Source organism: Polistes dominula, unplaced genomic scaffold, assembly GCF_049000335.1.
Source record: "Polistes dominula isolate Pdom_NZ unplaced genomic scaffold, Pdom_raw_medaka contig_25, whole genome shotgun sequence".
NCBI lineage: Eukaryota > Metazoa > Arthropoda > Insecta > Hymenoptera > Vespidae > Polistes > Polistes dominula.
In genome coordinates, this window is record NW_028301094.1 from 599829 (window position 1) to 742500 (window position 142672).

Below are 142672 nucleotides of genomic sequence, written 5' to 3' on the forward strand. Positions count from 1 at the left end.
TAATCTCTGTTTAATTGGAATGTTTTATTTTGTTACATACATGGGCAACATTTGGAAAACAACATAACCAACATTGAATAAAAGCATTTTTATAGAGGATAATGTCTCAGTTAAAAGGTGAATCTTGAAGGGAAAGGTACATAGATCATATGTAATAAATTATTAAATAACAATATGCACTTATATTAATTATTTAACAATTATTTTATCATTCTAATGAACGGCTCAGTCTATAAATAAATTTCGAAGAGGAAGGAACTCCGAAAATATATTTCACACTTTTAAACAATTATTAATACTTATATCGATTAATTAACAATTATTTTAATATTCTAATACACTCTACTTATATTACAAATAATTTAACACTTGAAGTCATCACTGCTCATGATCAATAAAATAATTACATTAGAATAAATAAAATAATAAAATCTGTACGTTATAATATTGAATTTTCTTTATTAGAATTATAATTATCGTTGCACACATGCTCGAAATAAGAAAAAAAGAAATATAAACAACTTTCTAATTAATGTTTAGTTTTAAAGAACAACGGCTCAGTGTATAAGTGAATTTCGAAGAGGAAGGTACTCCAATAATTTATCTCGTACTTTTAAACAATAATTAATACTTCTATCGATTAATTAACAATTATTTTAATACTCTAATACACTCTACTTATATTACAGCATAATTTAACACTCGTAGTCATCACTGCGCATGAGCAATAAAATAATTACATTAGGATGAATAAAATAAAAAAATTTGAACGTTATAATATTAAATTTTCATTATTAGAATTATTATTATCGTTACAGAAATAATCCACATAAGAAAAATCATAAACAACTTTCTAATTAATGTTTTGTTTTAGAGAACAATGGGTCAGTCTGCAAGTGAATTTCGAAGAGGAAGGTACTCCAATAATATATCTCGTACTTTTAAACAATAATTAATACTTCTATCGATTAATTACCAATTAATATAATATTCTTATACACTGTACTTATATTACAGGACAATTAAACCCACGAAGAGTCATCACTGCGCAGGTGTGATAAATTAATTCTATTACAATGAATAAAATAATAAAATTTAAACGTTATAATATTATAAATTTTCTTTATTAGGATTATTGCTACAGTTGCACACGTGCTCGACATAAAACAAAGTCATATAAACAACTTTCTAATTAATGTTTTGTTTTAGAAAACAATGGGTCAGTCTGCAAGTGAATTTCGAAGAGAAAGGTACTTCGAATATATATTCCGTACTTTTAAACAATATTTGACACTTCTATCGATTAATTAACAATTATTTAAATATTTTAATACACTTTACTTATATTACAGCATAATTTAACACTCGAATTCATCACTGCGCATGAACAATAAATTAATCACATTAGAATAAAAATAATGTTTAAATCCGAATGTTATAATTTTGAATTTTCATTATTAGAATTATTATTACCGTTGCAGAAATAATCAACATAAGAAAAATCATAAACAACTTTCTAATCAAAGTTTTGTTTTAGAAAACAATGGGTCAGTCTGCAAGTGAATTTCGAAGAGGAAGGTACTCCAATAATATATCTCGTACTTTTAAACAATAATTAATACTTCTATCGATTAATTAATAATTAATATAATATTCTTATACACTGTACTTATATTACAGGACAATTAAACACTCGAAGTCATCACTGCGCAGGTACAATAAAATAATTACGTTAGAATAGATAAAATAATAAAATCTGTACGTTATAATATTTCATTTTCTTTATTAGAATTATTTTAACCGTTGCCCACATGCTTAACATAAAAAAATAGTCATATAAACAACTTTCTAATCAATGTTTTGTTTTAGAGAACAACAGCTCAGTCTATTAGTGCAATTCGAAGAGGAAGGTACTCCGAAAATATATTCCGTACTTTTAAATAAGAATCGATACTTCTATCGATTGTTTAACAATTATATTAATACTTTAATACACTCTACTTATATTACAGCATTATTAAACACTCGAAGTCATCACTGCGCATGAACAATAAATTAATCACATTAGAATAAAAATAATGTTTAAATCCGAAAGTTATAATCTTGAATTTTCATTATTAGAATTATTATTACCGTTGCAGAAATAATCAACATAAGAAAAATCATAAACAACTTTCTAATCAAAGTTTTGTTTTAGAGAACAATGGGTCAGTCTACAAGTGAATTTCGAAGAGGAAGGTACTCCGAAAATATATTCCGTACTTTTAAATAATAATCAATACTTCTATCGATTGTTTAACAATTATATTAATATTCTTATACACTGTACTTATATTACAGGACAATTAAACACTCGAAGTCATCACTGCGCAGGTACAATAAAATAATTACGTTAGAATAGATAAAATAATAAAATCTGTACGTTATAATATTTCATTTTCTTTATTAGAATTATTTTAACCGTTGCCCACATGCTTAACATAAAAAAATAGTCATATAAACAACTTTCTAATCAATGTTTTGTTTTAGAGAACAACAGCTCAGTCTATTAGTGCAATTCGAAGAGGAAGGTACTCCGAAAATATATTCCGTACTTTTAAATAAGAATCGATACTTCTATCGATTGTTTAACAATTATATTAATACTTTAATACACTCTACTTATATTACAGCATTATTAAACACTCGAAGTCATCACTGCGCATGAACAATAAATTAATCACATTAGAATAAAAATAATGTTTAAATCCGAAAGTTATAATCTTGAATTTTCATTATTAGAATTATTATTACCGTTGCAGAAATAATCAACATAAGAAAAATCATAAACAACTTTCTAATCAAAGTTTTGTTTTAGAGAACAATGGGTCAGTCTACAAGTGAATTTCGAAGAGGAAGGTACTCCGAAAATATATTCCGTACTTTTAAATAATAATCAATACTTCTATCGATTGTTTAACAATTATATTAATATTCTTATACACTGTACTTATATTACAGGACAATTAAACACTCGAAGTCATCACTGCGCAGGTACAATAAAATAATTACGTTAGAATAGATAAAATAATAAAATCTGTACGTTATAATATTTCATTTTCTTTATTAGAATTATTTTAACCGTTGCCCACATGCTTAACATAAAAAAATAGTCATATAAACAACTTTCTAATCAATGTTTTGTTTTAGAGAACAACAGCTCAGTCTATTAGTGCATTTCGAAGAGGAAGGTACTCCGAAAATATATTCCGTACTTTTAAATAATAATCAATACTTCTATCGATTGTTTAACAATTATATTAATATTCTTATACACTGTACTTATATTACAGGACAATTAAACACTCGAAGTCATCACTGCGCAGGAACAATAAAATAATTACGTTAGAATAGATAAAATAATAAAATCTGTACGTTATAATATTTCATTTTCTTTATTAGAATTATTATAACCGTTGCCCACATGCTTAACATAAAAAAATAGTCATATAAACAACTTTCTAATCAATGTTTTGTTTTAGAGAACAACAGCTCAGTCTATTAGTGCATTTCGAAGAGGAAGGTACTCCGAAAATATATTCCGTACTTTTAAATAATAATCAATACTTCTATCGATTGTTTAACAATTATATTAATATTCTTATACACTGTACTTATATTACAGGACAATTAAACACTCGAAGTCATCACTGCGCATGAACAATAAATTAAATACGTTAGAATGAATAAAATAATAAAATTTGAACGTTATAATATTGAATTTTCTTTATTAGAATTTTAATTACCGTTGCACACATGATCAACATATATGAAGTCATATAAACAACTTTCTAATCAATGTTTTGTTTTAGAGAACAACAGCTCAGTCTATTAGTGCATTTCGAAGAGGAAGGTACTCCGAAAATATATTCCGTACTTTTAAATAATAATCGATACTTCTATCGATTGTTTAACAATTATTTCATTATTTTAATATACTTTAATTATTTTTCAGATTGTTTCAACGCATATACATTAATTTAAACGTTACATACCTATTAACATTCTTTGAATAGAAAATAATTTTAATATGAATTTATTTTTTCAATTTATCAGATAACTGTCTTCAACTTGATTGCGTTCCTAGATCGGAAGGTAATATAATATACTCCAATTACTTACATTGCAAATAAAATTGTATTAATATTCATTAAAAATTTCTGTTTCAGAAGCGGTTCAATGGGTAGCGGGTAAATTTTTTGTTCGTAAAGGGTGGTACCATTTACAAATAAAGAATTTACTTCAGGGATGCGACCCTGCCCACGCGAGCCATGATTCTATCTTACTCCCAAAGATAGAATCATGTTCATTTAACTTTTAAGCTGGAACTACCGTCTTTTTTTCTTTTTTTCTTTTTTGGCTTTTTGGGCTTTTTGATATGCATAGATAGATATGCATGTAGCATGGGAAACTGAAGCTTCATTGTAAGGGAAGGCATCTTCCGCTAATTGTTAGACGGACCCAAGGATTCATTTCTGTAAGTTCGCAATAGTATACGGTGTTGGACTGAACATTTAGTGTAGGTTTCTCCTAAATTTAGAGTCAGTGGACTAGTCCAATCGGGGGGAAACCACTTAAAAAAAAAATCGTGAAAAGTTCCGCTTTAAAAGTTACACCCATCCCCCCTTTTTTCCTATCCCTTTTATGTTTTAACTCTTTTTTATCCCTTTGTTTTCTGTTGCAGATTGAACTATGGTAAGGAAACGACCACAGGTGGACCAAAGGAGGACCAAAAAGGAACAAGAAGTGGGCTTGGTAATGTAAGATAGTATAAAATAATTATTTGTATAAATAAAATGAAAATTTGTATCGTTATATAATTCTCCTTTTAGCATCGAACGTGTTTGATAATTATTTTTAATGTATTTTCTTTACTTATAGATTCCATGGTACAACTTATAATTGTATACTCTTCTTAATTATTATACTTTATTTTATGGAGATTGAAAATTATGTATATAAATGTATATAGATTGTATTTCTATAAGTTGAAGTTATTCAAGGGTGTGTTAGTTTTAAGTATCATCGATGATTTTATTGAATTTCTTTTTAGATTACACTCCTTGTCTTTCATTTTGTATTTTTTAATATTGAAATTTTTCTCTGGTATTTTCGATAATAATTTTAACGATTTTTCGGATGGTACTCTTATGGTGGGGCCTAAGAGTTAGATTTATTCCTTTGAATTGTATTCGGATGTGAGCATCTTTAGGATGCACATCCCTCTTGGGTCTTCAGAAGCGGTTACCTCCTCGTGGTTAGACCTGGGCAATGGTATTTTACTTTCCATGTAATGTTTAACATATTTTGATATGTTTTACATTCCATTGCAAGTAAAAACTAGCTAAAGACCGCTTACCATAAACATTATAATTGTAATTAGTTTCTGTAATTTTCTAATGAACATATTTTTATTCCTTTCCTTGGCTCCTTCTATCCATTTCATCTCCAGAAACTAATTACCTTATAATGTTTTTTAATAACTTTTATTGTAATATTTATTTTATTTAATTTCAGGATAAAATAATTTTTGTTATAATGCAAATTTTATTTTTTAAAGCAGGTTTCTACTATCTCACAATTTAACATATATTAAATAGAAAATAATTTTTATATGTTATAAATAAATGTTTCTTTTTTCGATTACAAATTAAATTGTTACTAGTTACTTATGATTATTCTAAAAATAATGAATAGAATAAAGAGAATGTAGTATCTTATAGCATAGAAAATCATGTGGAATAATCTTCGTGTGTGAATCGTGTATAAACGTTATTGTAAATATTTTTAAAACAATTATGCATCTTTGAAAGTATTTCAATTTTGAGGATTCTTTATCGATACAGATTTTGGGAATTTATTCTTTCATATGGTGCATTTCATATTAGACATTTTTCTATCGATAATTCTCTTCTATACGATTTTGTTCTTTTTTGCAAAACGACAAAGATCTCTTAATGTCTACATTGTTTTTATTCTATTCATTATTTTTAGAATATTTTTAAGTTACGTGTACATTTATTAGAAAAATAGAAATGATTTTTAATTTATTTAATAAATAAATTATCATATGTAGTTTGACCAGCGTGGTCATAAAGAAGGTCAGATTCTGTCCGTGTAAGAAGCTGTGAGGACCCTTTTCATGTTCAAAAAAAGGAATTGGCCAATCACAGCCAAGCTTTCGTCCGAATTCTTCAGTTTCATGGCGTCTTTCGTGGAGAACACATCGGAGTGTCATCGTCCCGTTAAGATCAGGTAATTAAAAGATATTTTGTAAGATTTACACCTTCCTATTATAATATATAAAGGATGTAAGGATCAATTTTGATTTTTTAAGTATATTTTGACAATTTTTGTGGTCCTATATCGTATTTTTAATCATTCGAAATTTGTCTTTATTATAGATGGAAAGAAGATCTACTGCGCATCATTTTCGCGCATGCAGGATTTTCGCGCCAGTCTAACGCGCCTGTTTTATGCACATCAATATGGCGAATCTTTCGAATTTTTTTATTCTGTCATCTGTATACTTGTTGCAGCGGATTTTGTTATCCCGTTAATTTCAGGTAATTGTTTCAATTATTATTTTAATGTACACCTTCCTGTTATATATTAAATGATATATAACGAATGTTATATATCAAATGCATACTACATGCATAATTTTTATATGTGTTTTCATATTTTACTTTCTTTTAGTTTTCTTAACATGGGAAGAGTTATAACACGAATTCACTAATATTTTAACCTTGTGGCAACTTTTTTTATCTTCTCCATATATGGCGAGGTGAGCATTATTTCTTTTAAATATAAGTATATAAGCATATAGAAATACTACAGAAAGAGTGAGAGAGAAGGAGTGAGAGAGAGAGAAGAAGAATAAGAAAACAATACACTCGACATATAGTTTATTATAAATGTGTATTTATATTTCCAGGAATTTCTCGAGGAATTTTCTTCGTCGAATTTCCGACGACAAAACGTAAACAGCCGATAACACAGGTATAATAGCCGAACGTTCGACACTCCCAAAATCTCCTCTACTAAGGTTACGTAGTAACGTACTTCCTATTAGCTTTCTATCTTTCAACGAGACAACATCTACGAAAATAAAGCGTATTAAATTATTTAATTATTTTATTTCTAACATTATCTTTTTAATTTTAATAGTTTAAAAAGTATTTCATTGCATTGAATAGTATAAAATCTGGTTTATTTTTTATGTTACTCTTTATTGAGTTTGCTGATACAATTACTGTTTTATTTAGACAACTTTAAAGATTTTTAATTAATATTTATACTAACATTACATACTTGATATGTAATATTTCAAGCAAATAGTTGCATACTTTGTTCAATTTCACAAATATTTAATAACTTTAACTTTTAATTATGTCAACTCTCATAGATTATTAAATTATTTCTTTCTATTTACCATTGAATATTTTATCAAAAATATTCAAGGGTTTTAATGTGTGCCCTGCCTTCAGGAATGATTTACAGGAAATATTGTAATATAATTTTTAGTATGTTTCAGCTTTTCAGACTTTTTATTTAATTTTATTTTATACATCGTCATCCTAAGGGTAGGATACCCATCCTGCAGTCATCAACGAAGACTAAAAGTAAGTATATTTTACTATCAAACATTTTTATGATAATTTCAATTGATTTTTATTACAACAGTGATATTAATTGTTCTTTTTCTTGTTATGTTTCAGAAAATCATTGCAATCGAGCGCGTAGGCAATGAGGTTATCGTGTGTTGCATCGTGTTAAAATAAAATATAAAAAAGTCGACAAGTAAATTCAGTGTTGATCGTCGCATGTTAAAGTTTCGTTTGCTCAGTTAAGAAACTCGCAAGTTTCTTTTATTCGGTTTAAACATGTGCTCATCGTCATCCTAAGGGTAGGAGACCCATCGTGCATTCATCAATGAAGAAAAAACGTAAGTCAATTTTTGTATTAAACATTTTCTCAATAATTATAATAATTTTTATATAACAACAATTTATATTATTTTGTTTTTATTTGTGTTTCAGATCATCGTTGGAATGGTATTCACATTTTATTAATTAAATTCATTTAGAAATTCGTTTAACACTAGATTTGTTCACTATTTTTTAAGAATTTACAAACATTATTTAAATGCAAAAGTAGGTAGAGGAAAGGAATTAATATTCATGCATATTTCATTACAGCATTAAAAATTAATATATATTTTTAAAAAATATTCTATTTTAAAATTAATTAAATTTAAATTTTATTAAATTACAACTAATTAAAATATTTCTATTTTATATATATGTAACAAAAAAGCTTGAAATGAATCACATTTGCTCGGTCCATAAATCTAGTGTTAATTGAATTAATTGCATTTATAATGCAGTTTTATAGTCATTATTTGTGCATTGTCATCATTATCCTAAGGATAGGAGACCCATTGTGCCTTCATCAATAAAGATTTAAAGTGAGTATATTTTTTTATTAAATAATTCCTTAAAAATTTTAATGATTTTCTGTAATAGTAATGATATTAATAGTATTGTTTTTTATTTCAGTTTCAGATTGCAATCGTGCACGTATGGCCCATGTGAAGTGACTGGGAGTGAAATTTTTGTTCTTGCATTTGACTGCGAGCAATGCAGTCTTTGAATTAGTGCAGTTTAGAATCAGTGATCGGGCGCGAGTAATAAGTTAAAATCAAACGCGAATTAGAGTCAGTGTTGTTCGTCGTATAATAAAATTTCGGATTCGCGATAAGAAACTCATCTATAGTTTCTTATTTTCGTTTATACCGCGTTATTAGATTCACGCGAGGTGTGCATCACCGTGATGCCATTGAGCTTCGTCCCATTGGAATGCATTGTAAGTATTCATTTTTATTCGATTTTATTTTAACATGATTTTGGATAATATTCCAGATAACTTATCGTTTTGTCTATTTTATTTTACAGATGAAACCATGGATTCTCTTCCTTTCAAAGATGTTGAATGAATTCTTCGATGGATCTTTGATGAATCTTCGATGGACTTTTGGTGGTACAATACTTGCTGCGAAGTAGGAGTGTTTTGGAGCCATCGCAGAACTTCTTAAATCGTGAGTTTTTATTTAAAGTCCCTCCAGTGCTCAATCATGCCGAGGATGAAAGGTCCAAATCGGCACGAGTTACTGGTTGTAATTATTTAAATAAATTATTGACGAGCACATGAGTAATTCCTTTTTAGGAGTTACTCATGAAAATTGTATATTTTATTGTATGTTTTATTATTAGTTTAGGATAGGTTTTCTTGTCTCATCGGTTAAATTCATTTAATTAATAATGCAATTAATAAATGCACTCTCTTTTTTATTACGTGTTTTGTTCGTGGTCAATAGTGATGAAATTGAGCATTAATTTACTCGTTTTCGTCCAGAAAAGTATGTAATAAATGTCTTACATGTATTGCTTCGTACATAGTTTATCTAATCGAGAATAATCTATTAATATTAAATAAATAATATATACTTCGATATTGTTAATAAATGAGCAAGAAGACAAACCCAATTCGCGAACGGATAGATTCTGGCAATTAAGTGGTGGCTCAAAGCCCAGTTCTTTCATTAGAACAGCCATTTAATGAAAGAATCGTCCGAGGTTTGCAAAAAATATCCATCATTATTGTAGAGTCTTTTAATACATCCTTACCTCGAAACTATAATTGTTTCATATGGGGTAACTTTTTTTTTTCATTCGCTTGTTTAAGTCATTATTCACCAAATGACTTGTAGAGTCCTTAGCCCGTTTAGATGAATTTTTATTAAAATCTTTTGATATATTTATATATGTGTTAATCATATTTTTTAGATCAGGATTTTCAGCTTCTAATATACTAATCTCCCGTTTCTCCCCCCATACTTTCTGCGTTCTCATCTATGCGTATGCCCAGGTGTTACACGTATGGGTGAGAAACAGTTAGCGTGGGTTTAGTTTTAGTTTTTTCCCCTATTGGCGGCTGTTATTGTGCTAGTGATTGCACGATGTACTTTACACCTGTGTGTGCGTATTAGGTAGTGTGTATTGTACATCGTTTCGCGATATTTTTTATTCATTTAATACATCATTAAATACTTAAAGCATTACTTCTACATATCTATCTTCATTCTTATATTTATATTAAATATTTCTAATTTTTTTGATAATCGTTTGCATAGTAGAGTTACTGCATTTATTTGTGGAAACTTTGATATACTTGTATATTACTAGTATGCATATAAATATACTAGTGTATACGTGTATTTTTGCTTTAGTTTTTTTATGCAATAATCATTAGCCTTGGCAGTCGATTACAGCAACACGTACGTATACCCATTAGCATATAAGTTTAGAAAACGTGGTTGAACTAGGGTGTCGGAGGTGCCCCGGGGCATGCTCTCTAGTTTAGGCTTTTGCACCCTGGTGGTATGTGTGAGAACCGTGGAGTGAGTGGGTGGGTATGTATGGTTTTTCTTAAAATGGGTAAAAATATGGATAATAGGCAGGCAGGTAGCATACTTCTCTGAATGAATGTGAAAACTTTAATTTTAAGTAGGTAGGATCCAGGAAAGGCATTAGACTTTTTGCTTCCACTCCGGAGTGGAAATTCCGCCTCCTGGTTTATACAGAATTGTTACAAAATTTTATCATCTCATTCTATATTATGCTTGATTTGTTAATTTATTTTGTGACTATTCTGTGATCTTTATTATGTATCATGATTCAAAGGTATTTGCAACCATTTGAAAGATTCATTTCTACTTCGATTTTATCTCGAACGAGATAGAATCGAATTCAATTCGCAAATTCTTTGATGCATTTGATACTTAGTTTTAAGTATTTCAGGATTAGCACTACGCACTATCGCGATTTCGTCTTACAGCTACAAATATTTGATATTACTAAACATAAAGAATTAATGAAATGAAGGTATTGCAAGAAAATGCATTACATTTACTGCACTACTTATTTCAATTCGATTTTATTATTCAACGTTAATAGTGCGAAGTGTTATTAGGTCATCGAGGGAAATTATTATCTGCTTGGACATTCAATTAAATATTCTCGTGTATGGTCAATGAACTCTAAGTTCATTGATGGTCCACGAGCTAGAAAAGTGAACGCGAAATGTAAATTAATTTTTTCAATAATTGAGAATTAGAATTGTAACAAAATACGAGTTCATTTGCAACATTAGTATGAAAGATCTTATCTTGCTCGCACGTAGGAAATGTCCAAATGCAGTTTTCATGGAATGAAGAAAGAAGAGGCTTAATGCCGAAGAGGCCCCCACTTAATTGTGGCTCAAGAGGGCAACTACTGAGGCTATTGAGTTATTTTCAAAGGTTTAACAGCAAGTTCGAACCTTTAGAGAATGGCTCTCTAGTCATATTTTATATTTTATCGTTTACTTGTTTGCTCGTCATTAATTTTTAGTTGTAAGTGGAGATGATGGATCATTCCATCTCCTTGGGACACCAAACTTGTGTCTATATCGTCAAAAAGATGCACATGTGTTTAATTAGAGTCAAAAAATTTTAATTTCCTTCTTATTACATTTTGAAGCTTAAATAACGTTCAGTAAATATTAAAGTAATCTCTCTTTTCTTTTTTTTGCCTTTAAGATTTTTAACTGTGATCGTATTTCATTAAATTTCTAATTTTTTCTTCTCTATATAATACAGTTTTAAAGTATTAGTCATCATAATTAATGGATATTATTTTTTCTAGTAACTTAATATATGTACTTTTACTTTTTTATTTTTTTTTATTTTTTCTAAATGTAAAATAACTTCTTTTATATTTAACTTCATAGCAATGGTAGATAGATATTTGATAAAAATAATTATAGAATATAATTAAAAAGTGCATCTACGAATTGGACGATTCATATGTTAGGCTACTTCATATCACTTGATTGTATTATTAATATAGTTTTCTTTTTGTTGCAGGTGATCTTCGTTGGAGTTATCATCAAACCTTTTTTATTATCCTCCACTTGATATATTTGTATAAATGCATTTCTGAAGGCACACACTAAAACTAAATATGAAATATATATATACATATTTAATAGTCCATAATTAATATAACTTTTAATATATTTGCACAGGTTTACAAAAATGTTTCAGATTGAAGACTTCGATGGATACACGCGTTTTTTTTTATTTGAGCAAACAAGAAAAAAAAAACAGGAAAAGAAGAGCAATAAGTATAAAAATGATGAAAATTTTCATTTCTAACATAAAAAGACAATACGATGACAATATGTATGACAATATGATGACAATGAGAAAAAGATAGGATCGTTTAGTTCCCTTTAGGGCAAAAGAGTAAAAGAAAAAGAAAACACGTTAGGAAAAAAGGGGGACAACTTTTTCTTTCTCAAAGCAAAAGCCGAACGAACGATCACCATCCAACGAGAATATATATACCATTGAATAAGAGAACGTAAAGAAAAAGTAGCAAAGGACTCCCTTATTCCATTGCTAGTCCTTGCTAGGGGGCCTGAAATGTAATATAAAAAGTTGTCCTTTTTAAGAGCTTCTTCTTGGACCTCCATTTAAAATTACATTCCCAAGTTTATTTTTGAATACCCGAAACTCTCAACACCCAAGATGAAACGTCTATGGTTTTATTATTTTTATTATACTACTCGTTAAGAACGTTTCTTTAACATTTTTATTTAAAAGAATTGAAACAGTTGAAAGAAACAAATTAAATCCTAATTTTTAAATTCTGTAATTAGGAAGATATAAAATTAGATTTGTTAATTAATCGGGATAAATTAACAAACCCGTGGAAATAGTTTAATGAAATGTACTTTGCGGAATCCTTGGAAATATTTGGTAAACTGAATCGAAAACTAATTATCGAATATTTCAAAGGAAATCGAGCGTAACGTGATATAGATGAATTAAAAATGATCTTAATATAAATGTGTATATTTGCATGTTTGTAATTATAAATGATTGAACTATCACGCATTTGGTGGTTTATCTTTGCCATCGTGGCGTAAAAGAGATAAACAGAAATTGTACAGATTTTCGTTTTAATAGATTATTCGATATACGTACTAGAAGTCACGTATTTACGTATTCTCCCATAACACCTATGCACGTAGTCGAATACGAATTACAAATAGAAATAGTCAATTATCCTCTACGATCTATTGGATAATTTACATTTTCACCCTGGTAATTTAGCAGCATAAATTATAATATAATTGAGTTCGTCTACGTGTGTATACGTGTGTGTATCTATGTTAAGCTATCAAAAGGCACCAATCCTGCGTTAATTGACGATTATCAATAGCGTGTATGGAAATTTAATGTACGCGTTATTACGCTATTCATAAATACTATTATAAAATATAGATTTTATTTAATTAACATACAAAGTGTCTCCAAACTTGTTTTACAGGAAAAAAAGAAAAAGGAAACAAAATTCATTGTTGGTTTTTTTAATAGAATTATAATATTTTATAATTTATAATATTTCTTTTCTGTAAAACAATTTAATTGAACACCCTTCCTTTACATATAAAAAAATGCAATGATTTGCAATGAATGTATGATTTCTGTTTTATGCATTGGAATATAAATGAATGTATGTCACTTATGGCACAAAATCGTAAAACAATGTGATTTAAATGATGAGAAGAAAAAATATTCTTAAAAGATATATCTATGTAAATTTAAATAGAATAATATTTGTATGTGTACGAATGGTACGTGATTCTGCATACGAAAGAAACGCGTATTATATGACTAAAATTCATCTAAGTTGTCTTCCTCTTTCGTAATCGTAAATTATTTTTCCAAAGATAAAATAAAGAAGAATGTTAATGCATTTTTTATTAAGACAAAAAAGTTAGAATGATCAACAACGTGCCTTTAATTTCATCCACAATATTTTCATTATTTTTTTGTTCACGAAGGTATGGGTCGATCAAAGCAAAGTAATCGCAATAGCGCAAACTCTGATGGTGAGAAGGAGAAGAAGGGATGAGAAAATAAAAGAAGGAACAGAGATAGAGAAAAAGGGCGAGAGTTAGAAATAGACGATGCGTTGATTTAATAAAGCTCTCACCCTTTTTTTCCTCAAGCTCCACGATAAATATTATCTCAAAAATCACGAAAAATCATAATCCATTTTCTTTTCTTTTTTGTCTTTTATAAGAACACAATCTTCCTTTTAAATTATTCTCACAATTTTTTGTTCTTTTAATAAAGGGTCATCTGATCACATAAAAAATTATTTTCTGCATGCAAAGAAATGATCCTTTTTTTTTTTTTTTTTTACTATTTTTTATCTTACATTATTGCAATAATTTTCTTGTTTAAAGAAAATAGATCATCTTATTAGATTATTCCTTTTTATGGAAATGTAAGAATTAAACAGAAATACAAACATAGGTATATGTAGGTATATGCACCATAGGATGTAATTAATAAACTTGACAAATGTATTCGATAAGGGCTTTTATTGTATGTATCGAGAATATTATAAAGTACCAACGTTGATCCTTGTATCGTGATCCACGAAAGTGAAAAATGAATTCATATTTTCTATAGCATATGCCCTCCTCAATTTTTTATATTTATTTATTTATGTTTATTACCTACGTAACTAACTATATACGAGGTATCGTTTTATTTTTATATTTATTTTATTTTATTTTTTCATTCTTAAACGTTGGAGCATATAATTATTTATATATATATATATATATATATATATATTTTATATATATTTTTGTTCTCTCTTTCTTTACTTTTTTTTTTTTTTCAATCTGATTAAACTTCGAACAGTCAAACCTATGTATATATATAAGTTATAATTTTATTTTTCTTGTAATTTATTTTCTCTTCCTGTGATTAATCTCTTTAAAATACATGCCCTTCTTTAAAGTTAACCGCAAGATATCTCGACTAAGTTCTCTCTTTACAATTCCTTTTTAAAGATATTATCTTGCATTTTATTTTCTCTTCTATTTTTTTTCATCTCTATTCCTTCTTTTTTTTAACTTTGTAGATAATACATAAATAATTGTGTCTTTTGCGGTAATTACTTATTTATTTTCGTACTATCGATTAAGGAACCAATTCGCTTTTTCACGTCGTAAATTAATGTGATGATAATAATAATGATAATAATAATGATAATGATAACGATAATAATAATAAAAAGTATAATAATAATGATAATACTAATAATAATAATAATAATAATAATGATAATGATAATATGACAATAATAGTAATAGTATTCTATACTAATATTAATAATAATAATATAATAATAATTGTTGTATTAATGTACGATATATTTAATGCTCAATAATTCTATTTGCAAAAACATAACTTTATAAAAATACTATTAAACGGCAATGTGTATGCAGTAATAACGTTTTTAGCACAATTTCTTTTCAAATATACGTAGGATAGTTTTAAACAGTAATAATGAGGCCATCCGTAATATATGTACTATGTGTGTGTGTGTGTGTAGTTTCTTGTCGCGTTAAAACACGAAAGAAATGGAAAAGCATGAACAATAGAGGCTTTTCAACCTTTTTTTTATCACGATGGATAAATACAACAAATAACTTCACCTTCGGTGCGCGAATATGATATTAGCAAATTAATCGCATGACAAATCCTAGGATTATAAGCGTTTAGTTTTTTTTATCTCTTTATATATATGTATATATAAGCTACTATATTATAATAATTATAATAATAGGATAATAACGTCAGGAATAAAAATAATAATTAAACGTCGTGGTACGTATATCTAATCATCGTTCTAATATTAGAAGATTAGATACATCGGAAATCGTACAAATAAAAATAATACAAATTCAACTTTTGCAGTTTTTATGAGCTTATTATACTCTACCATATCGCACATCCAATAATAATAATAATAATAATAATAATAATAATATCAATTAACATTAATAATTATTATATATGTATATATATACCATGGCTCTATATAAAAACAATGCGGTCTTTGTAATATGCTAGCATTCATATAACTTTTCTTAATCTGCATTAGTTATTAGTTATGACATATTGTTTTTTTTTTTTCTTTCTAATTAAACTGTCATTTTATTTAGCCTTCTGCTATTTTCTTTTTATTTTTCTAACGTGTGCCTGAGCTGCTGGAAGCAAAAAGTGCGCGGACGTTAGGTTAATCACCGACGAAGTTATTAATAAATAATATTACATTATTTATTAATCAATATAACGCAATTTTAAAGGCCTCAAATACACTCGTTGAAAATAATAATAATTTGATAACTTCGTTAGCGAATAGACAATAAAATATTTTCCAAATGAACTTATTGCGACAACAACGACGATGATTGTCACGAATAAAAAAAATTATTTAACTTAACAAAAGTACAATAATTTTGTTGTTAATGTTTTTTAGTAGTAGTAGTAGTAATAGTAGTATTATATAATATATGTATATATATCTATAGTACTGAAATTACTATATTACAAATAACCACAGTCCCCTGATATATTATTTTAGAGTTCTTCTTTACGTGGACCAGTTAAAAAAATTCATGCTCCTTTCTATTTTTTCCACTTCATGTAATTTATATTAAAACAAAATTTTCTAAACAAAAAAAAAAGGAATTAAAAAACAAAGGCCAAGAATTTTTCAAATAGTCCTAACAATAATTGTATCTTCTTAAATCTACAGAAATACTTACGACTCAATACATACTTTTGCTTTCATTTAATTAATTAATATATTTATTTATTTATTTATTTATTTATTTATTTATTTATTTATTTATCCATTTGTTGTTATTTCATTTAAAGCTATGTACATGCGTATATATGTACATGCGAGTTAATAATACAGGGTGGTCGGACAATTGTAGAGAAGATATTATCGTAAAGAATTTTATATCTTTATGTATATATTTTTTTTAATTATTATTATTAATATTATTTCGACGATTCTATATATATATATAGGAAAAGTTAATCAATAAAAGCGATATATATGTATATAACATGTATTATATAACGTTTAACGTGTTTTAATACGACGAATAAGATATATCTCTCTCATGCAACCACCACCCTGAATATATCGTGCAATGATCTAACTAGAATTATTATAATTATAATTATTATTATTATTATTATTATTATTATTATTATTATTATTATTATTATTATTGTTATTATAATAAATGTTTTATCCGCATATATATATGCGATAAATATACATTTACTTTTTCTCAATGCCGTTTTATACGCGTGTGTAAATGAATGTTTATTTAATATCTCTCATTTGTCCATTATCTTTTTCTTCATTAATTAAAGTAAATAGTTAGACTCGAAAAAATGGCGTATATAGGAATCATATTATTATTACTATTATTATTAATAATATTATTATTATTATTAGTATCATTATTAGTAGTAATAGTATTATAATTATTATTATACTAAAGCCTTCGCGTACCATTTCTTTCATTCATTCTTGTTTTCTTCCTTTTTTCATTTATTTTTCTTCTATTCCAATAAAATCTTATTTTAATATTCATTTTGTCTCAATCGTTTTCATATATATATATATATATTTTTATATAACGGCAATATAAAATTTCTCTATCGAATTATAACTTCTCAGGCTAGAGAATGTATTTAATTTTTATTTAAGACGATCACACATCATGTTGAAGTTATATGTGCCGTATAATTACTTCATATATTCATTTATTTATTTATTTATGTATTTATTTATTTACTTATCTATCTAAATCTAGTAAATATCTGATAAATGTTGTCACTTTAAAATCAGACTCCTATCGTCGCGTTTAAATCGAAAACGAATTATTTTATCAATCATTTTAAAAATTGAATACAATCTATAATCAGTGCGTTTACAAACTTCAGCACTTGGTTTCTTTTTTCTTTTTTTTTTTCTTTATTTATATATTTATATATATGTTTTTTTTATAATTTTCTTTTTATATAATTTTTTTGTCCTCGCATAAATTTATATGAAAACCAAATATTACTTCCTCCTCCTCTTCTCTCTTTCTCTCTTTTCCTATTGACAACTTTCATATTTTGCATTTTTGTCTCCTTTTTTTTTTATTCTTATTCTTTCTTTTTCTTTTTTATTTAAAATTCTGTCTTATTAAACAATATTAATAATTATTATTTTTAATTAATCTTATTTAAAAAGGTGTAATACGCAACATTCGTAAATGAAAGTTCAATAACACATTCTGCTTTATCCTCTCAAAGTGTACTTGCAATATAATTCGAATTGATTTAATTTTTATCCTTTTATACATATGTAATATTATCTTTCTTCGAAAGTATTTAACTAATTATTTTCCGAGAATTGGCATTTTTTTAATAAATACTTTTTTCCTTCTTCTTCTTCTTCTTCATTTTTTTTTTGTCTTTTATATTTTTTTTTAATTTAGCAATACTTCAGGTCAATGTATAAAAATCGTTGTAACTGCAAACAAGGTTCTTTTTTCTCTCTCGAAAGAAACGAAGCAAGAAACAAGCAAATAAAAAAATAACAAAAATATATATGCAAATAATAATAATAATAATAATAATAATAATATCATTTTTATTTGTTATCAAGCGAATGCAATTATACAAACGGTATAATTAAATGTAGCATCTAGAAAATACGTTCTTAATTGACTTTATATGTACATTTTATTAATACTCTCTGTCTATCGCTCTCTAAATAAACTATATATTAAAAAAAAAAAAAAATTTACCTCTTATTATGAAAGTAGTGTAAGGACATTTAAAAAAAATTGAGAAACACTCATAATTTAGATATTTTATTTATATTTAATAAAAATTAAGTTTCCTCAATGTTTTGTTTGTCAACAATAAACACCACTTTTATAATAATCGGTTCAATTATATAAGTTTGCGCATGGTTTTACACAAACATTCGATAAAGATATTTGGAACGTGTTATTTTTTTCCACAGTTACAACGACTTGATATATTTTTACATATATATATATATATCTTACATATATATATATATATATAATAATATATGAATAACGTTTCATTGTTAATAATAACGCGGTATATAATCAAAGTGCATACACACTTTCAAAGTGTCTATCATTTGACTACATGACTATTCGTATATTTTAATTGTAAGCTATATTTTTCGGTGTAATTATTAGTTCAATTAAAACAAAATAAAAATATATATATATATATATGAATAAAAAAAAGCAATTAAAAAAAGAAAAGAAAATTTCTAAACAACAAAGGAAAATACTTGAAAAATTCTCTCAATCATTTCTAGTCGATCATCGTAGAAATATTATTTATTACACCTATACGTTTGGTATGTTGGCATTTAAAATGCATCTAATTTCTAATTCTTATAATACTTTTTTTTTAGTTATTGTTGTTAAATCGCGTCAACTTACTTCGCCTGATTAAACTTAGATTGAACAGATTAAAATTATCGTTCAAATTTGAAGAATAAGCAAAAACTGTTAATTAATCGTCGTTAATTAGTATATGTGTAAATGTATGTATTTATGTCTGTATATTATATTTATATATCTATACCTATAGATATAAGTGGAATGACTGCACAATGGAATAACATATTTTAAATTAGAAAGAGAGATTAGTCGAAGCAGTCAGGTACGTTTTCTCTTCTTTTTTTTTTTTTTAATCTTCTCCCTCCCCTTCTTCTGCCTTCTTCTCCTGTCACCACCTTTCCTCTTCTTCTTCTTCCTTATCATCATCACCATCGTCATCATTATCATCATCATTATCATCATCGTTATAATCATCATCTTCTACTACTTCTTCTTAATTATTTTCTTTAACCTCATTTCCCAGCATTAAAAGTAGCTGAAAATAACGTTAGACGTTAATAGAATAAATTCATATTGCAGCACCATGTCAAGAGAATTAAAGTAAGGGTACAATTCCTATAATGTGTGAGTGTATATATTATATATATGATATATATATGAAAGTATATATCACATATGTATATATACATGTATATATGAATGTATGACGAATTTGAATGCGCTCGTCCTACTACTTTGACAGAAGTCAAACGAGAGAACTTTGATAAAAGTTCACAACATTATCGTAGGCCTCAAATCTCATATCTGTCTTTGTTTATAAAAAAATGACGATAGATATAATCGATCATCGTTTATCGTATTATTATAATAATACCGGGAAGCAAATATTTCTTCCTTCTTTATTTTTATATTATTTTTTTTTATTTTTATTTTTATTTTTATTTTTATTTTTTATCTTCTCTTCTTTTCGTTTCATTTTAAAAACGCAGAAAAACCCCCTCGCCCCATTTTTATGTGTATGTGTGTATAAGGATCTTAATTTAATGGAAGGCAAAATATCTGCTTCAATAATCCTTTTCTAGGACTCTCATCCTCCACATCATCGTAATCGTTTTCATCATAATTGTTAGTAGAAACAACTGCGTTGTTATTATCCATTTTGTTGCTGTTACTGCTACTGCTGTTGCTGTTATTGTTACCAGAATCGTAAGTGACATCAGTAATACTAAGAGAACGGGAGCACATCGGCCTTTCGTATCGAAACGGGAAGATTGGCGGCAGATGATACTCGTTGTAATTATTGTCGTTCTCATTTTCTTGCGAATAGGTCATTACGAAAACATCGTTATGATATCCCTGATTTTCAGAGCTTATACGAAGGAGGGGATCGATTCGTAACTTTGACAGTTTGTTCGACAATTCTTCCATGTAAAACTGTTGCATTTGTTGTTGCTGTTGCTGTTGTTGCTGTTGTTGTTGCTGTTCTTGAATGTGCCGTGGCAATACTACAAGCGGCTCTTGTCACACACAATCCTCCAGAGACATTAATAACGGATTCACGTATTCAAAACCCTCAAACTCGCTTTGATCAATCTTATCAATAACTCTCCTAGAAAAATATGAAAGAAACTAATGTCAGTAAAATGATATTATTATACACTGTTAATTATAACAATGAATTTGATGAAATAATCTTTAAAATCTAATTTAAACCAATATGGCAATGATAAGTCTGAAAAAAGTCTGTATAAATGAAAAATAACAGAGTTTCATAAAATAACTTCCAAATAAATTTCATCAAAGATAAAAGATAATAAAAAAAACTTACGGATCGTCCGGCGTTAGATGTACTGGTTCATCGGTGAATTCTGGTGGGAAGTTAGCCAAATCTCGATCAGAATCCAAGCGTGGTTTATATGGCGGCGTGACTTGCTTATGTTCAAGCTGCGGATTATCGATTAACATCATAGCTCGTTAGAACCATTATATTCAAAAAATCACCTATCTATTTTTATGAATGACAAAGAAAGAAAGAAAGTGGCATACCATATCCCAATCGATAGCCTTGAAGAAAGAATGTGTGACTATATCGATAAAGGCCGAAGGCCTTTTTCCGCAACCAAGTCTCTCAGCGGGATCCTTGCAAAGGAAGCCTTTCAAAACGGAAGCGGCCTTTACCGATAACGATCGCGGAATACGAATCGTCTTTTGTAATATTACTTGGAAGAGATAATCCTCGGTATTCTGATCGGGATTCTCCGAAGCACCAGCTATATCGAAAGGACTACGACCCGCAAGCATTTCGTACAATAAAACGCCGAGAGCCCACCAATCGACTGAAAAGCTATAATCCTCTCCACGCAATATCTCTGGAGCTATATAGTTAGGTGTCCCACAGAAAGTAGCAGTAGTATCACTTTCTCGTACACCCTCTTTGCACATTCCATAATCTGTTAACTTGACGTGTCCTTCATGATCCAGCAATACGTTATCCAGCTTTAGATCTCGATATATTATACCTGTCGAAATTAATTTTGTTCATTATTTCTTTATCAAAGTGAAAAGCAAAAGTCACGCGCATTTATTTATTAACCAAATTTCCAATTATTACTAACCTTTCTCGTGTAAGAAGTTTAACGCAAGACTAATTTCAGCAGCATAAAAGCGTGCATGTTCTTCTGGAAGTCGACGCTGCCTTTGCATGTGGAACATAAGATCTCCACCTCGGACGAATTCGATAACAAAAAAGAGTCGCGAGGGTGTTTGGAAACAAGAATGAAGGCCAACGAGGAAGGGATGATTCGAGGCAGTCTCAAATACATGCTTCTCCGTTTGCACCCAGTCAATGTCCTCGTCATCTGTTACCAATGCCTTTTTAATCACCTTCATCGCATAAATTCTCTTAGTACGTTTAAGTTCGACCATTAGAACTTTTGCATATGAGCCACGACCGATCACCCTGATGAGTTCGAAATCGTTCAACGAGTACTGTCTCTGCATATCGTTTGAATTATCAGCCCCGGTACCCGTGTCCAATGCCAATTCTTCCCCTTCGTAACTGCTGGTTCCTGTTTATTTTCAATTCATACATTTAATAAGAATTCTTCATTCAATAATATCTTCAATAATACACAAGATTTTCTTGTATATTTGTTTTCATTAGGATTGTTTAGATTTCTTACGATTACGTGAGTGCTCCTCGACGATCGGCGACTCAGCAATCTCGTCTTCGAGATGAGCAGCCGGACTGCAACGGAGAGAATCAGGCTGTTGTTGATCTCCGTTCCTGTCGATCGTCTGGGATTCCGTGCTCTGCAATTGTTGTTGTTGTTGTTGTTGTTGTTGCTGCTGTTGCATGCTCAAACAGGGCTTCCGCACCACCTTGTGACATTTCTTGTGTACAAGGAGCTTGCATTGGATACACTTGAATCCCTGCCGACCCAGTCCCCAGATCCGATCCTGGCAGAACGCGCAGAACGCCCGCTGAGAAGGAAGTCAAACAAGGAAGTTAGTTATCGGTAATACCTATACCCATATTGGCCCTTTTTTATCTTTTCATTTGTGTATTTATTTTTATTCGTGTATGTGTATATACATGTGTTTGTAGATCTTTCTCTTTTTTACTCACACGTATATATAAAAACATTCTATTCCACATCGAGATATCAAAATCTCGATCCACCATATTTTATTCTCAGCATCTCCAAACCATCGAAGAAATATTTATTAACATAAACTCTTCAGCCCCACACACGCACAAGTTTATGATCAATGAAATAATATTCAATAACGTATATGTTTAAATATAATACATAGGCGGCAGCGATTACTATATATGCCAAAAACAGCGAAAAGTATTAAATATTTGCGTCTAATATATATTTTTTTTTTTTTTGAAGAAAGAAGAGAAAAGAAAAAAGAAAAAGATGAGAAAATTCTCATCCTGCAAGAAAGCTCATCGTCGAACTTTCACTAGCCAGCAAGTTTCCTTCTTCCTCTTTCCTGGTATGTCGTTTGATTATGTTCAACGTGAATGGAACAAAGTTCTATTTATATATAAAAGCTCGATGGTGATTGGTATGTATATGAGAGAAGAAATATATACATATGTATATACATATATATATGTTTATATGCATATATATTTCGAAATAATAATAATGAACGATTTTAATTATAAAAAAAAAAATATATATATAAACTATGTATATAAATTTGTGTGCTTACCCGATTGAAGCGTTTCGCCTGAAATATATGTCCATTCACCCGGTACAGCTTCCTCCACCTACGTGCTCCGCGTCTGTATATGCTTCCTTTGGAAAATGAAACCAAATAAATGTCACAAATGGTTGAAGGAACTTTATGAAGGGGGGTGGTAAATTAACAAGTGACGGGGTATACGATGATTGGAATACCTGTAATATTCACTTTTGGTTTTTTCCCCCTCACATATAATACATCGAAATAAAAACAAAAAACAATTGAAATAAAAGACGAGAATTAAATCATAGTGTGAGAGAGTTAAGCATGACATCGTAATAACCACATACACTGAACACATCCAACACAACAACAATGACAACAACGCATAGCAACGGAAGTGGCAACAGAATTGCTAAAATAAATGATCGTGTGGGTGTATTAATGTAAATTCTTATGTAGTGTTGCATATTTTATATGTGGTTCATGTATGCATGTATTTATATGTGTGGTTTTGTGGATTTGCTGCTCGTGTGATGATATGTAAAATAATTAAAAATGATTTTTAATGTGTTACAAAGACTATTAATTTTTTCCAAGCAATTAATTGTTTTCGTTTTTTTTTTGTTCTTCTACTTTTCACGCTTTTCTTTCACGTACTACGTTTGAATGTACGATTTTAATCGCATTATTCACGTGTAAATAAAATTGAAACGTTTCTCTAACCGTGTTGGACAACATGAAGGAAAAGTTGGATTAGACTCAAATGTTCCATGCTTTGATCAGAAGTACCGCACGTGTTTTAAAACAGAACACACTACACATCGCGAGAAGGATGATCCCGTTTTACGCGAAATATGTAAGTTAAGAAAATATCTATGTAAAATACAACAAAAGAACGACAACGACCCACGACGGAAAATTTGTAAACATCTCTCTACGCTTATTTCGTCGTCCTCGAGATTAGCGCGAAATTTTCGAATGTTTTTCTCTCCGTGCATAAAAAGCTTTCATTTTCTCGAGAAAAATATTACTTGGATATAAACATAGCTTTTGAATTCAATTATTTGGCACAGAATACATGTTCATAAATTTCGTACATCTGTAAAGATTCTCATCTGTATGACGAACGATGACGATGACGATGAAAATGACTATGAGTTATAATGATTAGTAAATGATTCATCGTTCGGATCAATTTACAAATTTTCCATCGATGGGGTTGATCCATTTTATTGTCGACCAACTCGCTGGCTAGTTTACGTATCAAGACACGATTCGAAAGCAACACTACTATAAAACACAATAACAACGAGCATCGGTATAATATTCTAGGTTTACTATATATAAATACTAATTGCATTGAAATGCAATTAAACAAACTCACTGTCTTCTCCTTGACAAGGCATTCCTGGGGCGGGCGGCACATTTGGAAAAACTAAAACAAACAAATGTACATATGATCACATTTGATTTTTCAAAATAAAGTAAAAATATAGAAAATATTAAAGAAACACATTTAAAGTTAGAACAATAATACAATAATGTTAGGTTTATTTTAAATAATCATCGTTGGTGCGTTGAAATCTATGTATGTGCAATTTTATGTATATCTCGTATCGTTTTCATAATTTTAGCAAATATTTTTGTACAGTCGAATAATCCGAAGAAGATACCTGACTACTTCATTATTCATACGTAAATATTTTCTAAAAGAATGATAAAAGTATATATAAAATCATAATAAATTATTCGTGTATGTATAGTTAACAAAAAAATATGAAAAAAATAAATAATTTCATGATTAAGAGAGCACTCATTTCGATGCTCCTATCTGACGAGCTCCTTGACTCATATTTTATTCGGTACTTCGCGTTTAATGCATATGTATACCTTAACCCTAGCTACACTATACACCATAATAGTAAATATCAATGAAGTAAGGGTCTCCAAGGAGAAGAGGAACAAGATAGAAGATAAAGAGTTACGAAGATTCTAAATTCAAGCTTGCCTCTACTATATACCATGTATGTAATAAACATACGTCTATACCATACACATACACACATATATATATATTTATCTTTTTTAGTCTCGCTCGAATAGTAAATTTCTCTATCGGTCGCAAACATTCGTAATTGCTTGAGTGCATTTTTGTTCTTTTTATCTTGTTGGGCAAGCGTTCTGATTCAACGATTTGAAAAGCAATATAATGTGTTATATGCAGTAACGTGTTTCTAATATACCGCACGACTAGTTTTTCACGTAACTTTGAATAAAAATACATTTTTCCAATCTCTAGTTCTTTTTTCTTTTATTCGATACTTAAAAATATCGAAAGAATTGGATCCATATATATATTTATGTGTAAATGTGTATGGGAAGTACGATTAAGCCTACTTTGTTCCACGAATGCTTGTCTTTTATAAATCGTTTATTATTTATTTGTTAAACAATTAAATTTATATCAAACATATCTCTTTGTATGAGAATTTTGAAAGTTTGCATTTTCAAAGCTAATATCAATTATTTCAAATATACATTGAGAGCGAATACGAATACTCTTGTGACTCACTGTATATATATATATAAATATATATATAACAAGAGAAGAAAGAAGGTTAAGTGTCGTTGCCAGAGTAAGCTGCTGGACACGGTCGATGGACGAATCAAGAATGCATGTATATTTATTAAGCTAGAATACACCGGTCCTCACTGGGTTTAATAAAGCCCACGAATATAGAACTCGCGTTAAGTCGATGACGCAGTCGTTAACAAGGATGATGCTAACGTGTTCATAACTATATTGCGAAAATGATCAAAACGTTGTAATAACTTCAAACTTTGTATCCAATCAAAAGGGAACGAAATATCATTGATTTTTCATACAGTTTATACAGAATATTTCAAAATATGTGAGCGTAACTTTAATGATAGTTTCATTTAAACTTAAACGAAGACAATAAGTTCATATAAAATTATATTCTCTGTATGACCTTCTACGAATTAGAATTTTTCTATTATACCGTGTTGTTTCATAGTTTTCAGAGAAACTGTTCGAAGTGGCTACCTTTGAATTCAATTCAGGGGCTCTTATGACTCATTGTACATGCAATTTGTTATACATTTTTAATGCGACCTAACTGCACTTCACTTTGTTCGTATCATCTTGACACACACACCCACATATACAGATATACATATACGTACACGTTCATTGTATAGTCGTGTAATTAAAATACAGTCTCGTAACGCGATTATTAATTTATATTTTGTCGAAAAATCAAAGCTGGTATGTGAATCCTATTTCATTTGCCGACTGGAATATTTCGGATTTTGTGTGTTACGAGGTTTCCAATAAATTGATCAAACGACGGATATAGAAAAATCCATTGGAGAGAGATCGTTTATCTGTGTCCTCTCTCTTTCCTCTTTGTATGCTTTGTTTATGTATATGTGCGTGTGTATATTCGTGTATGAAATCTGACTGACATTTCGTTCCATTTTTATTTAACCCTCAGCGCGGTGATAGGTAACTATAGGTCACGAGTTTTTGAAGAGTTGTTGCAATTTCATGAATTTTACATACAACGGATCTATTGAAATTTCAATGTGCACAAAATAATATAATAAAATAAAATAATTTCAAGGAAGTGTTACTACTAATATTTTACAAATGGAGAACAAAAACGTTCTAAAATACAATAAAATACAAATTAGGAAAAAGTGTTCACACCTTTATTTGCAAGTTGTCCTATCGTTTAATAGTACGAAGAATCTTATCAAATAAAATGTTGAAAAGTTAGATACGGGGTCGCCGCACGAGTAATAAAACTCGATAGTAGTTGAGAGAGAGAGAGAGAGACAAAAAGAGAGAGGGAGAGGGAGAGGGGTTTGAAGAAAACAGGGAGAAAGGAAAAAAGGGAGAAAAGGTAAAAGGAAGAGAAGTGTCTTATACAGTATACACGCTTGAAGATGTAACAAAGCGAGGTGTACTCCGCGAAGCGACACTATTCAAGCACAGACCTCTTCTTCTTGGCGGTGGTAGCCTCGAACTTTAACCGGGCAAAACACGATAGAAAAAAAAGAGAGAGAGAGAGAAAGGATCGTTTTTTTGTCAACGACAATTTATACGTGGTGGGCGGGTTGAAAAGTTTTGAACCTAACACAGATACCATTTATTTTCCGTTCAACCCCAAGTTTTTTTTTTGTCCCTTTTTTTTAGAGAAAAGAGATTAAGGCTCACAAAACTTTTTAACTCACCCTCGTACTTGTTATGCATGATAACTGTGAGAAACATACGTAACAAAGTTTCGACAAATACGTCATGGGAAAGCAATATGTTGGAAGCATCGGTGGTCTCTCTTTCAGATAGTCCAAAAACAAAACAAAAAGATTAAGCTCGTTTACCAACTCGATATTCTGTCTCTGTCTTTTTTTGTTGTCTATCATTTTTGTTTAAACTAAACTGACAAACTCGTTATCATTGTAACGAATGATAGAACGTAAATGTACTTGTTTGTGGTACGTGAGTTGTATGAAAATTTGTAGAGAAAGTGTAAAAAAAAAATCCCATAATTTCTTGATTATACATCTATGCATGTATGTAGTATATGTATGTATACTTAAATATTTGAACAGTCTAATAACGCATTCCAAGGTAAAACTCATTTGGGTAAAGTTCTAGCTATAATAAATCTTTAACAAGAGGAATAGCATTTAGTTATTATTCTAAAGTTTGAATCGGTTTCATGTCGCAAAAGTTCGAGATTAAGAACATAAAAAAAAAAAGATAAATGTTTACAACTTGTTTTTTTTTTTTTTGGTCGTTCCACGTAGTGATGTCTTTTTAGTACTTGTTATGAGTTATGATCGTTGGGGATGCAAGTTGTAATATCTTTTTTGCAAACTTCCACAGAGTTTTCTTTTTTTAGATAATTTACTTTGATACTTAAATTGTTGGTCGTAACCATAAAATCATATAATTCGTTTATACATTAACAATTGTGTTTAAAATATTGGTTTTTAAATAGAAATAATAACTCAAATCTTGTAAATGTCACATAATCTTATTTCGGTTATATTTAATTAATTATTAAAGATTGAAAGAGTCTGAATTTAATGAAATTATTTAAAAATAGCTCTATTTTTATTTTAACTAACGAGATTAGATATCATTGAAGATTAATCGACAATCTTTGACTTCATATTGATTAAAATCATTGAAGAAGAGAACAAAAATGATTGATATACAAAGTGAGGAGATATTATATAATCAAGTCAACTTCAATTTTGTTCTATTTAATATTTATAAATAAATAATAATCAAAGAAAAGATAGAATAAATAATAATCTAAAATAGTAATTTGCATGTTGAAAATAAATTACAATCTTGCACACTATCTTGAAACATTTTAATTATTCATTATCTCTCTTGAAACATCAATTTATATGTTAAACGAATTATATGAACGTTGTACAATAATAAATAAATAAATAAATATTTAAAAAGGTAAAAAAAAAGAAAAAGAATGTAACTGACTGATTTTCTCGTAGAAAATCATGTGAACAAATTTAAAAAAAAAAAAAAAGATAAAATAGACAAAAGTAGAGTAGATATAAAGTAGAAGTAAAAAAAAAAAATAAAAAAAAGTATGATGGATCTTGGAGGATCAAGAAGAAGAAGAAGAAGAAGAGGTAAAAGAGGAAGAGCATTTGGAGCACTTCTCTCGACGTCCTCTTTAATAAAGGAACGGTGTCATAGGCAGCAGCAGCAGCAGCAGCGTTATGGCGTGTAAACTACAAGAGTGATCAATGATGGAGGCAGCACCACGAGAGATAGAGAGAGGAGAGAAAGAGAGAGAGAGGATGACTTTGAAATACTCTTAATAACGTTTGCTCGACAAATTGAGGTTACATGTGTATTACCTATGTGCATAGATATTATATGGATAATATGTATACACACAGGTGTCTAATATAACAGATGATGAAAAATAGATAAGATCATAGATAACTAAATGATTATGCTTATTATTATTATTATTATTATTAGTTTAAAGAAAACATCATTAAAGATAGATAATATTAATTTAATTTTAGAAAAAGCATGATCAAGATTTATATAAAAAATAGATAAGTATTATTATTGGATTATTTATATAATTGAATGCAATATTAATTTAATTCTAGAAAAGAGAGTAGAAGAGAAATAATACAAATAGATAAATATTACTATTACTACACTAATACACTATAAAATGTAATTAAAAATTTAGAAAATGTATCAAGTATTTTTCTGTACTACCTTGTTTGTATCACCATACAAAAAAAAAAAGATAGAAAGAGAAAGTAATAAAAAGAATGATAGAGAGAGAAAGAGAGAGAGGGAGATAAATAAATAAAGAAAGAAAATGATCTCGGATTCTTGATTAGAAACTAAATTAGACGAAGAAGGTAACGACGTACCAAACTGGTTTATTAAACAACTTGATAAGATTATCTTTTTCTCTGTCTTTCACTCATTCTATCCTATTTCTCTCTCTCTCTCTCTCTCTCTCTCTCTCACACACTTTTTAATACGTAGCGATTTTCCGCGTGTAAGATAAGATAAAGACCGGTAACAGCTGATTATAAAGCACTACTATCGATCGATACGTATTATAATAAAACTCATTGTAATAACAACATTCAAATAGATCTACACACCATGTACGATGAAAGAAAGCATCGCTTTTTGTTTATCTCGTTGATCATCAACTCCTCCTTTTTTTTTTTTTTTCATATTTAATTAAAGCTAAATGTAATTTTTTCTTTCATATACTTTGACAAACTGTCATCACAATGAACAACAAATGGTTGAATATTTTGTATCTCTCATATTTGTTTATATTATTCATGAAATATTGCGTATTATATAAAAAGACTGGTTAAAATGTTTTACTAAATGAAGATTAAAAAAAAAAAAAAAAAATTATGTATTTATCAAACCTTTTGTACTTTTGTAAAAAAATAATAATAATATTATTCTATGTGATTATTATATATGCAAAATAACACAAAAAGAATCGATAAAACGTATTATTTGATTAAATTTGCAAAAATAATCTTTTCTATGGAAACTGATTTGTTTTATTATCACTTTTTATTATGTACGTTATGCACACACACACACACACATGTTCATACATATGTATGTGTGCATAGGTACAGATATTTTAATTAAAAGATCAAACAAAATCATTTGTACGAAGTATGTATATGTATAGCAAGGATCATTAAAAAAATTTCAAAGACTAATGTTCATTATTGCGTTAACTTTATCATAAATATAAAACGTATGATTTAATAGTATATACATATATACATATACATATTTATAAATAAAAATGAGAGAATATGAAGAATTGAAAATCCATGTGTACGAACCAAACACGGATGAAACGTGATCGATTACATCAGTGGAAAGAATCGTAAATATCAAAGAGAATAATATGAATATACAAAATATACATGCATAAATATACATAAGATCTTGAGATTGCAATATACACCTACGATTATTCTCATATATTTATCAAAACTTTAATCAAAAGCATCGCAATTAGTTAGAAATAATAAAATACGTACATATAGGTATAGATCTCTTTAGATCCACGCAATCGTAGTGACTCAGATGAACGAATTAGATTTTTTTTTTTTTTTCATTTCTTTCTTCTCTATAAAAAAGCAAAAAAAACAGGAAAAAAGACAAATGCCCTCCCTCCGTCCTAGCACCGAAATTTATCCCTCCCCCTTCATACACAGCTGTTACTCGACTTGTTATTTTTCAAACAAATGACGTCAAAGGAAGGCAATATCCTATAACTTACCTTAGTCACAACCACCACCACCACCACCACCATCACCACCATCACCTCCATCACCTCCTTCATCTCCTCCTCCACCACCACCACCACCACCACCACCATCACCTCCATTACCACCACCACCACCACCACCACCACCATCACCATTACCATCACCACCACCACATTTTCCTCCTTTTCCTCCTTCTCCTCCTTCTCCTACAATCCCTGGTAAAAAGTTTTCGATCAAACACAGAGTAATATGAAATTAAATTGAAAAAAAAACACACACACACATACACGTATATAATTATTATTATTTATTGTCGAGAAATAAATGAGAAAGTAAAAAGGGGGTTAGGTGGATAATAATAGGGGGTTTGCAATATAAAATAACAGAAATTGCTATTTATTATAAAAAGAAAATATATTAATATTAAAAAATAAAACAAAAGTATATAGGAACGAAATGTTGTTTTTGATCTGGCGGAAACCCAGGAAAAAAGTGATCGATCTAATTTCATGATTTGTTATTATTATTATTATTATTAAAAGAAATAAAATTTCATTTTTTGACGATAATTTCGACAGCTTGTCAAAATTCATATTTATTTCGTTAATTTTGAAAAAGAAAAACGTTCGTAAAAAGTATTTTATGCAATTTCTGTTATATTTTATTTCACAAATATCCTGTGTTTTTTATATATATATATTTTTTTTTCCCCCATTAAATATACATATCTCAAAAATAACAGTAACAACGTATAACAATTAATTAAAATCAACATATAAAACTGTAGTATGTGTGTGTATATTTTTAATTAATTACGTATTACGATGCGTCTGATCGAAAACTTTTTACCAGAGGGTTGTTTGTTTGTGTACCTTTTTTTTTCCTCTTCACAATTACATTGAACTATATTTTCTTTTTTTTTTTTTTTTTTTTTTGATAGATACATAATTATTATTATTAATTATTACGAGAAATATCTAACCCATTGAAACATCCACCGAACAACCCCTGCATCTCTCTCTCTCTCTCTCTTTCTGTCTTTTTTTCTGTCCTTTTCACACAACTAACGAAATGAATACACAAAGGAGGCCAGAGAAAAACTGATAAGGAGAAGGAGAATTTTCTTCTCATCTATCTATCATTCTATCGAATTTCGTTGCGATCGTTTCACCGATTTAGGACACACGAACGTATAACCCTAAGCTTGTTGGTTGTAGTTTAACCATTGTAATAGAACACGAATAGGAAGAACCAAACACACAGATACGTAGAAATATATGTACATATATTTATGCATGTATATATATATATATATATATATATATATATATATATATCTGTAAAAAGGTGTGGTATACACGTTGTTGTCGCTATCGGCCTCCTTCCTTTGCGTGCTCGAGAGTGCGGAAGCAGAGCAATTAAATCTTTATAAAGAACATCGCTAAGTACTGTATAAGTATGTATTATCATTCTAAACGATTACTTTAAATATGCTGGTTAAACTTTGAACAAAAAATAAAACAATAAACATTTAAAAGAAACCATTGCGTTTCTGACCGTACTTATTTTACAATGAAGAATTTATAAACAAGAAAAATGAATAGTTTTTTTTCTGTGATGAATTTTAATAAGAGTTAATTTAGTCAAAACCAAAAACATATACCAGGCGAGCTGGACTGTTGTTTTTTATAACAGGAATAGAAGAGCAGTGCAAACAAGGTGACACGATTCGAAAAAGCTTTTACGTTTCGTAAGTTGAAGAGATATGTACATAGGAGGTAGGTAGGTTGGAAGGTTGGAAGGTTGGGAGGTTAGTATAGATAGTTAGGTAGGTAGAAGTGTATCGTAGGCGAGGGTTAGAGAGAACAGTACGTAACTCGAAGTGTTACGTTCAAACGACACGGTAAAGTTCTACTTTTCTTTACGATTCACGAGGAAAAGAGAGAAGAAGCAAAGAAACGTTAAAACGTCTGAACGATTATGCGATCACCTCTACTACGTGTACTGGTGTATAATACACTCTCTTCTGTACTAGGTTGAACAACTTGTGGAAGGAGAGATCGATCGAAGCAGAAATATTATACTTATCCGTCCGTACAAATAAAAAGAGAAAGAGAAAGAGAGAAAAAGAAAGAAAGAAAGAGAACAAGTTGCTTTAATCTTCACGATAACCGCGGAAAAGATGGTGAAGCAGAAGCTCTCTCTCTCTCTCTCTCTCTCTGTGAAACAAAGTTTTTCCTCCCCCTATGCGCTCTAAAAACGTCAAAAACCTTTGAGTCAGCGTCACAGTATGACTGTTCAACGAAAATGGATTCGCAAGAAAAAGACTTGTCGGGAATTTTAGTTCAAATATCATATGCCGTCTAGACATGACAATGCCCTACCTATCTACCTGACAACGGAGAAAGAGAGATCACGAAATATTATACATGTATTTAGGGATTTACGTTAAGTCCAATAATACTTTGCATACTCCATTGCGCAAGGATTACTATAAACCGGACTCTCTTCATCTAAGCCCTGTATGCAGGATTAATTAATAACTTTTCTATGTATATTTGTTCGAATAAAACTTTAAACAATTTTGCACGTTTTATCTCGTTGACACTTATACGTTTTAAATGAATTTATGTCTCTGGAAAAAATAGTCAAATTTTTCTATAATATTTGAATTAATTCTAAAGGTACATAATAATAAGACCATACGAAATATTAACATGAAATTGTAGAAAATGATTTGTTTGATTATTTGAACAATTCGATATACTTTTCTACCCCCTACTATATTATACTCTCTATGGTGCATGATTTATATTTTTAGAAATCTTGTATAAAAAAAAAACGATAATATTAAACAGTTAAATTATACCGCATGCATTTATAAATACTAATGTAATTTATTTAAACTAAGAATACAAATTTTCTCTCTAATAAGTAATCAAGATAATTTTCACAAAGCCTATTGTTTTTAATGTGCGTCCATGATTAAAAAAAGGAAAAGAGAGAAATAGAAATAAGAAACTACAAAAGAAAAAAATTGTAATAAGCAAGCGTTAGTACTTTGCGATTGTTCGCATAAATTCGAATCTCTTTGAGTATACCGCGAGGTGATAAACAAGCTTTGAAAATGTTCTCTTACGATGGATGAAGCACCGGGGCATCAAAGGCTAAAACCAAATTAATAATTTCTGATGACGTTGAAAGCATCACCAACGCGATTAACTCTTAATGTTTCCGTACAACGTTAACGTTCAACTCGGATGAATCGTTCGCAAATGGCTAAGAAAATATCTAGTTTCTTTTGAAAATACTCTAGAAATTTAAAAACGTTGCTTTAACCCATACAAAACCCCTCAAACACTTACCTTTTTATTCAAATTTCGTTAATATTCGCCCTTGTTTATTTATTAAATATGCTCATATTGAAAAAAAAATCCATAGTAATTGCATTAATCTCGTGATCAAAAATTTAGAGCATTAATTAAAATAATACAGTAATTACATTGACTATTAATTAAAAGTTATTATATAGAGTGCTGCTTTTTTGAAACTTTCGAATCGAGATTATATTATAATAAAAAAAAATAAAAATAAAGAAGAAATATAAAAGCATGCCAGTCCGAACACATGGAAGAATTTCTAGATTAATATTCTCCCTTGTTGCAATTCTAATTTCAATTATTTAAACGATAGAATTTATTTTTGTTTAAATCATATTTCCAAGGAGAGAAAGAGAGAGAGAAAGAGAGAGAGAGAGATAAAGAGAGAAAGAAAAAGATAGAAGAAAGCGAGTAAGAAAAAGTAATAATTGAAATGCCACGCAAATAATGTTGGTACGAAATCGATTGGTATCGCACGACAAAAGGGCTAAAATAGAAGAAGAAAAGGCTGAAAGAGCGTAGGTAGGTAGGTAGGTAGGTAGGTTGTCCCCTAGATATAGAAAGGGGTAAATGGGTGGATGGGTGACTTGGTGGCGCCTCGATGGTTGCGCAAAGTTGCATGTTTATAAAGGTTCACATTATGGTACACACTAGGTTCGTTAGACCGAGATATCGCGAAGTGGAAAGACAGCGTGTGTTCACTAGCGAATATTACAACGAGGGGAGAAACTTGGTTAGGAGAATTCCATGAAGAGAAAGGGAAGAGGGAAGGAGAAGTTGAGGTGTCCAATCGATAAATAACTTGCACGTAACGTCGAAGAATGAGAAGCTCGGTGATAGAAAAGGTAAAAGAAGTAAAATAGGTAAAAGAGATATAAGAAAAATAAGATAATAAGAATAAGAATGAGAGAATAATAATAAGATTAAGGCGAGTCGTATAAGAGACCTACCCCAGGTGATTTCGTTGAACCAAATGTGCGAGGGTGCCGAGGGGTGTTCGTCCAGGAGAGGGGGTATAGGAGGCGCGGGTTCCGGCGGTGGATTTGCAGCGCAGGGACCGTGCAATAGGCAGCCAGTGGTGCCGATACCACGGCCATTGCTCGGGTAGATAATCTCAGGACCGGCTGAGTCGACGTCCGAGAATTCCTCGGCCGCCTCGTCGGCGAGTAGTTTCATCCTGGAGGAGGAGCAGGGTTGTGCCAGAATGTCAGCACCAGAACCGAGAACAGCGCCGGCAATGCCGTGTGGACTGACAGCAAGAGGTAAGGGCGGTGGCGAGCACTCGGTACCTCGACCAAGGGGTGTTTGCTCGTAATCACCGGAGTCGCTACCAGGCGAGGGCGGATAATTGGCCGCAGATGGTGGTTTGATAACGTGTCGTTTTCTCGGTAACATTTGTATGCCGCTTGTAGTTGAGGCAACAGAAGGAACCTCGATCGTAGTACCGATTCGACGTCCAGCCGCGGCTGCCGTTGTTGCTGAGGTATAATAAAAAGAACCAGCCTGGATCATCGCGCCACGGGGTGGTTCCTCTTGTGCTAGGCCGCTTCCGCTTCCAATACCTGCAGACTCGACCTGCACTTGCTGAATCTCATATCCACCCTGCAATTCTTGATATTGTTGCTGTTGTTGCTGTTGTTGGTGCAACGTTGGATGTTGCTGTTGTTGCTGTTGCTGCTGCTGCTGTTGTTGTTGTTGTTGTTGTTTGTCCTTTTCTCGACGTGGCGACCGACTTCGATCGCTGACGGAAGTCGCGCTCCAGTAGCCCCAAGCCATTTCGCACCGACTCCAGCCGTGCCGGCGCGTGACCTTCCTCTATCCTGCCTTGCCTCTTTCCGCTGGCAACGCCAAACTCCCTCTTGCCCTCTCTCTCTCTCTCTCTCTCTCTCTCTCTTTCTCTGTGTCTTCCCCCTCCCTTCTGATGCGTCTCGCACTTTCCCTCACTCTTTCCTTCTCTCTCTTTCACAGGAATCTGGATGAACGTGCGACGAATCGCTGCCTCGATCGATGCACGTTTACCGCCTCTTTTACGACCTCTCTCTTCTCTCTTTCAACTTTCTTCCTTCCTTTCTTCCTGTCTTATTTCAACGCCTACCGAACGCCAAAATCAAAGGACGATGTGATTGCAAACGAGCAAGTTGTCGATGGAAGAAAAACAACAAAGGATTATTCTTTATCGTTCTAACCTTCGCCCTTTATCTTCTTCCTCTTATTCTTCCTTCTCCTCCTCCTTTTCGTCTTCTTCTTGTTCTTCTTCTTCTTCTATTTCTTCTTCTGCAACTGCTCCTGTTTCTGCCTCGTTTTCTTTTCCTTCGTTTTCTTCTTGTTGCTCCTTTTCTTGTTGTTTTTCTTGTTCTTCTTCTCCTTCTTCTTAGACAAATCCCTTGGTATATGTTAGAAGTTGCAGTGGTAACTCTTCTCGTCACTCCTCTTCTATATCTGAACTCTGACAATGATCACAGCCTTGCTGATCGGTCCGTACGAGGATATCGACTGCCACGGCAGGATGCGTTAACTGGCAGCGTCGTTCGGCGCGCGCTACCAACCAAACCAAAACGCGCAAACTCGAGTACACCGGTGGTGGACGCTCCCTCATTTCTCTCGTCCACCTCCTCCACCGCCTTTTCCACCTCCTCCTCCTCCTCCTCCTCTTTTCCTCTATCTACACCCTCTTTAGGTTTAATGCCAACTCTCCTACCCCTTTGCCACCACCTTTCCTTCTTTCCTTGCGTCAGGGTTGCTAACACTGGCCAAGTTTGACGAGGCAAGGACAAACAGGACAACGAGTAACATAAAAAGAATGAACACAAGACTGAAAGGACGTGTAAGTACTACTCTTCTCTCTGTCCTCTTCCCAAGCTCCTTTCTTTTACTCGACTACCAAGAAACATACCTCTCGCGATCACCACCACTACCACCACCAACCACGGGTGTGGAACAAGAAAGGGTGAAAAGCTGACAAGACGCCAAAGAATCTCTGCGCAGGATACTGCGCTCCTAGGACGCCTTATTCTCACTCAGCTAAATCTTACCGAAAGATTCACCTTTCTGGGATCAAAACTTCTACATATAATAATACATCGTAACTCAAACTTTTACAAAACAATTCGAGGTAAATAAAATTTCGAAGAATTTACATTTTCAAAATCTGTTCTCAGTTAATTTATTCGTAGGTTGATTAATTTGATATTTTAAACAATTTAGAGAGTTACTGTGAAGCTAATATTGGTGTAATTGGGTTCTTAGATTCAAGTATAAAAAGAATCTTTACTAAAAGTAGTAGTGATCTGAATCGTGACTGTTCGATATCTCCTTTGTCCTTTTAGACACAGTAAGACAATAGGAATAGGTATTAATACCTAGGTTTGCGACTTCGTGTTTGTGAAAACAACTAGAATACTAGGTATTCATGCGTAGAATAGAATAGTAATGTTAGAAGAATGGTAGAAAGGATGTTACCCCAATTACTATTTTCAAAATTGTTTACTTTCGATATTGAATTCATAATACTGCATTATCCGACCTACATATGCTTATGATCTTTCAAGTCTAAATTAATTAACATCCTAATGATATTAAGTATTCAGAAATTGAATTTTTGGATTAACAATTTGATTCGTTTTGCAATAATGTAAGGAAAATATTCTTTTAAATAATTTCATTGAACTGCTTTTACACTCGGACAAGCTTGACTTTAAACGCTTGTTATACACGCGTAAACATTGTTTAACGTTCGAATGCGTATCCCTTTACAAAGAGGTGTTAGGTTCTCTAGTTAGACGATCCTACATTTACACGACACATCGAGCAACTAGCAAAGGTGTGGTGACCTATATAAATATACACTGAGAGCGCATTCAAATTTCATGTCAGACTAAGTGTTCTATCCTGAGCTCTTTAAAAACAAAAAGAAAAGTACAATGTATTGATCTCAATGATTATTAGATAGAATGATCGAGATTAGAAGAAAAAAAAAAAAAAAACATAAAAAGAAAATCATATTTTCAACTAGACTTGACGAAGAAAGATTATTGTTCATTTTTTGTTGAGACAAGTAAAAAGTCCAATAACATACGTAGGTAATTAGTTATAGGTACTATATTTTCTCCGAAAGAAATAAATAAAAGGGAAAGAGAAAAAAGTCGGAAGAGAGACATGCAATCGTTTGAAAAAGGAAATGGTAGTCGAATATTCGTCGAAAATATGAGAGAGGGAGAGAGAATAATTGGAAAGTTTAACTCATTTATTTTCGACGTTGGTGAAATAAACGCGAGAAACCCATTAAAATCAAGAGTATATGTGTTTCTTTTTTACAATGGATATTCATGTATATATAATATACGACTCTCGTAAACAGAAAGAAGAGAGGTTGATTTGTGACAAACTTTATTTAAGTATTTCGTTGAAAAAGAAATAGCAAAAGAGATCATATATATATATATATATCGTGAGTGCATACTTTGGATAGGTATCGTATTTTTTGCATTTTCCTATGAATATAAATTTGAATGAAAGATAGACAAACAAACAAACAAAGAAATAAATAAATAAATAAATAATCCGCTTAACATCATATCACACAAACATATGTAGGATGATGCAGCAGATATTTTGAAAAAGAGAAACAGAGAGAGCTTGATGATACTGACCGTGTATCGTTATTTCCGTGTCCTTTTCTAGTTCGTACAGTCGCAGAGCTTCGTCTAATTCTTCCTGCGACGCAATTCTGCAAGGATCTCCCTCGTCATCGACCCACTTCATGGTGAATTGTTGGTCCGGCCCTGAACCTGGCCCTGCGCCACCAAACCCGCATATCGCTCTCATCTCCTCCCGCAACGTATCCACCGAGATCCCGGCCGTCACGTATGTAATTTGGACCTCCCTGATTATAAAATTGGGGCTCTTACATGAAATGTCGGAATAAACAAAATATTTTTCCAATTCTGAATATTTAATAGCAAATATACGTCCATTAACATCCCATATAATTTTCATTTCTAACAGAGTTCAATCAATCGTCATCGTCGTCGTCGTCGTCGTCTCGTCATCGTCGTCTATTGTTAACCCTGACGCAACCCCTTTCTATTCATCTCTTTTATCTCTAATCATTGCAAATTCTTTACAAATTCCTCGTATCCTCTGACTGGTGCTTTAATTTCCGCGTCACCTTTTTTTCAAACGATTTATTCGATTGAAATGAGACACGGATTAAGCGGATTTCATCATCACACATAATAATACACGCGTTGTATATATTTTTTAATATATCATGAAGATATGTGTTCCTCATTTTGTTTAATATCAACGAGAGAGAAAGAAAGAAAGAAAGAAAGAAAGAAAGAAAGAAAGAAGAGTGAGAGAAAGAGAGAAAGAGAGAGAGAGAGAGAAAAAGAAATGTTGAAGAAGAACGACTTAATGAAAAACCTGATAATATTTATCGCGAAGAGAAATCACATAGAATAGTATTCAAGTCCTGTCGTGTTATACAGATTTCAAAATACATTCCTGCACTTTCGAATATTAAATATTTCACATACATTTTCTCTGTATTGTTTTATTAATGAATTAACGTTAATGTATGCGTGTACTGCTACCTGTTCATTGATCGACACACAAGCGTTTGTTAATTTTGTTTTTATTTCTTGTAGGGTTTTATTTTTTGTTTTTAGCCAATAACTATGTCAACAAAATATGACAGTATATATATATACTATATTTTCCATTTAAAAGCGATAATACCTTAGCCATGTGAGAGCTGAAATCCAGGACGTGCTATTAGCGCTACACAGATTTGCCACACTGTACAACCAAGAAGACTCGCGCGTTGAATCAACTTGGCAACGCCGAGTGGATAATTGTCATTGAACAACCATTACGACCAAGCATTAACGTTTGCAAAGCGAAAATGAACGATAACAAATTGGCTCATGAATTTAAATTAACTTTTCTTTGAAAAAAATTACCATTTTTCACTTACAGTTCAATATCCTCTCGCGTCCTACTCACGTTCATTCATATAAAATATACACATCTCATATATTTTCATTCACAATTCATTTATTATTTATCTGTATAAAACTATCATGAAAAATGTTTCAAATGACCAATAAAGTCTTATGATGATTTGAGAAGATGAAAAGAGAAGAATTATTATTCAGAACAATGATGCATTGTTAATGTTAGCAATTAGAAGAAAAAACACCGTTCATTAAAATAAGAAATAAATCAATTATACAGGGTAGCAAAATCAGGTGTTGATAGCAATAATTAAAATCTAGCTTGTGCTAGATTTATTCTGTTACAGCATGTTATAATATACATAAAAAAAAAAAAAATAGCTCATTACCCATTATATATAACTTTGACTCGTATATCCATTTCCGCAGGCATTCTTGCTTGTCCCTTGGGTTGCCCCTTACCTAAAAAGAAAAATAGAATAGACATTTAATAAACGTTCTCTTTGGATGATTGAATTAACATCAAAGTTGTACAGTAATACTCTGGCATAGCATAATCAAATTACTGGTATCATCTAATTGTTAGCGTATTGGTAAGCTACATTTATCTGCTCATAGATACATAGGACGACAGCACAACTGATATAAAGGAAATTATTGACAAGCGACTCACCCTTGAAAACACGACCAAGTGTCATATTGAAAAAGTAATAAGAATTAAAGAAAGATAGATCATTCCTTCTTGTTTTATGTAAATATAACACAAACTGAGTGCTCGCTGTCACATTACTTTGTGCTCTATTAGATAATCTGTTTGGAATCATGATCACATATGATATTAGAAGACTTTGATTCTTTTGTAGTCTCTCAAATGTTTATAATTATTTCTAAAAATTATATTACAAAAAGTATATCGGTGTCAATATCTACCACATGTATATAAATATATATATATATATATATATATCATTAAGTAATAAATTCCATCACATCTCCAACACCATTAATGGTTACTCATTAGAAACCCATTAAAAACTCATTAAAATCACACACCGGTATCTAACTTCAAACTTAAGTATATCGATGAGTTTAGTCTGTGAAAGGTAAAAGTATAAAAAAAAAAAAAAGAAAAACAACAACAGTATGACACACTTTCACCAACTGTTATTATCAAATGCTTTTGTTCTTCTATTTAAATCTTCAAATATAATCATCCACATCGATAAAATCTAGTGATTCTAAATAAATAGATAAATATTGATTAATCATGAATATAAACAACAATCATAAATCTTCTTTCTCTTATCGATAAATGAAATAACACGGTGGTATTGTAATCAAATTATTATCGTTGAATATCATTATTCGAGGCTGTTGAGATGAAACGGAAACAACGTTGATAAACCGGCAATGCATGGAACAAAAATAGACATTTTGAAAACTAGTAAATAATCAGCATTACGTTAGTCGGCTAAGAACAAACAGTGAACTGTCGCATAAACGGTTGGGAAGCTGCTGAACACAGCAGAGCTCCAGATCCTTGATAATTGTCCCCTCTTAATATCAATTAAACTTCGTTTATAAGCGTACGAGCTCAAGGAGGTGTGATTCACCCATGACAATCCATGAAACAACTATACAACACCCATTCGTTTTCCTATGTCAGAGAAGATATGTGTACACACAAATACTTACCGTTTTCTCTTTTTAAAACAGGAACAATTATCGAGGAACACAAACACCACAAGGAATGTAGATATATATATATATATATCTTTTTTTTTTCAAATTCTACTAGTTAAATATATTATATATATGTATGTATTTATATATATATATATATATATGTATACTTTCTAAACTAATGGAAAGCATTCAAAATCACAGGAAAATAAAGGCACTTCAAACGAACGTAGTTCAAGGCACGACAATTCGACGAGACGCGTATTCATTTGATCCCAACAGCAGTATTTCCAAAGCCGCCATATTTAATTATGCTATGAATGGTGATTTCGTATTCACACATATGTAGTTAATCAACCGTGGTTAATTCATATCATTAGGACATTTTATTCGTATTACGCGAACATTGTTTTGTTATCTCTATTATTTATCATTGACAATAAATAATTTCGGACGATTTAGAAACTGACACATATGCTTTACGAAAACTATGTATTTTATAGAAACTACGTAAATAAAACATTCTTTTAAATGGTCTCCCATAACAGAAACAAATAGTTTTGTTTACGCTTTAATGAAATATGCATTACGCGTGTATATTATTTAAATGAATAAAACTTTGAATTGTTATAAACAAAAAGGACAAATATAATTAAAATATAAAAAAAATAAGAATGAAAAAAAAATTCATTTCGTTAGTGGTGACATCTGGTAAGTGTTCGACGAAATATTTATTTACTAGATGTCACCACTTATTCATTTTATTTGTAGTACGTTTTTCGTACGTAAGATTAAATATTGTCTTTCTTTTCTTTATTAAAAATAATTAATATTAAATGATTAGAAATACTTTAATTATATGTATAATATAATGTTTACAAATTTTTAATTTACAATTATTCTTTTGAAACAAGTGTTAATTCAAAGTTCCGATAGTTCGAGAAAATTCCGTCGAAGCAGATGGAACGTTCCATTGTTCCTTTTCACCATAAAAAAAAAAAATGGCGATAACGCTCTATTGTATACATCGTTCGAGAATTTGAAAATTCGAGATTCCTCTAAACATTAAAGTACTAGAAAATATAGGACTGACAGTAAATTCACAGACAAAAGGGGAACTTTTATTTAACAGCTGATTTTCAATTCTAGATAAACTTGGATAGTCATTTGTTTATTTTTTTTTTCAGAAATTGTCGTGCTTAAATTAAATACCTTGAAGATTGAGACGCGACAATGACTTATTGATAACCCTGACCTATCATCAATTAAAAAATTAGATCGATATTTACAATAAAAGAATTAATTATCCATATTGAATGAAGGTCATTATAAAATAGAATAAAAAGTAAGTTAATATGTATGAAATTGATTTTATTTTTTAATTAAATGACAATATTATAGGACAAAAAGTGAATTTAACATAGAACGAATGAATGAACTGTCATTTTCGAATGATCATTTTACCTATAATAACATTTGAATTGATATCTTTGAATAAATGAAAAAGATGACCAATGAAATAGTATTGTAAATGAAAAAGTAAATAGGACCAAATGCATGGTGTTAATAGATTAATATTGTAAGGAAAAACAATAAGAAAAGAAGTATCAAATGATAAGAGATTTTTTGAATTGAGCGCCATCTGATATTATGGCACTCGGACTACTCCCATTCTCAAAGGAGTACATCGACATGAACCTCTCCGTAGTTTGTTTGCGTTCATCGGCTGTATGTATGAATTTGGTAGTGTTCGCAGGTTACAATAAAGCAGATAATTTTTCAATTAAAGTTGACTTAAGATTGGAATCGTAGTGTAGTGTGCGAAAACGAATTATCGCCGGATACGGAATCCATAACTGTTTAATGGATCCGACTATCGGTTGGTATCAACCGGAGCAGTTCGGCCCTGCTAAGGACTTATGGTTACACATTTGGGAAGCTGAGAAAGGTCTCGATATCTTAACCCTGAAGAACGATTCGTCGTCAAACGTAATGGGCGTTAAGATGCAGCAGGATTTTATAGCTTTTGATTCGGTTAATAATCGTTCGGTGGCGAGTGGCCAGCAAAATACTTGCAATAGTTATTATAACCCATCACGTAGGAAAGGTGATAATCGTGCTAGTACCTACGGCATGAACTACAATTATGATGCATTGGTCGGGGAATACGGTGGATGCCCGTGGCGTGTGCCTAATAAACATTATTCTAAAGGAGTTATTGGGTAAGCATGCATTTACCTTTATCTAACCCTTACTTATTATGTTACTTTAACTATATTCTTATACTCGCATAGATGCTTTGTCCATATGGGCATTATAAGGTTAGGTATACGTTCCCCATTATCATTTACTCTTCCTCAATATTTTGACTAATTATTGCGACTCTCTCTCTTTCTCGAAAATATTGCAATACGAGTGGAGAGAGAGGTCTGACAACCGATCGATCGATTTCATACTTCAACACTTAATCCCCATGTTTTACTGTTTACTTATTATTACTATTAAACGGAATTGGTGAGCAGCAAGATTTTAACACATGCTTCTTTTTTACTCTTCTCGAATATTGTTACATAATAGAATATTTATGGAATCTGGAATTAATGATTGGTTGAAATACTTATTCGCACAAACTAACTTTTGTCTATTATTTAATATTCTTCTTTTTTTTTATTTATTAATTATTCAGATAAATTGTAATTTTTATACGATCATTTATTTAACCAAAAAAAGAAATATATATATATTACTAAATTATTTTATGCGAAAAAATTCACTGCTGTACAATTGGACATTGTTAAATGATACAAATTGACATTTTAATAATTACTATTATTATTATTATTATAAGAAATAATAATAATAAATTTAAAAAAAAAAAGAAAAATATATACAAAAACATACGAATAAAAATAAAAATATAAAAAAAATAATGTATTGAACTTTTGATTAATAACGATGGGAAAATACAAAGAATAATATATTTGCAATAAATGAAATTTGAGCCCCGGTAAAATATGTAAATGATATTTTGTTATTTAGGTTACATGAAGAAATAGAAGATTTCTTCTCGTACATGTGTCCATCCAATGAAGAACATAGTTTAAGAGTGCGAGTGGTTAAACGTATAGAGCAAGTAATATACGATCTTTGGCCGGATTCAAAAGTTGAAGTGTTTGGAAGTTTTCGAACAGGTCTATATTTACCCACTAGGTATGTACTATAATTACATTTTTTATCATTGATGATCTATTTCGATCTAGGAATTATGAGAAAAAGAAAAAGAAAAGAAAAGAATAACATAATATTCTTATATTTATCTTGCATCTCTGTCATTGAAATTAAAATATTAATAAGACTGTCTTTTTGACAATATAATAAACAAAAAGCTTTAAAACAAAACAATGTTTACAGTGACATAGATTTAGTTGTAATTGGAATGTGGACAAATCTTCCACTGCGTACGTTGGAACGTGCTTTATTAGATCAAAACATTGCTGAGCCATCTTCAATAAAAGTTTTGGATAAGGCAAGCGTTCCAATAGTTAAACTAACTGATAAAGAAACAGAAATAAAAGTAGACATTAGTTTTAACATGAATAACGGTGTTAAATCGGCTGAGTTGATAAACTCATTTAAAAGACGATTTCCTGTACTAGAAAAGCTTGTTATGGTACTAAAACAGTTTTTGTTACAAAGAGATCTTAATGAAGTATTTACTGGTGGTATTTCTTCATACAGTTTGATACTTATGACCATCAGTTTTTTGCAAGTAAGTTTATATAGTCTAAGTATAAAATAATATTATATCTACGTTATTGAATTAATTGATCACATGAGTAATCAATTAAAGTAAAGGGAATATATAATAAAGGAATACTATTTTTAGTTACATCCTAGGCAAAATGCTTATTGCTCAAGTTCTAATCTAGGAGTATTGTTGATTGAATTTTTGGAACTGTATGGTAGGAAATTCAATTATGTTAAAACAGGCATTCGAGTTAAGGATGGTGGTACTTACATATCTAAAGAAGAGGTAACAAATATTTATACTGCAAAATAAATACTAGGTTTCAATCAAAAGTAATATATTATAACATCATAAATGAGATCATATAGTATTCAGTAATTATTTTGTACTTATTGATTATTCTCACATATATTACTATAATGTAACCTACAATATTGTTTTATCTTTTTTTTTTTTTTGTGAAAATAATTGTGAATAATAAATAAATTATAGGTTCAACGAGACATGATAGATGGACATCGACCTTCTTTATTATGCATCGAAGATCCACTTACACCTGGTAATGACATAGGCCGTAGTAGTTATGGTGCACTGTATGTAAAAGATGCATTCGATTGGGCATATTATGTTCTTTCTCAGGCAGTCAGTCCTTTAAATATTCTAGTTAATGATGCAAATAAAGTAAGGTAAGGTTGAATTAGATTATAATTTTAAAGGTTACGCAAATAGCTTTCTATTATATTTTACTTTGTATGTCAAAAAAAAAAAAAAAATCGACAATTTGTATATTATCATTTGAAATGAAAAGAAAAATATAATCAAATAAAATAAACATTATATCTTTATTGTATACAGTATATTGGGAAGAATAATTCGTGTGACAGATGAAGTAATAGAATATCGTAGATGGATCAAGGAAACATTCCCGGTTCCGTTAAGTGAGGTCGACTCGTTGTCCAGTTCAACTGGTTCCGATGCATCCACTCTTTCAGCACCGGCAAGTGATACGGTAAATTTGTTGATTGTTTGTTTATTGTTCAAAGTATTATTATTTTCCTTGATAAGATATAAAACATAATAATAATAATAATAATAATAATAATAATAAGTGTGTGATTAGTATAGACAATATAAGAATATATGTATATCCTTTTTCTTTTAAAGGATTCCGAATGTAGTCGTGGAAATTCACCTAATACAGGTGGAAAAGGAGAGGAGAATACTAAAGAGAGACATGTATATAATAATCAACAAGCTCATCATCATTCTAACTGGAAGAAACCTTTTAAAGGGACTTCTCATTGTACGTAACACGTTGTTATAAGTAATAAAAAGAAAAAAAGGAAAGCATATTAAATCGTTATTATGTAAAAATATGATTTTTGAAACAGTAAATCATCAGCACAGTTCAAGGGGAAATTATCGTGGTATAAATAATAATATTGGTGGACAGAATAAAATAAAACATAATCTTCACAGTAATGGTAGTCATAATAATAGCACTAGTCACAGTCCAAATTCAAGACCACACACATTGAAGAGGAAGAAACAATGCGTGGCACAGCGTGGCCCGGGAGATTGTGTACGGTGATGAATTGTGCAAAGTAATTTTGAACAATGTTAAAAAGAAAAGAAAAACAAGAAAATATCACTTAAGACACGAGGTTTAATATTTATAATCGTGTGATATATTATGAAAGCGACAGCAAATCATATTTGTCACATATATAAACTAAATCATTCTGTCGCGTCATCATTCTCGTAAGTTTGTCTCCATTAAGTCTGCAGAAGGGGTTAAATATTTACAATTAAGCATTTGCAATTCGAATACGATATTATTCTTGACAGTACAAAAGATACCCCTGAAGTAGCTATATTTTTCATTTTTCCAAGAATTAATATTTCACTCCTGTACGACAGAGCTTGTATACCAAAGACGCGCGTACAGAATTGTAATATAATTCTAATTAGGCTAGGTTCAATTTTCTTTGCATTAATTGCACATATTGCACATAAAAGTATAAAAAGGAAAAAAGAAAAAAGGAAAAAAAGGAAAAAGAAAAAAAAATAATAACATAACAATATTTTGTTAAATATTGTTTCTTCTCTAGCATTACACATACACAACACACACTTATTGCCACCTTTGAATAGCAATTGTGTTCATACCCGGTTTAAAAAAAAAAGAAATTAAAAAGAAATGAAAACACTCATTGTAATACATTTATATATATATATATGATACGATTGATATTCACGAGTATTAGTTGCGATAAATTTTTCTGAAAAATTTCACAAAACTGTAAAACAACTTGCTCTTGTAGTTATGATAAAGACTTAGTTTTCTATATGAAACTATATTCTTATAATAAGCGAGGGTAAGAGAAAAAATGGTGATATTGGGACTTACCTAATGTAAATATTGTAATATACATAATCAAACATAGAAAAATAAGTCTAACAGTTATCTACTAAACTTTTTTATTTTGTATGTACCTAAAAAAAAAAAAAAAAAAAAAACTAGTGTTTGTTACAGTAATAATATTACAATAATATTTAATGTACATGTGAGTCCGCATTCGTGGAGTAAAAAAAAAGAAAAAAAGAAAGAAAGAAAAAAAGAAAAAAAAAAAAAAAAAAAGAATAATAATAATAATTATAATAATAATAATAATATAATAATAATAATATAATAATAATATTAATAATATTAATGAACTTCATTTTGTAATATATTTTCCAATGTAATAATAATTATTTAGTATATTTTTTGGATTTTATTGAAATCATAAATAAGTTTCGTGAATGGGTAAATAAAAAAAAAATTTTTATCAAAGTATTTAAGAAAAGAATAATAAAAAAAAAAAATAAAAAATAAAATATAAGTATTGTGCATAACTATTATAGCAATCTGCTTTCAATTTTTGTAGTATTTTCTTGAAAAAAAAAAAGCCAAAAAAAAAGAACAACAACAAGAAAAAAAAATAACGCAATTTTTGCAGATGTATTTATTTTGTATACAGCTTGTCTGATTTCTTAACAATGTTTGATATCTTTTTATATCCCCCCAAACAACAATATTGTATTACTCTTCAATAAAAAGACGGTATATGTCAGCACCACACAAAAAGAAGGAACAAATCAATCATCAAGTTAAGCTATACTGCATTTAGCGAAAATAAAAAAAATAAACAAGAATTCTTCTTCATTCTGTAGAAATGACAATATTGCGAAAAAGCTTTGATATAATATCATTTTAAAATTCAAACGATTAATGCTTGAGAATTGTTCTGTATTTATTTTTACTATTGAGGTATAACATTCCAGTAATTAATAAGTTTTTAAATTGCCCTTAAAAAAAATCTTACAAATTGTCCATTTTTTTACAGCATTCAACAATTTAGGTGCTAATATATTAGAAATAAATTCAATTTTTTGATAATACAAATTTTCTATATCATCATAAGTTTTATCTCACAATTATTATTTATTTATTTATTTATTTATATATGTTCATTTGAAAACTTAGTAATATTGACATTTTTCTTTTTTTTTTTTTTTTTTTTTTTTAATATATATATCTATTTATATACATATTGTCTATAATTCACTATTTAATTATCATTTAATTACATCAACAAGTTAATTATGTTCTAGATAAGTAATTAAAGTAGAGATAAGTTAATTAAAATATTAATTATTTATTGAAATAATGTTTATAAACTTAAATATTTTATGTTATTCATAATCCATTTAAATTAATCTATTCAAATCTTAGAATTTATTGTCATTCATTGAAAATATTCGAATTTTACTGCGTCTAACAAGAAATAGTAGAAAATAAATTATGGAGCAATATTTCAAATGCAACGATATATATATATATATTTTTACTGCATGTATATTTATTTGTTAATTTATATATTTAGTATAATAATAATAATAATAATAATAAAAAACAATATGTATTGATGTAACATAAAAAAAGAATCCTGTGGTTTTAAAGTATTTATTTAAACATTCTCAGACAATTTGTACATGGAACGTTTGCATTAAGATACTGTACAATTGCATTTTCGTCTACTAATTTAAATATAATTTAATTATTCTTATATTTTGCAGGTAATCCTGTAATAGGATTCATTTCAACTTTTAGTATACGATCTAACTGTGCAAGTTGATGTTCTTCATCGAATGATTCTGGTAGTGGTGGGTAGACTGAAATAGAAAAAAAAATGAATATCTTATCTTTATCCATAATACTTAAAAGTAACTGTTATTAATAATAGAAATATATTAAGAATATACATAAAGTAATACTTTACCGAATTGTTTGTAGAACATGAAATACCATATGGAGAGAGCTCCAAGAGCTAAACTGTATCCTAAAATGAGTTTCCATTCTCCTGTAGGTGCGTCAATTTCTGCAAAAGTAGAACAAAAACTGGCACGATACAATGCCTTTTTTTCATCTATCGTAAGCTTTTTCCAATCTCCCTTTTCTTTTTCTCTTAAAGCCTAAAATAATATTAATATGTAGAACTTATATAAATATAAATAAAGTGTAAAAACATTGTATTTTTCAATATAGATAAATATAAATACCAGCACGTCTGGAGTATTAGGCCTAAAACGAACAGCAGGCATTGGAAAATCTGTACGATCTATGTATGAAATACTGTTGTTATGTCCAGGACCAACAACATCTCTGTTACCAATAGCAGATAAGCCATACTGTAAGTTCCTTGAAAGTTGCTTGGGACTTTTATGCAAACAAGCTAGAATAACTCGGTTATTCATTAACTTATTCATCTTTTACTGTAACAATTATTGAAAACATACATGTAATACACAAATTAATAATAGAACACTTCTTTTCTATAAACTCTTAGTATTATATCATATCATATAAAAATTAATTTATCTTCGATAAAATATTATTTATATTAAATTCTGACTTTTTTTTTTTTTTTTAGTTAAAGAAGTATTAAGTTAAATGTCAGAAGAATACAAATAGACAATTTGTAATTTGGTTACAAAATATGGAATGTGAAAAAGACAGATTGTTGAAAAAAAGTTTATAATTATTCAAATTGTTTAAATTATAATATATTTCATTTACATTGGATTTTTTATGTTTTCACAAACTTAAAACACATATGATTAATTTTGAAAATACGTAAAATCTTATTACGTGAATGTATATACAGAAAGTTATCTAACATTTAAATAACTGTTAAAAGAAAACGAAAATATCGACTACAAGGAACCTTGAAATTAATCGAAAAATCTTCTCAAATAATAATTTAAATAAACATTCAAATAGTCATTTTAGAAAAACATCTGATTCTAAACTGAAATTAAATATCGATGACTTACTGGTAACACTTCCACAATGCAACCAAAAATGGCCGTCTACAAGACGATTAGGTCATTCCCCAGGTATACTTGTAGAGATAGTGAGGAAAAGTTTGCAAGTTCCATAGATATTCCGAGGACAGCCTAGAATATGGTTGTATAGTTCAAATATAATCAATGAAGTAACATCAATATATATATATATATATATATATATACAACATATATATATATATATCACATAACGGAAAGTGATTTTTATTGGTTGTTGGATTCCAGAATCATTTATATTGGTTGTTGGATTCCAGAACCATTTCTATTAGTTGTTGGATTTCAGAATTATTTCTATTGGTTGTTGGATTTCAGAATCATTTCTATTGGTGGATTTTCAATGACAATTTAGTCCAAAATTTTAAAATAAATTTAAAATAGAAAAGAAATTAAATGTGTAATAATAATATTATAATATAGTATTTAACATATTTATTATTAATATATTATAAAATATATTAATAATACATATTTATAATTAATATATTATAAAAAGAAATATCAAATGTTTAGAAAATTTAATTCGATAAATGTAATGCAGATGGCGCAGTTAAAAATGTTGTGACACGTTACACTTGTATTAAGTTTTCTTCGAGCGCTTATAAGTTCATGTTGAACTTGGTTTTCTTCTGTGTGCACAGTGAACAAATTTAGTTATATTATTTAAAAAAAAACATGGAAAAATATTCAGATAAACGTTCGGATAAATATTCGGATAAATATTCTGACAGATATTCCGATAGACATTCGGATAGACGTTCAGAAAGATATTCGGATAGACGTTCAGAAAGATATTCGGAGAGACGCTCAGATAGGCGTTCGGAAAGACGTTCAGAAAGACGTTCAGATAAACATTCAGATAAACATTCGGATAAACATTCGGATAAACATTCGGATAAACATTCGGATAAATATTCGGATAAATATTCGGAAAGAAAAACTACAACAGAAACAATGCCGGAGAATCGGAAAAGGACTCATGATGTATTAACAGCAAAAACAGGAGGTGCCTATATACCACCAGCAAAATTGCGTATGATGCAAGCAAATATCACGGACAAGTCTGGGGCTGCATATCAGCGGATTGCATGGGAAGCATTAAAGAAATCAATTCATGGTAGTATTAATAAAGTAAACGTGAGCAATATTGGTCTTATAACAAGGGAACTTTTAAGAGAAAATATTGTTAGGGGAAGAGGTTTGTTAGCTCGTTCTATTATACAAGCTCAAGCTGCTTCTCCAACTTTCACTCCTGTTTATGCAGCACTTACAGCTATTATTAATTCAAAATTTCCTAATATTGGTGAATTAATATTGAAGCGACTAATTATACAATTTAAACGTGGTTTTCGTAGAAATGACAAACCTCTCTGTATATCATCTGGAACATTTGTAGCACATCTTTTGAATCAACGTGTGGCACACGAAATTTTACCTTTAGAGATTTTAACGTTACTCGTTGAAACACCTACAGATGATTCTGTAGAAGTTGCCATAGCATTCTTGAAAGAATGTGGTATGAAATTAACAGAAGTATCTCGTAAAGGTATTGAAGCTATTTTTGAAATGTTGAGAAATATATTGCACGAGGGTCAGTTGGATAAGCGTGTTCAATATATGATTGAAGTCATGTTTCAAATTCGAAAGGATGGCTTCAAAGATCATCCAGCAATTCCTCCAGAATTAGATCTTGTAGAGGAAGAAAATCAATTCACGCATCTCATACAATTAGACGAGGCAATAGATTCGCAAGACATTTTAAATGTTTTCAAGTTTGACAGTGATTATGTGGCTAATGAAGAAAAATATAAACAATTGAGCAATGAAATTCTTGGTTCAGATGACAGCGATTCTGAAGGCAGTGACAATGAGGAAGGAACTTCAGATGAAGAAGATAGCAATGCTGAGAATACTGAAGAGAAAGAAGGTGTTATTGTAGACAATACGGAAACTAATTTAACAGCTCTTAGAAGAACTATTTATTTAACTATACATTCATCACTAGATTTTGAAGAATGTGCGCATAAATTAATGAAAATGCAACTTAAGCCAGGACAAGAAATAGAACTTTGTCATATGTTTCTAGATTGTTGCGCGGAAATGCGTACGTACGAAAAATTTTTTGGATTGTTAGCAGGACGATTTTGTGCCATTAACAAAATTTATGTTACACCTTTCGAACAAATATTTCAAGATTCTTATCATACAATACATCGATTAGATACTAATAAGTTAAGAAACGTATCGAAATTCTTTGCTCATTTGTTATTTACCGATTCTATATCATGGGAAGTATTGTCTTGTATAAAATTAAACGAAGAAGATACTACCAGTTCTAATAGAATATTTATTAAAATATTATTTCAAGAACTTTCCGAATACATGGGTCTTTCGAAACTTAATCAAAGAGTTAAAGATGTAACATTACAGGAAGCATTCAGTGGATTATTTCCCCGAGATAATCCAAAAAATACACGTTTTGCTATCAACTTTTTTACATCTATTGGTTTAGGTGGTCTTACAGATGATTTGAGAGAACATCTCAAATCTTAATTATAAATTCGTTATTAAATGTAAATATAACGATTTCATGTTATATGAATCGTCGTAATCTGTAATGTAAAGATATAAGAATTGTAATTTATGTAAATCGGTAAATATCAATAAGAGCTTAGTTTTTCTTTGTACAATTAAATAAAAAAAAACAATGTTTAATTATTCGATAAATTTACTGATAAGTTATAAGATTTTTATAGTTAAAACTCGAGATCAGATCACTAATACATCATATTGTGTTAGTTGATTTTATTTTTGAAATTTACAAATAAATCAATTTGTATAAAAAATACTGTAGCATCGTAACTCCATTTCAAAAAATACCGCCAATACGTTCATGCGCACCATCTATTGATCGTTTCTGAAAGTCAGGAACGCTCTTACTTATCGGCTAAGTTAAATTATAAATTTACGAATGTTTAAATTTAGAACAAGTAAACAAAGATAAAAAAAATATATTAATATTAAATGACTGCAATTATTTATATCGGAATTTTTTAGAGATTATATTTTTTACTTGTTATGTAATATTATATGGATTTGACATTTATGACGCATAATATAACCAACAAAAAAAAACGATTTCTATTAGATGTTATTTACATCATAAAAAATAAATAATTACCGAATAGTCGAGTATCAAAGTGATTAAACATAATTAAAGCATAAATTGTGCTCACTCTAGTATCAACGATAAACAATTCAGAATAACATTGCCAGTAGAATTTTGTCAATTCTCTTAAGCTTGGTTAAACCTTTTATCGGTTATTATCATTTGTTTTTCAATTTTCGGTTGTTGTTATTTTTGATAAATATACATTCAATCATATCCTCCACGTGTCGTAAGATGCAGTGATTTAATTACTTTAGTTAAGTAGTGAACTGATAAGGATTTTAATATAAGTACTAAGATGTAAATTCATGTACTAGAGTTTAACTATTTAGTCAATTGTTTTTATGTGAAACATTACGAATATATATATTTTCTTTTTATCGTATTAATCATTATGTAGTATATATATATATTTTTTTTTAAACTATTATACAGTGAACAAAAATCTTATAAATTCTATCTATTTTCAATCGTTTATTAATATATACATTCTTGATTGATATATTTTGTAATTTATTGATAAAATAGAAACAAGGAAAAATGATGTCACAGAAAATTTTCATGCGACGTAGTATCTATGGAAAATTGATCTCATTCAATAAGTATGTATAACAAATGGTTTTTCTAAATTAAAATAGTTTAACAAAATAATAGTAGATAATAAATGATACGTACATTCGTTTGAACATAATGTAATTAATACAAAATATTCTTCTAATAATATTAAATATGTTTTTTTGTTTGTTTAGCGTTTCAGAAACATCTAAATGTGTAATAAACAACGTAAGATTTGAATCTACTGTAGATCCTAAAGAAATTGAATTTTTTAGTAAAATGAATAATGAATGGTGGGATCCGAATGGTCATTTACGTCTTCTTCATTTACTTAATCCCAATAGAGTAAAATTTGTACGAGATGGCTTAGCTAATACAGGAATGATTAAAGGTGATACAAGTTTACCATTGAAAGGTACTAAAATCGTGGACGTTGGATGTGGTGGTGGAATATTGTCTGAACCATTAGCAAGAATTGGAGCTGAAGTTACTGGAATAGATACTTCAGCGCAATTGATAGATATTGCTAAGAAACATGCCTTATTAGATTCTGACTTATTAGGAAGATTAAATTATGTTCAAACTGATATAGAAACTTTTGAGAAAGAAAATAAAGAGAAGTATGAAGCAGTTGTAGCTTCGGAAGTCATAGAACACGTTAATGATCCACAATTGTTTCTTAAAGTAAGTATTTATGACATGTAAACGAATAAATCAAGTAGATCGTTTAACCCATCAATTATAATTAGTGTTGCTCAGCAATTGTAAAGCCTGGAGGATCACTGTTCATTACTACACCAAACAGAACTTTGTTATCTTGGATGAGTGTAATTTGTGCAGCTGAATATTTATTGAAAATTGTCCCGGTCGGAACACACGAATGGAATAAATTTATTCCGCCAGAAGAAGTTCAACGTTGGCTAGAAAATTGTAAGATATTATATATATTATACACATACACATCATATATAAGATTATTATATAATTATAAAATTCATAGTTGTATTATGTTCTGACTAAATATTTTCTTCTATTATTAGATGGTTTAAAAACTAAACTGATTCATGGATTAATGTATAATCCATTGAAACGCGAATGGATTTGGTCATCGAATACTACGATATTTTATGCTCTTCATGCGTATAAAAAATAAATGAGTATAAACTTTTTATATTCAAAGATTTATCTTCTTAATATTATTTAAATGTATAATATAATTTGTATATGTACATGTATATGTATTTATTTATACATCAATTTATATACATTTAATTAAAGATCATATTCTACAAAAGTTGAATCTTCAGGATATGTAACGCCAATTTGTTTTCTAAGTTCATCTTCTAATTGTGCAAGTAATATAGATGTTTCATGTGTCATGAGTGGATGTTCTATTTTACCTATACAGAATATACATATATATAGTTGTTAAATAAAAAAAAGTAATGTTATATTAGAACTCAAATGATTAAAAGAGTAGAATACCTTGTTGAAGACACATACGAACTGCATTCGCTTCATAATACAATCCTTCGCTATTTTTAAAATTCATTTTGTAGTTAGTTTTCGGCAAAGGAATTTGGGAATTCAGACCTGGTAAATGTAGTTCAGTTGGACACCAAAAATTTGGTACACGTATTGTTCCCTTTTCTCCATAGATATAAGCTTCGTTAGACAAATTGACTAAACTGTGCGTTAAAATAGTAGCTGTTGTATTATCATTGTACAAAAGTGTTGTAGAAGTTGATACGTCAACTCCATCTTCGTTTACAAATCCAGTAGCTTTAATCGTATCCGGCATTTTATTATTAAAAATCATGCAGAGAAATTGCAAACAATATACGCCTAAATCCAATATGGTACCACCGCCGAGGCTCTTCTTACTAAAATTATCATAAATAACTTGTATTTAGTTATATTATATAATAAAAATAAATATATATAGTTGATCTAGTTACGTACTTAACTCTTTCAACATTTTTTAAATCAAATCCAAATGGAATAATAACTTGATGAATTTTTCCTATATTGCCGGATTGAATTTCTTGTTGAATGGTTTTATATAATGGAAAGAAACGACTCCAAACTGCTTCCATTAAGAAAAGATTTTTACTTTTAGCCAATTTTATCAATGATTTCGTTTGCTTCGCATTCATTGTCAATGATTTCTCACAAAGTACATGTTTACCATGTTCTAACATAATCTTTGCTATTTCATAATGTGTTGTGTTCAACGTACCAATATATACAACCTCTGACAAATATAACAATTGGTAAAGTTAGTTTTGTTTATTATTTTATACACATGTTTTAAATATAACAATGTATTATTACATACCAATATCTTTATCTTCTGCTAATGATAGATAATTATCGTAAGATCTTTTAATATTGAAATCTTTAGTGAAATTTTGTGCTCTTGATAAATCTTTTGCTGCAACAGCAATTACATGGTGTTCTACTTCTTTAGACATTATACTCGCTACAAAGTCGTGTGAAATTTTTCCAGCACCAGCTATACCCCAACGAGTGGCCATCTAATTAGAAATATAAACTTTTAGATAATGTATTCATTTCTAATGTTAATTTTACTAATAATACGAGAATATTACAATTATACACAAGTAGTTATAATAATAAGTTTATTACTTACTTTGTAAACGTTAATTTAAATCGTTTTAATCTGTCTCTTGGATAATTATTGTATTAAATAACAATCTTGATATATTCTTAAGATAAGGAAGTGGATACTATAAAAAATTGATAATGACAAGGATAGCAACGTTTATGTAAACAAAATAATACTATATTTTTGTGTCTTCTTATCTTGTTTACCTTGTAAATTATATTAATATTCTCATTAAAATATTCAAATATAGTTTGTATATTTTTGTATAAAAGAAAAACAGAGAATTTCGATGAAAATGCGGCTTTATAAATGTTATATAATATTTAAATAACATCGATAATAAAAAATATCAAAGATCATGTTGAATAGGAAAAATTTGAAAGCGCGCCATTTTATACTACGAATACAAATCAGTGTTTGAATAATTCGACGAAATGAAAATTATTAGACAATGATTATTTTAAAAATCACTATTAATAAAATAATAATTGTAATAATTAATTTCAATAGAAAAAAAAGGGTAGAAAAATAAAAAAAAGTACGATCATCAACTTACTATGTACTTTTAATGGAAAACTGCCTTAATGACTCAAATGTCATATTAAAATAATGTCGTGCAGGGAATACTTTTGTTTGGTCTAATTTGTAATTTACCATTTCAAATTAATCGTTAGAATTTTATTGAATAATATCAAAAAATACGAATGTGCATCTTTAATATTTTGGATTGATAAAAAATTGAACGAACCAATGATATTTGTGTATTAGTATTTAATGACCGCAGTGTACATACACGTCACGTGATAGATTATACACGTTGTCCAGTCAGAATCGAGATTTTCGTAAAGGAAAAGTTCATTCGTCGTCGTTGTAATTCATTAAACAATACATTCGTGTTATTTTTCCAATATCATGCGCAATGTTGATCATTATCACATAATTTATTAAATTATTGAAATCGTGTAAAGTCGTGTAATAGGCTGACTTGATCGAATTTGTTGATTATTTTGCACTGTCATTTTCGATCCATTTTATTAATTCGTCACTGAGAAATTTGATTTCGGGGTTGAAGTTTAACATGGACGGTAACAAGGATGAGGCTGAAAGATGTGTCGATCTTGCGGAACGTTATATTCGTGAAAAAAAATTCGAAGATGCGGAAAAATTTATACGCAAGGCACAAAAATTATATCCAACTCAAAAAACAGATGGTAAGTGATCAAAGTTTTCGTATGAATTTTCTTTTTTTTTATTTGTTCTAAGTTCAGATGATTATTTAAATGGTCACCTTGATTATTTCTATAAACAGTATTTTAATGACATTTAAATTGAGTGCAAGATTCTCGATAAGATTAGAAATGTAAATTAATATTACATTATAGTTTAAATATAGATAATATGGATTAACTTGTAATAATTCATCATGTCTCAGTGTAATGGCCAAGTAGATATATAAATAATTACCTTTGTTATTTAATCTATAGACTTTTTAATCTAACATGACATTGTATATTATTTTTTTTTTTCTAGATCTATTAACAAAAGTAACAAATTTAATCAAACAAAATGGAAAAAGTGAATCGGAGCCTACCATTAGAAAAAGGCATACTGCTAATAAAGATGGCTCTCAATCACAGGCTACTGTCGAATATACAAAAGATCAACTTGAAGCTGTGAAAAGGCATACATATATTTATATATTTATATTTAATATATATATATATATATATATATATATCATTTTATTTTATATTTTGAAACATAAAAATCATAAACTTAAATTATTACAAATTAATATTAGATTTGTCATTGTTTAATCTAATAATCAAACGTTTATAGAATTAAAAAGTGTAAAGATTATTATGAAATTTTGGGAGTAAGTAAAGATGCAACGGACAGCGATATTAAGAAAGCTTACAAAAAGTTGGCACTTCAATTACATCCAGACAAAAACAAAGCACCAGGAGCTGCAGAATCATTCAAAGGTTAATCATTTTTAATATGAAAGATAATTAAACGTTGTAAGTGGTTGTTAATAATGGATTAAAAATGTTATGTAATTTATGTATTGTAGCTATTGGAAATGCTGTAGCTATTCTTACGGATGTTGAAAAACGAAAACAATATGATCTTTATGGTCCCGAAGAGGAAAGACTACAAAGTAGTCAAGCTCGTCAAACTCATACGCATTATAATTACACGCGAGGTTTTGAAGGTAATTGAAATATTGAAATGAATTTGTGGTATTATTATTTTGATTGAAAAATGTTGATTACATATGTTCATTAAATATTTATTTTAGCTGACATTACTGCTGAGGAATTATTTAATATGTTCTTTGGTGGAGGAATACCTCAACAAGAATTTTATATGAGACGTACTGGTGGTAGATGGATGAGACAACAAGAAACACAATCACAAAGCTCTCATTCTCAGGTATCAAAGAAAAAATAGAAAATATAAATATTTCAGTATATGTATTTCTTTCTTTTTTCTTTTTTTCTTTTTTTTTTTTTGAAGATAATTATTCATAAACAATTTGTAATATTTTAGCAAGCAAATGGATATACGACATTTGTCCAATCATTGCTTCTTTTGTTGTTAATATTGATATCTATGATGAGCAGTTTTTTTATATCAGATCCTATATATAGTTTACATCATAGTGCGTAAGTATATATTATTAATATTATTATTATTATTATTATTATTATTGCAAGAATAATTTTTCATTTTTATTAAATATATGGTTTTTGAGATTAACAAAAACGAATAATATATACATTGTACAATTTATTATTATATCAAGATATATATTAACATTTTTCATTCCTTTATTAGCAAATATCCTATAGCAAAAAAAACTCAAAAACTTAACATACCGTATTTCGTTAAAGAAAATTTTCATACCGAATATCAGGGCAATGTGCTTCGATTAGAAATATCTGTTGAGGAAGAATATTTGTTGACTTTAAGACAAGATTGTTACAGAGAAAAAAATTACAGTACGTATTACAATCCCGTAATTGATTATTTTTCATTATTTCTTAATTAATTGATAAATTAATATTTAATATCTCAATGATTCTATTATTATTATTATTATTCGTAGGAGATGCGATGGTATGGAAAGCTCGTAGTTTTCACGATACAGATATGTATGAGAAAGCTAAACATATAGAGACACCTTCTTGTATAAAATTACAAGCCTTTAAAGCTCAATAGCAGCGTATACATATAACTCATTAGAAATTGTGTTGTTGTAGATAAATGTATAATAATATATTCACAAAGTACATATTTCTTTTGAGTGTGATGGCAGCATGTTTTGAGTTATATGTTTATATATATATATATATACATATATATATCTATTATTCATAAATCGCGCGCCTTGCATAGCCTGTCATTTAATTATTACATACATAGAGACCATGCATGATATTTGATCTTGTATCTATGTCAAATTGTTAATTTGTCAGTTTGTTTTTTTTTTTTTTTTTTTTTTTTTTATATTTCTTCTTCCTTCCTAGAGAACATTAAATTGTTATGGCAACTTTGTGCTATTAAAAAAACAAAAATAATAATAATATTTTAATTTAAGTTATAAGAAGTTAAAAATTTTGTTGTCGGAAATTAATCAGAAATAATTTTTAATCAAGAATAATTTCGTCAGAATATAATACACCTTCGTTAAATTCGAGAATATAATGTGTTTGTTCTTAGCAATTTTCTAAATGATTTTTCTCATTCAACTTTTTGATAAGAATCATTTTCTTATTTTTAAATTTGTTTTTTAAAGTTCCCCGATCTCTCTTACACACAGCAAATGTAAAAGATTTTTTTCTTGTTTTTTTTTTTTTATTGTATACATATAAATACATAAACTTATATATTTCGACAAAAGATTCTTCTCTTGGCTGTGATGAAAGTAAAAAACGATGGATATAACAAGTTGAACAGTTATGAATAAAAATGCAAAAAAAGGTGTCTTTATAAGATTTCAAAACAGTGAGCAGTCAAGATTGAGGTTTCCACACAGTAAAGTATTATTAATTTTTGCGATTATTGGTCAAAGGCTGTATAATAAATGATAAAAAAAGAAAAGAAAAGAAAATAGACAAAAAAAAAAAGAATTTAAATATTTATAATAATAAATTAAGTTTTAAGATGTTAACACACGACATGAAAAAGATATAAAAAAAACAAAAATTAGTAATAACGCATAATTGTTTAAAAAAAAAAACCCTATATATTTACAATTGTTTTAAAATGCATCATCATATAATGCATCCTATTTTAATGTATTATTTTGTTTGTGAAGCATTAAGAACGAATAATTAAGAAAGAAAGACAAGTTATTACCAATGAATAATCAAATTTGATTTTGCCAATGTATTAGAGGGAAAATTGAGATATACAAGAGAATCTGCTTCTTCTGTAAGAATAAATTGAAAAAAAAAAAAAAAAAACGAAAAGTTAATTTCGTCATTAGATTAAACAACCAGTTAGATATATATATATATATCTTATCGCATTATAAACTTTTATATGAAAAAAAAAACAAACAAAACAGGTGATCTTGGGATAAATAGTATTATTGATGAGATTTGTACGTAATTACAAATCATAAAAAATGGATTATATTTAAAAATAAATAAATAAATAAATAATGAGAAATATATCATATACATACATACATAGAATATTAGATTAAACATTTGTAAGCTCAGAGCATAGTTCATCTTATAGTTAATTAATTATTTACTTTTAGCTATTAAAATATCTACGACGAGCACATCCTATTCTTTATTGGATTGTGCTTATAAATGAAATAAAAAAATAACGTATCCAATTATTATAAATTATTATTTTAAATCACTTTATTATTATTATTATATAAATATGTACATTTAATCTTAATCATCATGCAATGGTTTAGATCACTTCTCAATGATGATTTTTAGAAAAGTGTATTGAAATGAAACAAATACTTTTCATCTCTTCTTCTTCTTCTTCTTATTATTATTATTGTTATTATTGTTATTATTATTATTAGTGCAATACTATTTTTATTAAATATTTAAAAATTCAAATTCTTTATATAATAATCGTCATATATATATATTAAGAAGAAAGAAAGTAAGAAAGAAATAAAGAAAAAAATTATCTTATCGTATTCGATCTATTCACGTTCATTATAAATTATTTATTTACATATAAAAATTTGAAGAACAGTGAATTTATGTATTTATCACGTAAATACATCACCTACTGAATATTATTATTATTATTATTTGCAATTGCAAAATAAGGATATTCTCGGCAAGTAATTAATCGTTATTATTACATAGTCATTGATAGATGATATATCATAACTTGTAATATTTGATTGAATTATATGAAAATGATGAAAGAATAAGAAATTTGTATTTGATACATGTAACATTACGTTTGTATATATGTATGTGTGTATGTATATAATTAACTATATATATATATATATATATATATAAATGACAGAAGATTTAAACTTTCTGAAATCACCGGAATTTGTTTCTTTGCCAACATGGTCTGACAAATGTAATCATATACATATATATATACATACTATATTCATAAATCAAGGTCTTTCCGGTTAACGAGTGAAAAAAATAAAATTAAAATAAATTACAGGGGTTTGTTTATAATAAAAAAAAAAAACAACAACTCAAAATACGATTAATTATAATTATTTTCGGGTCCGTTATAATCCGTCTATTAATATATTTCAAGTATAAAAAGAAGACTATGTTATGTTGTTGTTGTTGTGTTGTAAGATTTCATTTACGATGATGTCTTGCTTTTAAAAACGTTGTCAAATTTTTTCGTTTTTTATTTCTTTTCTTTTTTCTTTTTTTTTTTTAACGAGGGGTTAATAAGAGATTTACGTCATTAAGAATTTTAATGATATTTCTTTGGTCGTTTTTCTCTGACCTCACTTTTTATTAACGCAGTAAGTTTAATCATCGATGAAGAAGCGCATTTTCTTCTTTCGCAAGAAGTTGTTTCGTTAAATGTTAAAACAATATAAAATATTTCGAAATAATTCAACATCAAAATAATATATATATATATATCTTTGTGCAATAGTGTGCACGCTTGTTTAACTAATTATTGTTTATGTATTTTACAAAATCAAATATTTTAAACAATATTTCTATTTATAGGAAATATTAAAACAAAAAAAGTATTTACGTATTTCAGATAATAGAAAAAGAAAGTCGTCTTCTTCTTCTTCTTCTCCTTCTTCTTCTTCTTCTTCTTCAGTAATTGCACTCGTACGATTCGCAGTTATAAGGAAGGTACATTGACGTATTATCGGAACAAGGGTTATCGTGGCAAACGATAAACAAATTGACCCAAGAAATTTTAAGAAAGACAAAAAAATGGATAAAAGGACGGTGGATCATCATTCTGATAATAACGGGGCAGACGACCGAATGATTAAAAATCAACGAAAGGCACGTGACTGTATAAAACGTCATTGCAAACATCAAGGAAAAGAGATCATCGTTATTTCTTTCTCCAATATACTGGGTTATCATACTAAATGGAAAATATCATAATAGTGGATTTAAACAAAATAATTATTAATTCTAAGTTATGCTTTTCATTTTCTATTATTTTAAATACTCATAAAGTAAGCTGTTGTTATATTTGATTTTTTATATCCTGAATCCACTATTGTAATGCTTTGTATTTATTAAGAAAATCCTTACATATGCAGAGTGAACTATACATCATGAATTGATTTATTTCTATTGAAAGATTGTTTCACAAAAATGTCAATATTACTTTATCTGAAGTTCACTCTGTTCTCTTTCTTTTTTTTTTTATGATTCTAATAAAACCGAGAAAAAGATAGACAAATTATTAATCTTACAACGAATTGATGATATTTTTCTAAGGAAATGGATTATCAGCATTACGTCAAATGCAATAAACAGCTGCAGACGAGTGAAAGGGCATGCGATAAAAGGATTTCTATGGAACTGACGGAAGAAGAAGAGGAATATGAAGAAGATGATGATGATGAAGAAGAAGAAGAAGAAGAAGAGGACAAAGAGAAAAAAAGAAGATGGTATTATCGAATCATCATGCAAGTCCAGAGATTAAAACAGAGACGAGACTTGGTCTGTGCTCTGTTTGTCATCTCAGTCTAACTGGGAAAACTACAGACGAGACGAATGTTGCTTTAGAACGAACATCTATTTCTTTCCAAGGACATCTCTTGTGTCGTCGTTGCATAGAACACTATTCCTTTCAATCAGGTCAACGCCACGTAAACGTCAGATATCTTTAATTTCGTTGTCTCCTCTCTTCTCTGATATACATTTATCTCTTCTTCTTCTTCTTCTTTTTCTTTGTTTTTTTTTTTTATCTCTTCCCACGCTCAACTATCCTTATTATGTTTGTATGTTAAAGTATCAAGTGCCTGCCACTACGTCGGTGGCACTGATAATCAAATATTTTTCTCTTTTATAAACATAATTGCACAACAATTCAGTGAAAACCAATATTCTAACAACGACAAGAACAATTTATGTTAAATACGATATGAATATATAGTCAAATTTTTTTGAATTAACAATAACAATATGTGTCTCTACAGAAGGACACAAAATAATGGACTCTACTAACTATCCTAACAATTACAACGTTGAACAAAATGATGGCAAATATTATCATCAGCAACAAAGTTATTTTAATTTATTACGAAAAGATGATCGAGATCAATCGATTGATTCTGAATTAAAATTCAATGTACAAACTACATGGGAATGTTCTCGTAGACCAATACGTTGTCCTCGTGTTGATTGTTCAGTTAACGTTGCTTTTTCGGCATTAACACATCATTTCCTTTTCGATCATCCTGAAGTACCTATTCTGTGTGTTGATCCTGGGTTGAAAAGTACATTGATCGTTGCTTTCTCAGCACTTTCTTATAACACCAGTCGATGTTTAGCACTTCTATTGGTATCTGGTAAATTATCGTGAGTATTATAATGATCGTCGTGAACTAATTAAACTCTTAATTCGTTAGAAATTTATGTTAAACGTGAATTTTGATTTGATTGCAAGAGACTCTGCTGCACGATTGTTCAATAGTAACCAGATCAATCCTAAATATCGGAATCGTCTACCACTTCCACTATTAGCTGCTCGTTTACCCTCCACAAATTCATTTTCCAATGAAGTTTATGCTAGTGGAGAGGGTCAATGTGAAAGAAATACAATAATCGTCTGGATCGCGGGATTAGACATTGGAAATGCTGCAGATATTCTTCGATATACTATTCAAGTACGTTGATCTCTTTTGTAAGATATCAAATTCGTGTAAGCAAACTAAAAGAAGGATTGTTAAACAGGTCGTAGATAATATCGATAACGAAAGTTTTCGATCGTTAACATTTACTGGTCCAATAAATTCATTAAGGACTGCACAACATCCCCAAGAAGTTTTCTTTAAAGGTGATTGTATCGTACTCCATGAAGGTTTGATCGGTCATATTACTTCTGGCTGTACCAATCTCAACTTAAACGTTATCATACATTGACGTAGATTATTAACGAGATAATACTCGTTAGCGATATTAGATTATTATGAGAAATGATAAAAGAAAAATATGATTTAACAAGAACACCATATAGAAATATTCTATTAGTATAAAATTGCTATACGTATCACAAGCTGGTCATAGCAGGAGGACGGGCATACGCCTTAGGAATAAAACCATATTTCCGAGTTTTGGGTGCATATGCCCAAAGCCAACCATCAACCGTTTGATTTCCCAAATCCGCATATATCCAGTCGGCTCTTCTCACTGATAGATCATCTGGCGCCTGCGCCTTATAATCGTAGAGTACTACTAATTCGGTGCCAGGAGTTTCTTCTCTGAAGTCTCGTAAACTTTTCTGTTGCAATTGTTCACTTCCTGTTATATTTCCATTGCCAGTCTCTTTTAAAACAAATGCCATTGTCATATCATTAGGTTTTTAAATACTTATACGATATATTTTATATATATATATATATAATCATTTTTGTCTATCAGAATTTGAATAAATAGATATATATATTTATGATAAGTTTGTTACTTTATATGTATTAAAGATATAAACTACAAACCTAATGTATGTGGTTCCGCTGAAGTTGTTTGCGCAGCAGGATTACCTGTTGTTGCATACGAATGAAGTACATGTCCTGGATAAACGAATCCAGATGGTACAAATCCTTCATTACCGTCGCAATGTCGAAGCACCCAAAACCAATCAGGGTCATCTCTATTTAGCACCGTTACAAATTCTCCTCTTTCAACACTTACATCATTTTCATCTCGTGCGACAAACGTATATAACACAATATACCTTCCAGCTGAGGGATCCTTTTAATAAAATGAAAAATAACTTAATATTTATATTATACATATATATATATCAGTTGAATTAATTGAAGTTATCATCTTTAATTAATTATACCTTGAAAAAGGGATGCACATCTGGTTGAGACGATATTGTTTGTATAGAATTTTGCGATTGAGTAATGTTAGATCGATTAACATTAATATCTGCAGTTACAACATTGCGAGTATAGCTTTCACAATCCGATGCTGACCCTGTATCAGTTTGTTGTGCATCCAATGCTTGAGAACGACCCGTACTGGAGATATCACCATCACCTTCATTGGATCTAGGCAACTTCTTTTTAACATTATTCATAAGAGTAGCAAGAGTCAATTCAGCTAACTGCGATGTATAAGGTGCGCAATAAGAATGTGGCACGAATCCTTCCATACGTGTATCTGCTGCTATTACATATACCCAGTCATTTTCTCTATATAATACATTTACAACCTAAATTGAATTTGATGAAAAAAAAAAAAAACCAAATGAAATGTTAAGCATAAAGAGTCAATTAAAAAATTAATAATACAATATCAAATAATCTAACCTGGCCTCTTTTGACCTGCAACTCGTCATCGACACATGGTGTAAAATCATGAACGATAACCATTTTACTATCCGGAGAAAGTCCATTTTCCTTTTCTATGCCAACTCTCACTAAAGTTTCTATACTTGCACTACCAGTTATACGACCAGGTGGTAATGGCGCCCTGGTTTCTGTACCAAGTCCTGTACCTCCTGTACCAACACAGTCCTTTTCCAAATTGAAGTTATGAATTCCAGCTATACAAATATATTATAAATTAAATTCAAGACATCAGTCTTGAAAACTATCATAAATCAAGACTAGCTATAAGCAAATTATTTCAAGAAACATTTGGTTAAAATTCAAGAACAATAAGTCCATGAGTGCAACACGTGATAATCCCCATACCTGGTATCACAAAATTCATATATGTATCTTTAGAAAAAGAAGTTTCTTGTTCTTACAACTTACGTTTTTTTTTCTTCCCACGGCGTATACGAACCGGACACAAGAAAGCCATATCCTTCTTTACGTAGGTCCGGAACTCGACAAAAATTACATTTCCAAATTAACTTTGATCATTAATTAGTATTAATTTCATGGAACCAGCATTGGATAGATGATCAAAGCGGACATTGATCTCTTTCTCTTTTCCTTGAATATTAATCCTCTGTTCTTTTTTTCTTCTTCTTCTTCTTCTTCTTTTTTTCCCCCCCTTTCTTTTTACTACGTGGAGAGTTCGCTGCGATAAATATTAATGAGATAAAGAAATCAACATTTAATATCTTTATTTGAGCTCTCCCCTCCACCCCGCCGGTGATCAAAGTTAACGGGTCAAACGTGAACCAGCGAAAAAAATAAAAAAGGTAATGAAAATCGATGAGATTTTCGAAATAATGAATAACCCAATAAGAATACTTCTTCTTCTCTGACAGTGTTTGAAAGTTTTAAAATAGAATTTGTTGAGAGGAGAGAAAGCGTGCAACGCGGCGACACCTGCAACAACTGTGTGTTTGACCTGTCGTGTACCCCTGTCCTTCTATTTCCCCTACTTTGCCCTGCCCTGTCTTGTCCTTTCCCTGTCCTTCTATTTCCCCTACTTTGCCCTGCTCTGTCTTGTTCTGTCCCTGTCCCTGTCCCTGTCCTGTCTTATATCTTTTCTGACCCCTTCTTCTGATTTTCTCCTGATGAAATCCCATAACGTTGGTGGTATGTCCCACAGATAGACGGCGCTTCAGGATCACACGAGTTAGGATTTATTATTGATTTTTCTAGATCCTTTTCAATATTATTTTTATATCTGCTGTTATGTTTTCTGTGCAATTGTTCTTGATTTTTGTCAACTTTGAACAATTAAATGTAGGCTTTGATTTTATCACATTAATTCTTGTTTTTACAATTACATGTATTGAATCTGATACCACCAATGATTATGATAAGGACTAATTTTGATTAATTATTATTATTATTATTATTATTATTATTATTATAATTACGGTAACAGAGGAAAAATCTTTCTCTCATATTATCGAAATTGTATTTTATTTTGTCAATTAACACAAAATTGGCGAAGATAAGATTGATTTTGGTTTGTTTGTTTGTTCATTTTTTGTTCTCTCCTATAAAACAGTTCTTCACGTTTTACATTTAAAATGAATTCGCAATTGTGTATTTGTATGGTGTGTCTCTATAATTGATGGTATAATGAAAAAAAAAACTAAGCTGAATGAAAATGTAGAATCAAATTTGTTTATAGAAATCTTTGTTTGTTTGTTTGTTTGTTTTTTGAGAAAAATGAATTTGAAAATTTATCGAATAACACATCCAATTGACTGAGTTTGTAACTCTTGTTTCAGCAACTTGCAAAAAGTCTTGTTTGTCTTGTTAATAAGCATAATCAAATAAAAAGAAGAAATAAAATTCAAGTAAAATTCGTTGAGAATAGAAACTGAATCAAGTAACACATTTACTCAAGAAATGTTCAAATTTATTTATCTCAAAAACAAAGAAATCACTCCCTGCTTGCTTTTATCACCAGTTACAAGACACTCTGTGCATATGCATTGTGGGATCTAGAGTGCTGCATATTCATATGTATTATGTATATGTATATATTGTAAACTGATTTTCTTGTTTGTGTCGAGTATGAAACATCACACCACACATCACATCACTCATATATTATGAGTGGAATAAACGAATTTGATAATAAGTTTATATAAAATCGTTGGATTTGCGTCACCTTGTAATTATATGTTGTATCGATAAATTTTCTATCGGAATACAAATGTGATAAAAGAGAGAGGGGGGGTCTCTGCAGATTTCTATATATATATATATATATATATATATATATATATATATATATATGAACTATAATAATAATCATTATTTTCCCCATATTAAAGTATTATCAAAATTCTTATTGGCTATATGAGAATATATATATATATGTATATATAATAAATAAACTACTGAAAAGTGATGATCTTTCGTTTTTCGAGGTATACAAAGATTCGAATGAGAAGTAAAATTTTGTACTTTTACTTTGCACTTTGTCGTAATATATAATGACATACTTTGTTCCTTAAGAATATTATTATTTATTATTATTAATTATTTATTTATTTAAAAATTGTATGTCGTGAATTGTGTTATCGATCTAAAAATCATTTATTATTTTGTATATTATTTCATTGCTACTCTTATTATAGTTAGAAAAAAGAAAAAGAAATGTAATGCTTCATATTTTATTATAAATCTGATTCACTCTTTATTGAAAAAAAATAAAAAGAAATAAATAAGTTATAACTGAAGAAAATAAACTATTGACAATTTTTCCCTAATTTATCTTCAACGTCACTTAATATATATATATATATATATATATATATATATATATATATATTTTTTTTTTTTGTTTTTTTCGTCTTAACTCGACTGCATGTAAGAAAGAGACAAAAAGAAACATGTAGACGACGCAAGGCGCACGGTTGGGAGGTTTTGTTTATAAATTAATAAGAATTATACATAACTTCAATTTGTAAGTTAATTAAATCACTGGTAATAAATACATTGAAATAGGAGAATGTGTTCGAGAGCACAAGAAACACATCATCCACAGAGATTTATACGGGGTTCACGATCAGTTTTTTTTTTTTTTAAAGTATGTAATATAATGTAGTAAAAAACTTATTGTTTAATTACAGACCGCTTGCCAATAATACGCTTTTGCACATTTAAGTAATAACAATTGTTTATATATCGCATTAAAACAGATAACATTTCACAATAATGCTACATCACGTCGCTGTGATTTAATGTGAAAAATCTAAACTGTGTTTTTATAGTATCACAGTTTTGTTGTTTTTTTCTTTTTTTTGTTTTCTTTCTTTCTTTCTTTTACTGTAATACATACTACAGTGCGTAATTTTGGCTACTAATTATTGCATAGAAAGAGTTTCACATTGCAAATATCTTAATTTCATCTATTCAGTAGTTTATCTTCTTTAATATTATATACCTATAGTATTATAGATCGCAACAAATAGCTTATTATTATACTTTATGTTTTGAATACTATATTAAACATATAACAACAACAAAGATAATAATTTTCACGCAACTATTATCATAATAAACAATTTTATCTTTTCCATATAGACTTAGATTTCAATGATACTGAAAAAAGAAGAATGGAATATTAATTCAATAAACGAAATACATGCTACTCTCTCTTTCTTTCTCTCTTTCTCTCTTTCTCTTTCAGTTATACGCATTTCATTTAATACAATGCACAAATTTTAATAAAAGCAAGCATCATAGATATTGTATTTATTTATAATATATTTCCATTTGAAAATTAAAATACAACTTTATGTCATGGCAGTTACATGATTTTTTTTTTTTTAATGAAACTGATGATCATATACATGTTTCTCAAATGTACTCCAAAAACCGAGTTTGTATATATGATTTTTGTATTAATTATGTATTTATTATTCATGTCGTATTAATATTCTAGGTAACTATGATAAACTGAGCGTGTATGAAAAACGTAGACTATTATTTATGTTCTTTATCATAAGTGAGATTTTCTTATAATATTGTAATAATATAATATAGCTTATGTATATATATATATAATATATATGTATATTGACCAAATGTTACATAAGATGTGGTAATGAATAGAACTATTCCTATATCTTCGATTGTAATGTAATTGTAATGTCATATTATAGAGTGCTTTGAAAATCTATCATTTCTTCTTCTTCTTCTTTCTTTCTTTCTTTTCACTAGGACAGAGACAAATTGGTGAGAGATCGTTTAGAGTTTTATATGATTTGGAAAAAAGTCAATATCTATCTAATGTTTCTTTGTTTGATGTAATAATAATAATAATAGCGCATTGATGATGATGATGATAATAATAATTATGTATATTGTAAAGTATGTAATTATAAATATGAGAACAATTACGGAGAGATATACAAAAAAGGATTGTTGTATGGTGAATAATATGTTGATGGATGTAATTATTAATGTATGTATGTAGAGCATATAGCATTTTCATGAGAGATCTTCGAAGCAGTCTCCACAGGATTTGTATACGCATAAAAATGGCATACGAATATTGGAAACTGTTTATTATTTTTCTGCTACATTAGATAAATTTAAATATGATTAGAGATTTGTCCAAGCCTAATAATGATAATCGATAAGATTATATAATGCATAGTATCCAGTGATGGGAAGAGTATAATGATGAGAACACAAGTACGTAAAAGATATATATATATATATATATATATAGCATCATACCAAGGTATATTTGTCTCTTATTCGTTTGTACTTGTGTATAAATATTACATTTGGTAAATTGCGATAGAAAATCAATCAATCAATCAATCAATCGAGTCGTTTGCGTACATAGTATAAATTGTTTAATGTACCTTTTGCATACTACTACTTTTCTTTATTTTTTATTTAAACGCATTTAACAAATAGATAAGATCTATTATATACGGCACGTAGTAGTAACATAGAGAATAAACTAGATAACTGTTATATATGCATTGAACATGAAGAAGATGTGTGTGTATGTGTATGTGTATGTGTGAATTCATGTAAAAGTTTCCTACATACAATGTAAGAGTAGTATATACATACATATCTAGATAATTTTCTATTCGTATGTCTAATATCACCTAGGTACGTCTTTAATCTAGTACCATATACTTTCTATCTAGAAACTTTAAAAAAAAAAAAAGCATCCCTCCCATCACTGTATAGAATTTATAATTATATAGTACAGTTTGGCTCAATGAAGGGGACATACCTTTTCTCGTTAAGATGTTCCTTTCTTTTTATTATTATTATTATTATTATTATTATATATTTATTTTTTTAATGATTTGCCAATATCGATTGTATTGTGTCAGCAAATTACTCGTGTGTTGAGTTTTCGCGAGTCGAATAGAGCAACTCTCTCGTAGTAAAAAGTCTGTTTTTAAACAGATTATCTTTATCGTCGTTTTTAATTTTTTTTAATGCATCAAATATAAAGTAAAATGATATGTATATACAATACTCCAAATAAATACCAATATGTATCAAAAAGCTTAGGCAATATATTTTAGCAATTTTGGATTGCACATAAAATTAATCAATTTCGTATGTTCGTTAATTCGTTCAATTCATTCGTTCATTCTCGCTCTCGTTCTTTACTTCTCTTTTCTTTTCTTCTCTTTACTTTACTTTACTTTTTTTATACATTCCTTTCCATTCTATGTATGTATTATTTTGAAATGAATATTATATGATGAGATATAGAAGTAGAAAGATTAACAAATCTACATCGTCACATCATATAAATATTATTTTGGCATAAAATAGATTGATTTTAATCTGAATTTTCTTTTGTTATCCTTTTAAAAAAGAGAAAGAAAATTCATCAATTAATAAATTATTGCGATTTTGGAGAAGAAGGTTAATAAATAGCTATTCTTGAATAATTAATAAATCAAGAAATAAGAAACTCTGTGATGTATTTCTTTTATTTATAGCTTTTAAAGTGTTTATGTGTGTGTGTGTATGTATATGTGTGTTTGTTTGTTTAGTTTATCTTCATCTTTTGGTATTGAAAAATATCAATGATCCCCCTCCCCCCTTAACTAGTGTGAAATCATTGGCTTTGTAAAAATGTTCAGATATAATTCATCAGCCTTTCCATACTAAAAGAAAAAAGATATTGCGATCTCGCGCTCTCTCAAGATTTTTCGACTAAAACATACTCAATGACGTGTTTTTATTATTATGACATATCACGAGCTGCTGGAACACACCTAGGTCCATGCTTAGAGCATTCCTAGCGTAACAATACAGCACCTAGGTTTTTTTGTACTTTTTAATATTTCGCATATATAATAGAGTTATATTTATGTTATACTAACATAGACTTATAAATGAGACAATATATATATTTACATTATGCAAACATGACTATAAGTAGTTTATGGAAATTCCTATTTTTCGCTCGATCAAACATAAACGATCATAAACGATCATAAACAATTTCTTCTTTCTCTCTCTCTCTCTCTCTCTCTCTCTCTTCTCTCTCTCTCTCTCTCTAAATTTTAATTATTCATTTAATAACGCATCCTCAATATGCGTATAAATTGTTTTAATTTGTAATAATCATGTAATTCGTTATACGCGAGCGTTGTTGGTGAACTATTTTTCGAAAGGTATTTAATTATTTTCTTTCTTTTCTTGTTTTCTTTTTTTTCCCCGTATAATACAATATCTACATTGAATTATAATTAAAATTCGAAAATAAAGGAAACTTACATTAAAAATTTCAAAATGAAACATAACAACAGCAAAGGCTTTTTGCATATCACATAAACTAGACAATTTTTAAATCGTTTTGTTTAGAATCATATTTATCGTTTATCTAAATACTAAAAATTGAATATAAGAATGCGCTTATCTGGCCGAATGATAAGCGTCTTCAATAATTATTTTCTACAAGGATCGATTTCTAATTATTACTAACCGATTGGACTACCGATTCGGTCTCATTATCGTTCGAACGTAATGAGACATCGGTTTCTTCGGTGCCTTCTGTACTATCCGCAACACTCGCGTTTCCTACTTCTTCCTTTTTGACACTGTCATTATTGGTTGATTGTAAATGTTGTATTAGAAGTTGACTACGTAGCCTGGAGATTTTACGAGCATCTGATCGACGATGTCGTCTTAACTGTGCGTTTTCAGAAGCTAGACGACGAACTAGCTCCAAAACATCCTGAGGAACGTCAAGTGCTATCAAACGTTCCTCCAAATCCATGGCTGTGGTGGTTCCTTCAGAATCCGAATCACTTTCAGGGGACGACGTGCCAACTTCGGCTGCTGGTGGATCAACGTTTACGGTCGACGAAGTTACTGCAGCACTTTCCTCTTCTTCCCCAACTTTTTCTTCGATAAATGTTCTTTTTTCTTGTGATACTTCCTTTCGATCGTTCTCTACCGTACATGTAGGGAAAAGTGGATAAGAGGAGGTTCCACTACCACCACCACCACCACCACCACCTCCAGAAGAAGCAGGCCCAGGAGACGATTTTTCGAGTTTAACTGCAAACTCTTGTTTTGGTACAAGTTCCTGTTGCTTTTCATTTGGACTTTGGGGACGTTGTTGACTATGATGACGGTGTTCTTGATGATGTCGTTGATGATGAACAGGAGGTACTATAGGTGGTATTGTAGGTGTTGGTATTGGTGCCAATGCAACATTTGGTTGGAAATGTGGCTCAAATCTTTCACATTCAGATAATGGCACTACACGTTCTGGATGTTGCAGTACTGGTGGACCACGACTGAGATAGGAAGGTACCATGGAAGAGCTGTAGATGTAAAATACAAGAAAGATATGAGAAGTTATCTTTAATAGATATCCTCTATTTTTTTTCAATTAATTAATTTACCTGTCTCTATGTTTACGAGAAGCAGAGGCATTCCAAGGCCTAAACGCAGACACTCCTCTGGTAGCTAATTCAAATACTGCCCATTGCATCTGAAAATATGGATCAGTCGTGCTAGCCACTGAAGATACTGGATGAAATATGCCTAATCCATTTCCATGGTAACTGGTAGGGCACTCATGTTTGCCCATTTCCTTCTTCGTTCTTTTTATTAACTTTTCTGGCTCATGACCTAACTGCAATATATATATACAATGTTTTTAAAAATATATCCAAGAAATATTTAATTAGAGTGAATAGTAATTTGCCTTGACATTGATTCTTTAAATGATGATTATCACACACAGATTGGAATTGTCAACAGTATTAGTGTTTTTCAAGAAATTTATCGTCATATCGGACACAGGAATCTTTAAGCGATTATGAGATAAGCTTAACTATGATGATCCTAGAAAGATAATCTTTACTTTGTTTCTCTAAATATAATCCGATTAAAATGAAAAAGATAACCGCGAGATAAAATTCAAGTGTTTTTTTTTTTATCAAATCATCATTATCATATTTATAAAATAAGTTGTTTTTAAACAAGCACCAATAAGCAATGAGAGATACAGAGACAAAGAAAATAATAAAATATAAAAATACCTCCAGTTTCCGCTTAGAGTTAAGTACAAGATGTTTCTCTTTAAGTTCTCGAAAGACAGCTAGCAACTTGTTGTAGTTTTGTTGATCTCTAGAAAGTAGAAGATAAGAACGCCAGTTAGCAGAGTCGAAGCCCCAATGACAGGTACGATTTTCCAGGGACCTATGAGCATGTCTGACAAAACGTTGAGGAGAGAATTGGCAGCCACATTCGAGACATTCTATGCACACAGAATCCTCGGATTCGAAGAGATCGGCGTCGAAGATACCCTTGCACTTTCCAAAACACTCGTGATACACTTTGAACCTAATGATAGAATCATCCTCGATAGTTGCCTTACCACCGCAGACTTTCTTATCAATACTATCTTGACTTTGTAATATGTGAGAAGGCTCGCATGGTTCTGTCCTCGATAGGAGAGCACTGACGAGCCTCTCGGCATCAGTTTGAGTGATCAGACCGCACGAAGGCGCGTTACGCGGTAAAATACCGGAAAGTTTCAATTCTTCTAATTGATCTCGTGTACTTCTCGAACAATAAATTTGCAATTCGTCGCATACCTGATGGATTTGTTGCAAAGAAAAATCTTGTAGAACGGTGTTCAATACTTGTGGCAAACATAACCTCCTTTCGCCACCAACGACAAAGCAAGATATACTTTCTCCCTCGAGTACGGTCTCACACCTTTCGGAACAATTCTGATCGGGAGCAGTAAGAATGGGTATTTGAAACTCGAGATCTCTTTTCTCGCAAACGACCTTAGGACGATCAGGAGGTGGTGGATCTTCGTCGGAGTCATCCAACGGCCGATCAAAGTTTGCTCGCCTTAGTCTGGAAGGAAGGCTGTTGTTGATCGGCGGTGGTGGAACAACCGGTGCTTGGTCATTGCCTTTGTCGATGTCTTTAGGCGAAGTAAGTTCGTTTATTCGGTCAATTAGACGTTCAGTAGCAATGCAATTTCCGGAACGACTAGGTGGTACGGAGAAATGAAAAGGTGGTTGTTCTTGCAATAAAGTCTTACAGTCCATGCCCAAAAGGGCCGAGCTCGGACCTTGTAGGCTCTTCACAGCCGATAGTTGATATGTCTTCAAGACGGTTTTCAACTGTGGACTGTAAGATTGACCGTTTGTATTGCCGGGTAATAATGTCTCCATTATTCGAGAATTAGTTCTCCTGTGGTCCTGGTGATGGTCGTTGTCGTTGTCGTTGTTGTTTTTATTACTTTTGCAGTGTTTTACTATTCTCGTAGACGACGTCGGCGCCACTGTGTGTGTAGACGTTGTTATTGTCGCCGTTGTTGTTGGATGATATATTTGTTATTGTCGTTGTGACGGTCGTGTTGTTTTGTCGCGAGACAGGAGTAAGACGGACGAGGACCTCGAACGGCCTCGCGATCGCGTCTTACGATCGCGTCTTACGATTGCGCCAGTGGACACACGCGAAATCTGCGACGCGCGAAATGCCTCCTCTCGGCACCTATCTTTCTCCTTCTCCTTATCCTTCTCGTTGCTTACCGCCACCTCTTCCCCTCGCCCACCACCCACCACCCACCCACCACCACCACCACCGCAAACTCAGCCACTGCTGCTACCACCACCACCACCACTATACTACTACACTATCTTATTACACTACACGCACACACACTAGTATACTATACTATACTTCTTTCTCTCTCTCTTTCTCTCTGAAACTCGTTCGCTCTTTCTCTCTCTTCTTATTTTTCGAGTTCACTCGACGGCATTCGTGGCATTATCGTAATCGCGTACGGGACCGCGTCCACGATCAACGTGAACGCAACGAGGTCGATGTAGTAGAACGTTGCTGCTGGTGCGTCGTCCATCTCTCATGGACGAACGACGACGACGACGACGACGACGACGACGACATCCAACCAGTCCTCTACTTCTTAGTCCCTTGCACGCGAATCGTCCCTCTTTGCTTGCTTCTTCTCTCTCTCTCTCTCTTTTTCCCTTCCCCTCTCTCTCTCTCCTCTCCCTCCTCTCGTGCGTGCTGCTTTGCTATCTTTCTCACTCGTGCAGCTAGCTGGCGAGCGCGCGCGCGCGCCTCTACGTGCCTCTCTTCCTCAAGTCTGTCCTTCCTTCTCGATCGGCATTATTATGTTTGACGAAGGGTAAGCGACGGCGAGGACGTTGACGATGTTGACGACGACGGCTGCGGTGACGACGACGACAACGGCGGCGATCCACCGTAACGTCGCGATCTTCATAAACATGATAATATTCGCGCACGCACTATCGAGGCGTAAGACGCGGTACAACCAACGACACTACGATGACGACTATGATAATGAGGATGACGATAACAAAACGACGATGAATAATGACCAACACAACGACGATGAGGAAGGCAGCAAGAACAGGGACAAATGAATAGCCACCATACGAAATTCACCACCACCAAGCACTAATATAACCGTCGTTTTCTTTATTATTTCTGTCAATTACTCCACGAGATACAGGGGACAAGCTCATCGATGGCATACGATGCACATTACTGGAGAGAGAGAGAGAGAGAGAGAGAGAGAGGAGAGAGGGGAAGGAAAAAACTTGATTCGATGACGGGGGAATAAACGCCCTCGTACGGTTTTGCCAAGGTTTTCTCTCCTTGACGAATAGCAGAGAGAGTAAAGCACACTTTGATCACGAACGTCGTCGGCCGTTGTTGGTTTGTGCTTTTGGGAACCACCGGGTTCTTATCGAATCAGAGAACTCGGCAATAGAGAAATGACACATGTCTGTCCGTCCTCTTGTCTGTTTGCCTGTTTGTCTGCCCACCCGTTCTTTCCTTCCTTCCTTCCTTCCTTCATTCGTTCGTTCGTCCGTCCGTCCGTCCGTCCGTCCTTCTCCTCCGTCTGTCTTCCGTCTGGTCGTCCGTCTGTCTCTCCTTCTATCGCTCCCACCACTGCTACCCTCTTTGTCTCCTTCTGGGCCACCGACGCCCCCCTGTAGATTTCGCTCTCTATCTAATCTATCTATCTATCACTCACTCACTCACTCACTCTCTCTCTCTCGCGTGCGTCGACCAGTCCGTCGTCGCTATCGCTCTATCTCGCTTCAATTCCACTATGTATTCCACCAATCCTCTCCCCTCTCACTCTTTCATTCTCTCTCGCTTCCTTGTACCCCACCACAGGCAGTAGCAACAGCAGCAGCAGCAGCAGCAGTCGGGCTCGGTTGTGCTACGCTTCTTCCCGTCTACGTTCCATCACCATCGTGGCCGCTCTGCTCGCAAGACCGATGCGTAGCCCTCGTTTTGCGCACGCCGTTGTTTTTCACACTGCTCGGCTGCTCCTCCTCTTCCTCTTACTGTCTCCTCCAACCACGTTGTCAATGTCGCCACCGTGCAGTTCTCACCGTTAGCATTACGAACGTAAACGTATATACTTACACTACTACTACTACTTTTACTACTACTACGTGCCGGTACTACGATATACCGTACAACCATACGACCATAAGACCATACGACCTCCGCAAACGGTCGCTCGTTTGGCTGGCTTGCTGGTTGGTTGGTTGGTTGGGCGGTCGGTCGTTTAGTCGTTTAGCGCAATTAGCAATCAGCACAAACGCAAAGCGACAACGACGACGACCGTATTCGCACGCAAAAATAAAAAGCAAAGGAATATATTATTCGGGCGCAACCGACGCTCTCTGCCACCGTTGTCGACGATCGACTTGCGACTCGGCGCGACGCCTCTAACCCTTCCCCGCTACCCCATCTTCTCTTTTCACCTCCCTTCTCACCCGCTTGCCCTGGGCATTCGCGCCTTGCGGCGCAGCAACGAGATCGACGGCGACCCGCCGTCGACCCGTCGCCCTCGTCGTCGTCGTCGTCGTCGTCGTCGTTGTGTTCCCTGTCCTCCTCTCTTTTACTCTTATTTCGTCCCCTTATTCCTTCTTCTGCTGTCGTTGTATCGTCAACAATAACGAGAACAACGACGACCATGGATATTATCATGTCGTTGGTCCTACGATAGACATCGTGCACCAACGTAACACGATTTACTTCTTTCTACGTCGAAACGACGACGTCGACGACGTCAACGCGCCAACTTATCGATCGTACGCGTTCTTTCTCTCCTCCCTCTCTCTTTAACTAATGTAAGTCGAACGCGTTTGTACTCTTTCATGATTCCTTTGCAATGCGTTTGCAGGGAAAGAAAGAAAAAGATAACGACATTTTTCTCATCTATTTATCGTTGTTGTAAACAGTAATAATATTTATTTTATGCTTTGTAAAATATAACGTAATAAAATAGTAGTATTAATAAGCATCAAGGGGGTCTTCTCCAAGGGCCGACCCAACGTCGCCCCTGCTGCGACATCATCGTCGTCGTCGTCGTCGTCCATCGTATCCATTTTTTTGCCTTCCTCTCATTTTCTTTATTGCGCACATGCTCTTTCCTTTCCTCTTTCTATCGCGCAAGCTCACGTACGGGTACTCGCGTAAACACGAGCTCTCGTGCGCGCGCGCGCGTGCGTGCTGCGGGACTCGTGGCAGCCGTTCGGAAGAATCCCCGTAATCTTGATGCATATCTCTTTCTCTCTCCATCTCTCGTAGCACCGTCCTTTCGTATCCCTACTTCGTCGCTGTGCAATCTATCGGCCGCTGTCCTCGTCTCGACGAGCGTTCCTTACCCCTTTTCCCTCTACACCTCTTTGGGGGTAACCGGAACGTTCGGCCCTCTTGCCGCACCCTTTCCCTCTTGCACACTCCGCGACGGTCTCCCATTCTTTGTGCGCGCGTGTGTGCGAGCTTTACGTCCGACAATGTCTCGCCGCTCGATCGCTGCTTCGTTGATGATGGTGTATGTTGATACTAAAGGAGGGGCAAGAGGAATGAGGAGTATGCAGAGGGGGAATAACGGCGGCGACAGCGACGGCGACGGCGGCGGTCGGTCGAGCGTCTAGTCATGTGACCTTCCCGTCAAAATAGTTGCGTACATGTGTGTGTGTCCCTCTCTCCCTTTCTGTATATGGCTACGTATGTATACTGTTCACTCGGCTTCTCTACAGGGGCACGCGCGTGCTGCGCCAACTCGACGAACTTCGGGACACGCACCTTTCTTCCTACAATCCTTGTCTTCTCTCTCTCTCTCTCTCTCTCTCTCTCTCTCTTTTCCTACTATTAAAGCTGGCTGACTACTCATTGTCAGGGACGCCTGAAGGTATTGACTTCTTGTTTCCTTTCTTACTTGTCCGTTTGCTGCTTGCTTAGCTGACTGTCCCGACTTTCTTTCTTCTTCTTTTTATTTGTGTTATCTTATATTTTCTAGAACACTAAGATGTTAAGTCAATAATTTTCTGTTCATCATTTTATCTTTCTTTTTTTAATGATATATCTTGTGAATCGATAGATTTATCTGTTTATCAAAATTTGTTTATACCTGATACGTAGATTCTTTTCTTGAGATTGGACAAAAACTTGAAAAAAAATTATCGACTCTCTGTTTTATCTACCGTTGCTAATTATCGACGGAGTTGGTAATGTTAGGATGTCGGTAAGGAAGAAAATTTTATTATCAACGACGGATAAATTTACCGACCGATATTTTTAAACAATTTTACTTATCGATCGAATAGAATAAGTCTCTCGCATTTTTATCGATCTACTTTGACTACGTATTACCTTATTGTATGTTACCCGCGCAATTTCTAACACGTACACGGCTACGACGAGAGACGTAACCCTTCTTCGTGACCTCCATCCCCTGAAAGTTTATTATATATATATATCTATATATATTTTAATTTATAGTATTAATAAAGCAAACTCCTACGCGATTACTCTTTGCTTTCTTAGCAAAAGAAAAAGAAGAAAAAGAAAAAAAGAAGAAAGAAGATTAGCTTGAATGAAATAGAATAATCGATTAAGGAAGATAATCTTGATAATCTTGAATAATTAGCAATTGAATGAAACGCTCGAAAAGAGATTTTTCAATAAGCGATCCATGATCTTTTCGCAATTGAAAATTTCATTTCTATTTCCCTCAAGCATTGATATCGATTTGAAACACCCACACTCGTGGAGTAATATATCGTAGAAAGATAAAAGACATAAAATAAAACAAAATAGAATAGAAGAAAGAAAAAGAAAAGTAAAGTAAAGTAATAGAAAGAAAATAGAAAGGGACGAACTAACGTACGTAACGTTGTAACAGAATTTATTACGTTTCTTGTTAGGGGATTATACATGTTTTTTTTTTTTCTTTTTTTTTTTTTCGATAAACAGAGTAACTTTGATAAGGATTGGTATATTGATTTAAGCGCTCGAAAGGTGGCAGCGCGCGACACAATTATACGGTGTTTCAAATTACACTTATTCGTCTCGCGATGTCACCAATTGGATGGCTTTACGGACGTTTGTAACAATCTCCCTATTGACGTACTCTTTTTTAAAATCAAGTTTACATGTGCATAGAAACACGCAGAGACTGACATTTTGTTTGTTCTTTTTTTTTTTTTGTTTTTTTTTTGTTTTCCAAATATACTGCACCATCAACAAATTTTTCTTCCTATTTGTCTTCTTTCATTATTCCTTTTCTTTCTTGAATGTACACGTTTGTCATCATTTTGTCGTGACATTTAAATATAATCTATATATACATAACAATGATTAATAAAGAATCATCAATGAATACATACGTGATTCAAATATCGCGCGGTTTCGTGTAACGATGCGCGCGCAATTTAAAAATAGGGGAATTCCACGAAAAGAAATAAATACATAGAAACACAAAAAAGAAAGAAATAAAAATGGGTAGTAATTGTAATATAAATTGATTACATCCTGGTGCAGTGTGTTACTTCCAATATTCCTTTTTTTCCACGCTTCGAATGTTGATGATTATACATTTGTGGAGATAATATTTTTTGATAATAATAAGTATCGATCTGTTCGAATTTTCCCGGCTGATCATCGGAGCTGATTGGCCACTTGTTGCACGCAGTATAAATAAAGTGTGTAAACAATTGCATGTAGAAAAAGAATGAAAGAGAATATGAAAGAGAAAGAAAAAAAAGAGAAAGAGAAAGAGAAAGAGAAAGAGAAAGAGAAAGAGAGAGAAAGTGTTGGATACGTAACAAAAATATGATATAATAATGTGCACGACATAACCTCGCTTGCTTGCTTGTTTGCTTACTTGGTGCTTCGCTCGATAACGTTATCCTTTTTATAGCTGCACTTAAATCAGCGTCTATTTCATAATTAACAACCCCTTTCACCCCCCCCCTTTTCCCCCCTACCCCATACACGAATAATTTGCCATTGAACCGCACACCGCGGAAGATTATATACATATACAATAATAATAATAATAATAATATATTCCGTAACAGAAAATAACTAACAGATAATAACCTGTCGTCGTCGTCGTCGTCGTATTTTGTTATTTTCTTTCTTTCTTTCTTTCTTTCTTTCTCTTTCTCTTTGTTTGTTTTTTTTATTTTTTATTTTTTTTTTTTATTAAATTTTGAAGATTCCTCCTTTCTTAATTATTTTTTTCTTTTTTTTTTTTTTTCCCCCAGGTTACTTTCTCGCATCATTTTGTAGTAGCTTTCCTTTCGCAGTCCCCGAAAGCAGCGAGCTTAAGACTATATAACTTATTTATTTATTGATTTATTTATTAATTTTTTTTTTAAATTATGTTTTGTTTATGTTAATTTGTTTTTCTTTTTTTTTTTTTTTGTTTTTTGTTCTTTTTTGGTTTAAATTTTACACTTAGAGAGACACACGTTCACACGTACGAGAGTAATACATTCTACAATTTTGTTCTCTTTCTTTTCATCCATGTATTTTTTGATATCGCTGAACCCTGACACAAACCCTGACACAAACCCTGACACAACCCTCTACTTCATTCTTCCCTGTTATCACCCTTCTATCAATCAACAACGGGTTGTTATATAATTCTTGATTATATATATATATATATATATATATATGCATTTATTTAGTTTTATTTAATTTCCTTAATTAGAAGGCGATTCTCTTCACCAAAGTATCGATCTTTGGATTATTCATTCATCCATTCATTCCTTAAAACAGGGGGTCGGCAATCTGCGGCTCGCGAGCCACTTGCAGCTCTTTGGATGTGATTTTTGTTTTGTTTATCAAAAAGCTTTATTTATTAGTACTATTAGTTATTATTATTATTTATTGTTGACAAGAAACAAATTTTTGTTGCTGTTTAAAAACTTTGAACTATTGTAAATTGTAATGTTTAGCTTTTCCGATTGAAAAGGTTGTTGCCGACCCCTTGCCCTAAAAGATTCCTGCACTTTCCTCGATTCAAAAAAATTGTTTTACACATCCTCCACCCTAATGCCTCATTCCTCATCCCTTATTTTCTTCCTCATCATTCCGTGAACATGATTTTAAAACTTACATCGAACTTACAGTCGGAGTTATTTGAAAACTCGATGCGACCAATTGTCGCGCTAAATATCGGACTTAAATTTTAATAGTATAAGTATAAGACTTTGTTTTTTTTTTTTTTTTTTCGTTTTCTTTTTAATGTTTTTTTTTTTCTTTTTAATTCTTAAATCTTCATAATTTCTTTCCCCCATCTATCTGTCTTATCATTTTGTTTGTGTGTGTGTATGTGTGTGTGTTTTTTTTTTTTTTTTTTTTTTTTTTTAATAGGACATCGTCGGTAACATCTAAAAACAGAAACACGAGACACGCTTTCATAAAATTAATGTTTTTTTCTTTTTTTTTTTTTTTTTAAACGTGTTTCCATTTCTCTCTCTCTCTCTCTCTCTCTCTCTCTCTCTCTCTGTTTTTCATACGCTTTTTTTATTTCCCCCATTTTCGGCACAGGACGAATAAATATACCGAATTAATTCTTTCCTTGTTTTTTTGTTCTTTTTTTTTTTTTAATTTAATTGTAATTTTTTTATTTTTATATTTTAATTATTATTTATTAATATTATTGATAATATTATTATTATTATTATTATTATTATTATTCCTCATGGGTTGTCATCGCGCAAATACGTACACACATAAATCGTCATAAGTCTTATTATTTTTTTTTTATTTATTTTATTTAATTAATTAATTAATTAATATTTTAATATATATATATATATATATATATATATTCATTTTTTTTTTCAAATTTCTCTTTTGCATTTTTAAAAATTTTTTTTTAATAATATAATCTTCTGTTGATTATTTTATTTTTTCGTTCACGTGCTATCTCGAAAAGTATGATGAAGAGAAATTTGTCAATTAGTGGTGGTTGTTGTTGTTTTTTTTTATTTATGATGATGATTTAAAACGTACCACGTGACATCGTTCAGTTTTTTTTTTTTTAAGATATTAGGTAGCACGTTGTTTTAGTATTGGTTTAATCATTGTAATTATGTAAAAAATAAAAATTAAATATTAAATATTAAATATTTCAGAAAGAAAATTAGAGGATTGAAGTATTGCATAAAATACAAACACGTCTTTGCGATATGTGTTAATTATGCGCAGCGAATGTTTTTTTTTATCCTTGTCTATCTTTTTTTTTCTTTCTTTCTTTTCATTTAGTAATACAAAAGCTAAAAGCACCTTATGTTAATAATGACTTTGTTTTTTTTTTTATTTATTCATCTAATTATCTTCCGTTATCTATTTTTTCTATGATTCCAATCACTTGATATTTCATATTCATCTCCTAAAAAAAAAAAAAAAAAAAAACAAAACCAAATTCCTATTCTTTACAAATATTTCTCAATAAATTTTTCCCCTATTGTTTCCATTTCTATTAGATTGTTCAGAAAATCATTTCGTTTTCTCTTGACACAATAAAATCATAGTTGATGCAAATATCAAAACGTAAGATCGGTTATTAACTCTTCTTTTTTTTGTATGTTCTTTACATTATTACATTATGTAATACCTATTTATTATTAATACAAAAAAATATCTACCAATATTAATTTCATTTAAAATGTAATCAAATTTTTCTATGCAACAACATTAGGATTATTTTATTATCTGACATTTTGTGCAGCAACGAGTTAAACAAAACAATCAAAATATAAGTTCCTTTTTCGAAGCTCTAAACTTTTCAAACCATCCTTTTATTATTGTATCGATATATACATATATGTATGTATATATGTATGTAAATACAAAGAGAGAGTAAAAGATAGAAAGACAGAGAGAGAGAGAGAGCGAGAGAGAGAAAGAGAGAAAGAAAGAGAAAGAGAGAGAGTGAGACATGAGTTATACATACATACATATATATATAAATATATATATATATATATGTATGTATGGCACTTGAAGCAATTATTATTAAATCGCGCGTTTAAATGGCCGTCGAAAAAGGGAGTCCGTAATACATATTAAAATCTGTAGAATATATGTTAATGTATTTATATACGTGTATATATGTGTGTGTGTGTTTCATTCATGTACGTGTACGTTTATCAATAAAGAATCTTCTGTTATTTGGTATTGACTATTTAAACATATTTTCATTATCATTGACAAAATATCATTTTGTCTTTTTCTAAGTGTAAGAATATATATATATATATATATATATATGTATATATATGTATGTCATATAATATGTGTTTGTTTGTATTATGTACGTAGGAGGTACACATTGATTGTATTACGCCGCGTTTTAACGTCTCCTATGCATATCACCAAGTAGGGAGAGAGAGAGAGAGAGAGAGAGAGAAAGTGAGATAGAATGAGAAAGAGAAAGAGAAAGAGACAGGAATAGAGATAGATAGAGAAGATAGTATGACGTTTCGTTTGAAGGTTATTAACCTTCTTTCTTTTTCTACCGAGATGTTTGATGAATACGAAATTTATTTAAATGAACCCTTTTACTTACATAAGTATAGGATAAGTATACTTATACTTATGTAAGTGTAGAGGTAAAGAGAGAATGATAACTGCGAATGAGAATGACAAAGTATATCCCCCAAGCTTATGGTATTATTTGTGTATGTGTGTGTATGTATATATAGTGCAATGTATGTATGTATGTATGTATGTATGTATGTATGTATGTATGTATGTATGTATGTATGTATGTTGTGTGTTTGACACAAGTGATAAGATAAAAGTGCAAGATACAAATCGTATATTTATGTTTGCGTGCATGTCTCTTTTGGAAGACTATGTTGGTGTATATCTCTGTTTGTTGTTTGTGTTTGTTTGTGTGTATGTGTGTGTATGCATGGTTAAGTATGTTTGTGTATTGTGTGTGTATGTGTGTGTTTGATTACTTTGATTTTGAACGATCTTTTTATTCTTCTTTCTTTTTTTTCTTTTTTTTCCTACTTTTATCGGATTTCAATCGGAGCATTAAGTTACGAGAGTTAATAATATCGGGAGAGAGAGAGAGAGACAGAGAGAGAGAGAGAGAGAGAATGAGATAGAGAGAGAGAGAGAGAGAGATGATTCCCCTATTTCATTTTTTAATTTTTTTCTTTTATAATCTTTTTTCTTCAGTCAATTATATTCTCTTATTACATTGTAATTAGTTTATCATGTATATGTGTTTTATCTGATAGATATATATACATGTATATCTGTGTATATGTATATATATATATATATAAGAATATTATTTTTTGTTTTGTTTTGCTCTAATTAATAAGTAGTTTAATATATAGACATTTAATAGACATCTTTTTTTTGTTATTTTTTTTTCTTCTTCTTCTTGTTGTATTCTATTTTTAATGTGTTTAGAAATGTTTTTTTTGTTTTGTTTTGTTTTGTTTTGTTTTCTTATTCTGTTTTTGTTTTTAATAAGTATCTATAAATTTATATAAATAATTTATATATATATATATATATATATTTATATATATACTAATCAAAGATAATCATGACTCTTTATTAATAAACCAACAAAATAATTCGCAATAAAATAATATTGCGAATTATAAATTGTGATTATAAATTATCCTATCTTTCAAGTTGAATGTAATTGCACACAGTGTGCAAAATTTTATTTAAATCGATTCAGTAGCTTAGAAATCCATTGCGGACAAACAACGTGACACTTAATTTATATATATATATATATATAGAGAGAGAGAGAGAGAGAGAGAGAGAGAGAGATAGAGAGAAAGAGAAATGTATTTGAGATGTTTTAAAGTTAAGAAAATGAAAATAATGTCCTTCATTAAAAAAATAATTTAATTTACAAACACACGTAATGTATACACATAGAGTTTTTTTTTATCAAATGTGTTAGTTGGTAGTCACACAATGTTTGAATTAAACTGTAAATATTCATGGGGGGGGGTGGCGGAGAGGGAGGAAGAAAAGATCATAGTGTATTTTATTTTTGGTTAGTTTGTTCGTCAAACACATTGCTCTCGTTGATGAGAAATCCGATGTTTGCGAAAAATTAGAAGAAGAAAAAGAAAAAGAAGAAGAAGAAGTAGAAGTAGAAGAAGAATAAAGAAATAAACTACTAAGTAAAATTCTAAATTCACAAGATCTACATTAAAATGAATTAAAAAAGAGAACAAGAAAAAAAGTTATTATTATACAGCCAATTGTAATGGTCGTCTCCATAATATTTAATCATCTCACATAAATCCCATTTGTTTATTTGTATGTATGAAAATGCAACAACACGGTGTAGAATTTATTCCATGCACAAACAATTCCACACACACACACACACACACACATTTCTATGTTTGTCCTATTTGTCTGTATAATTGTTTATTATTATTTTCTTTTTTTTTTCCTTTGATGTATAAGTTTCATGAAAAAAAAAAAAAAAAACAGCCACATTGGGTGGGTAAAAAACATTTTATCCAGTCTTTGTCTATTTAACAAAAAAAAAAAAATATCATCTATCTTAATAATAACACACTCGCAGGTTTCGGAATTAACGAGAAGAATCATTTGACGAAAGAATTGTGTTTCATAAAAGTCAAAAGTCTTACCAATTATTAAATTCATAACATTCTAAGAGAAGCCCTTCTTGTCCTTCACAATTTGTACTTTTTTTTTTTCCATATCTTTTGTTTTATTTATTTTTATTTTTATATTTTGTTGTTTCTATTAAATCTTTCGTTACTATTACTCTGCTTTTACGTATGCATATAGATGCATATGTGTTTATGTGTAAATAAATATAGATATATATATATATGTCTGTGTTTGTGTTCGTGTTCGTGTATGTGTATGTGTTTGTATAGGTTTTATTAAATATTATTTTTTCATTTATTTTTCACTTCACCCCTGTCTTATTTTTTTGTTTTTTTTTGTTTTTTATTTCTTTTCTTTTCTTTTTTTTTATTTAAAGACGAGGATGATCTTCGCTGTTTCAAAGTTTTTTTTTCTTTTTTTTCTTTTTTTCTTTACGATAGACCGTGTTGCTTCGACAGAATATAATCTGAAGTTTAATTTACAACTATTACGATAATATTAATAATAATAATAATAATAATAATAGTAGTAGTAATAGTAGTAGTAGCATTTTCCCGTATACAGAGTATTAGTGGAAAAATAAAAAAATAAACAAACAAAAAAAAAAAAATGACAAAAATTTAGAAAATTCATCATTCATGAACGATTTGTATTTTATAGTACTCGTTTAAGCTGAGTAATAAAAGCTTAATCAATGTGAATCGGAAAATTGATCCTGATCATAAATTACTGATGATTGATTCCTTACTTTGTGTGCATTATAACTCTCTCTCTCTCTCTCTCTCTCTCTCTCTCTTTCTCTCTATCTCTTGCTCTTTAGATTGAAAAAAGAAAAAAAAAAAAAGAATTTGATTTATGCTACGATCACAAAAATTCTATTCCCATTATTATTTTATTTTTAATGCACAAATTTTGATCAATCCGAAATATTTGTCATTGTAGAAAAATAATGAAGAAAGAAAGAAAGAGATAGAGATAGATAGAAAGAGAGAAAGAGAGAGAGAGAGAGAGAAAGAAAGAGAGAGAAAGATAGGAGACAATTTTGTTATCAACATATGGAAGCTTGTGTAGTAAAATGGAAGCAAGTTATGGTTCGGGGGGAGGGAGGGGTGTTTGCTTTTGTAAATTTAACAAAAGCAATATCAATTGTTTATTATTATAAACAAAACAAAAAAAAAAAAGACAAAAAAAAAACCTGGAAAATGATTTGTAATTTGGACTATATTTTTTTTTATTTTTTATTTGTCTTATTCTTCTTTTCTGTAATTATTTTAATTTTGTTTGTTTGTTTGTTTGTTTGTTTTATTTCACGAGTCACATTTAATTAAGAATTTTGTACTCAGCTATATATATATATATATATATATATATATATATATATGTCTCTTCTAAAGTTTTCAATGTATTTGTTCATTAACATCCTATAATGCAGTCATGTATTTTCATGTATTGTAAACGATTGTTTATTTATTTATTTTTTTTAATTATTATTTTTTGTTTGTTTGTTTAACTACCCCTTTTCCCATTTTTCGATCGAATGTTCTCTGTTTTTTTTTTTTTACTTTTTTTTTTTTCCATTCCATTCTTTCGTTCCTTCTTTTGTTTTGGTTTTATTTGTAAGATCCATTTGACGACGGATTTAGGGTTGTTTTTCTTATACATGTTGGTTTATATATTGAATATAATTCGCGGGAGGGATAATACATTCTCACGTTTCCCTGAGTTTTGATTTTAGTCAAAGTTTCTTTCTACAAGTTTATGTCAACAAATAGGAGTGAAGTAGAAGAAGAAGAAGAAGAAAAAGAAGAAGAAGAAGAAGAAGAAGAAGAAGAAGATGTGCAACGAGAGGGAATCAAGTGAAATAGAATGAAAGTATAGAAAGTGACAGCGAGAAAAAACGAACGAGATAGAAAGTGAGAGATAGAGAGAAAGATAGGCAAATAGATAAAAGGTAGAGACAAATGGTATGAGATGAAAATATGAATAGAGAGAAAAGAATATGGAAGAATAGGATTCAAATGAGATGAGACATTTTTCAAGAATTTTAGAAAGACAGTTTGAAAGAGACAGAAAGAGAGAAGAGAGAGAGAGAGAGAGAGAGAGAGAGAGAGAGAGAGATAATCTGTTTTCGGGGAATGCATTAAACGCAGTAGAGAAATATTACACATCGATGAGGCATTATGTACGCGATGGAGAAAAATTCATTGTTTATATAATAAACCCAATTAGCGTCCTCTTGCCCATCGCAATATGGCATCAGCTAAGACGTCGAGGTGCGCCCTCGTCTGAAAAAGAAAACAAAAATCACAAATTTTAATTAACTTCTTTTTTTTTGGGTACTTACGTATTAACGTAAGCCATTGTAGCAAAAATTTCGCTAATGCGCCAATAAAGTGCAATATTGTTGTTCGTACAAAACAATCTTGTTGTTTGCACACAGCAACAATCGTCAGGGTTTCGTCAGGGTTTTTAATCTATGATTTGTCGCAACAATTTAAGGTTTCTGATTGGCGCATTAGCGGAATTTTGCTTTCTTTTCTTCCTTTTATCTATATCCTCGTTTTTTCTATTCCATATTACAAATTTTATTTAATATGTAATAATTAAATTATAATATAATAACGAATCTTAGAGTAAAATTAAATATCTGTAAACGTGACGAAATATTAGTTAAACAAACAATTCAATATAATATACCTGTGTGTGTATCAATGTTTACAATAATAAATGTTTAAATGCATAATAAATCTATTAATGGATATATCATGCGAGATATAATATTAATTTATAAATAATAATATTAAATGAAATAATAAATGATGAAACAATTTCTACCGCAAATTCTAACGCATACATAGAAAATATTATTCATGAATTTCATCAATCACTCAATCACTTCAAAAGACAAATCCCTTTCTTATGCCCCCTATTCCTACAAAACCTTTAAAAAAAAACACACATCCCTTTTCGCACATAAATTCCATCCCTTATAAATCGTATTTTACATCCCAAATCGTTCTCCTTTCTTTTCTAAGAAAAAAAAAACCAAAACAATATTTGATTATTATTCCCAATTTATATTCCCATATATATATATATATATATATATATATAAAAAACGAATGATTATTTATGTGAAAACCTTTATTCAAAAATAATCTCAATTTTTTATCTCGAGTCATATTTCACATATCGTTCAAGATTCTTCTTCTTATTATTATACAAAATTATTATAATATTTTATTATTATTATTATTATTATTATTATTCCTAATTCATATTCGCGTATAAAAACAAATGATTATTTGTGCAGGTTGTGATAAATTTGGTAGATGTTATAGATGGTTCAATAATTTCTACCATTCGGAAGTTTCAGTTGATATCTGATCGAAGTTACGAAAGATAACGTTACATATATAGATGGATAGATAGTATATGTGAAAGAGAAAGAGACAGAGAGAGAGAGAGAGAGAGAGAGAGAGAGTAAGAGAGAGAGTGTGAGAGAATGACGTTTGTAGAAATACAGGTTGGTCTACTAACGCAGTAGAGGATTTGTCCTCGAGGGTGTTTCCTTGGGATGGTAGAGTTCTGGACACCGTATGTGTTTGTGAATGTGTCATGATCACTCACTCACACACTCTCTCACTGACGCATAAAGGGACGCGCCCACCTGATATTCCAAAGCATATCATATGCGACCATCCATCCCGTCAAGACTCGGAAAATGTATAGAAAAGCCAGAAGCCCTTTTCATTGAGCTTTGCTATTTTAGTCCTACGTAATATTAATTTGTTATGGATGAAAATAATTACATAGATAATATACAGGATGATGGTGGTGGTGATGTGTGTGTGTGTATTTGTGTATGTGTGTATATCCCAAAAGTCCGATTTAATTTAATTATTATATTAGAAATTTATTATGTAATAAAATTCTTCGCGTGTAACCTACCCCCCACCCACCCACGGTATTTTAGTTTCAGAAGGGATTGCTTGTTGACGTTCACAAGGTTTTTGTTTTAGGATAATGTGACTTTTGGGACATCCTGTATATTTTATATGTGCTCTCATTCTGTCTTCTTGGTTTTAATCTAAATCAAGGTATCCTTCGTAGTATTGCATGAGAATAATAATAATAACAGTAAGTCGATTGGACCTACATAGACGTTATTTTCTGATCTATTGAAATAACTTGAACAATATGTTACATTCTCTCTCTTTCTCTATCTCTCCTTCTCTCTTCTCATTATTTTATTTTCTCTTTAATTTCAATTTATTCTAACATATCGTACGGTTTCATGTAAGATAAGTAATTACAATCATGTATTATAATAAATGATGATTGTACCAATTCGTTGTTAATTAAATCGAGAGATTGCACATCTTGAAATATTAGATAATCATGAAAATATTTGGTATTCATTCAAATTATAGAGTTTAGGTGGTTGGCATAATAAAAGATAACCTTAGGCATAAATAACATGATAACGATAAGTTAGCAATTACCTAACCAGCTGAATTTAACCGTCTAAGGATGATCGCAATCGCGGTGATCGTCAAAAGGCAATTATCTTTGAGCAAGCATTAAACTGATAATCGAGCTGGAAGTTGATGATGATGATGGTGATGATAATGATGATGATAATGATGATGATGATGATGATGATGATGACGGTTTATGGGTTAGATGGTATATTACTATTGTTTGTGACGACTAACGATGACGACGATCACCATCTGACGTCACAATTTCTTACCCTTCTCTCTTTTTTTTTTTAATTTTATTCTTTCATATTAATTTTCTTTTTGTTCTTTTTTACAACGTAAAGGGGGGAGGAAAAAAATATTAACATCGATAATTAATTATATACGACGGGATTAATAGATCGATCACGTGTCTAAGAAATTTTTTAACGTGTTTACACACCCACGGGATTGATCGAAAGTTTGTAAATAATTTTGTTCAAATCAATTATCTCTCTTTAGTTTTTTTCTTTTTTTATTAACGTCAAATTTGTTAGCTTCACTCAATGAAATTATATTTATGACAAATAGATGATTAATTATAAGAATAATATAATATTATTGCAAAATTATTTTTACTTATTTATTTAATAATATTAAAAAAAAAAATGAAAAAATGTGCGCCTGTAAGAATGCAACCCACCAGACACACTTTACAAATGTTACTCGCGAGCGACATCTACTGAGACGGAAATTTTTTTAAGACCAAACTGTTCATACACGCGTGTATTACGGGTTGCCTATCTTTCGGGCAGAAAAAATATTTCGTCCCAACAGATGTCGCTCGCAAGCGACGTTTTCAAACTGTGTCTGGAGGGTTGCATTCCTACAGGCGTTATGTATTAATAAATAATGATAAAAATTTAACTTTAATTTAATTAATTTAACACAAACAAAGCTTACAGCTAGAATTGAGAATAGGAAAAACTGTATACCATAGATCTATATTTTCAAATCATCCCCATTATAAAGAAATATTCCCTTAAAAAATATTAATATATCTTACAATGAATATTAATTTAATTTAATAAATCTAATGTATGAAGTGTTCTGTAAAATATTGAATAATAATTCTCTATCCTTTATTTATCTATCTAATCCTAGAATATAATATTCATAAATGTGTTCATGGTGTAACCAACGTCATATTGTAAATCTAAAGATATATAAATGTATTTTAATAAAAATAATACGAAATTCAGATAACTCAGTAAGAACATCTGATCTTAGAAGATATCTCGGTAAACTCGTAGAACATTTCCGAGAGTCGAAAAGAAGAAAAGGTTTGCCTTACGTTATGCGGATTATCGATCAAGGAAGGGAAACCTTCACCTCCTCCCCTCCCCCATCACACAACCTTCTCTCTCTCTCTCTCTCTTTCTCTCCTACCATCGGAATGACGTAGGAAGGATGTAAGAGATAAAAGAAAAGAATATTATTACATTATACGATCGTGAAATTTAGTGCTGAAAAATTCGTGATCCTTGGGTAAATCGAAAATCGTGTCGACGTAAAAGATAAAAAAAGAAAGAAAGGAAACACAAAAAAAAGACAGGAATGGGGAACTTTTGGTATGTGAGTAATGGGGGAAAATAAATATATAATATATAATAAAAAAGAAAAAAGAAAAAAGAAAAAAAAAAGAAAAAAGAAAAAAGAAAAGAAATATATAGCAATAACGGCAATGGCCAACACCCACCCATCCTTCGGTTATCCTCATGCTTGTGTTTTGCCCATGAGAATAAAAAGAAAGAGAAGGAAGGGAAGGAAAATTGGAGAAAATGTCATAAGGTTAAGAAAGTTTTTCCCTTTACCTCCACCTCGACCACCACCTCCTTCGCTTTCCATCATTTTTGCTATTTCCACCGTCTCCTAACTCACCTTCTTTCTTTTTGCCCCCATCCTTTTCTTATCAGCCATTATATCTTGGCTTGGATGACGACGGTGCGAATGGTGTTGCTCGAAACTTTGTGCAATATCGTTTCAACGTTACTATCGACGCCCACGTATCGAAATAGACAGAGAGACAGAGAGAGAGAGAGAGAGAGAGAGAGAGAGAGTGAGAGAGTGAGAGAGAATTATTGTACTCATTGATTTGGATGTGTCGATATTTCGTATGCACCGATTTGATTTTCCTCCTAATTAGATTTCAACCTTCACCAACAACATATAGTTTCTAGTATGAGTGTATATACTGCAGATATGTATAATTGTACGTGCGTATACTGGTATATAATATTATTTACTAGGGGTGCCCCGCTATGCATTACTGTAGCTCACAATCAGTCCGATACACACATCTTTAAGTCACAATTCGCAATAAAATAATATTGCGAATTATAAATTGAGATATTAACAATCCTATCTTTTAAGTTGAATGAAATTGCACAAAGTGTGTAAAATTTGATGAAAATCGGTTCAGTAGTTTAAGAGTCCATTGCCAACTAACAACGTGACGTAACGTAATTTATATATATATATTAAGATTACATAGAAATTTATGTTTATTATCAGACTATTTTCTTTTATCCATTAATTACTTGAATCATTTTAGATATCTTATCAAGGATATGATGGAGGATGAAGTTAAAAAATGATTTCTTTCATTCGTCTTACTTCATCTAACTTTCTTTTTCGTTGGATTAATGTTTACTAGATGGATATGAAGAAAAATTTCCACAGAGAGAGAGAGAGAGAGAGAGAGAAAGAGAAAGAGAGAGACTTTGAGTAGGGGAGTGGGAGGGAAGAAAAAACTTGTGCGTATATATAGATATATATATACTTTTTTTTTTTTTTTAAAGCGTCCTATAAAATAGAAACAGCACCCTTGGAAAAGTTTCGCCACGAAAGCGGTCGTTACAGCCCCCGCGTACTAACCCTCCTTCGAGCTCATCAACAACGAAGTTACCGTTAAAACGTTCGTGCTTCGAATTTTCCTTACACTTTCATACTACGTGCTTAACTCTCTCTCTCTCTCTCTCTCTCTCTCTTTCTCTCTCTCTTTCTCTACTACCCTTCTTTCTTTCTTTTGGGTCTTTTTTCTTTTCTTTTTTATTCTAACACCTATTCTTGTCTTGACTATAGTCATCTTCTTTTATAACATTGCCAAAGCATAATACGAAGATATTTTACTGTATATTTCGCTTATATTCTGCATTACGCAAAAAGTTCAACGAAATGAAAGTTAAGAAAAAAAAAAAAAAAAAAAGAAAAGAAAAAAGAAATTATAATTTGAAGTTAATGGTAATTTGTCAAATTACGTGTAAGAATTTTATTTTAAGGTTTTATTTTGTATCTATTTAGCTTATTTCTCAAATTAGAAATCAAATTTGAGAACTATAAGTTATTTTAAATTGATGATGATTTATACAGGTTACGAAATAATTGAATTATATTTTTGGTCAGATTAGAAAAGATATTTTTTAAAAATAAAAATGTACCTTGAATTAATGGTAATTTAAAAGAAAAAAAAAAAAAAAACAAAAAAACAAAATCAAACTGACACGTTTCATTCTTTTGATCTATTTATCGATAGTAATAGGAAGTGTTTGAAAATAAAAGTTAGCCTTGAATTGAATTAGAATTAGAAATAAAAAAAAAAAGGAAGAAAAAAAAAGTCAAACCAACTCTCGTCTCACAATTTCCTATCTATTTATCTATTTATCTATTTATCTTTCATGTCAGACAGAGAGGAGAAAAAAAACAGATTTTTCGAAAGAAAATAATTTGTGCATCCTTGAAGTAATGGTCAATTTTGAATTCATAGTAAAAAACAAAATCTGTTCATTCTTTTTTCTTTTATCTATCTATCTATCTATCTATCTATCTATCTATCTGTCTGTCTGTCTAAATTTATTTATCTATCGTTCTATCTATCTATCTCACATTTTGTTTTGCTTATTTTCAATATATCGATAGCAGATACATTTCAGAGTTTGCTGACTATAATGTTTGAGTTGTGAGTAAAGAGATTCCTCTCTCTCTCTCTCTCTCTCTTTCTCTCTTTCTGTCTCTCTTTCTCTTTTGAGACGTCTTCAGGGAAAACGAGAGATAGAAGAAAATGGAGAGACGTTATGGGAAGATAGAAAAGATGCCTCGTCATTTTTCCTCCCCAAGTGAATCGAGATAAATTCGAAACTTCGTAAAGACTTTATAAATAAGAGAAAAAAAAAATAATACGAAATGATATCTCTCCTATTTACATATACATATGCATACATGTATATATGTGAAACAGATTTACATATTGATTGAACAATTTTTTCGATCAAATGAAAATACATTTCTTATCGTTTTATATTAATAGAAAAAAAAAAATAATAATAATAAATATCAATTTTCGTAAATTATTATATTTATTCGAACAATACAATATTAAAAAAAAAAAAAAAAATAAAAAAAAATACAGAATTATTTCATTATTATTATTATTATTAATATTATTATTTTAAGATCGAATTATTTTTATTCAATTTGAAATGATGATTAAATATTTATACAACCACTCCATATATGCATGTATGTATATTAAAATTTATCAAATTTAAATGTAACACTTTTATATTTATCAAAATATTGCAAAAAAATAAAAATAGATATACACATAAATATATATAGTATGACAAATAAATATTTATAAATCGTTACGAAATTTTCCGAGACAATTCGATACAATATATATATATATATATGAGTCGTTCAGTGTACACACATCGATTAATTCCATAAAACAAAAATCGCAATATTATTTTCATGAAAAAATTCATTAAAAAAAAAAAAAAAAAAGAAGCTTTCAAGTTGAATAATAATTTTCTAATATGATTATACTTAACACCTTTTATTATTTCAAGAAGAATTAATGTAATTCAGTATAGTACTGGGCATTTTCTTTCTCTGTGTTGCATCGCGGTGGCAAACTACTACCAAAGGAATCTCACTTTGGAAAGTGGACAGGATTGACTAATTCGTTGAATATTCTAGCTTGGGTTTAAGTTACTTCTATTCCTTGCATGAAATTAGCATATCTTTTTAAACCAGCGAATAAAGGAACCGAGAGAGATAGATAGAAAGCACAAACTTTAAGCTACTTGAATGAAAGTAGAGAAGAGAAGAGAAGAGAAGAGAAGAGAAGAGAAGAGAAGAGAAGAGAAGAGAAGAGAACAGAAGAGAGTATTCAAAGGTGTCAATGTTTTTTTTTTGTTTTTAATTTCTTCTTTTTATCTTTTATCCTTAATCTTTTTTTATCTCTCTCTCTCTCTCTCTCTCTTTCTATTTTCATCTCATTTTATTTGTATTTTTTTTTTTTTTTTTTTTTTTTTTAAATATTAACGTCAAGCCTGAGTAAGAAACGGAACTACAATACGTAAATGAGTTAGGATTAACGTGTACTCGTAGGCGGATATATTTAATGGCTGCTCAGAGTAGGTTAATATTATCTGAAAAATAAGGCAAAATGTTTTTCCAAGAAAAAAAAAGAAAAAAAAGAGAGAGAGAGAGAGAGAATGATGAATAAAATGGAGAAAGTCGGATGAGAATGAGATAACGTTGATATCAAGTTGCATCGTTCCAATAAAACTTAGACATACTAAATATACAATGAGAGTGTCACTTAAAATATATTGTTACACTTAATAGATTTTTATTTGGTATCATTCAATAAATAAAAATATTATCAGAGATTGTTATTGTTTAATACGTTCGTCGCCATGGCACCGTATACCGGAGACGGGCATGCTTCTCTGAGAGGCCCCGTCACCGTATACGGTGACGCTCTTCTTCTTGAAGTTATAGTATTTTTAGTTGGAAAATCTGATCACATTTTCTATTTCAAAAGAAAATTATTGTCGGCAAATAAACGATAGTTTTATATTTTATTATCTTAATATAGATAAATTATGTGTCACGTTGTTTGTCCGCAATGGACTCCTAAATTACTGAACCGATTTTAATCTAATTTTGCACACTGTGTGCAGTTTCATTCAACTTGAAAGATAGGATTGTTTATACCTCAATTTATAATTGCAATTGATTTATAAACGTGTGTATCGGGCTGATTGTGTGAGCCACAGCAACGCGTGGCGGGGCACCCCTAGTTTTCGATAAATAAAAGATAGTTTTTTATATTTTATTATTTTCGATAAATAAACAATAATAATATAATATAACCATAGTACTTGGGTTGCAATGTTGATATTTCAACTTATCGCTTAATCGGCGCGCCGATTGTCGAATTTTGGGCCTAACGAGAAACTCAACTGAAATGGGCTGGGCGACTAACGTATTTAATATTACAAATATAAGATATTTCATATTTAAACTAAAATATATTTTATAAACAATAATTTTAAAAGAAAAATAATCTAGTTAGTGTAACACTACACGTACTTTATGTAATAAATACATAAATACAACAACTATAGCGTAAGTATTTGTATACTCAGTTTTCTTTTTTAATGAAAATAATAATAATAATAATAATAATAATAATAATAATAATAATAATAATAATGTTCTTATTAAATAATAATACAAAATATATTCTTGATATTAATTCTATGATATATCTTCCAATGAAAGTAAACGAAAAAAGAGAAAGTTAATGAACATGTACATGTATAATATCAGCAGACATGTACGATACATTTATACACATATATGGGACCACCAACCTTTTTCTGACCTTTTTATACACTCTCTCTCTCTCTTTCTCTCTTTTTTTCTCTCTCTTTTGTTGCTTTTCTCACACAGTTTCTACGATATAATTAATTCAACGATACTTTCGCAATGAAGAAGCATACTGTCTTTCTGGGTACGACCTCCTTCCCGTCTGTTTCTCACCAGCCATACCAGCTTATGGTTATCGATGTCATAAAGCCATGCCGTACAATAAATTTTAAATGTCCTAATCTTTCCTTTCGTCCCACGTTCACAGTATATCTGACCATACTTTGCGAGTACTGAATTTTCATGACATTTTAACTCTCTCTCTTTTTCTTTCTTTCTTTCTTTCTTTCTTTCTTTCTTTCTTCTTTTTTCTTATTTCTTTTTCTTTTATATCTTTATGCACACACACACATACACACACACACATACACACACACACACACGATTTAATAAATATGTTCATCTTTTTCCTTTCATTTTAACAATTCAATCATTTCATTTCTCTTTATAATAATAATAATCATCATCATCATATAAGGTTGTCATTAACACGTGGATGATTTGACTTCGATTCTAATGTTACTACTACATTTACACACTTATGTACAATCTATAAGTTCCATTTTATTTCCAAGGTTAAGAGAAAACTCGTGGGACCTTTTAATCAAAATTATTCGAAGAACTATTTGCGTACGGGGGAAAAATCAACACCAATTTGTTCCTTATACGATATTAGTTCAAATAATGTTAAATATTTATACGGGGGAAAAAAAATAAAAAATAAAAAGGGAATAGTTATAGTTTGACGATCGAAACGTTTAGTACACGTTTAATAATGTATTATCAATTTTCTTTTTTTTTTTTTTTACCTGTAACAAATTCTTTTACGTAGGTATGTAAAACAATTATGTGTGTGTGGTTTTTTTCTCTTCTACAATATCAATCGAAAATTATTTATTGTCTGTAATAATCACGTGAAATTGCAAAAGCGTAAAAAAAAAAAAATAAAGAAAGAAATAATTAATTGATGCATTTATCGAAAATATGATTTTGATAACAAATGAAAGTTTATCGAATGGAAAATATCATCATGTTCGGATTGAATTGAAAAGTTTGTTAAACAAACAAGTGAGATTTCCAATACCAATGAACAAATTTGTTATGAACATTTTTATTGAAATCAATTTTCTATTATTTTGTTACATACCCTGGAAACATGATTTTGATTGGTAGTGTATATTACTTTAGATTGAAAATTTTTGGTCTAACGTAGAAACCATAAACCATTCTTTTGTTGTTGTTGTTGTTGTCGATCAAACTAACTAGTATTTTTCGATTTACATTTGAAACTTTACAAACCACGTTTGTAATAAAAAAATTCCTGAATCGTTATTAATAATAATTTCAAAATAATTCATAAATGTATGTATGTATGTAATTTTGGGACGGTGTAGGGACTGATCACCTTAACCATGAAGATCTTTCGATCAAGAAACGTAACTTAGGCAATTCTACGATGATCGTTAGCCACTTACGAAGTCTGATCTTTCGAGACCGTAAACCAAAAATTTATTTGTTTTTTTTTATGTATGTATGTATTATTAAGTAAGTATAAGTATACTTATTGTTAATTACTTTAACAGTTTGTACGTAAGAACGCGTTTAAAACGTATCCCTTTTACCGAGAAATCTGACTAAGCATTTTAAAGTTGTATACTAACACTTGTTGCTATTGGCTTATACAGTTTAGATAGTATTTCTCTATTTACTTGTTAACATTCACACATACATAATAAGATATTAAATACATACATGCATGAAACATATTATAATAAATATGTATGCTTGTAAGAATCAAATCGTTTCACAGGTTAAATACGTCTGATATTAAACTTCAATTAGTGGTCATACCTACACACTTGCATATTTTATTATATAGAAATGTTCTATAAGAAGTGATTTCATTTGTTATTAATTTAATATTAACATTTTATCGACCGGTAGCGGTTTGAGAATCCTAGGCCCTTCTCACTGGCCACTCAGCCTCAGATCGTCCGAGACACCGGCTCGGTTTCAAGTTTTCGGAAAGGGCGAAAGTGGAAAGGGCGTTGGGAGCGTGTTATTCAATCAAATGGAGACTACTTTAAGGGATGTCATAAGTCAGACGACGAAGAGTAACTTCGACGGAGAAATATGGAGGTGGGTCGGATACTTTTGGGACTGACCTCGTATGCGCTTTTCTTATGCTTTGGTAAAATGGTACGTTTTGTGTTATTATAGGATAAACAAATTGAATAAAATCTTTTATTTGAATGATATTAGTGTTAAACAATATTTATCTGTAAGCACTGCTAACAAAAAGTCGATTAATCGACTATCGGTCTCAATAAAGTGTTAATACATTTTCTTTTTATTTCTTATTAATTATCAATTTTGCCAACATTTGTGTCAGTTTTTTTTTTTTTTTTTTTTTACATACTTTGACTTAACGTGTTACACAACCCATTTAATGATTTCGAATTTAAGGGAAAACTCTTCTTTTGTGTTAGTTGAACGTTAATGAGAAAACTTTCTTTGACAAACACAATTTTCAAATTGCCACACATACATAACGATCATAGAAAATATCCCTGGAGGAGGGGGATCCTCCTCTTCCCTCTCTCTCTCTCTCTCTCCTCTCTCTTTTTCATCCCCCTTACACACTCTCTTTCTCTCTCTTTGCTTGATCGTCTATGTTTTCCTAACCTCTTCTCACTACCTCTCTCTATCCTTCATTTAGTAATTTAATAACTCTTAACGAGACTGCCTACGTGACGTCGTTAAGAGTTGACAAATATATCCAACACACGCGTATATTAACCTGTGTCTACGTGTGTGTACAACGTTTTTGCCTATTTTTTATTATTTTTCTTGTTCTGTTGTCTAACATTTCAAACACACCTACAACAACCTTTTATTTCTTTTTTTACTTTTTGTTTTTCTATCCATTTGCGTGTTTTGACATCCAATGTTTCTCTTAACATTTTGCCGAATAACATTTCACCTTTATTCCGACAGGTATCAATTTTTTACTCCGATTATTTTGTCAATTTTGTTAGGTTATTACTAGTGTCACCATTTTCGAGGAATCATGCACATAGATAAACTATTATACACGTTTTTTTTTTTTTTTTTTTGATAAGATCAATTTAAAATATTCATTTAATGAAATTCTTGCTCGGAATTTAGGTATTAACGGCCACTGTAGCAAAAATTGCGCTAATGCGTTAATAAAGAGCAATCTTGTTGTTTGCACACAGCAACCGTCAGGGTTGTGTCAGGGTTTCGTCAGGGTTTCGTCAGGGTTTTTATTCTATGATTTGTCGTAATAATTTAAGGTATAGATTGGCGCATTAGCGGAATTTTGCTGCGGGAGCATTAATACCTAACTACCCCTTGCTCATTTAAAATACTTTATGGTAGTCATCTAATTGGTTTGAAATGATACAAAGAAAAAAATAAATATAATGATTACAGAAATAGTTGGATCACGGAGTTGGTGTCAAAACGTACCATTACCATCGTACCATTTCCATCTAATACTAGTATATCGTTAACGATTTTCATTTACACCGTTTATATACTATGTCGATAAATTAATTGATTAATTGATGTGATATTAAAACGAACGACGATATTTATATATATTATTATTATTATTATTTCATATATAATCACAATTAATTTGTTGTAATTAATTAGAGTAATAATTCATATGCATTTTGATAATTGCTTGAAATAAAAAGAAATGTACAAAAATGTTCCCAGATAATCCTAATCATCGGTCATTTATTGTTACACCATTGGCATGTACTATATTACGATAGTCGTGATATTCGATAACGTGGCTTTCGTCCGATAAAAAATGTAGGTACTTTTATGGAATCCGTCGGGCTTTGTCTTCGATTATAGGGGAAAAGGTGGATGGACGGATGGAGCCTCCGGTGATTTAACGTTTAATTTATTTACCACGACAGAGAGCGAAAGGTAAACCAATATCGCAAGAGAAAGAGAGAAAGAGAGAGAAAAGAGGGGAGAAGCATATTATACAATCTACGTATTTATTTATGTGTGTGTATGTGTGTATGTGTATATACCTATACGAATGAATTCTACACGTGTGATTGTTCATCACGTTACCTTTTTACCTTTGAATATTGACTAAAAATATGTCCATTGTCGTGATGAAAATGAACAGGACGATGAACAAAAAAAGAAAATAATAATAATAATAATAGAGAGAAAATGAAATTAATTTTAATAATATTCTCCAAAAAAAAGTGGCAGCAATTGCGTAATACTCCCTGCCGATAACGTTTTTGTACTTATCTTATTTTTTTGTTTTTTTTTTTTTGTTATCTTGTCACGCTTTTTAGAATTTACCTGTCGGTTTAAATGATTGCGAAACATTTTCGTCGTTCATTTTAATATTTCAAGTTGAAACGCGTGTGTCAGTATTAAATTATATATATATATATATATATATATTTTTTTTTTTCATTTTTTTTTTTTCAAGAAGCGTTAGAAAGAGGAGAATTTTAAAAAGAGAGGGTGGGAAAAAAAGAAGGAAGGAAGGAAGAAAGGTGGAATATTTGAAGCAGAGAAAAATGTCTTTTAGTATCTCGAATTTTTTTTTCTCTCTCTCTCTCTCTCTCTCTCTCTCTTTCTCTCTATTTCTTTCTCTTTCTTTCATTTATTCTTTCGTTGCTCATTAGCACGTACATTTCCATGTTAACGTGCGAACACTGTTTCTCGGTTTCGTGGTAAGTCTCGTTCGCGTGTTTAGTTGACATTAGAAATTTCCGACATTTCTCGGAATAGTGCGAAATGCTCACATACCGGTGAGATACTATAGTTTTATTTAAAACCCTTATAGAGATATTGTCGAGCAGTAGTGTCATGATGGTGACACGCGACGAATTATAAACAACACGCATAGAAACAACGATGACGACGACGACGACGACGACGACGACGACTACTACTCTTCCTCCAGTCTCGTTTTTCCCCCTTTCGTTTCTGCCCTTTTTTTCCTACCCCTTCGTTTGTTCGTTTGTTCTTTCCATTAGCTATCTTGTTTTCTTGTTTTTTATTTTTTTTTTTATTTTCTTTATTCCCTTCTTTTTTTTTTTCCAATATCATCAACACTTCAATTCATTCATTGCTACCCCAATCCCCAAATCACTTGTGAACAATAAGAGTCAGTTGTTACGTTTGATTCATCAAACAAATAATTGAAACGTAAATAGATCATTTCTTCAATACAATGAATAATTAATTAACGAACAGTTCAGGTAGCGAATATTACAATTTACGTCTAATGATGTAACATCGAAAATGAAAAAAAAAACAAAAAAAACAACAAGATAAATTGTAACTAAAAAGAAGATGATAATAATATTCGAACACGTTTAGGTTTCCCAATTAATTTCAATCTTGAAAGTTGTAATTGTAAATATTCAGTATCTCTGAATTTAATGATCTCAAACTTGAGTTAGATCAATGTGTGTGTGTGTGTGTGTGTGTGTGTATATAATGTTCAAAGTATCGAACTTTAATTAAAGTGGACTCACAGTTTTGAAAAACATGCAGTGAAGCATATCTTCATCTTCACCCCCTGGACAGTCCAAGAAGCCGTCGCATAGTACATGGTCATCGATACAACGATATCTACCCATCCTGTCCGGCTTCGGACATGCAAACCTCTCCATCCCTTCCTCCGAGGCTGGACACTCTGTAACAGTAACATGGACAATGATAATACACCCTCTATCAAACTCTCTTGTTTTATCTTTTCGAAACATTCACTTTTATCTAATAAATCGTTATCAAAGGGTTTACTATTTTTTTTTTATTTTGTTTCTATCAATTTGACGAGATAATACAAAAAATAATCTGAAATAATACAAGAGGAAGATAAAACCGAATAATCGATCAGACCTTCTCTCTCTCTCTCTCTCTCTCTCATTTACTCTTTTATTATTTTCTTTTCATTTTAGAAAAAAAAAAAAAAACGACGAATGAGAAATCCGTATATGAAAGTTTCTGACGTTTAATATTTTTCTTATCGAAGATATTTCTTTTTTTCTATTTTTTTTTTTTTTTTTACAAGAACAAAATTCAAAAGCAACATTTATATTTAAAAATTGTTTAGAAACTTTGCCAGTAATAATAATAATCTAATATAATATTTCTTGACCATAAATTTGTTCTTAAAACGTGTAACATACACTTAGATTGTTTTGTTTGGAGAATAGCGTGCAAATGTTGTACAAAAGTAAAACGGAATCTTGACGTTGGTAAATAGAAGATCACTGTTTGTCTGCCAGTAGACTATCAAACTACAACTAATCGCATTTCACATAATCCAATCACGCCGACTGCAATATGCTGTCCGGGGTTACAGTATTAAACCGTTCTACACAATTTTGACCCTCTCTCTCTCTCTCTCTCTCTCTCTCTCTCTCTCTCTCTCTATTCATTCATCTATTTATCTATGAAACCCTCTGTCTCTGTCTGTCTCTGTCTCTACGTCTTTCTCTTTAGATTAGAAACGGTGCGGGTGGTCTTCACAATCAGATCATGTAGGTACTCTCTATGAGTCTACTGTATTCTCGGTTAAGAAATTAAGCTTGATATGCTTGTAGATATATATATATATCAAGTTGAATCGAATCTGATGTAATATACGTGCAAACACACACCTATATTTATGTATAGAAAGTTCTATGTGTGAATATGTGGATGTGTATAGAAAGATAACATTATGTTGAAAAAGTAAATAAAGGTTCGAGAAGGATTTTCCCTTTTATGTGTACTATCTATTCCATAAAAATTCCCCTAAACGTATCAGTAATTTGATGCTTTTCTTTCATTTCTATTTATGTTTTTTATCCTAAATAAAATAAAATAAAACTAATTACACAACGAGAGAGTTTGTTCAAATTCTATTTACGGTTAACTAATCGCATTAATAAATGTGAACTGTAAATCTTATTATCTGTAATTATATGTATGTGTAGGTATGTTAATTAATAATCGAATACATTAACGCAATATGCTAATTCAAGTAAAACGCTTACGTGTATATGTTTATATGCGTGTACCTGTTAACGATTTGTCACTTGATTATCATCGTTCTATCTTCCTCTTTGACCAATTAGGGTTTTCAAGGGTTATCTTTCATTATGCGGTATCATCTAAGGTTTATATTTTATTAAAGTCACATACACAAGGCTAATTTATGTATGTCGAGTAGGTAATATCGAAGTTTTTGTTAAAGTTCAGTTAGGCAAGTATGTCATGCGATCGTAAGTTAATTTACAATTAGACATATTTACTGTGAAGAATGAACGACGACATTTAAAAGACATTTGTTCATTTAATTTTCAACGTTTCTCATGAATATTTTCTCTCCTTTTTATGATCTTGTAAGATGTCATAAAAGTATCCAGGGGAACGATTTTAAAAAGGGCAACTTGTTGACGAGGACAAATCAATTGTAATATTACATTTGAAATATATGAAGAAAAATTTACCAATTTGCGGCACGTCGTAAGGTCTGCTCGCCCTGATAGACCTCACCAATTGGGTGTTTACACTTGCTCCTCCGGAAGTAAAGGGAGATGTATGGGGTGCCAGGGCTTGTTGAGAGACAGAAGATTCCTCTGGCAAATTGACCGATCGACGTCCGATGCTTATCCAATTCTTTTTTTTGGAAGGATCGTTAATCTCGTATATAAAAGGTTTCAAGGGGGTGAATCCACCGGCGTTGAAAAATTCCCGCGAAGAGGATAAAGCAGACGAAGAAGATGATGATGATGACGAAGAAGAAGAAGAAGAAGATGAAGATGATGAAGAAGAAGAAGAAGAAGGTGGCATAGAGGGTGAAGAGATAGAAGATGAAGATGATGGTGATTGCTTGGAGACACGCTCTAAAATCGGTTCAGTCTTCAATTTAATCGGCAAGTTAAGTCTCTGTTCGTAGACATCCTCTTGTTCGGATTGTCTTCCATTTGGAAGGATCTTCTCGCCATTGTAATAAATCGAAATAGGTAGTTCGAGCGCTTGGCTCTCAATTTGCTGTTGTTGCTCCTGCTGCTGCTGCTGTTGCTGCTGCTGATGATGTTGCTTATTGTTGTTGTAATCGATTATCCGTCTCTTCTTGTTTCGTTGCAACTGACGTCGCTGCCTAAGCCGTTGTTGTAATTGTTCGTGATGATAATGATGCTGACGTTGAAGATGTTGATGTTGACGTGGAAAGCTATGTTGTGCAAGAAGATCGTCGTCAATGAGGGGTTCGGTCGTTGTTGAACTAACCGTGACATATGGTGACGTAACGGCCAAGTATTTCGGATAAACGATGTTAGACAAATGAGGCGAGAATGCCATTATGGCGGCCTCCAAATCATTAGGTTCATTAATAATCTCATCTACTAACATGTCGTTCGGTGTCCAAGAATAAATCGGTTGCCTTTCCTCGTATATGGACATGTCATTGCGATGCGATCTTTCGTAAGGATATGTTTTCAGGTGCAACAGGTTGCCACCTATCGTGCTCTGTTCGTTCTGATATTTCCTCGCGTTTACTTCGCGATGAGAATCCTGTTGGTTTCTTCCGTGAGCTACGCTCACCGGACGAGTTTCTAGGTCGAGAACTTGTCCAACGTATGTTAGTAGCCAGAATATGCAGAACGTCATCTTACGTGACTCGATAATGGCCGATTCCTTTCCTCCCTATCGTCGTTATAACCTCACTTCCTTTCTTTCTTTCTTCCTTTCTTCCTTACTTACTTGCTTGCTCTTTTACGACCGTATTATACGGATTGACGGAAAGAGATCTTCAACGTATCCTATCTAATGCGAGGGGGGATTACGCTCTTGATAAAAAAACGAACCCTTCTCTTACTAACTCTCACTCTTTCTTTCTCTATTTATCTCTATCTATTTCTATCTATCTCTTCTATCTAACTATCTTTCTGTTCTTTTATTTTATCTTCTTCTTCTTTTTTTTTCTCTCTCCAGTCTACAAGAGGGAATCGGTGTACCGAACGTGGATTAGGCCGACTTTTCCTTTCAGTCAAGATACACACTGAGGGATCCGATTCTTATTTTCCTTTTTACTTTTCTTTCTTTCTTTTTTTTTTTTTTTTATTCAGGATCCAGTATCAGAATAAAATACGAAGGGTGGTACTTTTTTTATTTGAGAGAAAGAGAAAGAGATAGCGAAAGATTGTTGAACGCCGGCGAATCGATTAGATTTCGATAGCGTAGAATCTCGATGATGTTTTTTACTTTCACAAAACGTTGAAATTTGTCTCTGTCTCGTTTTCTTTCGTTGCTAACAGTTTTTCCTCTTTTTTCTTTTGTTTCCCCTGTTTTTTTTTCTTTTCCTTTTTTATTCTCTTTTAATCTACCCCTCTCTCTTTCTCTCTCTCTCTTTCTCTCGAATATATAGCCCCGTTTCCCTATGGCCTTTCACTATAGACACTCTCTAGATGTACGATTTCAATTACCGTAGTATTTGTCTCTCGTTTATTTTCTTTATTTCTTTTTCTTTCCTCTCGTAGATAATTGTAACTAGCTTAGACTCCTCTAAATCGAATAGGCACGTATAGTATGTAGTAGTAGTAGTAGTAGTTGTTGTTGTAGATGTAGTAGAAGAAGTAGTAGAAGTAGTAGTAGTAGTAGTAGTACGGGCTAGTTTCAAGGGGGTACGGTAGTAGTCGAGTGGTAGCACGTTTTTTTTCCGTCTTCGCGGTTCGCCGGCTTCTTCCTGAAATCAGGTCGTTAATTGATAATAAAAGTTAGGTCAATGTTTTGCTATTTATTTATTTATTTATATATTTATTTAAATTAATTTCTTTCTTTCTGTACTTTTGTTCGTTCGTTCGTCTTTTTTTTTATTTATTTAATTAATTAATTAATTCTTTTGATATCTGTTTGTTTGTTTTTTTTTTTTTTTTTGTACGGATAGGTACATAATACACATACACATCGAAGTGCCGTGAATGGTGGAAGACTGATGATGCAAGTGGTGCAGTCGTCGTGCTTACGTGCGTGCAGTGGTTGGTTGGTGCACGGGAATGGTGCAAAGACATAAAAATACAGTGAAAATTGTTTTTTTATACAATTAATAGAATATTATTCAAATGTATTTTACTAACAATTTGACAAAATTATTATTACGTTTAATCCGTGATCGAAGTACGATCGTAATTAACATTTTTCTTAAAATATTCTTTCTTTTTTTTTTATATATTTTTCCTCCTTCATTTTCATTCCTTTACTTTTTTTCTCTCTCCTTTTCTTTCTCTCTCTCTCTGGATCCATTTAAATATATTTCAACCCCTTATTATTATTATTATTATTATATTTTTTTGTGTGTGTACGCTTGTCTCGTTTGTGAATTTTCTTTCATGCGTTTATATCACGTCACCTCTCGTTTTTTTTTAATTTTATTCTTAAGGACGAGAGACTATTCCCTTTTTTTCTTCCTTTCTTCCTTTCTCTTTCTCTTTTCAACGTTTTCACGGTTCTTTTTATTACGATCACGGAAAACGTGAATTAACATCGAGTTTTTATGCAAACGACGAGGAACGAAACTAGAGCTTCGTCTAACGTGGTTGGACTGTGGTGCGAAACGTGCGTGCGTATATATATATATATATATATATTATTACGTGCGTGAGATAGTATATGTGCGTCTGGGTTTTTTTCTGCTCGAACGTTTTTATTACTGGTTGGTGCATTAGAAGGGATGACGACGACGACGTAGAAGAAGAAGAAGAAGAAGAAGAAGAAGTAGAAGAAGAAAGCTTAGCGTCAAAGATACTTCAGGAATAAAAATAAAATAAAATAAAAATACAATAAAATAGTATGAACCAAAAGAAATAAATAAAATATATTCGTATATGTATGTGTATGTGTGTGTGTGTGCTTACGTGCTTAAAGCTCCTGACTATATTAGAACGCGTTATCCTACTGCATTTACCGACTATAAGAGCACTTTATAACGTTAACGATCGAGTATCTCTCTCTCTCTCTCTCTCTCTCTTTCTATTTCTCTTTCTCTTTTTCTCTTTTTCTCGCGCGTGCGAATATCGCGATATCAACAGGCACGTATGTATCTCGATGGGGGATAATAAAATTTTGATGCGCGAACAAGAGGGTAGAAGAAGGAGAAAGGAAAGGGAAGTATCCTCGTAAAAAGGACGACCTTGTATATCGGCTAAACGCTATCTCTCTCTCTCTCTCTCTCTCTCACTCTGTCTTTTTTTCTTTTTTTTCCCTTTCATCTCTCTCGAGTACGAGTACGAGGCCACCCCCTTTATGGCGGCCTCGGATAATACTGACTATGACTACTTTCGTCGATGGGCGTTTACGTTGTTGCAAAATGACAATTTGAAAACATTGAAACTATGAACTTTTGTTAGGATTCATTTTTAATACAAATTATCATCGAATTATATGACGAGACTACGATATTATATATTCCAACGAAAGATAAGTTGAAAGTTACTTATATAGCATGGCGAGAGGTATCAACAGGTGTTCCGAAAAATATACAAAAACGGACTCTTTTCCAACTAAGTAGGACACCGATAGCCATTAAGAAGAAGAACTCCTTTCAAAAAGAACTCTTTTAATGTTTCTTGCACTTTTTTTTTTTTTTCGTCTCTTCTTTTATCTTTCAATTCACTTTTGTCTCTCATATCTTTTTTCTTTTTGTTTCTATCATATTATATAGATTAATTTCATTATACACGAACAAATTTGAAGAAAAATTATTAGAGATATGATTGTACGTGTAAAATATTTAACAGGTAAAACTCGTGCACGAAAATGCGTGTTGCTCAGGAGGTGCTGCTGCTGCTGCTGCTGTTGCTGTTGTTGCTGACATTTTTTCTTTCTATTATTTTTCGTTAAAAAAAAAAAAAAAACTTTCAAACTTTCTATCAATTTTCTTCATTTTTTTTTAGATACTTGCTTCTATGATTTGTGAAGTTATTCGAAAAATAAAAACTCGATTTCTGTTCTTCCTTGACAAGGATGATCACGCGTGTTCTCTCTCTTTCTCTCTCTCTCACTTTTTATATCTATGTTCGTCCTCTTCTTTTATCTATGTTTGACTGTCCGAACTCTCTTTGGCCTTCCCATATATATCTCGAAGAAGAGCTCTAGTGATTTTTTTCTTCCCCCTCCCCCAACCCCCACCCCAAAACCCTCCCTCCTCCTCCTCCTCCTCCTCCACCCCTCCTCCTCCACCCCTCCTCCTTCTACACCAACTCTTTTTCTTTCTTCTCCTTTTTTTTTTTTCTTGTAGATAGTCTAGTGTTCTCTTTCTCTTACTACTTCAGCAGCTTTTCTGTTTCACCCTTCACGTACACACACTGTCGGCGTAATTCAGGTTCACCGGTGGTCGAAGTGGCCGGGGACAAAAGGGTTTAGGTGAACATAGTATGTGTGAGAGAGAGAGAGATAGGATGGGGGATGGGATGGGGGGTGTGGGTGATGGGGTCTCGAATAGAGGAATCGATTTCAATTTAACGCTTTTCAATGCAACGTGGTGTATTTTCGATGGTGTCGAATTACGAAACGAGATATGAAATGGAAAGATTAAAAGAGAGAGAAAGGGTTTTTTTTTGTTTTTGTACGATACGCGTTCCTTATTCTTTTTTTCCCTTATTTGAAAAGATAAAACGCGCGTAAAGTAAGATAATAATAATAATAAAGATATAATGTGCAAATTTAATTGGAATGATTTAAACGCGCGCGCAACACTGTTATCCTAGTAATAAAAATTGCACTTAAATTTAGAAAGGATTTTTTGTATTGTTCACTAAAAGTTACTCATGACCATTTAACAGTGGAGTAGCAACACCATTCTCATGATGAACCGTATGGTCGGTTCAGCTCTAGGATGAGCTGAGCTCGAGGATGCCAACTTTGGTGCCGGCACTTTGGTGCCGTTGTTGCGTTGTTGTTGTTTTGTTGTTGTTGTTAGATCAGTCGTTTAACTTCTTTTGATGCTGATTGTCAGCAGATGATTTCATAACAACACCATAAAACCGCGATAGTTAACGAGAAACGAGTGGTTTCGTTTTAAAAGTGCGGTGGTGATAACGGAGCCAGCGTATGCGAATTGTGTGAAGAGGAAGAAAAAAGGTGATGGTAAAAGAAGAGAATAACAAAGAGAGGATAAGAATAAGAATAATAAGAAGTAAAGATAAAAGAACGATAAGAATAAGGGTGGCACAGACGCAAACGTCTTCGACGAGGATGATTCGTGCGTGGGTGGTCGTACGCGTACCGCCTTCATACGGAGTGCTCGGAGTCTCTACCGGCGGCAAGGGGTTTCAGCCGCAATGACGATCCATCCGTGTAAGGCGTTCTTGCGGTTGATCTTGGCAGCGTCAGCGTCGGCGTCGGCGTCGGCAAAAGTGGTGGTGGTGGTGGTGGTGATGGTGGTGGTGTGGCGGTGTTGGTGGCGGTGGTGGCGGCGTCAACAACGACAGCGGTGACTACGGCGACGGCAACGGCAACGGCGACGGCAACGGTAACGGTAACGGTAACGGTGACGATGACGGTGGTGGTGCTGGCGATAGGGGTTGATCAAGGGTGGGGATGTAGCGGCGAGGGCTGCTCGGTGACGTGATCTTTCGCGGTGCGTGCGTCCGTTCGTGCAGAGGCGCGCGTGTTACGACATCATAGTCCTTTTTCTCTTCCCTCCTTCTCTCTCTCTCTCTCTTTCTCTCTTATCTTTCTTTTCTACAGGTTTGACTTTATCAGCCTTTTCAAGGAGTAGTTGTTATTCGTTGTTATCCGAGAAACCGGAAGCAGAACGATTAATCTCGCATAGCTCGGACTGTCTGGTTCTCTTCTGTTGGTGTTGTTGCTGCTGATGCTACCAGTCTGGTATTGCCATCGGTCTCTCTCCTCTTTTCCTTCCAACCAAATTGCTCACGGCTAACTGTTTTTGTTGTTTCTTTTCTTTCTTCTACTATAACTGTTTCTCTTGGTACTGTTCGTCGTAGATTTTGCCGGACTCGTCGTTAGCCCACTACTGCTTCTTTGATTACTATTACTGTTGTTGCTGCTGCTACTGCTGCTGCTGGTGCTACTGCTACTTCTGCTGCTGCTGCTTCTGCGGATCAGTAGAATCAGCGAGAGGAGGTGGCGAGCGTGGAGGTTGCTTCGTCGTCTGCCGGTGGTTAGGAGATGGAGGATCGGAGGGTCGGGATGGTGGGTTAGTCGAGCGAGTGAGCTGGCTGGCGCCATCACCAGAACTAACTCCCACGCTGCGCGGTAAGAGTCAGCATTTTAATACGTCGCGCATCCCCCTACTCGACGTACTTTCTCCCACCCCTATTCTCGCCCTTTCTCAAACGATCCTTTCTCCTCGCGTTTGTACGCGATCTCCACCCTCCACTCTTTCCAACCACTACTATTACTATTACACATACACATACACACACACACACAAATACACACTACACCAACCCCACCACCGTCATTACCACCACCAGCCGAACGTCTTTCGCCGTGCGTCTTCTTGTGGATACTTAACTAAAGATCCTAAAGTTACATTTATAAAACTTAACACTCTGCTTTCGTATTAGGATCATCGTCCGCTAACCTTTTTTCTTTCCTTCCTCTTTCATTTACCCTTCTTTTTCTTTTATCCAACCCCTATTTCTTTCTTTCTTTCTCTCTCTCTCTCTCTCTCTCTCTATGTTTACTTTATTATCAAGATTCTTATTCTACGTTTTGCCTTTTCTCCTTCCTATTCCCATGCACATCTCCCTGTTCTTCCCTCGAGGTTACGTTTTTCCTTCTAACCAACCTGTGTTCCGAGGATGGGAAGGTGGGTGGGACAGGTGGTTTTTTTTTCAACGGTCGGTGCGCCGGTCTTTTCTCCTGTCCTCTCGGCCGTATATATCTTTTCACGATTCACAGGTTGTTGGGCGTGGTTATCAGGGGCGGGGGGGTGGGGTGGGGGAGGTGGAGGGCTACTATTTCAAACGCCGCATGTCGAATCGAAAGTTCGAATGTTTTGACGACAACGGCGTGCTCTATGCCGATCGATAACAAACATATGTATCTTTAATGTATAAAAAGAGAGGCGAAAACCTTAACCGGCACTTTCGGCCCAGATGGGATCAATAAATCGCCCGTATAACGACTTCCGCGTGTTAAAATAACTTTTATATAATTAGGCGATGGTATATAACACCAATCGACGTACTTGCTACCTGTTCGTATCGATGTTAAATCTTATTTTTAAATATAATCAAATAATAATCAACGTCCTTTTACGAAACAATCTATTTTTTTTTTATCTCCTTATGAAATCATATCTTCAATTACTTTTTTATTTTATTTAATTTTCTTTTTTTTTTGGGGGGGGGGGGAGGAGGAGTGGGAATGGTTTGGGTGTTGGTGGTTTATCGTATAAATTGCAAATATCAACTCGACATTTAGTAAACACCTACAATTGTAATTGGAGCTTGGTTCGATGATTTGGGACGATTATAATGGGTTGGATCAAAGACACATTTTCTATATATATCTCTCTCTCTCTCTCTCTCTCTCTCTCGCACTTTGTATTTTATACGATCGTCCACCCTCTATTGTGTGTGATACACGTATTATATACACCCGATGCGAATTGCATATAAGCTATAGGTACATAGATATTCGTATGGATTTACCAACGTTAAAGAGAGGGAGAGATACAGAACGCGTTATTCCACCTCTTTGACATTTCGTTGGTGGTATATAGGACACAGTATACCTTTAAGCATAAACCGTGTGATGTACCTTGAGCCACTATCTAGTATATCCGTCCGTTAGAAATGATAATAGTCACACGGGGCTCTTAATTAAATGTTAAACCGATAGAGGTGGCATACTTGGGGTGTACTTAGGGGGCAACAATAAAAAAGAAAAACAAAAAAAAAAAGAAAAAGAAAAAAGCTCGAACGTACGGATAATTTTGTTCTTTTCTTTTTTTCTCTTCCTACTTATATAAAAGAAAAAAAGGGAAAAGAGAGAGTGAGAGAGAGAGAGAGAGGAAAAAACACCTAGTCGTTGGAGTTTATTGAATTATTCGTTCAGGTACAGGGGGGAGGCCCTACCATCGGTGGCAGCAACGTTGAGTAATTAGAAAAAACCGCAAAGCGAGTACTCGAAAAAAGGTGTGCTATATATTCGATTGGAAAATGTTCTATCTTTCTATCTTTCTCTCTCTCTCTCTCTCTCTCTCTCTCATTTGCAATTATTTTCTTTCTCTTTTTCCTTCTGTTGACATTTATTTTTAAACGAAATTACAGCTCGGCCAGAGAAAGTGGCAAGCGGTTTGAACGGAGGATGAACAGAACAGAACAGAACAGGGGGAAAGGGAGGAGGGGGAGGAGGAGGAGGAAGGATGATCGAAAAGGTCGGGTCATAGGAAAAATGTCATTACAAGTAACACCGAAAGAAACTTATCGGAAAATGTAATTTTATGGGGTGGATGGGAACATTGATGGTCGAGATATTGCGTAACTTTGCATATTATCTATGCATACAGGTACACGTTAATATTCTTTTAACGGTTGATACGTGTACACCGTCGTATCACGAGAAACGCTTGTCTTATTTATGTGAAAAAAAAAAAGAAAAAAAAAAAAAGAAAAGACTGAATGGAGGGTTGGAACGAAGAAAATATCTTTGACGAAGTAGTAGGGGTGTCTGCTTCCGTCTTAAGATCCGCGAAGATGAGGCCCCCTACTTGTGCCAGGTAAAACTTTCTTTCTTTCTCTTTTTTTTTTTTTTCTTTTCTCTTTCGTTCAACTCTTCGTAATCTTTCCATCATTTTTTCATCGTTGATACGTTAGCTACGAGAGTAGAGAAGATGATAGTAGAGAAAGAGAGAGAGAAAACAAAAAGAAAGAAAGAAAGAGCCTAAGGGTGCGAGAAAGAGAAGAGAAACTAATCGATTTTGAAAGAACAGTGGAGTGGGTGGGTGGGTGGTTTGTTGGTTGGTTCGTTAGAGAGGGTTGGGGTAAAGGAGATAAGAGAAAAGGAAAGTGAACGTTTAATGTTTTCTCGAAGGTGACGTCTCTAAGGAAAAGGAAAAAGTTTCAACGATCTCCTTGTTTTTAGCTTCTTTTTCTTGTCCTTCTTCATCTCCTTGTCCTTTTTCTTCTTCTTCTTCGTCTACTTTTATATTTACTACTACTACTACTAATACAACTATTGTTATTTTTTAATATGGTATAAGAGAAATCAAGGATCCCAGTACGGCAAGCAGCAACATCGAGGGAAGAGCCTAGCCTCAGCTACGCCCGCTTTGTGTGCTACCTCGAACGAACGCCCACGTTCTCTTTTAATTCAACCCGAAGAGTGCGCTACCTGCGCATTCTCGAGTATATTTTAGTATGGGTGTGTGTGTATGTGTGTGTGTGTATGAACTATGTCTCCCAGGAACGTCTGCTCGATATGGTGACGTCGACTACGTCAGCGTAACGTCACGCTTTTATCAATCCCACCCTTTCCCTTTCCCTAATACAACAACATCACCGTACTACTCGATCGAACCCTTCCTTCTTCTTCCTTCGCGCCTGACACACACGATTTTTCTTCTATTTTCTTTCAACCCTTGCGCTTGCATTCAAGAATATTTACAGAAGTACAAGAATAAAAGGAGGAAGTAGTAGTAGTAGTAGTAGTGGTGGTGAAAGTAGAAGAGAAATAAATAACAGAATAGCCAAGAAAGTAAGAAACAGAGGGTTGTTGTTTCGTCGGCACAACAGCCGCCATGATCTGCATTGCGACGTTGTAGTAGTTGCGTCATAGCAAACTTGTTTTCAGTGAGTAGTAAAAACAGCAAAACGTAGTCTTCTTTCATGATTGCAAACTTTTTTCAATTTCTTTTTTATTTTCTTTTTTTCTTCACTAATGTTAGTCAAATAAATTGGAACTACAGTTTTCTTCGCGTTTTTCTAAAACCAACCGAAATAATATTTAATATTTACATATATGTAAATTTATTAAGGTGTTTATATGTGTTTTGATGTTTGTATAATGTGTATAATAATAGAAGAGAAGAATTTTGGATTCGTAAAAGCTTTCCTTCTCGTTCTATATCACGCGAAATTGTAGAAAGTCCTTTCTCCTTTCGTCCTATCTGTGAACGACGAAACTTTGAATACGCGTGACGTCGTGAAATGTCGGTGACGTTCGAGCAACTTGCCGATGGGTCGTATTGAATGAGACTGGGGTCTGACGTACAATGGTTTGCCTACCGATGGAGCATCCTAGTCGCCAATCAAATTCAAATACGTTTTCCTTTGAAATTCTGCCGAACATAGATAGTGCTGCCATCCAATGATTTTTACCTGAACTTATTTATCAACTATTCCACTTATCCATCAATTTTTATCATTCCAGACTTTTATTACAAATTTCTACTCTATTTTTCATATATATATATGTTTGTGTAATTGTTAACAAGGTAAAAAGATTAAAAAAAAATATTTATTTTACCCTGTAAATCGTTGTAATGTAATAATAAACAATTGTAATATAAGATCAATTATTTCAATCCTTGTTTTGATTTAATATACCCACCCTTACGATGAGCTGGAAAATATTAATGGGTGTAGATAATGTATTATTTAATGTAATATAAAATGTTTACTTTAATTTGGTATAAAAAATGTCTTCCTCTATCTAAGATTTGTCTTAGATCGTAAAGTTTATGCGATAAGTTTTAGATAGAGGTGTCTTATTTTCGTTCTACACTTCAAGCACGATTAATATTCTCACAGTGTTCTCGTGAAAATCGTAACTTCAGACTTTCGACGATTATCCAACGACGTATGCGAACATCCGAGAGTAACTTTCGAGAGGATCTTGAAGGTAAGTTACGTGACTCAAAGATGGCTCCAGCGGTAAAGAGCGTTTTAATCTTTTAATTAAAGGATGGAAGAAATATCTCTACCTTTTCTTTAATGAGATATGCGAACAGAAACAAACACACCTCTCAAACATTTATTTCTACATAGAAGAAATTTACAAATTTTTCGGAATATTGTCTTTTTTCTAAAAGATTAAAAAGAATCTAGTCAAACGAAGAAAATGTAACATTATCTTTTTATCTTAAACATTAACAAATCCTCTAATATTTATCTTTCATCCAATGTAAGTGGAAAATGTCAATGCATTATCTGTCTGTAATCAAAAATAAAATTGACACAAATAATTCATTGACAAATAATATTACAAATTTAAATAATAAATTAAATCAACAAGTAATTAATTATTAATCAAATTATTATCAAAAAATTATTTGTCAAACGTACCTAACTTGTTTGATACAATTTCAATCGAACGTAAACCAAATGAGTAAATCAAAGTGAATAAAGACGAAATAGATCAGACAGAGAAAAGGGTGATACGCATAAGGGATGAAAAAACAAAAAAACGGTATAAAGGAGAAAGAGTCAGTGTAAGGTCAGTCGTGTAATCCTTGCGTAGAAGTTGACCAATAGATGGCAGTAGAATAGCGTATCGATTTCTTACGAATCTAGGCGGGCTCGAAGTAGTAGTAGTCGTTGTAGGGCAGACACTAGGAAACTCAAGTAAAATGGTCCGATGTCTTCAGCTAGAAACGACCGACCCTACCCTGAACTTTCTACCGATACGAAAACTAGAAAGAGAGATAGATAGAGAGAGAGAGAGAGAGAGAGAGAGAGATAGCTAAAGAAAAAGAGAAAGATAATAGGAGTTCAAGGGGTAACCGAGACCACCCGTAGAAACGGCTCAATTATCTCCCATGGGAGACATTTGAAGTAAAAAGAAAGATAAAGAAATGTAGAAAGAAGGAGATGGATGAACATTGACAAATCAAGCGCAATAAGGTCATTTTTGGTTCTCTTTTCTTTTCTATCAAAGGACAAAAGGTAATAAAAGCAAAATGAAATAAATGGAAGGGAAAATGTGGGCGTTACGAGAAAACCAAGTCTGCTTATGTAAATTTATTGCAAGACTAAACGCCCGTTTTAGTCCGTCCACGAAATTTAATCGCATGGAGAGAGAGAGAGTGTGTGAGAGAGAGAGATAGAGTTCAAGCGTGGGTGGAATGGTGCAGCCATTGTCGGTAAGTCGGGGATCGTCGTTTAGGAATGTTTCTCATGGGCGTAATCCTATAAAAAAAATTTTATTTATATAAAGAAAGTGTAAAGGATACTTTCTTTTTCATTGTATATTTCATCTAATTCTCAATGTACTTTTTTTGTTAATTCATTTCAAAGAGCAACAGGTAAGAATAATTTTACACGATAATTCACATTGGATATTTCGAATATTTGTACTAAAAGTCAATGGTATAATCGTTTAAATGATTTGAAATTATATAAGAAAAGATAATGGGAATAATCGCGTTAGTAAATAGACTGATACGAAATTTCATATATCCCGTGGGTAGTCTCATTTTCGATTCTAAACAGGAACTTTCCGACAGAATTCACGCCAACGCGTTTTCCAGGCGATCGCTGAAGAATAAACGATATATCTCTATCTCTATTTCTATTTCTCTTTCTCTTTCTCTTGCTATCTCTCTTCTCGTTACGTCCGATTAAATCGTTCCATCGTGAGCAGCCAATCGGACCAATCGGATTTAGTATTTTCCCTGGAAATCCACGCCTATGGGGTGTCGGTGTTCCTAGCACCGACTACTACTACTACTACTACTACTACTACTACTACTACTACTACAACAACATCCCTTTTCTATCCTATTCGAGCTCAACAAGTTCCGAGCTGTATCCCTTGCATATGTGGATGCGTATTAGAGTTGAAAATCAGCTTCCTAGGTCTCTTCTCTCATTGGATATTCTCTAGTCTTCGAATAATCCACCTGACTCTTTGATCGATCAAAGATATTGCTTTTGTTCTCAGTAATATTTATTTAATTAAAAAAGGTCTTTTGTTAATTTTGTAATTGTAGAAAATTTAAACAAATCGAGGGAACTTACCTGACCATCCCTTGGTAAGTAAGCCTACCAATAATTTATGATAAGATAGTCGTATTTTGTAACCCTCAAAAGAACGTTCATTTCATCTTGATTATTTTAGCATAAGTTGATATAACGATACTATATAAAGTTTATTTTCCCTCCCTATCGGGGAAAGAAGTTTTTTTTCGTTTGTTTGGTTTCTAAATGGTTTGTGGGAGTATATACTAGAATGGGGGATGGTGAAGAAAAACGACAGTATCTTTAACGTACTTTTTGATTTCGGGCACGTAGTTATGTGGGTGTAGATCTTATCTTTTTATCTTTCTTTTTCTTTTTCACTCTCCCCTTCGTTATCCTCCCTTTACCCTTGTCCCCCCCCCCTCCCCACCTCATCTTCTCACTCTTTTTCATTCACTTTCTCTTATGGCAAGACAAATAACGAATCCTTCGAAAAGTCGATATAAACTTTGGAGTTACGATACTTCGAGAAGATCGTTTATCGGAAGATACGAATTTTCTCGAGTAACGTGCTTTCGTTTATTTTCGTTAATCGAGGAACGTCGTTCTAGAATATAAAGTTCTAACTTTTTTTTTTTTCCTTTATTCTTATTCCTTTCTTTTATTTTCTTTTCTTATCTTATCTTAACTTATCTTTCATTCGAAAAATACCTTTCATCGTTTGGCACGTTTGCGTTGTTCTTCTTAAAAAAGTACTTTAAGATAAGTGTCTAGCATTTTTATCGAAGCTTAATTATTGTAAAATACTAAAATAGTTTCGAAATAAATATTCCGATTTTTCTATAGGTAAAGTTATTAAGAGTGAGTAAGAGTGAGTGAGAAGGAGTGACAGAGAGAGAGAGAAAGAGGAAGAATAAGAAAACAATACACTCGATATATAAGGTTATTATAAATGTGTATTTATATTTCCAGGAATTTCTCGAGGAATTTTCTTCGTCGAATTTCCGACAACAAAACGTAAACAGCCGATAACACAGATATAATAGCCGAACGTTCGACACTCTCAAAATCTCCTCTACTAAGGTTACGTAGTAACGTACTTCCTATTAGCTTTCTATCTTTCAACGAGACAACATCTACGAAAATAAAGCGTATTAAATTATTTAATTATTTTATTTCTAACGTTATCTTTTTAATTTTAATAGTTTAAAAAGTATTTCATTGCATTGAATGGTATAAAATCTGGTTTATTTTTTATGTTACTCTTTATTGAGTTTGCTGATACAATTACTGTTTTATTTAGACAACTTTAAAGATTTTTAATTAATATTTATACTAATATTACATACTTGATATGTAATATTGCAAGCAAGTAGTTGCATACTTTGATCAATTTCACAAATATTTAATAACTTTAACTTTTAATTATGTCAACTCTCATAGATTATTAAATTATTTCTTTCTATTTACCATTGAATATTTTATCAAAAATTTTGCTCGGTTAAGAAACTTGCAAGTTTCTTTTATTCGGTATAAAAGTGTGCTCATAATCATCATAAGGGTAGGAGACCCATCGTGCATTCATCGTGCATTCGTCAAAGTGAGTATATTTTTGTATGAAATAATTTCTCAAAAATTTTAATGCTTTTCTGCAATAGTAATGATATTAATAGTATTGTTTCTTATTTCAGTTTTAGATTGCAATCGTGCACGAATGGCCCATGTGAAGTGACCGGGAGTGAAATTTTTGTTCTTGCATTTGACTGCGTGCAATGCAGTCTTTGAATTAGTGCAGTTTAGAATCAGTGATCGGGCGCGAGTAATAAGTTAAAATCAAACGCGAATTAGAGTCAGTGTTGTTCGTCGTATAATAAAATTTCGGATTCGCGATAAGAAACTCATCTATAGTTTCTTATTTTTGTTTATACCGCGTTATTAGATTCACGCGAGGTGTGCATCACCGTGATGCCATTGAGCTTCGTCCCATTGGAATGCATTGTAAGTATTCATTTTTATTCGATTTTATTTTAACATGATTTTGGATAATATTCCAGATAACTTATCGTTTTGTCTATTTTATTTTACAGATATAACCATGGATTCTCTTTCTCTTCAAAGATGTTGAATGAATTCTTCGATGGATCTTTGATGAATCTTCGATGGACTTTTGGTGATACAATACTTGCTGCGAAGTAGGAGTGTTTTGGAGCCATCGCAGAACTTCTTAAATCGTGAGTTTTTATTTAAAGTCCCTCCAGTGCTCAATCATGCCGAGGATGAAAGGTCCAAATCTGCACGAGTTACTGGTTGTAATTATTTAAATAAATTATTGACGAGCACATGAGTAATGTACTTTTTAGGAGTTACTCATGAAAGTTGTATATTTTATTGTATGTTTTATTATTAATTTAGGATAGGTTTTCTTGTATTATCTGAAATGTTTTGAAAAAAATACCTTATTAGTATCGTGATTTATTAAGTTGATTTTTATTCGATGAAAGATCTCGTGAGAATCAAGTTCATTTATTAATTCGTAGTAGGTACAATTTTATTCGATAAACCTAAATCGTGGATCACGTCTGCTGACGTAAACAATGACCCGTTTATTTGCGGCTTTGTACTGTTATTTTCGACAAGGCTCCAATTCCACTTTTAACTTTACCTCCTTTTCAAATCAAACTGGGATATGGTAAAAGGGTATCGGGGTTAAAGTTATTGAAATAGTTTATCTATCCTTTTTATATTTATTTTCGTTTATATTTCATATCTCATCGGGAGTAGCGTTTTCTTTTTTTTATTCCTTTTCAATTTAATAAGTGCATCCTCTTTCTCTCTTTATCGATTTTTTCTTTTCTTTTAGGAATTCGTTCACAGTTTTTTTTTTCCTTTTTTTTTTTTCATCGATAAACCGGCAAATTGAGATGTGTGTTGAAAATTATTTAAAAGCTGTGATTTTAATTCGATTTAATTCTTTGAGTGCTGAATACTTCCGGCAAAAGCAATCAACGTGGAGGCGACACACGCGTTTAGAGGTTGCGGTCGTTGGGGATGAATTACTTTTTTCCCTTTTTTTATTTTTGCTAATATGAACTATGTTGTTGATCGAATAAAAAGAAATAATTTTGAAAAAGAGGAAGGTCGAAACAATTGATAAAGTGCATACAGTTAGACTGTAATAACACTCAAAGGTTTAATTGAATTAAATGACAAAGATGTAACGTATTTGTTTTTCTTTATTTACGGTCTAATCAAGATTCAAAAATTTGCTATTTAAAAGTGTGCATGCGTGCGTATGTGTATATCTTAGAAACAACCGAATGAAAAGAGTAATCTATTTGATCGGCAAATTGAAAATTGTATCCCGTAACAAGATGCGGGCCGGTTCTATTTGTAATCAGAGTAAGTTACAAATGGACTGTCAAGCAATTGACAGCGGAAGAGACTCGTTATCCCCTCAACCGTACCGACCAATTGTTGCTCTTCGTCCCCGATCGTTACGATGTGGCCGTTAACGGCTCCTCACTCGATATAAATTATAAATTTTGTTACTTCTCCTTCGGGCCCGTTATTTAGACGAGGAAATTTCCATACTGTTACTATTCATACATACTCTTACAATATTTTTTTCTCATTTATTCTTAACCTTTTCCGCTACAGGGGGCGTATTTTCCGCCTCTTATCGATCTCACGTGAGTTACTATTTGTCGGTTTGCATGAACTAATGCCATTATTGTGTCAGCAAAAAATGAAATGACTTTCCAAATCCACCTAATAGTAGATAAATACGACAAGATAGATGCTACATAGACACATCGAAAGTTACTTATGACTCGATCTAATATTAAATTGCGAACAAGTGAATAATTTGAAGTATTTAACATGTTATGCAAATCGTGTTCGACAACACGATGCACATAACAAAATAAATAGCATGGCATAATTCGCGATAAGACTGAACGGGGGGGGGTCTTTTTTTCTTTTTTTCTTTTTACTTTTTAAATAAATATCTCGCGATCGTCTTTTTCTCGCGAAAGAAGAGGGGAATCTTTAAAAATGGAAATCGGTGTGAGCTTGTAGTATCGGAATTCGATATTATTCGTTATTATACGGCGTTAGAGATTGATACTACCAGGCAGGCAAGCCGCCGCAGTATGCCATAGTAAAACGCACTGAGAATTTTAAAATAGATCCACCGAGCAATTTGGATATCGAAAATCGATTAATCGTTCCACTTTGATTCCACAGAACGATGTACGACGTTGTTTGTCTTATTTCATCCCCAAAATTGTTCTCTTTATCTTTCTTTGTTTATTTTTTATTTAAAGACTATTAATTTCGAGTAATCATTTATTATTTTCAAATTCAAATTTGATACAATTTTTCACTATAATTGAAATAAATTAAAAAAAATCATTTTAATATATATATAAATTAGGTGTCACGTTGTTTGTCCGCAATGGACTCTTAAACTATTGAATCGATTTTAATCAAATCTTGCACACTGTGTGCAATTTTATTCAACTTGAAAGATAGGATTGTTTATATCTCAATTTATAATTCGCAATATTATTTTATTGCCAATTATTTGATTGTGAGCCACAGCAACGCGTGGCGAAGCATCCCTAGTATAATTTATAAAACGATGTTAAAATAATATTGAGAGTACGTTTTTACAAGTATTTGTCGTACGTTATATAAATGATGGACGTAAAATCGTTATTGAAATATTTAAAATGCAGATAAAATAGATAATATATGAAAATAAAGATAAAATGATAACTATTCAACGTTGTTTAAAATGTATAATAATTTAAATATAAAATAATAACAATAATAATAATGAAAGAAATACTTTTAATCAATTTAATGAAAACTTTGCATGTAGATAATAGAATAATATTTATTTAGTTAAACAATATGTCAAAAAAGAAAGATAAAGTGATGTAAGAAATATTGAAAGAGAATTTAAAGGAATACACGTAGTATGAAGTCTTGCGTAGGGAATCCCTTCGATAAATAAAATACGAGTAGACTTTCTTTGATCTTGTGATGCTACGTAAAAGAAAAGTTGACGTGAAACGTGCAAAGTGGTTTGATAGAGAAATAGAAAGTGGAGGGAAAGATGAAATGTTCGCAGTAGTTTTCGTTAATGTTACGAGAGAAGAGAGTAGTAACGCGTTAATTAATTCGATTAGTGTTAGTAGAAGAAGACATCTCATCTATTTCTGTAGTTTGTGTGCGGGGAGAGGAGTAAACGTGTATATGTGTATATGTATGTATGTTTAAATAGAAAAGTAGACGAACACGCAAACGTTGCAAAATATTTCGCTTTTTTTTTTCCTCTTCCTACCAGAGGATTTCTCTAGCGAGATTAGAAAAATCTAGTTAATCACTTTGAGCACGAAAATGTCGCGACCAAATTGTGTCACAGACATTTTCTCGGATTTGTCGAGATTATTTAAATGAAAGTAAGTAATACGAAATCTTCTTAGTTGAAATTAATAAGATAATTTGATTTCTTTTGTTTGGTTTTTTTTTCATTTAACTTTCAAATAAATAATAGTTTCAATTGAATAGAAAGAGAATGTAATATCGATTGATAGAAACCCTGGAATCGTTGTTGGATCGTACAATTCGGTATTGCGGCAAGAGTAACTCGATATTACGAGAGAGAAGCATCCCAAGAGCGTTCGTAACGTCGGATGGTCAAAGAAGGAGGATGAGAAGGAGGTGGTAGTATGATGGTGGTAGTGGTGGTGGATGAGAACGAGGAGATGGATAGAAGGAGGCCTGACAAAGATAGCTGCTCGTTTTCAAATTGGCTCGAGAGCCGATGATCGTTCGAGCACATAATCGATGTAATTTAATGAATGACGAACGGGCCGGACCGGGCCGGGCCGGTTTGCGCTCGAGAACACTCGTGAAGGAGCAGCCATAGTGAGAGAGCGCCTATATTACGCGTTCCATATCTATTCTGATGTATATATCCCCATATATGTAGGTAAATATATATATATATATATGTGTATGTGTATGTGTAGGTATTCATACTTACCAAAGAGATACACCTATATATTCAAAGATAGTGGGAGGGACTGTCGAATAAGCATAGTACAGTCCAATGTCAGTCAAGGAATTAATCCAAGAGACAACGTGATGCGTACGAGACTACAAGGACCTTTGGGAATCCTTTAGGTCTCGTTAGAATTATACATCGTTTATGTATTCTACCAACGACTTCTCTCTTCTAACACCTCCCCCTTTCTCCCATCACATTTTCACCATTCCCTGTTAATAATAACATCACGGATTTCGGACATCTTTGTATGTCCCAAGTCTCGTTTCACGTCCGTTCCTTCGTTTCCTAACTTTACCAGATATCCTTCGAGATGTCTAGCAACGTCGATATTATCGAATAAAGTAGAATAGAAAAATGTTGAATATAAAGTACGTGTTATACTTGGAGGTTTTTTTTTTCTTTTTTTTATATTGATCCTATGAAATAATTTATCTTGTTCATTTTTTTTTTTTTTAAATTTGATCGAATGTATTTCGAATGGAAGGATTAAAAAGAAGAAAATAGAGTCGGATAATAGTAGAAGTTTGTTGTCGTTGTGTTGCTTTCCGATTAGCTTGAATTTCGAGAAGAAATCGATACTTTCCGACTTTGATAACGTCCAATTCGTGGATATCGCGAAAGTTAAACCGTTTGTGTTGTCGTTGTTGTTGTTGTTGTTGTCGTCGTCGTAGTTTATGGTTCGATGGTTCGATAGTGAACGGAGAATGAGAAAGAAAATACAATAAAAAAAAAAAAAAAAAAAAAGAAAAAGATAAATAAAAAAATGGGAAAAAAATAAACTAGAGAGAAAGAAGAAGAGATAGCTACATAGAAAGTTCCAGGTGGTCGCACGCTAACTGGTAATATCCGCGAGGAGGAGGAGGAGGAGGAGGAGGAGGAGCGAGAAAATCCATTCACCGATATCTTCGTTGTTCTCTAGCGCGTCTATCCACTTCGTTAGGATTCATCGAAGCAAAGAGAAACTATGAAGAGAAGCGAGGAAGAACAAGGGAGATGATAAGGGCATCAAATCTCGCGTTTCGATTTGTTCATACTCCGTCTCTCATCCAAATGTTGGATGGATCGATGATGAATAATAACTTTTCTATTCTTTGACAAATTTCGCATTTTTCTATTTTAATTCTTTCCTTATTTTTTCTTTGTTTTTTTTTTTTTATCTATGAACAAAAAATATAATAAGAATGAATAGATATCTAACGATATATATTTTTTTTGTTAATATAGAGATAATATTGAATCATTTGCATTCTTTGTAATAGTTTCATTGTAAAAAATGACTAAAAGATTCAATTGAAAAATATAACTTAAATTAGGGATTAGGATACGTAGACTAGGTGTAGGATTAGGAATAGAAGCAGGAACAGTAGCAACGGCACCAGGAGGAGTGGCGGTGAGGAAGTACCACCAGCAGCAGCACCAGCAGCAGCACCACCACCAGCACCAGCACCAGCAGCACCGCCACCACCATCGACGCGCTACCTCCGCTTCGTACCACCTATGCCTCTACGATCAGTCGACCCCGTGCAACGCGGCACGCCGGCCGCTGCGCGAACACAAGTAGTCTCTGTTGTTCATTATCGAAACTTTTCTCTTATTATTATTATTAAAACGTACGAGTATAATAATCATTAATACTCATTTTATTCAACTCTATCTAACGAGTTATAAATATAACGTGCCGTTATTGTTCTTGACATCGAAAAAGAAGAAGAAGAAGAAAGATAAAAAGAAAAAAAAAAGGGAGAAGACAGAATGAATGTGACGTAAAATAGCAGAGAAATAAATAAATAAATAAATAAATAAATAAACAAAAAAAAAACAAACAGTAATAAAAATAATAAAAAGATAACATCGAAATAAAATTTGATTTTCGCGGTATTCTCCTTTCAATCCTTTCGTATCGAGTAATCGAAAAGTTAAGTGAATAGAAAAAGATAGATCGAGAGAGACCGAGAGAGAGAGAGAGAGAGAGAGAAAGAGAGAGACAGGGAAGAGGAAAAAAAGGGAGGGAAGAAAGGTGGACCGAGAGCGCGTGCGTGTGTATCGGGTGTGCGCGTGTGTAGGGTCGAAGGTTAGCGCGAGAGTAGCTAAGAAGGATCGTGCGTAAGAGGATTTGCTTAGTCCTCGATCGTTCTAACCGGAACTGTTATCCGAAAGAAAAAAGTCTTTTGGGGATAAAACGTTGTTAGATAAGTTTCTAATAGAAAAAGAGAGTGGGAGAGAGTAAGACACATATAGGGTGGGAGAGGTAGATAGATAGATAGAATAGATAGATAGATAGATAGATAGAGTGAGTAGTGATTGAGTGAGTGAGTGAGCGGGCGTGTGTGCGTGTGTGTATGTGTGCGTGCGTGTGTGTATGAGGAGAGAGAGAGAGAGAGAGAGAGAGAGAATCGTGTGCGTTCGTACGCGCAAAAGCTGGTTACTCCCCCACTCGCTAACTTGTTGAGCCTCTCTCACGGGCCAAGCGTGCTGTGGCCCGGGTTTGTCGTGTCGTTTAGAGCTGTGCGCGCGAAAACGTTCCTTCCTTTAACGTCAGAAAGAAAAACTATAAAGAACTAGAAAGAAAGACAGAGAGAAAGAGAGAAAGAGAGACAGAGAGAGAGAGAGAGACACGTATAAAAAATATCAAAAGAATATTTCAAGTGATACAAAATGAAAGCGATCGGTTCGTCGTTGATATTAGCGCAATTGGTGCTTGCATTAAGTTCCAAGAGTCTTGGATTTGGTCGTCCCGATGTTCTCGGACAACGCAACGACGTCCACGAGGATCCGTTGGTAGTCGAAACGACGAGCGGTCTCGTACGCGGATTCAGTCGTAAAATTGAAAATCGTGATGTTCACATATTTTATGGTATACCATTCGCTAAGCCACCGATTGGTCCATTACGTTTTCGTAAACCGTTACCTATTGAACCTTGGCACGGTATATTAAATGCAACAATCCTACCAAATAGTTGTTATCAAGAAAGATACGAGTACTTTCCCGGTTTCGAAGGCGAAGAAATGTGGAATCCTAACACCAATATATCCGAGGATTGTCTATACTTGAACATCTGGGTACCCCAGAGAGTAAAGTTGAGGCATAAGGGTTCGGAGCCGCCTGACAGCCCGGAGAGAAACGGCTTGCCGATACTCGTTTGGATTTATGGGGGTGGATTCATGACTGGTACCGCTACTCTAGATGTTTACGATGCCGATATAATGGCTTCTACGAGTAATGTTATCATAGCCTCGATGCAGTACCGTGTTGGCGCATTCGGTTTCTTATATTTGAACAAACATTTTGGAAGTAACAGCGAAGAGGCACCTGGAAATATGGGATTATGGGATCAAGCGTTGGCTCTTAGGTGGCTTCGCGATAATGCCGCTGCCTTTGGCGGTGATCCCGATTTGATAACGATTTTTGGTGAATCTGCTGGTGGTAGTTCTGCCAGTCTTCATCTCATTTCACCGGTAACTCGTGGTCTCGTACGTCGCGGTATACTTCAAAGTGGCACCCTAAACGCACCCTGGAGCTATATGACCGGGGAAAAAGCTCACGAAGTTGCACGAATCCTCGTTGACGATTGCGGTTGCAATTCAACCATGCTTCAAGAGAATCCAACTCGCGTTATGCTATGCATGAGATCTGTCGACGCTAAAACTATATCCGTACAACAGTGGAACAGTTATTGGGGTATTCTCGGATTCCCATCCGCTCCGACGATCGACGGTGTTTTCTTGCCTAAACATCCGCTTGATCTTTTACGGGAATCTGACTTCAAGGACACCGAGATTATCATTGGAAATAATGAAAATGAAGGTAGGACTTAATGAATTGATCGATTAATTAATCGTTGCATGCATACATCAAATCATTGAAATATAATTCAGCTGTTATTTCTTTTTTTTTTTTTTTTTTGTTTTTTCATCTTGAATAATTTTGAAAGGAGTTTTGTAAAATGTTAACCATCGGTGTGTATTCCTTTCTGATGCACGACACGGATGAGCTATTATTTCATTCAGGAAACGAGCCGTATCATTCTGGCCTTTGGTACTTCGCGCGGCGCGGTTAACCAATTTCAACGAGTGTTTATCGCAAATTGACCATTAATTTAACTTCGTTCGAACGTTTTCGCTTTGGCTTTCACAAACGCGAGTGGGAGGAAGAAACCAGATAATATATATAAAAGAAAAAGAGAAAGAGAAAGATACAGAGAAAGAAGAAACTCTGAAGCTACTCGAATCGAGTTAACTTTCATAAATTTATCACGATATATATATATAATGGCATAGGCACTTTGTAAAAGTAAAGATGAAGGGCGAGGCGAGACTCTGACTCGTTTTCTTTTTAAAAATCTAATTTATCTTTCTTGGTGCAGGCACACACACACACACACACACACATATACACCAACCGATTCATCGATCCACTCGGCAGCTTTTAGCTTCGTTAACAGAGATATACGAGAAACTTTTTAAATCTTCCATCTTATTTGTTTACCCTTCTTCTACTTCATCTTTTACTTCTCTCTCTTTTTCTCTCTTTTTTTCTTCTTCTTTTTTTTTTTATATTGAAAAGATTAAAGTTGTTAGGACAATTTTGAATGATCATATTATATATTATTTGAAATTTGTATAAATAATGTTTATAAAAGTATTAGCAATTTAAGGAATCACGGTGTTAATTTAAGCATTAGTGGTAATTACCATAAGCTTTGTCAATGTATAGGTACATGTATATTTATTTTATATTATACTATATATATTAGACTATACTATCTTTCCTCATAGTGAAACATTTCCCTATGAATAGAGGTTAATTAGGTCTAGATAATAGACGGGACGAGTATCTATCGTTGTTTGTAATTACGATCTCTCCCTTTAATTACGCGATTATAGCAATATATATATATATATAAAGTTACGTAACCATACTAGTAACAAAAGTATATATTTGTATTATAGATAAAAAGTAGTATATAAATTACAATTTTTTATTTCAAAGAAACATCAAAATTATCTACTTTTTTTGTCTATTATAAATTTTCTAATCAGGTTTAATAGCATCACATGGTATATCTAATAAGGTTTACATAATGTTTATCGAACCTAAATCACACGTTTCGTCTCCAACTATTTTGTTTACATTTGGGGTTGGTTGGTTGCATTATGGGACCCTTTTATTTCAATGTGTGTACTTTTGGAATACTAAAAATAGCTAAGCATAATATTTGTTTATGGATCGATAGGTTATCTATGTTTAATGTTTGCATTCTAATTACATATTTACTATGATTGCAATAACCGTACAAGTCACACATTATTTTATACGCTATATATTTGCAATGTTTGTATTTTAATTATATATTTATTGTTATGATTGTATTATAATTTATTACACAAATCGTTGATCCAAACAAAAATAACACTTAATCCTTTAAAGTGCACATTGGGTGTTTGACACCCCCAGAAGAAATTTTTGATCTCTCGAAAACGTTACTACTGAATTCGAACAAATGGGTTATTTGTCTAATGCCATCTAGTGTTCATTCAGATGGGTATAAAACCTATTCTATTTTTTTAAACTACTTTTACAAAAATTGCGAGGTCTAAATATTAAATAGCAGCTTCAGGAGATGCGTTCAAACACGTTGGGGTGTCAAACACCCACAGTGGTACACTTTAACTAACTTTTACCAAGTGTGCACTTTAAGGGTTAATATCGTATAAATTTGTAGACAAAAATTGTGTATTATGGTATAATTCGACGTGTTTCATATATTAGGATAAAATATATGTATTTCAACAACCCTTTTTAGTATTCAAAGAAATATTCTTGAGAAAGCTCGTGAGTAAGTATTCACGTTTTCGAGGAAGATAAACTCGTCGTTCTGTATCTCGTTTCTTTTTCTTTTTTTTTCTCTTTTTTCAAGATTAGGCTACACCAAGCTGATAAATTAGAAAAACGAAGTCGAGTAGTAGGTGACTAGTAGTTGGAATATACATTGTACCTACTTACATACGACACATCCACCCACACACACATATATGTATATAAAATCGTAGGACATATAGTAGGACATAGGTATATATATATATATATGTGTAAGCTTATCTGAGCTTCTTTTCCGCCGGCAAGGTTACGTGACGTTGGAAAAATCCTGACGAAAGCACGAAGCTTTTGGAATAACCTCGTGAATTTGTCATTACCCTGTCTCTCGTCCCCAAAACTGACCGAGCTTACAATCTTCTTCTCTCTAACCTCGAAGAGGAATTTGTGTTCTAACCATTCGTTCTTTAATTTATCTACTCCGGTTTCCATCTTAATCTAAAGCACACACACACAACCTTCTTTTCCCCCTTTCTCCAATTTCATTGTCTCTTTGTTTTCGCTCTTTCGAGTCGCACCGATCATTAATTGTCGTTTCTACCTTGGCGAAAGCTCAATTAAGCTCACCTCACCTCACCTCACCCCTTCTTTTTTTTTTCTTACTTTGTCCATCTCTTTCACCTTTCTCGAGAAATCAGAAGGTTCGTTCTCTTTCTTTTTTTTTTTTTTTTTTTTTTTTTTACGTACAATCTTATTGGAACTAAAACTTTTTCTTTCTTTTCCACCCTTCTTCTTTTCCTTTTTTGTTTTTTTTCTTTCTCCCCTCCTAGTTCTCTTCTTTTTCTCTTTTATTGGATCTTTTTTTCTTTTTTTTTCTATTCCTTTTTTCTCGCTCTCTTTTTCTCTTTTTTTTTTTTTTTTCATTATACGAAGAGGTTCATCACTATTCGAATAACGAACAGAAGAGATTCATAATATTTGCGATCCGGTCACGTAATATTCTCGAACTATTTCTAAATCAAAAGATAGATTAATTAGCTGAGCTATGATAATATTTAAAGAAAATAGAAAGAGAGAGCAAAATTTTCCTATTCTTACTCTTTCTTTTTATATATATTTTTTTTTTCATACGTGAACGATTTTTTTTCGTTTCATTTCCTGTAAATTATGAATATAAGCGGGGGGGGGGGGGTAGGGGAGAAATAATGAAAAGGATTTTGAGAAAGTTTGTTAAAAGATTGATTCGTTGTTACAGATAATCGATATATAAATGTATCGTGTGTATAGAAAGGAAAAAAAACAAGGTTTGTGTTATTAAGCATAGCATAGAAGACACGAAAGACAATTTCGTCATGTTAGATTCAACCTCGTCTTTTTATCGGTCTCGATACGTCAATCCTATATGTTCAACCTTAGCTAAGAATAATTGACGTCGTTCAATAATACCGTGAGAGATTTTAAATAGATCCTCCTATATTCCAAGTCCAAACAAGTTCAGTTTCAAAATTGATATTTACATTTTTTACTGTTTTTTGTTTTTCTTTTTGTTTAAATAAATAAATACAGAAAATATATAAGTAACAAACATTACAATGATAAAACAAATATTAAAATAAACAATTAATGAAAATGATTATCATGGTAATCATTTTACTAATATCTTAATATATATAAATAAAGTGTCACGTTGTTTGTCCGCAATGAACTTCTAAACTACTGAACCGATTTTAATCAAATTTTACACACTGTGGGCAGTTTGATTCAACTTGAAAGATACGATAGTTTATATCTCAATTTATAATTGCAATTGACTTAAAGACGTGTGTATCGGACTGATTGTGAGGCCACAGCAACGCGTGGCACCTCTAGTAAATAATAATAATAATAATTTCAGTTCAAGCAAACATTGTAATCGTGAGATAAGTTATTTCATTTTAATTTCAAATAAATCAATGTAGATGTGAAACATAAGACTATATAATGAATTTAATAATAAATATTAATGTTGGATATATAATCTAATAAGAATCATATTTCTCTCTCTCACTCTCTCTCTTTCTCTCTCTCTCTCTCTCTCTCTCTGAGATTTTTAACGTTCTTTTGAAATATGTATGTCCCATGCGCGTAAATTGAAATTAAAAGCGTCGTTCGTTAACGCTCGACCTAGTCCAAGATACGGCCGACCGAACAATTTGCAAAAATATTACTGACGATTGCGCTTTGGTTGTGATATCGGTTGGACGAACACGTGAGCATAAAATTTGACGTCGTTAATTTATGGAAAACGCGAGTATAATATCTTTTTACCATATTATTTCATTTCGTATTAATATAAGACACGCGAAGAAAAAAATTCGACTCTTTTTATCTTTCAAAGAAAATGATCATTTTCTCTTTCTCGTCTTATTTCTTTTTTTCTTTTAATATTCATAAACATATCACGTGCATTGATAAATATAATTTTTATCTTACATACACATACATGTGTAAATTCATACATTTTTTTTATTTTTTATTATTTATGTCTATGTAAGATAATGTTTCATTATTTCTTACAACACTTTTTCAAAACAACAGTTATCAAATGAGAATTGTAAGTTTATCTGTATAATATTTTGGAAATATTTCTGTGCTATTTGATTGAACATATGTAACCGATCATTCGCAAACTACCATGGAGATACACACACATACGCATAGAGACGTGCGTGGTGCACAAGCATATTCATTCATATCGACTAATCCGTAAATTTGGTGTCCACGTTTGCATTAAATCGTATTTCTCCTTCCGTTATTGTAATTTAATCAGATATTTATTAAACGTTTGCTTTCCATTGTATTCATTTCAATTTATATATTTAATTTACATCGAATCAAAAACAACAGATAAAGAGAGATAGAGAGATTCGTGAACATATTTATTAATGCACATTGATAATTTTGTTTATTGAAAAACTCGTCAATGTAATAAAATAAAACATTGTATTTACTTACTCGACAAAAATATTACATAAACAACGTGATATTTTAACGCTATGTAAAAACGATCTCTCATACATGTTGTGGTTAACAAGATTTTCTTTTTTTTTTTTTTTTTTTGTATATATATATACTCGAATTTAAAAAAACAAAACAAAAAAAAATAAAAATTCGATATAAATGAGCTTTCAACGATAAAAGCATCACGAATCAAACAACCGAGATAGGATTTAACGTATTAAACAAATATATAACCACATATGTACACGAATACATATGTAATGTTTCATCGAGAGCAACTTATATATATATATATATATATATCTGCCTGCAAAATTTGGGTTAGCTTTAAACGAATCCATAATAACGTTAACGAACCCTGCTATAAAATTTATCTTCTAAAAACGAGTAATTTTTATTTCTATTTTTATTTTTTTATTTTTATTTTTGGACAGATTGCGTTCCAATTTATTTTCAAATTATTATTTTATTACCACTTTTTGTTTGTTTGTTGGTTTACTTTTATTTCTAATCAAATGTCGGGGCGGGGGGGTGGCAGGTGGTGTGTCTAGCATGAAAAACATAAAAAAAAAATAAAAATACAAAAAATTTAATTACTTCGTTTTAAACAGACAGAAAATAATAATAAATCAATCCTACAAATAAAAATGAACATTTATTTCATCGCGACGGTCTTACAAATAATACGCAAATGAAAAAATCAAAAACATAATACTAACTGTAAACTGTAAATGTTTTATCAAGACACGATTATAATAATGATAACAACAAATTTTCAGCAGCACAAAACATGAACATGAAACCAATTTATATCATGCTAAAATGTAAATAAAATATAATAAAATGATCAAAATATAACACACACACACACACACACGTAGAATACTACCTACAAACTGTAAAATATAATTCAATAAAAATATAAACATTGTAAACACGTGTAAACGATGTATATAATATCAATCACGTATAAAAATTTCTGTAATAAAAACATAAAAAAAAAAAAAAAAAAAAAATACATGGAATTTCTATGATAAATATTTATACAGGAACGATGACATCTACTTTCTTCCTACCTATTCCTAAAACCCTCTGCTTCCTTCCCTCCACCCCCCCTTGACCATCATCATCATCATCATCTCACTCATTCTCTTAAGTAAGTACTTATATATGTACGCGCGCGCACTACGTAGGCGTTGAGAATACGGAAATAACGAGAAGGATGTAGCAAGCGCTTGCTTGTTAGAGGGAAGGTCGGAATGGCGCGTGGAATGTCAATCAATTAACATGACCTCAGAGTTACGTCTCTAGCTTAAAGCGGACTGTATAAAAGAGAAAAAGAGGATAGTAAAGTTATTTCCTTCGATCTACGATAAAGCACGATTTACCTTCTAACAAAAGCATTCATTTTCAATTTCTCATTTTGTTCAAGTATGCTACACAATATATTTTTTTACTAGAGGTGCCCTGGCATGCGTTGCTGTGGCTTACAATCAGTCCGATACACACGTCTTTAAGTCAATTGCAATTATAAATTGAGATATAAACTATCTTATCTTTCAAGTTGAATAAAATTGCACACAGTGTGTAAAATTTGATTAAAATTGGTTCAGTAGTTTAAGAGTCCATTACGGACAATCAACGTGACACCTAATTTCAATATATTAAGATTTACGTATTAATTTTGTTTAATTAAGATTTAAATAAATTTTGTAAAAAAAATGTGACTGAATAGTAATCACAATCTTCAAGGAATTTCATAGATTGTTAAGATATTTTTGTATTATTTAATAGCAAAATTAAAGTAATTGCAGTTTATAATTATATTTAAAATTTGATGTCAATTATACTCGCGTGTAAAAGTAAAATAAAATTTAATCTAATGCTATAAAAAAAAAACATAATAATAATAAATTATTACAAAAGGCGTGATACGATAAAGATTAATAAAACAGTGATGATTATGATCGTAAAATGAGTTTCATTATGGAAATCATGGATTATTAGGAGAAAGTAATATTTTTAATTAGTACGTCATTAATATATATATATATATCTCGAAAAGTTTATATCAGGTTGACTATTAATGGTAATATATAATTAAAATTTACCAGAGATGGAATAGAACTTTATGCATTCGTATTCAGGGTAATCGTAGACCACAAGCAACATTGTATACACGTAAGCCCTGCGGGTACTTACAATCTCAGCTTACAAAACCGCGTCTATCAGATAATTAAATGGGTCATAAGATACTTTTTGAAAAGAAGCACTTCGTTGATTATTATTTTTTTTCTCTCCCTTTTCAATCTGAAATAACCTTCTTTATGAGAATAATTCTTACGACCAAGTACGAGAAAAACAGACGGATTGATTCTGTAAACGTGGTATGTGTGTTTGTTCTTTAACATATCTTAATATATATATATATAAATTACGTGTCACGTTGTTTGTCCGCAATGGACTCCTAAACTACTGTACCGATTTCAATCAAATTTTACATACTTTGTGCAATTTCATTCAACTTGAAAGATAGAATAGTTTATATCATTCTATCAGATAGCAGTATAAGGTAATTCGTTGACTTAAAGACGGGCACTCCTTAGTAAATGATAAAAATCAAAAGGGCAACGAAAATAATGTGATGAAATATACAACTCGATAAAATAATTGTTTATTTTTAACTTTCAGTGCAATAGTTTTTATTAATGGTTATCGATATTTCATTAGACTGTCTGAGACTTTATTAAATTCATTTTTTTCTTTTTTTTTTAAATTTTCTTTCAATAGAAAAAAACATTATTCGTTTAAACATTTAAAATTTGTATGCAATTTAGTTAGAAATAAATCTTATATGTTATGACGTGCCAATAAATGAATTATTTATAACGTTTTCGCAAGAGAGAGAGAGAGAGAGAGAGAGAGAGAGAGTTCGGTTCTCTTGAAAATGATGAAGTTAATAAAGGTGTCAGATACTATGTAGTAGTAGGTGCCACTAGAGATAGGTATATAATACTAACGGCGCTTAGGGAAATCATCCGAACATTCGCATGGATTTTATTCTTCCTTCATAATTTATAATACGCAATGGCGAACTAAAATTTACTTAAATTCATCTAACTTTATTTTGAATCATTATCCTTGTATGTCTATTCAACTAATTTTCCTACCTGCTGTCTCTTTTCATTTAACTTTAAATAATCTAACTTGACTTAATAATTACTGCAATTTTTTTCTAGTGATTTTTTAAGCCACCTTTTATAAACATTCTTCATTATTGTAAATCTTCTTCTTCTTAATATATATATAAATTAGGTGTCACGTTGTTTGTGCGCAATGGACTCCTAAACCACTGAACTGATTTTAATCAAATTTTGCACAGTGTGTGCAGTTTTATCCAATTTGAAAGATAAGATAGTTTATATCTCAATTTTTTGATTATCTCTGTTAGTTCGAGAAGAATTCTAGGTTGTCAGTCAAGTTCTTGGAGAAAATAAGAAACCTGTGGTTTATTTTTTCCGTTTTTTATTTTTCTATCCTTCGCTTCCATTTCTTTTTCTATTTCTTATCTCTCAACAAGTTCTTGAAGGTGAACTTCGACGGACAGGAGGAGGAGGAGGAGGAGGAGGAGGAGGATGTCGTGTGGCGCGGAAGTCGACTCGACTCTCCATCCGATTTAGAAACGTAAATTGAGACTTACGTATACATACGAACAGAAGAAAAGAACGAAAGGAAAAGCTTGAAGAGAAGCATCCTCCAACAAATTAGGAATTTGTTTATCTATCTCCATTTAAAAGCTTTTTCTTTTTTTTTTTTTTATTTATATTTCTTTCGACCAACCAATCCAACCTCTGATCAATCTTTTCATTTTATAATAAAAATCTTTCTATTTAATTAATAAACAAAAAATATTAAATTTAGACGTTAATTATTAATTACGAAACTTTTGTTGAAAAAGTTAATTGGTTTATCCAAAAAAAAAAAATTATTTCAAAATTTTTGACCCAATTAGAAACTTCGTACGAAGATGTCTTTCTATTTTAAAAATAAGAAAGAAAAAACAAATCTCAAATAAATTAGATTACAAATAGGTGTGTTATTAAATTAATCATAAATAATGAATTATTAATGTATAAACTTATGACCCATCTCTCAAATCTGTGTTTTTATTTAATTGGAAAAGGAAGACAGAATTTATCTTTGTTTCTCTTTTATTAAACGTAAATATCGTTATTAGAAAAGAAATTATTTTACATTATTTAAAGTTAATCTACGTACAAAACGAAGGTTAAAATAAAAGGCTTTATTATTCAGCAGTTTATTCAAATTATTTAGAAGATCACCGACATTTATTTTACCCAAGAGAGAGAGTGAGAGAGTAAGAGAGAGAGAGAGAGAGAGAGAGAGAGTTAGATGGTTATATTTGTGCTTGTGTCGGCTAATAAGAACCATATTTTCCTTTTGAAAATAATCAATTAGAGATTTATCAAAGAAAAACGTTTCACAGATTTATTAACGAATGTTAAACACGGAATAGAAAAGTTGCAATCGGTTAAAACGAATTATGAATAAAATATTTCGATCGAACTACATCATCGTGCTGAACGATTTTATGCGTCCTTGAACTTTCGATTGGACCGAAGAAGGTCGTATGATCAAATGAACGTAGGAACATCGTAAATCGACTAATGTTTTATTTAAATATGTACTTTTAAATAATAACTCGATCCTTCGAGTATCCCATTTCAGTTTAGACGATTAAATATTTCTTTGCTTTTCTTTTCTTTTTACGTGACCTTGTGTGATAGAAAAAAAAAAAAATAAAATAAAATGAAATCAGGTGAAGAAAAAGAAAACGATGGGATTTATGGGTTGGGGGGGAAACCTTTAAAAAATTCGTCGACCAAATTTATAATCTTCTAACTTACCAACCTTTTTTTTTATTCATCTGTATTATTCGATCGAGGATAAGCCTTAACACGATGATCACCATGGCAGATAGTAAACAAGTTTATATTTTTTCTCTCTCTCTCTCTCCCTCTCTCTCTCTCAAAACTTTTCCATTGTACTTTCAAAAGAGGGTAGACGAAAAAAAAGAGAAACTTTGTTTTTCTATTTTTTCTTCTTCTTTTACCTTTTAACTTTTTAGATTAGCAGAAAGTGATCCTTAGTTGGTAGACTTTTCTGGTTGCTATGTAAAAAAGTATATTGTCTTAAAATATTGTGGTACTTAGGTATTAACGTAACCGTAGCAAAATTCCGCTAATGTGCCAATCTACACCTTCAATTGTTGCGACAAATCATAGAATAAAAACCCTGACAAAACCCTAATGCAAACCTAACGGTTGCTATGTGCAAACAACAAGGTTGTTGTGTGCGAACAACAAGATTGCTCTTAATTGGCGCATTAGCGGAATTTTTGCTGCAATTGCGTTAATACGTAAGTACCAACATTGTTTTTAAATTGTCAATAGTAATCCTTGATGAAATTAATTTAGAGTAAATTATTATTAGAAAAATTGATATTCAAATTTATCGATTAGTGTTTCATATATGTAATAAAATATAAATGTTTGTACAGTGAAATAATTTTGTATTTGTTTCGTGTAAATTTGAAGAAAACATTAACAAGTATTCGTTGTAAACATTATTAAGACAGAGACAGAGAGAGAGAGAACGAGAGAGAGAGAGAGAAAGAATGTGTGTCCCTTTTTCGAAATTGTTTTCTTTCCTTTGCTTTTAACTTGTACACCTGCAGTAGCTTTCTAGGCAATATCATTAACCTTAGAACAATGGTAATCCTTTTGGAATAGTACCCGTAGCAACTGGGAGTACTTTTCGATCCAATTTTCGGTTTTCTAGGAAAAAGGGAAAGTAGAGTAGCTTTGAGATATAAAAAAAGAAGCAATTTTGTTATAATCATTTGAAAAATCTTATCTTACCTTATGGGAATTCTTTTAGTTCATTTTATAAATATATCCCATGAATATATAATTGAACAAATTTCTCTATCTTATTATATAGTAGATTTTGATGAACGT

The 142672-nt window shown here is 31.5% G+C and overlaps 15 protein-coding genes and 1 long non-coding RNA gene across 27 annotated transcripts in view; 9 read left to right on the forward strand and 7 right to left on the reverse strand.

Moving 5' to 3' along the window:
* Positions 1-3951: 3951 nt before the first annotated feature.
* LOC149031178 (uncharacterized) lies at positions 3952-17263 on the forward strand. Of its 2 annotated transcripts, none has more exons than XM_089176492.1 (5): positions 3952-6294; positions 6444-6605; positions 6739-6826; positions 6977-7041; positions 12169-17263. In XM_089176492.1, exons 1-3 carry the CDS (start codon positions 6182-6184, stop codon positions 6776-6778), a joined length of 315 nt encoding a protein of 104 aa, XP_089032618.1. In that variant the 5' UTR covers positions 3952-6181; the 3' UTR covers positions 6779-6826; positions 6977-7041; positions 12169-17263. The 2 variants fall into 2 exon arrangements, with proteins under 2 accessions (XP_089032618.1, XP_089032617.1); XM_089176491.1 differs by having other exon boundaries at positions 3953-6294; positions 12188-17263.
* On the reverse strand, positions 14525-20865 carry LOC107072505 (uncharacterized). Its single transcript, XM_015332497.2, has one exon. It carries the CDS (start codon positions 20863-20865, stop codon positions 20458-20460), a length of 408 nt encoding a protein of 135 aa, XP_015187983.2. The 3' UTR covers positions 14525-20457.
* Positions 20842-43147, reverse strand: aPKC (protein kinase C iota type). 5 transcript variants are annotated; one of them, XM_089176488.1, is made up of 10 exons: positions 42515-43147; positions 41209-41281; positions 39512-39744; positions 25010-25060; positions 23650-23735; positions 22605-22905; positions 22038-22490; positions 21469-21941; positions 21251-21366; positions 20842-21031 (listed from the first exon to the last, which is right to left on the reverse strand). In XM_089176488.1, exons 2-10 carry the CDS (start codon positions 41250-41252, stop codon positions 20944-20946), a joined length of 1845 nt encoding a protein of 614 aa, XP_089032614.1. In that variant the 5' UTR covers positions 41253-41281; positions 42515-43147; the 3' UTR covers positions 20842-20943. The 5 variants fall into 5 exon arrangements, with proteins under 5 accessions (XP_089032614.1, XP_089032612.1, XP_089032613.1 ...); XM_089176486.1 differs by lacking the exon at positions 42515-43147 and adding an exon at positions 41493-41629; XM_089176487.1 differs by lacking the exon at positions 42515-43147 and having other exon boundaries at positions 41209-41606.
* Positions 37549-41202, forward strand: LOC149031179 (uncharacterized). 2 transcript variants are annotated; one of them, XR_016177907.1, is made up of 3 exons: positions 37549-37686; positions 39543-39725; positions 39867-41202. It is a non-coding gene; the product is annotated as an uncharacterized LOC149031179 (long non-coding RNA). The 2 variants fall into 2 exon arrangements; XR_016177906.1 differs by lacking the exon at positions 37549-37686 and adding an exon at positions 37693-37974.
* A 577-nt stretch (positions 43148-43724) lies between the features above and the next one.
* Positions 43725-49545, forward strand: LOC107072508 (terminal nucleotidyltransferase 4B). 2 transcript variants are annotated; one of them, XM_089176490.1, is made up of 9 exons: positions 43725-44230; positions 44315-44724; positions 45542-45712; positions 45914-46271; positions 46389-46535; positions 46743-46936; positions 47106-47259; positions 47415-47553; positions 47642-49545. In XM_089176490.1, the coding sequence occupies exons 1-9, from the start codon at positions 44153-44155 to the stop codon at positions 47839-47841; spliced, it is 1851 nt and encodes a 616-aa protein (XP_089032616.1). In that variant the 5' UTR covers positions 43725-44152; the 3' UTR covers positions 47842-49545. The 2 variants fall into 2 exon arrangements, with proteins under 2 accessions (XP_089032616.1, XP_015187987.1); XM_015332501.2 differs by having other exon boundaries at positions 44225-44724.
* A 700-nt stretch (positions 49546-50245) lies between these two features.
* On the reverse strand, positions 50246-51789 carry LOC107072506 (cytochrome c oxidase subunit 4 isoform 1, mitochondrial). Its single transcript, XM_015332498.2, has 4 exons — positions 51630-51789; positions 50856-51068; positions 50576-50768; positions 50246-50468 (listed from the first exon to the last, which is right to left on the reverse strand). The coding sequence occupies exons 2-4, from the start codon at positions 51060-51062 to the stop codon at positions 50350-50352; spliced, it is 519 nt and encodes a 172-aa protein (XP_015187984.2). The 5' UTR covers positions 51063-51068; positions 51630-51789; the 3' UTR covers positions 50246-50349.
* Positions 51790-52232: 443 nt separating this feature from the next.
* ncm (pre-mRNA-splicing factor nucampholin) lies at positions 52233-55085 on the forward strand. The gene has a single exon (XM_015332511.2). The coding sequence runs from the start codon at positions 52335-52337 to the stop codon at positions 54210-54212; it is 1878 nt and encodes a 625-aa protein (XP_015187997.2). The 5' UTR covers positions 52233-52334; the 3' UTR covers positions 54213-55085.
* Coq3 (ubiquinone biosynthesis protein COQ3, mitochondrial) lies at positions 54585-56677 on the forward strand. Its single transcript, XM_015332515.2, has 5 exons — positions 54585-54649; positions 55357-55430; positions 55578-56067; positions 56133-56313; positions 56424-56677. Exons 2-5 carry the CDS (start codon positions 55369-55371, stop codon positions 56534-56536), a joined length of 846 nt encoding a protein of 281 aa, XP_015188001.2. The 5' UTR covers positions 54585-54649; positions 55357-55368; the 3' UTR covers positions 56537-56677.
* Positions 56611-58376, reverse strand: LOC107072515 (trans-1,2-dihydrobenzene-1,2-diol dehydrogenase). Its single transcript, XM_015332513.2, has 6 exons — positions 58219-58376; positions 58037-58133; positions 57722-57920; positions 57346-57637; positions 56869-57266; positions 56611-56783 (listed from the first exon to the last, which is right to left on the reverse strand). The coding sequence occupies exons 3-6, from the start codon at positions 57918-57920 to the stop codon at positions 56656-56658; spliced, it is 1017 nt and encodes a 338-aa protein (XP_015187999.2). The 5' UTR covers positions 58037-58133; positions 58219-58376; the 3' UTR covers positions 56611-56655.
* A 468-nt stretch (positions 58377-58844) lies between these two features.
* LOC107072518 (dnaJ homolog subfamily B member 12) lies at positions 58845-62490 on the forward strand. The gene is made up of 8 exons (XM_015332518.2): positions 58845-59223; positions 59543-59693; positions 59852-59997; positions 60087-60227; positions 60315-60448; positions 60566-60681; positions 60854-61017; positions 61125-62490. The coding sequence occupies exons 1-8, from the start codon at positions 59091-59093 to the stop codon at positions 61235-61237; spliced, it is 1098 nt and encodes a 365-aa protein (XP_015188004.1). The 5' UTR covers positions 58845-59090; the 3' UTR covers positions 61238-62490.
* A 335-nt stretch (positions 62491-62825) lies between these two features.
* On the forward strand, positions 62826-66612 carry LOC107072504 (uncharacterized). The gene is given in 5 exon segments (XM_089176512.1): positions 62826-65121; positions 65124-65325; positions 65667-66048; positions 66137-66356; positions 66424-66612. Coding segments are annotated over 5 exon segments (1149 nt in total). The 5' UTR covers positions 62826-64965.
* Positions 66613-66739: 127 nt separating this feature from the next.
* Positions 66740-73254, reverse strand: LOC107072517 (Dachs ligand with SH3s). Its single transcript, XM_015332517.2, has 5 exons — positions 68457-73254; positions 68007-68242; positions 67535-67909; positions 67185-67440; positions 66740-67014 (listed from the first exon to the last, which is right to left on the reverse strand). Exons 1-5 carry the CDS (start codon positions 68503-68505, stop codon positions 66740-66742), a joined length of 1191 nt encoding a protein of 396 aa, XP_015188003.1. The 5' UTR covers positions 68506-73254.
* A 772-nt stretch (positions 73255-74026) lies between these two features.
* On the reverse strand, positions 74027-78148 carry LOC107072513 (uncharacterized). The gene is made up of 3 exons (XM_015332510.2): positions 76616-78148; positions 75974-76206; positions 74027-75892 (listed from the first exon to the last, which is right to left on the reverse strand). Exons 1-3 carry the CDS (start codon positions 77765-77767, stop codon positions 75031-75033), a joined length of 2247 nt encoding a protein of 748 aa, XP_015187996.2. The 5' UTR covers positions 77768-78148; the 3' UTR covers positions 74027-75030.
* Positions 78149-78179: 31 nt separating this feature from the next.
* LOC149031180 (uncharacterized) lies at positions 78180-104443 on the forward strand. Of its 2 annotated transcripts, none has more exons than XM_089176510.1 (3): positions 78180-81804; positions 102740-102994; positions 104252-104443. In XM_089176510.1, exon 1 carries the CDS (start codon positions 79368-79370, stop codon positions 80334-80336), a length of 969 nt encoding a protein of 322 aa, XP_089032636.1. In that variant the 5' UTR covers positions 78180-79367; the 3' UTR covers positions 80337-81804; positions 102740-102994; positions 104252-104443. The 2 variants fall into 2 exon arrangements, with proteins under 2 accessions (XP_089032636.1, XP_089032637.1); XM_089176511.1 differs by having other exon boundaries at positions 102740-102934; positions 104252-104442.
* Positions 85117-117111, reverse strand: jeb (low-density lipoprotein receptor domain-containing jelly belly protein). Of its 4 annotated transcripts, none has more exons than XM_015332505.2 (4): positions 114087-117111; positions 108313-110549; positions 106348-106508; positions 85117-91834 (listed from the first exon to the last, which is right to left on the reverse strand). In XM_015332505.2, the coding sequence occupies exons 2-4, from the start codon at positions 109472-109474 to the stop codon at positions 91775-91777; spliced, it is 1383 nt and encodes a 460-aa protein (XP_015187991.1). In that variant the 5' UTR covers positions 109475-110549; positions 114087-117111; the 3' UTR covers positions 85117-91774. The 4 variants fall into 4 exon arrangements, with proteins under 4 accessions (XP_015187991.1, XP_015187992.1, XP_015187990.1 ...); XM_015332506.2 differs by having other exon boundaries at positions 114037-117111; XM_015332504.2 differs by having other exon boundaries at positions 113634-117111.
* Positions 117112-129315: 12204 nt separating this feature from the next.
* Positions 129316-142672, forward strand: part of AChE-2 (acetylcholinesterase 2) — a 153027-nt gene continuing 139670 nt past the window's right edge. Inside the window, exon 1 of the mRNA XM_015332509.2 lies at positions 129316-131621. Coding sequence (XP_015187995.1) covers positions 130472-131621 — 1150 coding nt within the window. The 5' untranslated portion in view covers positions 129316-130471. The remainder of the gene's footprint in view (positions 131622-142672) is intronic.

Coding starts and splice junctions, on each gene's coding strand:
- LOC149031178 (XM_089176492.1), top strand. CDS start 6,182: ATGTTCAAAAAAAGGAATTGGCCAATCACAGCCAAGCTTTCGTCCGAA. Junction 6,295..6,443: donor CATCGTCCCGTTAAGATCAG/GTAATTAAAAGA, acceptor TCTTTATTATAG/ATGGAAAGAAGATCTACTGC. Junction 6,606..6,738: donor TGTTATCCCGTTAATTTCAG/GTAATTGTTTCA, acceptor ACTTTCTTTTAG/TTTTCTTAACATGGGAAGAG.
- LOC107072505 (XM_015332497.2), bottom strand. CDS start 20,865: ATGCAACAGTTTTACATGGAAGAATTGTCGAACAAACTGTCAAAGTTA.
- aPKC (XM_089176485.1), bottom strand. CDS start 36,638: ATGGCTTGGGGCTACTGGAGCGCGACTTCCGTCAGCGATCGAAGTCGG. Junction 25,061..35,812: donor GTTCAACGAAATCACCTGGG/GTAGGTCTCTTA, acceptor TGTTTGTTTTAG/TTTTTCCAAATGTGCCGCCC. Junction 21,032..21,250: donor CATCTAACGCCGGACGATCC/GTAAGTTTTTTT, acceptor ATATTTTTCTAG/GAGAGTTATTGATAAGATTG.
- LOC107072508 (XM_089176490.1), top strand. CDS start 44,153: ATGGCACTCGGACTACTCCCATTCTCAAAGGAGTACATCGACATGAAC. Junction 44,725..45,541: donor TATTCTAAAGGAGTTATTGG/GTAAGCATGCAT, acceptor TTTGTTATTTAG/GTTACATGAAGAAATAGAAG. Junction 46,272..46,388: donor TGACCATCAGTTTTTTGCAA/GTAAGTTTATAT, acceptor TACTATTTTTAG/TTACATCCTAGGCAAAATGC.
- LOC107072506 (XM_015332498.2), bottom strand. CDS start 51,062: ATGAATAAGTTAATGAATAACCGAGTTATTCTAGCTTGTTTGCATAAA. Junction 50,769..50,855: donor CTAATACTCCAGACGTGCTG/GTATTTATATTT, acceptor ATATTATTTTAG/GCTTTAAGAGAAAAAGAAAA. Junction 50,469..50,575: donor CATGTTCTACAAACAATTCG/GTAAAGTATTAC, acceptor TTTCTATTTCAG/TCTACCCACCACTACCAGAA.
- ncm (XM_015332511.2), top strand. CDS start 52,335: ATGGAAAAATATTCAGATAAACGTTCGGATAAATATTCGGATAAATAT.
- Coq3 (XM_015332515.2), top strand. CDS start 55,369: ATGATGTCACAGAAAATTTTCATGCGACGTAGTATCTATGGAAAATTG. Junction 55,431..55,577: donor AAATTGATCTCATTCAATAA/GTATGTATAACA, acceptor TTGTTTGTTTAG/CGTTTCAGAAACATCTAAAT. Junction 56,068..56,132: donor ATCCACAATTGTTTCTTAAA/GTAAGTATTTAT, acceptor AATTATAATTAG/TGTTGCTCAGCAATTGTAAA.
- LOC107072515 (XM_015332513.2), bottom strand. CDS start 57,920: ATGGCCACTCGTTGGGGTATAGCTGGTGCTGGAAAAATTTCACACGAC. Junction 57,638..57,721: donor AGCAGAAGATAAAGATATTG/GTATGTAATAAT, acceptor TATATTTGTCAG/AGGTTGTATATATTGGTACG. Junction 57,267..57,345: donor AAAAATGTTGAAAGAGTTAA/GTACGTAACTAG, acceptor TGATAATTTTAG/TAAGAAGAGCCTCGGCGGTG.
- LOC107072518 (XM_015332518.2), top strand. CDS start 59,091: ATGGACGGTAACAAGGATGAGGCTGAAAGATGTGTCGATCTTGCGGAA. Junction 59,998..60,086: donor AGCTGCAGAATCATTCAAAG/GTTAATCATTTT, acceptor TATGTATTGTAG/CTATTGGAAATGCTGTAGCT. Junction 60,682..60,853: donor TATAGTTTACATCATAGTGC/GTAAGTATATAT, acceptor TTCCTTTATTAG/CAAATATCCTATAGCAAAAA.
- LOC107072517 (XM_015332517.2), bottom strand. CDS start 68,505: ATGGCTTTCTTGTGTCCGGTTCGTATACGCCGTGGGAAGAAAAAAAAA. Junction 68,243..68,456: donor CCGTGGGAAGAAAAAAAAAC/GTAAGTTGTAAG, acceptor ATATTTGTATAG/CTGGAATTCATAACTTCAAT. Junction 67,441..67,534: donor ATGTGCATCCCTTTTTCAAG/GTATAATTAATT, acceptor TTTTATTAAAAG/GATCCCTCAGCTGGAAGGTA.
- LOC107072513 (XM_015332510.2), bottom strand. CDS start 77,767: ATGGAGACATTATTACCCGGCAATACAAACGGTCAATCTTACAGTCCA. Junction 76,207..76,615: donor ACTCTAAGCGGAAACTGGAG/GTATTTTTATAT, acceptor TATATATTGCAG/TTAGGTCATGAGCCAGAAAA. Junction 75,893..75,973: donor TCTCGTAAACATAGAGACAG/GTAAATTAATTA, acceptor TTACATCTACAG/CTCTTCCATGGTACCTTCCT.
- LOC149031180 (XM_089176510.1), top strand. CDS start 79,368: ATGTCTGTCCGTCCTCTTGTCTGTTTGCCTGTTTGTCTGCCCACCCGT.
- jeb (XM_015332505.2), bottom strand. CDS start 109,474: ATGACGTTCTGCATATTCTGGCTACTAACATACGTTGGACAAGTTCTC. Junction 106,509..108,312: donor TTACGACGTGCCGCAAATTG/GTAAATTTTTCT, acceptor TTACTGTTACAG/AGTGTCCAGCCTCGGAGGAA. Junction 91,835..106,347: donor ACTGCATGTTTTTCAAAACT/GTGAGTCCACTT, acceptor TTTCTTTTTCAG/ACGAGGGCGCACCTCGACGT.